Source organism: Argopecten irradians, chromosome 3, assembly GCF_041381155.1.
Source record: "Argopecten irradians isolate NY chromosome 3, Ai_NY, whole genome shotgun sequence".
Lineage (NCBI taxonomy): Eukaryota > Metazoa > Mollusca > Bivalvia > Pectinida > Pectinidae > Argopecten > Argopecten irradians.
In genome coordinates this window covers 14,835,031-14,971,791 of record NC_091136.1, presented here as the reverse complement: position 1 = coordinate 14,971,791, position 136,761 = coordinate 14,835,031, and the positions used below count along the sequence as shown (strand labels likewise).

The window sequence follows — 136,761 nt, the reverse complement described above, 5'->3', positions numbered from 1 at the left end:
ATACAGAACTTAGGTTTAACAGATAATCATAATCATTTAAACATTGAAACACTATTACATCAATGTAAATTTTGCAATAATGATATTAACAAAGATATTTTACGATGCGTGACTGAATATATCCGCTATACTAAAATATTTGATTTCTGATAAACATGTATTTTATATACATGTGTCATAGCCCTGTAAACAAATAGCAAGTAACAATACACATATCTAATTACTTGATAGTCAAAATACTATTTAGCAGTGCATTAAACAATACGAACACGGATAATGGTATAGACAACCATATCATATTTTTAAGTCAACTGTATGACATGAGTTTGCTATGACCCGGAGATGCTTAACCTGACGATAATACCCTCCATTGCTCTACTGTAAACGTTTACCGCTTTCAAAGTTAGCTTATATTTATATTGTTGTTTCAAACACTTCAATAAATGTTAGAGATACCTATTACAAGTATTGTAAAGCCACAATTGAAGGATTCCGTTTCATTGATATTTCGAAACACCCAAACGTACTTTGTGTATGTAATGCCTACTCTCGCCGATTCACAGTAGATAAACTTGTCTGTCCTCCGAGGTGGACAAAAATGCATTGTCGTGCTAGGTCGTTTTGGTTAAACTTATTGAACTCAAAGACTGATGTTGTCCAGACAAATCTTATCCATTTGCGTACAACCAAAGATGTTAAAAATACAAATAGGATGTAGATCTACATGTTTTAGCGAACAACACAGACTCACTGACACACAACATGTAAACATTGCGACGTCAACGGAATGTGCAAAACTGTACATTGTACAACATTGTTTATTTATCATACGCACGGATGCATTGCTCAAAGAGGTACGGTAGTAACATAAACAATGTAACTTTTCTACATTTGTATTTACACACGTACATGTATATGTGTTCAAACCAATTTAGATACATGATCATCGAACGTACTTTCGGTACTGAAAACACCAAAAGTTTCTGATTTAGACTATCATAAATTCATCCGCGCGGCTCCAAATTGCGCGTGACATACTCAATCTATTGAGAAATAAAGTTGAGTAGCCTTTGGTTGACATCAACAAGGTTTATACTATTAATTCACCACCGACTGTAAATATTGTGGTATATTACAATACGATAGGCTTATTTTACTTACTTGGAAGCTGTTCTCTTACCACTCAAGCCGGAACTGGACTGACTATCTACATGAACAAGAGTGAGGTAATTTTCAATATGTAAAGTATATATATATAGTGGATCGGGATAATATAAATAAACAGCGATGGTAATTTAGAGAACATTTGATAATATTCGTATCCTAAAATGAAGACATCTTTACAATGGTTCCTTACAATAGTATCTGTAAATTAACGTCCTGTGCAATGCAATATCGCGTATTTCAAGATCAAAAGATATCAAGAAGGCGAGAGATTCCCACAAAACAGTAGAACTAGTTGGCTATATATTTTTTTGTAATTCTTTTATTTTTCCAAAGTGTCATTTCATCAATACAGTAAATAAATATGTAATAATAACACGCAGTCATACATACTTCCTCACCAACATTTTCAATTCTGTGATCATTACTCGTTCAACTTACTCACTGTGACGTTCTCTCTCAATCAGACTGGGTTTAAGATAAAAACAAAATCAGAAAAAATGACAAAAGAAGATATGTATATAAAATAGCTTGAAAAAATATTTGAAAAAAAATGATAAGGAAAAATATATAAAGAGTTGGATTTATATATATACAGTACATGTATATATTATTAGGACAAGGATATATACAAAAAGAGCATCCATTCCAAGATACATACATACACTCACACAAACTTTTATCATCACACACACCTAACACACATAAACATAGAGAAGAAGCAGAAGAGGGAAAAGAAGAAGAAGATGAGAGATGAAAATATGAAATATAAGTGTAGGTTTATCCAAACTAGTTTTGTAATTATTGAGAAACTGAATGGTAGATAAAGTAACAATATTTTATTATAAACTCATATATAAATTTATTATAGAAGCAGATATTATTACTGCTATTCATAATTAAACTATTAATTATATATGTTGCCATGTCAGAAACTAGGGTTTACACAAGAATTCTATTTTAATTTCACGAAAAAAAATTGCATGTACACATTCGAACGGGGAAAATATCTATTTCTTATATATATATATACATTCCCTTCAAATGCTAAGTCAAGAATCTTAATTAATTTATTCCATTTTTTCCATTCAGCTAAGAATTTTGTTTTTTCTTTCTCCCCTTTGTTATTGACGGTATATTTTCGAACTTTATAATGATCGTAAATGCAATATAGTAGATAATTAATATTTAATGATTTGTGTTGGCATCTTCATCCGTAGATATATTTTTATAAGCAAAATTATTTGGTTATCAATTTTAAAGGCTGGGCTATAAAAATCATTTAAATTTCCAAAAAAAAAACATTTTTTATTTTTTATTCAGTCTAAATGGAATAAATAAAGCATCCAATAATCTGTCAAATGGTTCAAGAAGGTTTTGAACTTGATCACATTCCCAAAACAAATGTATGATAGATTCTCTCTCTAAGTTACACAGATTACAAAAAGGATTGTCTAGCAATTTAACTTTGAACAGAAAGGAGTTTGTAGTTAAGAATTGTTGCGATTCCAAATTGTAACCAATGTAGTCTTGAATTTTTTTAGATTTTAAAGGGAAGAGTGTAAATGTTAAACCAATCATTCTCGTCTAATTCAAAAATATCAGTTCATTTTTCTTTACCTTTGAAGGTGACGTTTATTCTTGCTTTTAACAAATCATAAAAAGTTGACTGTATATTGCGAAATCAAGCAAAATTTGTTACCGCTGTTTCTCAAAGAATCACTTAAGATATCTATCTGAAATTTCATTTGTAGACTCTCCGTAAATTCTTGTAATGCATTTTGTAATTTTGAAATTAAATGAATATACACAATTGTTACGATGTCCTGCTTTTATTCGCTGTCACTGCTCGGGAGCAGATTTTTTTTTCAATTAAGTTATACTTTTCTTGGTAATCTCTAACAAGACTCTCAAAGAAGATTTTTTGCTTTCTTTTGTTTTCTTTTTTTCATCTCCGTCTTCCTCATAGTTGTCAGTATTTGCCGCCATCCCATTTATTCGTAATCCCGACGATGCCTTGGATGTGGACGGACAGGGCAAGGAAAAATTCTTCCGCCTCATTATAGAGATCATCGTTGCAATAATTCAACTGCTTCCAGGACATTCAACGTGTATAAGGAATCAATTTGGTAGTTCGGACAATGTTTGAGAGAAGTCTTTTCATTCTTTCCTCGCCATCTATTATTTTTTTAAACAACCGGTGATAAGTCTTTAATTGAAATAGTTAGGAAGCCAAAACAAAGACTATACAATCGCTCAGAAATAGATTCATGTTAATCTTGGTATGGCTAAGGTCCTATCCCAGTCATGCCGTTTTATCATTGGTGTTGACATTTCTCCAGCATCAATTCGGAGTGAACTAGATGAGTTGGGGTGTGGGAGATGTCTCAGAATCCATCTATTTCCCCAGTAACGGTGAAAACCAACAGCTTCGTTTCAAGAAGACACTATGGGCTACGAGATATTTCCTTAAAGATTTACTTTGATGACGCCATACACCCGGAAATTAGGAGGCAGCCCCAAATCAAAAACATTTATCCAGAAAATTTAACAGAATCCCCAGCTCCTCTGGGGGTGACCGTTGAACACGTTATCCTAGAAATCAAACTATACAGAGCCATTTGCACACACTGGCGTCATTCCCATTATCATATTCACCAAACCCTTGACATTTGTGCAGCGTTATCTTATAGAAGGAAATTATTTGTTTTCGTAAAAAACTGTAACATGCCTGTATGTCAGATACGTCTCACCCGGGTGTCTCACCGTACTAGTTTCTTTGGTTGACTTTCCACACATTCACTTGTAATTATCAGACCACAAATGTTAACGTTTTAGATATAAATGTTAAAATTGCTTTGGCTGATGTGTTTAATACGTATAATGAAATAATGCACAGAAATAGATAAAATCTGTAGTTTGCCGCTAATTTGATATGATCGATAATACATAAGGACTGAGTCAGTGTAGCATGACGGAGTCGACTGATATACATGAATGGTTTAAATGAGGTTTATACAGACAACATAAATTAATAATTTGGTAATCGGATGTAATAATGGTTAGCTCGAACCACGATAAGCCAAAGGGCAAACATACGTACTTATTAATAAACATGACAAACGATCGATAGCCACTATTCTTGCGAATAGCCTAACTACAGAGCATACACATTTAGCAGTAATATATCAACCGGTAGGTAGATACAAATACACTAACTGTAAAAGAACTATGTATGCTTTCAGCCCTTTTTGGCCTCGAAATCCGTCAATTTTTCAAAACGGTTATTAAGTATACAAATGCTGGATTTGAAATAATAAGCCCATCCCTAATTTTATTGTAATGATAGTTATTTTTTAACTTTAGTTGTCATGGTAACCACTCGAAATATGGATAAATTATGAAAATGTGGTTTTGACAAGTTTTTGTTTTACAAACTATACAGCGGAGCGCATCCTTGAACAAACTTTATAGTTCTCCTAAAGATGCATTGGAAGTTCATACACGTTTGTTCAAGGATGCACTCTATACTTTCATAGAAAAAAAGCTCAGTAGAACATAGGAAAAAATTGTCAAAATTTCCACATTTTCATAATTCCTGCATATTTTGAATGGCTACCATGACAACTATAGCTGCAGACTTAAGCAGTCATTATAGTTGAATCAGGGATGTACTAAATATTTGAAATACAACAAATTAATAACTAAATAACAGTTTCGAAAATTTCATGAATTTAGGGACCAAAAAGGGCCCAAACCCATACATAGTCCTTTCAGATATTTATTCTAAAACATAATGTGACGTCCATTATCATATTTTAAAGTGAATTCATTCTTATATACATTTTACCACTTTAGGCAATATCGGGCACGTGTTCCCTTAGAAACTGCCTAAATGAAAGTAATACATGTATCCATAAGTGGTATATTTCTACACATTGTGGGGATATTTGAAGGTCAATGGAATAGACTACATTTCATAACATTTAGTGATTTTTTTTTAAATATCTAACTTTCAATTTAAGATGGAAATTTCATTATCAATCCTGTCACATACTCAATTGTGGTCGAATAATCTAAAAAGCGCGGGCTATTTTTGGATAGATACATGCATGAAAAGACTATCAAAGAGTGTTTAGAAATGAGTTTTAAAAAATCAATCTTCAGGACACTCCCACTAGAGATGGGTAATTGTCTCCCTTTAATACATTGAGGATTATTAGGCATATCTAACATCGATAGATACACAGACACGGAGTACGACTTCGATGGTTTGGGGATCATCTAGTTATGCATAAAAATGCATTATTAACATATCTTTGTATCTTTCTCTAAACGCTTTAGTTAGTTATTCGCTAATGGCGGGTATGTTTTATCCTTTTTACTTCTTGTATTATGCTAAGTATTTGGCACTTATTTTTTTTTTAGATATTTAAGGTATCCAAATATCTTATTCATGGCAAACTACACTGATATATCATATTTTAACTTCCAGTTTGTTTAAATACTTTATTTTGACTAATTTCTATCAGGGGAAGAAGCAAAGCTGATGTTTGTTTCACGCTATCTAGTTTTTGAGCATTTTTTTCATTTTTGTTTGTCAGATATGCAAGAAAACACTAAAATCACATATTGAAAATATCTTTCAGGTTATAGATACAATGTATCACATGCAATCATCCATAAAGACGTGTCCTGGTAGAGCAAGGTTATGCCGCCCGTCCTTGGAATTTTATAGAAATCGAAGGGTGCACTATTATGATAATAGGTATTTTAGGTGCACCAGGTTTACATGTGATGATTAAATTGGTATGGTTGACTGCACGCATTAACAGGTTAGTGAAAATGCGCATGCTTTACCTACCTGAAATGACATGTGATAAATAGAATGATATGGATGAACGCACAATGTTGTTATTTTCAGCATATGTTACCTACCATGTTGATAAAAGATAGATGTTTTGTAGAGTTTTATTAACACAAACAAAAACTGTGTGAAAGGTTACAAGTAATAAACCAGTGTAACAAATGTTTGTGTTGCAACTTATGTTTATAAACCATTTGCACGGTTTGTCTGTCCATTTGAATAATTTTCACAGATTAATTGGTCAAACCTGATGATTTGCAATATATTACTAAAGAAACAGGAGGCCCAAGTACTGTTAAAATAAAATACATATAGTAAAACTGAAATGCACAGTAAGTTGTTAAGACAAGTCATCTACTTTTAAACCTATTTGACCCCTGTGACCTCGGATGAAGATCCAGGTTATTCATATGAACAAACTTGGTAGCCCTTCTTCCTATCATATTACAAGACTAATATCAGGCATATAGGGTGTTACAGTGTTGCAATGTGGACATTCTCCTTGCATTCCATTTACGGGTCCGTAGCGGTACAAATAAGCAGGTAAGGAATACGTAGTGCCGACTTAACCGAATCGGCAGAAGCTGTTCGATTCTTGAAACGTGTCATTTAGAACCTTGATGGCGGACCCGATGTTTATCATTCGTATATCCGTAATGTTCGTACGATAAATGTAATAAGTTTGTGCATATATTAAAAATGCATGTGCGTCTCAAAATCTCCAATTCCCCATCTAACATAAACCTTACGCTTTGCTGCGTTATCATGTGGGCTGTACCGCTTTCCTCTTTGATAAACTGCAAGTCAGGTTCCGCCCTGCTCATCTTGGATATCATCTCCCATGATGACAGACTACGTGATACCAATCAAGGCAACACTGCTGATCCTGACTATGAGATATCTATACCTATCAATCTATTGTCTGTTCTACTTTCCCATGTGTACTATAACAAATGAACTTTTAAACTTAGTGTTACATACTAAATATCGACCCATTTTGTTACGTCTGCATTGTAATGAGAGAGTGGTTTTAAAGTTGTTTTTTATGTGTACGGGTATGTTATTGTATGCACTATATTTCCATTCTACTTTCAGTTTCCCGTTTAATCTATGTTAAACCAGATAGGCAATATCAGACTATGAACTCCAATCTGGTCAAGCGTATGAATATTTAATCTAAAAGTATTATCGTGTTGACAAAATAGAGTGTATTAAAAATATAATCGCATAATTTTCATTTATTCGGTTTGTTTCAAACCGTTTTATGTTGAACTATATTCAGAAGCTGATGCTATGTCTGTTCCGTTTATTTAACTTGGTGACGTCAACACTAGCGCAAGCGGGAAACTCAAAGGATATACGTGTATAGTTTTGAATTTAAATGATCGTAATGGAAATATAAGTAATAAACTGTTACCAGATTGGACATACAGTTGATATGAAGCCCATCCGTCCGAAATATAAATATTCATGGCGCCCTAACCAGCGCCATTCTATTTATCTTCCTTCCGGATGGGCTTCATATCAACTGTATGTCCAATCTGGTAACAGTTTATTGCTTAAGTACTGTATGTATTTGCTCCACTGATGAACCAAATGGTTCAAAGTAACAACGAACTGAACTGATATCCCGAAACAATGTAAGTTAGTCTTAAGTTCTCATTCGGTGATTATGATGTCATCATTTGACGTGATATTTTAACTTTTCAATTTCAACAAATTTTATTTTAAAAATTATCAAAAAAACGTTGAACAACATGCATAGCCTATATGAGTACTCTCCATAAGAAACATCTAGTGCATAGTACAAAATACATAAGATATACAGTGTTGGTTATTATACGTAGAGGTATCTTATAATTATTAGATATAAAATTTGAATGTGGAAGTTTGTACTTGCCGATATTTTTCAATATAGAAAATATTTGTCAGGTTACAAAGGATTATTGATATCTAATCCAGAATTTAAAAAAAGGGTTCCCTCCAGCCATAGGATACAGACCTAAAAATGTCTATATATATTTCAATATTATAATTACTAGAAGGTGAGACTAATCGACATGCAGTAAATTGTACTTTAACCTCGTCGTTTAGAGATCAAGAAACATCCGTATGCAAAAGATCTCAGAGGTCTGTGCTAAAGTAAATTCCCTCGCTAGAGGTACATGCCAGGATCTCTTTTGACATCCATCACTGTACCAAAATACAAAAAAGTAGTACTTTATGACTTCAAATGATGAAATCATTTTCTCAAGAGTATAATGAACTGCAAATAATGATCGCAGATGTGTAGGTAAATGTAAATGTTGTTTAATGTTGCAAATACAAGCAATCTAAGTAATTTGTTGTTCATTGTGAACCTATTTATCTCATTTCTAATGTATATTGGTAGTTAATTCTAAGTTACTCTGTCGTGTACATCTGAAACATTGGCGTTTATTTGTATGCTAAACGGTAGCAAATTATGTTTTTGTGCTACTAAGCTTACCGCACATGTTTGTAGGAATTCCATTTGCAGATTCGTACCAGTTGTATCGCTACGAATATGTTGTATCTCAAATGGAACGCACCGTGCTGTACCAGCAGAACTGTACCGGTACAAGTATTTAGGTATTACTTTTATATCCATTTTGTTGTTATGTTGTAAATACCGAAAACAAGTGGCTTTTATATTCAAAACGTATCATTCATCATTCTAGGAAAAATCCAAACGCGTTCCATTTGGCTATGCCTTTTCAATTTAGTACAACTGGTAAGAATCCGCAAATGGAACCCACGGCTAGTCGCTGGTGATAGACCCAATGTAGTCCCGCTACATATGCATTAACCTTTGCACCCCGTAACGCATTGATCCAATCTATATTTGGGATGAATCCTGTAGTGTATGTACACATTTAAGTACACTTACGTAAACGCCGCATGTTGTCGATTAAACATCCGATTAAAACCAAAACAATGAACGCCATAAATATACTTCCACCAAGCTTTATTCAATATCGGTATCCTACAACTACGAACTAGTGCCTGCAAAACATACCTTCTCCCATGAAAAACCACAATTTAATTTAAGGTACATCTAATCTTCCCCCTTACCATATTTGCACATATATAGGTCATAGCAATGTCAGGAAGGATCCTAAGAACACGGAACTGACCGCCTGTGTATAACATACACTAAATGGCACATCAGCACCCCCCCCCACACCTTCCCAGGTAAAACACGGGTTGGTCTCATATCTCCCCAAAGTAAGTTTGAGTGAGAGCAATCGTACGACAATCCAGTTAATGCACTGCCATTTTGTGCATATCAGCACTGTGCATATAAGCCTTGTATCTATATACATATATCACATTATATAGTTATTTCCATCTATAAATATGTTGCTGTCCCTTGGATAAATCATATAACATATGATTTTTTTCATGGTGAACAAGAACTCCGCAGTGGTAATTAGCACCAGTGAAGTTACTAAGTCGTCCCACCTGGTGCCTCAGGAGTGAACTAATTTTAGTTTTAAACAAAAATTCTTGTCTTCCCATGGTAAACATGGATTAGACCTAACATAGTCTACCATGTCCCACCAGGTTTTCCTCGGGAGTGGACTAAAATTCCTGTTCCCCATGGTAAATCATGGATGAGACCTAACCTAGAACTAGATTGAAGTCACATTTGATTGCATGCGAGTCCGAATCCCTAGGATCCTGCCACAAGAGACGGTCTATACCGACTCTCCCAATGCAATCAAGGCCTCCTATTTCACGGACCCCCTCCCCTTTTCTAGGAATCCCAATGCAACTTACTATGTTAGCCTCACCCCAACCCCCGCCTTTTAGTTTTTATTGTCTAAATTTATTATCTCAGCACATCTGTTATTTTGGAAGTTTTTTTTAATATGGCATTGATTTCTTAAAAAATTCAGGGGCATGTGTCTCTTGCTAAGGGCAAACCAGTCAGTACTTAATATTGTTAATGATGCTAGTTATTAGCTACAATATTATAGGTACGAATATATGTATGCCATCTAAACTCTTGTATCCAAATATTAAAATATTAGCACAGCTGCCTGAAGGGGCTGAAAAAATTAGCAAAACAAAATGCAATGTTCATGAATCGACACATCTTTGATAGGTGTAATTATAGATATACATGTATATACCACAATGCTAAACTTTTCTACAGTTTTGACAACTCAATACCAACAATTAAATTACATTAAGCCATTCACAAATAACTTACAAAATAAACACCATGACATACCAGTGACCATTAAGTTGAAATAACATGCAAAGTTTACATGCCTTTACTCTAACACTGTGACTGATGAAGGTAATGAGTATCGAAACCAGCATCATAAATGAAATCATGATCAGCACTAGTTTTTGTTGCACCAACATGCATGAATATGTGCGACTTATAAAATGAAGTAAAATGACAGGAAATTGAATCACATAGAATATTACTTTACTTTATAATTTTAATTGACCTTTAATAATTAGTTGTCCAACTGAGAAATTACAATGCAATTATATACCTTAAATCCCATATGTATATTTATTTCATTTATTTATTGTAGGAAAGAGGAAGTGTGTGCCTTAATTTGCATACAAACAAATTTCTAGCTATACATGTAACTATAGCTATTACATAATAGACTTGTAACTGTGTCATTTCCTGAACTGTGAATCAAGGTTAATATATAAGGTCCCATGATGTAACTGTTATAGTTAAAAAATCGAATTTGTCCAAATAAGTAGAACACAAAATGATTGAGGTGATTATACAATTTACTATCTCGTGCTTGTTGGTAAATCCTTTGCTGTTTAGATTTAAATGTGTTCCTGTATGTACACGTCTATTATACCTCTACTCATTGTGCTTGTATTATATAAAACACAAGAACTGGCACACAAATGCACTAGTCAACGTATGAATACACTTATTGAGATCAATGCACATGCATAGCATTTATTCATTTTAAATTCATTTTTTTAAAATTATTATTTATAATGGAAATACTTAACTTGCTATCTAAATATGATTATCACTTTAATATATAGGCCATGGGCTAGGAGGGTCCCACATGCACCCCCCCCCCCCCCCCAAACCTCCGAACCAATATTTTTCTGAACCCTTATGACCCACTGATCACAAATCCAAATGTTAACATTGCATAAGTTGGGATGAACTTCCGGTTATGACGTCATCAAGATGGCCGCCATCTCGAATTTCACTAAAAATTGAAAAATAGTCATAACATTAACATTTTTCAACTGAAGTAGACAAATGAGGTATCAAAATGACCACAATAGAACAACAAATACATATCACGACCAAAAAAATCCAATATATGTAGTGATTTCTACGCAGGAAATGAAAAAATCGGATTTAAAGCTCAAAAATGGTGATTTTTCAGCAATTTTTTTATATTTTGTTTGACGCAGCAAAAATGTTTCCCAACAACAATCTATTATTTCTAATAAGTTTTTTGACCACTTATCAATCAGTTTAAACAACAACAAGAACAAAAACCTATGTTAACATTGTATAGGTTCCGGTTATGACGTCATCAAGATGGCCACCATCTCGAATTTCACTAAAAAATGAAGAATAGCCATAACACTGATATTTTTCAACTAAAGTAGACAAATGTGGTATCAAAATGACCACAATAGAACGACAAATACATATCAGGACCAAATAATCCAATATGTTTAGTGATTTGTACGGAAAAAATAAAAAAATAAGCTTTTAAGCTCAAAATGGTGATTTTTCAGCAATTTTTTCATACTTGGCTTGACGCAGCAGAAATGTTTCCCAACAACAAATTATTACTCGTAATCAGTTATTTAAACTCCTATCAATCAGTAAAAACAAAAACAACAACAAAAACATATAGAAATGCAAAAAAAAAAAAGAATAATTGTTATTCCCTCAATTTTGTAGATTAGCAGCGTCTCAAAAATAACACAACACCTACTGATAGCGCAACAAATCTAACCTAAGCTAAGCCTGTGTTTCCGTTAATATCATTAACAGTTCCCATGCAAAGCGTTTGTGTCTTTGAAAATGAGCACATTCATTGTTTATTTTCTATGCATAGCATATGCAAAATGTCAGATGGTTACTACAATGTCACTAATATGTCTTTCACTGGTTTTCAATGATAACCATTATCATTGTGCGTGCTTTCTCGCCTCACTGACCTATCCACTGAAGAAACTCGGCATATCTGGTAGCTGGTACATGCAGTCCGAATCAGAGTACTCGAGATATCAGTATCCAATTCGTCGAAAGCCAGATCGACGTCTTCGATGTCGATGAGCTCATGTGACACTGCATTACCAGTGTTGTTCTAGTCTTTTATGACCCATCCATGGCCAGAGTTCATATCAGGAACAACAGGTTCAGGGATGTGGGATCTTTTTCAGATTCTAACATATCGTACGTATATGCTGTTTCAGACTTCTCCGGCATAATGGAAATTACACCAGATGCACATTCTACCAATGGTGGAATTGGTTCTCCTTAGCACATAACTCCATAATTCGTGTTAAGTATATACGTACTATTCATCAATCTTGTGGACCCTCGTGCAACCTTAAATGGCACAGGTGATATCATCGAGGTCATTAATGAGGGCATAAATGTTTTTTTTTCATTGGTCTGACTTTTACCACTCCCTTGAAGGTGCTGGTTGTGTCACATCTGGTGTATGCGCAAAAATACCATTGAAGACTCTCCAGTAAAAAGTTCTCTAAAGTGCTTTCCAGACTTGGCAAAGAGTGAAACTTCACTGCAGCCCTCATCATTTATGACCTCAAAGAATCCATCTGTGCCACCTATGGTCACTGAGGTTCACAAGAATGAGGAATTGTGCTTCATACGAATTAAGGAGAACCAACTCAACCCTCCGCAGAATATTGATCTGGTGCCTTTTCCATCATGCCGGGGAAGTCTGGAACATCATATACGATATGTGAATCTAGGTGAAACTAGGTTGGAAACAGGAAGAGCTCCCACATCCCTGAAGTCGATGTTTCTGATCTTAACTCTGACCATGGACAGTTGACAAGTTAGAACCACGATGGTAATTCGGTAATGTAATGTCACATCAGGTCACCGAGGTCGAAGACGACACTCTGGCGAGAAAGCCCGCACAACGAAAATGATTAGCATTAAGAACTAGTGAAAGAAATATGTGACACTGTAGTAACCATCTTATATTTCCTTGCGTTATACACAGTAAATAAACAATGGATGTGCTCATTCTAAAAGACACAAAATGTTTCGAAAAGTGTCATGGTATTTACGGAACTTTAATTTGATACCCTATAGCTATTAGTTAGCGTTTTGCTGTAATAAATCAGTTTGAGAGGCTACTAGTCTACAAAATTTCGAACATGAAAATGAATTATTTTGAAGTCCCACTTAGATATTCAGCCAACTTCAAATTCAAATTTGTTAAGATATAAATCGTCAATAGCCAATGTTATATTCAGGAAATTCCAAGACACCAGGAAACTGTAGTGTTAGCAGTTTGGAAAAAATAACAATCATATGCCGCATCCGGTGATGTTTTGTAAACCAAATGATGGTATAACAATTGTCTTTTGCATTTCTATATGTTTTTGTTGTAGTTGTTTTAACCGATTGATAAGAGGTCAAATAACTGATTGTGAATAATAATTTGTTGTTGGGAAACAATTTTGCTGCGTTAAGCCAAATATGAAAAAATGCTGAAAAATGACTATTTTTGAGCTTATTTTTTTTTCATTTCCTGCGTTCAAATCACTACATATATTGGATTATTTGGTCCTGACATGTATTTGTTGTTCTATTGTGGTCATTTTGATACCTCATTTGTCTACTTCAGTTGAAAAATGTTAATGTTATGATTATTTTTCCTTTTTCAATGAAATTCGAGATGGTGGCCATCTTGATGACGTCATAACCGGAACCTATACAATGTTAACATTGGTTTTGGTTGTTTTTGTTGCTTAAACTGATTGACAAGTGGTCAAAAAACTTATTAGAAATAATAGATTGTTGTTGGGAAACATTTTTGCTGCGTCAAACAAAACATGAAAAATTTGCTGAAAAATCACCATTTTTGAGCTTTAAATCCGATTTTTTTCATTTCCTGCGTAGAAATCACTACATATATTGGATTTTTTGGTCGTGATATGTATTTGTAGTTCTATTGTGGTCATTTTGATACCTCATTTGTCTACTTCAGTTGAAAAATGTTAATGTTATGACTATTTTTCAATTTTTAGTGAAATTCGAGATGGCGGCCATCTTGATGACGTCATAACCGGAAGTTCATCCCAACTTATGCAATGTTAACATTTGGATTTGTGATCAGTGGGTCATAAGGGTTCAGAAAAATATTGGTTCGGAGGTTTGGGGGGGGGGGTGCATGTGGGACCCTCCTAGCCCATGGCCTAATATATGATTTATATCACCTGAGAGTAACTGTGTCCCTGTAAGTGTTTAACACAACTGTCCCAATATTGAGAATTCATTAATGAAATCTCCAAGAACATAAAATTATTTAATTACTAACGAGGGTTGACTTATATGATTACTTCATTTGGAGTTGAAATGTCTGTTAATGGTGTCATGCATTAGTTTGAATGATAGTTGTAATAGGAACATGAATAGTACCGTTCTTATAAAATGTGAGGCAAAAACACTGTGATTTAATGTTAAAACTATTAATTCTTTACCTATAGAATTATGTTCCTTGAAACAGCAGATATCAGTGACTACATATATATATAATATTTATAATGATAATTATATATCATACCTATATACATATATCATATAATCAATACCAATTTTTCCTTCGTTTTAACTATATATTAATAAAGTACTACATTTAAAAATAAATGTATACAATAACAATTACAATCCCTCATTGTTTAAGTGTTTATCTAGGGAAACTGGCAGCCAGCTAGGAATACATGTATACATGTACCGGTACGTTCATTTCAATTATAGTTTAAATATAGTAGAACAAGTGAATTGAATTGGTCAAAATTAATCTCTGCTGAAAATTGGAGAATGTTGTAAAAAGTGGTTTCAGGTTATAAGTTGATACATATTTATATGCATATATGCATGTTTTGGTAAAGTCATTCATGAGACTTAATGTACTTGAAAGCATACAAATATTTGCAAATTTGGGCATAAAAAGATAAATGCATAATAATTGTAATATAAAGTAAAGTAAAGGTATAATTAATACAAATTGTCCCCATACTGCCTGTCACTGTCATCAAACCTTACCCATAGGTTTGCATCAGTTCTATAATCATTATTATTATTATTTTTTAATTTGTTGTTGCTAGTCTATATATTGCTATTGGTATATAATTACTTAAACATCTTTAATTCCTTCCTGTTCTGGAACAATCTGATTAAAACACAGATCCTTACCACTACTCCGTTCAATAGAGGATCTGACAATATCCCATAAGGGGTCACGTCCAGATGACCTTTATACCACATGTACTTCAGAGCAAATGCAGTTTCTACACCTTACAACATCACTTGAAAACGTCTTTTCGCCCCAGTATACATATACTATTAGCTTTGTTGTGCACTTTGGGCGAGATGACTACATACACAAACATAATTTGGACATCTCGTGCACAGTCAAGATTCTGGCAGTGCCAATTTGATTGGCCATTTCAAAAGGTCATCTTGACGTGACTTCTAATGGGATGTTCTCAGATCCTCTTATCCAACGTAGTGATAATATAAGGATCTGTATTTTAATCAGATTGGTTCTGGAACATCTAATTACTGGAATACAGTGTATGTATAACTATTAAAGTAATCTCGGCACAACGCTAAGTAATTATTATCACCTAATAGCCAGCATATATAGCACTCCCAATGCTAACGATTTTCATACATGTAATATATATCCTAGAGTTACCTCCCTTCTTTTGAATGTTGTTACTATCATTAAATATTTTACTCGTTATTTGCATCGATTTAAAAGTTGTTGAAATATTCCATGGTAGTAATTCAATTACATTCCTAAATAAGCATTATTTTCGAATATTTACAGTCAGTGGTGAATTGATAGTATAAACCCCGTTGATTTCAACCAAAGGCTACTCAACTTTATTTCTCGATAAATTGAGTATGTCACGCGCAATTTGGAGCCGCGCGGATGAATTTATGATGGTCCAAATCAGAAACTTTTGGTGTTTTCAGTAACCGAACGTACGTTCGATGAACATGTACATGTATCAAAATAGGTTTGAACACATATACATGTACGTGTGTAAATACAAATGTAGAAAAGTTACATTGTTTATGTTACTACCGTACCTCTTTGAGCAATGCTTCCGTGCGTATGATAAATAAACAATGTTGTACAATGTACAGTTTTGCACATTCCGATGACGTCGCAATGTTTACATGTTGTGTGTCTGTGAGTCTGTGTTGTTCTCTACAACATGTAGCCTAGATCTACATTATATTTGTATTTTTAACATCTTTGGTTGTACGCGAATGAATAAGATATGTCAGAACACGTCAGTATTTGAGTTGGATAAGTGTAACCAAAACGACCTAGCACGACAATGCATTTTTGTTCACCTCGGCGGACAGACAAGTCCTGTACGGTATCTAGAATCTACTGTGAATCGGCGAGAGTAGGACTTACATACACAATGTACGTTTGGGTGTTTCGAAATATCAATGAAACGGAATCCTTCAATTGTAGCTTTACAATACTTGTAATAGATACCTCTAATATTTATTGAAGTGTTTAAAACAACAATATAAATATAGCTAACATTTTGAGAGCGGTACAGTAAACGTTTACAGTAGTGGGCCTACCTGTGTTTGTACATGTTCCTCGAAACGACGTCCGATACATTTGAAAATCTCTAAAATCCGGAAAGAATGACATGGAACTATGTAAACATCCGTGTATTCAAGAAATTTCAAACGTGAACTGATTAAGTAGAACTCAAGTGATCACAAAATTGAAGAAACTCTCTGTTTGTCACACCTCCTTGACACAGGCGGTTTGAATCGGACGCCGCGTCACAACTACGTTAAATATCCTGCCACGTTATGAATTGTGTAAGCGTGTGAAATCATACGAAGCAAAATATTAAAACCAAACTGCTTTGCACCATGGTGTTTTTAACAACAGATAAATAAAATGATTTATAGTTCCATACCGGGAAAACCTCAGATATATACTTCATCAGACGGAACTCATTTTATTGGTATGTTCATTGATAAATTGGCGGGAATTTCCGCCACTTCAAGTGGCTGTTCGAAATGCCTGTCGGAACCAAACGATATAATTCAATTTTAGTCTTATAAATGCCATAAACACTATTAAGGGTAAATTTTGAGCTATGAAAAATAATAGTTAAGACTGTAAATATAAGGATTAAAGTCTCTTTCTGGTGGTTCTATCGAAGGGTAAAGTTGAGTAGGGTATCGATATTTGTTTCATGGACCGCTTCGCGGTCCATTCCAAATATCGATACCCTACTCAACTTTATCCTTCGATAGAACCACCAGAAAGAGACTTTAATCCTTAATTAAAGATGCTCCACCGTCGACAGAGCAAAAATGGCATTCATCATTAGAACAATAATTGGTGTTTAGTCTTGTATATATATGTCTCATTAACACAAAAAAATATTATAAGATAATTTATTTTGCCTTTGGTGCATGCGCAATCAGTACTTCATTCCATATAGGATATAGTGCCACAGATTTATTTCGGGATGCAATTAATTATTTTTTATATTTTCAACTTGAAGTAAAATTAGAAACTCAAACTTTTCAATGGTGGTAATGGTGTAAAGTAAGTAACTTTTCTAACTTAAGAAAAATATGAAATCGTCTGCTCCTGTTTTTGATAGTGAAAAAATACCAATTGTCAGCGATGGAGCATCTTTAAACATCCGATTATCTTATCCTTGCACTAAAATAGGCTTCCTGAAATTTGCAAATGAAATCAATATCTTCCCAATTTTCGAATCGATTTTAGTCCATAACGCTTCCGGAAAGTTATTTGCAATGTATGTAAGTACCTCAAGGTGGTGTTTGACCACGAGTTTTAGATATTGTTACGAATATAGAGATGAATTTGGTTTTGTAAAGATCTTTTATACACAACTACTGTGGTACCTTTAAATTAAGATGCAGAGCTTGCCTACAGTGACATACTCTACTACAATAAGGGCTTCACTTTTTTACTAAATCGTTACTCCATTTCGACCTGCCGTAAGCTACTAAAAGTAGCGATAGTTATTTTCTTGTTTGACATACCGGGCATAATTGGTTAGTCCGTTCTCGATAAAATGTGACCGCTTTGTTTACCCGTTTGAGAGGAAGTGCTATAAAATAAATAAATTCCACTTACATTGACTATAACCTAGAAGAAGCTAAAGCGTTTAGCTTGGATTATAAGCGGTAAGTATCTATGCAATGATTACAAGTTGCGTCATCTATACATGTACCTTTTCTGTTGGTAAGTACGGCGATGGTACAGCTAAACAATGATCCAAACCTGGTGAAAATAAATCAATGTAGATAAATGTAAACACTTCCTTTATACTTGTAGTATCATTATTTTCTTAAAAGCGGCTCTTGGATAAGTCTATTGACTTGAAGTGATCGATGTTAGGGGTATATTTAAATAACATTTTGCTTGTGTCGCGTGCGGTAATTACAATTAATGCATATCGTCTACCATCCTCGTCACTCCAGGGGTTCCGATCTCTTACGATCTCTACACCCCTGGACTATCTCATAGTAAAACTAAAGGCAGCTCAGCGGAAAACATTTGAACCAATCAAATATTGATCTTTAAAGACTACAGAGAGAGTAACGCCCAATATCAAAGACACAGCCAACCACAATGGGCCATTGTAAGTCTCTTTTGATGTACATCAATCGACTAAATTACCTTTTCTATTGCCTCCAATTTACTATGAGATAGTCCAGGGGTGTAGCGATCGTAAGTGTTCGGAATCCCCGGAGTATCGAAGATGATGGTCTACACGATCTACACATTTACATCAATCTTAGAATTCCCGCTAATCTTCAATAATTTAACGAATGAATAACACCAGCAGAATTTTTTTTCATCTATGAAAAAATTCCTTTCAATATAGGGTTTGATTGCCAGACATTTGGGCTTAAGCTTTCTTTTCTCACACTAATAATATCACATATGTATATTAAGGGACGTGAAACCACGCAAAATTGCCTTCACGTCTATGCGCCGTATAGACGATTATTTTTGCAGGGATGGTATTTGCGCCATTTCGAAGGTCACTGTAATGGTCTTGAAATAGTGACTCTTGAAATATTTTGAAATAGTTGAATTATACACACCCGTGAAACTAAATCGCAAAAATTGTGACTTGATCAAAGGTTGGGTCCGATTTCTTTCAAATTTTGTAGTGTGAAAGGTCTAGTTTCATTACTACCTGATCTGGGTTTTCTTATCTATTTTGTCTTTTTGAAAGGATAGAGGGTCTGGAATTTTGCTTTCTAACAATAGTCTGAGTATGTGCCAAGGGACCCATTGTGTCTACCTTTTCGACATATATTTGGTGAAGGCTGATACCAGAGGCTTCATTCTTTTGTTATCCTTTAATAATGGTATTCACTACGTATAGTTTCAGAACATAATTTTTTTTCTAAAAAAACATTTTTTAACGGGATCAAGGTTAAGAATTTGGGTTTGATACCAAATACTAAAAAATAATTTTCCGCATGCCACAGATATGTTTCACAATTGAAAACCCATATGAAAAATTCCATAGCAGTTGGTTATCGTTTATGTTTACACACTCTAGTGTGTAAACACCTACGGCGCCTCTGATTGGTCAACTCCACGAACTCTTGATTCCGATTGGCTCTCTACTTCGGGCTACTTTTCACAACGCATTTTTTAAATATCATTGTATTTACTGTTTAACAGGTAGTTGCTTATTCAAAGTATTAAGCAATATAATATTGGCTATTTATTTATGCACTATATTTTATGGAGGGAAGTTATCACTACACATTGTATGGTGGTAAGTTTCCCTGAATGGAGACGAGAAAATGGTCACAACGATATAAATATAGATTTATGGAATAAATAACTTCCCCAACGCGTGACTGTTGTTTATCATGTTTATCAAAACTCTCGTTAGTTAATTTTCAAAATTTTAAAAGACACTCGCTAAAGTTGGTGTTTTTTCAAAATTTGAAAATTAACTAACTCGAGTTTGATAAACATGATAAACATCAGTCACTTGTTGAGGAACCTCTACTTAGCTAATAGTCTTTAAAAAATATTGTGGATCCAGGTGTAACCTTTTAAAGCTCTGTACATTGTACCTTTTCGAGAAGTATTTTGATTTTTAAAATTTCAATTTTTGTAAAGTCACAACAGTTATTTGTTTACCGTTAATAATCCACTTATCATCACCTTTTGAGCAATTTATATAAAATACATTTAATATTCATTATATTTCCCGCCATCGTCCTAAGTACCGCGCAGTAGTTGACTAATTCTTCGCCAAACTGCGAAATAGCGAAATGAATCTCCTCTGTTGACATGATAACGCAGGGATGTTTGCATTTGTTTGGTGTTATAGATCTCTTCTAAGACCATCGATTTACCTTTCGTATGTTATTGTTGTTTTGTAAGACACTAGTATTTTTGTTTCGAAACGTAGTGATTTTTTAAAGGCTGAAAGATATCCAGTTCTGTTTTTCAAAAAAATAATTGATATTTGTCCAATATAGAAAAACAGATAAGTTTGTAATTATGATTAAAAGAAATTATTTTTCCATCAAAAAGTTAAATAAAACTGTTCCAAAAATAAAGTATACGAATTATTAAAAATAGTCAATAAGAATATGAACATGGAGAAATAAAAGGTAGCTTTAGGAATATGAACACGAAGATTTCATTACCTGTGGAAATCTTAAAAAAAATGTAGTGTTATTTCATGATAAGTGGTAGTCTTATTCATATGCATAGTTTAACAAAAAATGGGGTGCGGGCAGTTTCTATGAACCGTCTAAATATCACCTACTTTAGGTTCAAAATATTACAAATTTGACCCTAATCATCGGCAATATAGAAGTTCATTGACCTACATTGTACTTTACACGATTCATATATTTTTAACGTACTAGTATTTAATCATTCACTATTATATGGTAAATAATACAGTAATGTGACGACAGCATCATGTCATTGTTATTGTCTCTATTTATAGCTTTCGTTTGAACTTTAAAAATCATCAACGGTTTACATTTTGTCTGTGATAAAAATTATAACGAATCACAACATTTTGTTTACATTGTATTGGCTTGTTTTAGCTCCGTTTACGAAATAAAAATTGAAAAAATATATGTTAGTTTATTGATTTACAAAACACAAACATAATACCGCATTTTGAGTGCTTGCATCTGCATCTTTTATTTATACATCGTTTTTTGTTTAAACGATGTGGTGTGCTTTCAATGTAAACTTGGTAAGTATCCAAAGTAGAATTAAATCATTAATATTTTTTGTATGAGAAACTTTTATCCATTCTACGATGCCAGGACAACGTTTGACAAACACCAATCAATTACGTGGAGTAGCTATAGGCGGGAACATACATAGGTAGACTATTAATATTACTCATTTTTTTTTCCATTTAAATCTTTGTGGCCTAAGCTTTAAAAAATTATATTAGTCGATACGAACGTGAAAATGGATAGACGTGATCTTATGTTAAATAAACTAAGGAATAGTACGGTAAATTGATATTTCATCAATCTTTTACTTGCACATATAAAACGTTCGCACAAGGATTATGTTTGCAATATTACGGTGGCTGGGAGCGGACATGAAATAATTAAAATTATTGCGTTCGAACGAAATATTATTGCGTGGGAACGAAATACTATGGCGTGGGAACGATATACTATTGCGTGGGAACGAAATATTATTGCGTTCGAACGAAATATTATTGCGTGGGAACGAAATATTATTGCGCGGGAACGAAATATTATTGTGTTCGAACGAAATATTATTGCGTTCGAACGAAATACTCTTGCGTGGGACCGAAATTTTAGTGCGTGGGAACGAAATATTTGTTGCGTTCAAACGAAATAACTATTGAGCTCAATATCATACATGGATGATATGACAGTAATCATGCCACCGTAGTAATATGATATGGCCTACAACTTATGAAACGGCACCTTATCCAAAAAAAAGATGTTTTCTTTATTTTAACCATTTAAAGTTTTGTTTATTGTATTATGTATGGACAACTTAGTATATAAACTTGTACGTAAAAGACACTAAGTTGTACGTACATGGTACTACATAGACGTGCAAATGTACAAGAAAATAATTTGTACGCACAAGATATTATAATAACTTGTACGTATGTGTACGATATGAAGTTATACGTTTAAGATAATAATTTGTACGTACAAGATTCTATGTTGCAAGTTTCACGGACATGATAAATAAAATTATGTATTTGTCCTTATACGCTGCCGTAAATAAAAGCAGTCTATGTGCTTTTATATTACTGTATATATAACTTTAATACATCGGGTTCTTATATTTCAATATTTCCATTTGAATATGTGCAAATTGTGTTACAACGAACATTATTTTGTATCAATACTGAGTCAACTAATTTTAAAAAGTAAAACAATGAATTTCCATGACTTTTTCTACAATTTTAATGCAAATCATTGAAGGCAGATACTGAAATAGAATACAAATCCAAATAATACATGCAATAAACTTTAAATTAATGGTTTGGAAGCAAAATATACTATATACAATTTACTTTATTAATTAAGAAAGTTTACACAAAACCACTTTAAATAACCAATTACTAAGAATATTGATAAGAAATTGCAGACTGCCACATTTGAAATAGCCAAAGGTAAACCGTTGATATTTCGTTCCCACGCAATATTTATTTCGTTCCCACTAAAAAATTATTTCGTTCGAACGCAATAATATTTCGTTCCCACACAATGATTTTATTTATTTCATGTCCGCTCCCAGCCACCGTACAATATGAATAGCTATTACACGTATTTTTATATCATGGTCACTTGACGCACCGCCTTGAAAATTCAACAATAAATTTGCCTAATTACGTCTTTGTCCGAATTTTCTATGTGAAATAGTTCATATCCTACAGACATACTTTTGTAAGGATCCTATGCTACCCGGAACATATATGTACTGTTCATATTACTTCTATGACCAATAAGGCGCTTTATTTATATGCGGCACCTTTACTCATAGAAAATACAAGTTAACAGTGTTAAATAATCTTCAAATATCTTTGAGAATAAATATTCGGCTATCCAAAGATAAGGAGGAGCCAAATTCCGCCAATTCCTTTTTGTGTCAATTTATCTGCGTAAGCAAAGCTGGCTGTCGTTTAGTTATACAGATATGTTAGTGTAGAGATGTTGGGTTGAACATGTAGAAATGTGAAAAAATAAAAGCCTATGCTCTTGGAAATGAAGTTTACGGGGTCAAAATTCCGTGGCCTCGACTGCCTCGTGCATGTACGGTCTTAATAAGCATTATTACGTTCCTTCTTATTTAGGTGAGTGGGTATCCATAAACTTCGATCTCGCACGCGTTTATGACCGGTTCCTCACGTGAGATCCTCACGAGACGTCCGGTTAGTGGCTGCGTACAATAGAAAGTCTTCATCTCGTTAACAAATCCAGGGCCGGGAGGATAGTAGTAACACAGGTTGTAGGGACTTACTGATGATTCTGCAACTGTTATATTCAGTCCAGAGTTACGCTCACCTAAAAAAATCAAATCAATAAAACTTTAACGCAAACCTATTAAATGAACCGTCACTGTTTTGTACTACTCTCACCTCAAAACATCTAACTTTCTAACTTTAACATAGTGAATATGGAAACGCCAAACTCAAGCACACACTTAAAAGCGTTGATATCATTTTTTTCCAAATTTCATCGGGGTATGAAAATAATTGTTTGCAAACTGTGAATTCGCTACACAAAAGTTAATTGAAAATAATGTCATTAATGCTTATACTTAATTTCATAATCTATTTGAAAAAACAAAGGATGTTTAAACCATTCTAGTGATTTTTTTAAGGGATTCTTTTCTCGAACGTTGGGGTTTCGCGGCATTCTCGGATTTGTTTTCCATAGCAGTATAAAAAAAGGATTGACCAATCAGAAAGCCAGATTAAGTATGACAACAAAGAAAAAACAAGCTTATCGTTTTGAGTAATGTAAATGTTTTAGTACAGATGTCATATCTAACATTAGCTATTGTTTAGCACACAAAGAGTTGATGAAGATGTTTGATAGGCATGTGGAAATGAATTCATACCTTTCATTTGACGTATAACACCAATTGAGAATTGAAAACTATCAGGATTCTGTTTTATAAGAAATATGATCAATTGGTGTATATCTAATAGCATTGTCGTCTTGATATTAACTTGAGTTTTCAGACAAAGTAATTTAAAGAGAGTATCTTATACATCGATTTCTTATAAGCGGTCATACCATTATCAAAATTTTTTGTCTATTCCTGTCATTTGAAGTAAATTAGACATTAATTTTATAGAAATGTTTACTCCTCATGCTGTGTAAAGCTAAACGAACATTGGACAGTTGCCTTTCAATTTCTCCAATATCAAACTAACAATGAACAGCCGTTGTTCAATTCCTCCTATACGCATCATACATAACTAGTGAAGATTAAACCAGGGATTAGTTTATCATTCTAATGATCCGGTGGATATACTTATTATAACACAGGAAGAAATCGAAATTGGTTCGCTAAACAATCTGACAGATGTATCACAAAGCTGTTGGGGTTTATATTTTTTTCAATGGTATTAATGACGTGAAATCGATATATGACAGGTCAGTGTCATTGTTGACAGATCACAAAGTATACAGAATTTCGAATACCGATATACATTCACAGAATAATAGTATATGAGATTCAGCCATAGAGCGGATGAATTATTTGATGCTAAGATGGCCTTTATAATATTACATGTGATATTGGTATTAAACTAAATATCAATTGCAAGAATTATCCAATAATCTCTCACTAAAATCAGAACATTTTCGATTTCACCACATCTACAACATATCCCATACTATTTTTCAAACATTTCATATCACAGTTTGGGAATATTTTCAATATAACCAATTTAGTGAAAACAGAATAGCTTGGAAATACGACAAACTTAAGCACATCAAATTGAACTGTTTAAACCTTTAACTTTTTAGTAACATTTATTGGAAAATATATTTTTACGCTACTTTGTTAGCAGAGATAAACCATTTATCATCGTGCTTTAATGTAGAAGTATAATGGTCGTGGAAACCATTTAACGATATCTTTATGGATGATTTCCAAAACTGCGAAACATAAGAAATTAAATTAGTATTCGTGGCAAATGAATTTTGCCAATTCCAAGGCATGAAAATTGTTTGTAATTCTTTATACTGTAAAAATTGTAAAACAAATATATATATTTTTTCAAAACATATTGGGAATACTCGAAATGTATTAAAACCCGTTAGTAAAAAGAAATAACTACTCACCACAACATTCCTGTCGACTGAGGAAAGCCACGGAGGTAATTTGATGCTTTGTTAGAAGATCTACTTGCCAGAAGGGTTTATCGTCCCCTCGACCTCCCTCCTCTGTATGGGAGCATGAACGAAAGGACATGTCAGCATTCTGAAAAGGGAAGCGTCGAGAATCTACAGCATACTCGGAACCAAACTCTTCATTGTCAAGGCTTGAAGACTGAGTTGTAGGCTTTCCTGCTGCTAAATTTCCAACTGGCCCTAATAGAAATTAAAACCGGAAAAAAAATAATTATAGAAATGTTTGAAACAAAGGAAAGTCCTCGTTCTATATATAGAATAATGAATACATATGCCATTCACCTGCATTTACCTGTTTTAGTCACATGATATAACGTCATTTTGCATTCAATTCTATTCTATTTCATTTGCATTCTATCTTTTTGAAATAGTTCGTTCGTTTGTTTCAACAAACATTACGGTCTTTTATTACTATCGTTGGACGGAGTTGATATTCCATGCATTTGACAATACCTCGTGAAAGAGCAATTCAAAGGGAGTCGGATGAAATTTTTGCCAATGCAAGACAAAGTGCAAGTATTCTGCAGTCTCCCTAAACACAATTTCACCTTATACATACTTACAAATGACCTCAGCTGATTATTAATCAATATCCATTCAACTACGAATCTAATCTTTATTTTACTGTTAATGACCACGACGATATTTGGTGGTCACAAAAACCGTATTTTACATACCTATTGATTTTCAAGTGGTATGAGGTGTTTATGAAGTAAGCTTGTGTAAACTTACTACGGATAGTTTTATGATAATTTATCAACATACTAAAATGGATGAACCATTATCATTATCTCTTCAAGCTCTGCGTTAGTCATAGGTATCAGATCATTCGAACTGATTTCATTATCAGATACGTTATCGTTACCAATTTTATTATCATTACTTTTAAATTCATCGTTAGGTATGGTACCTTACGTATATTAGTGGCTTGGCACTACTTAGAATGATATTAGTTTATATCAATGTTTCTGGCAAATGATTTACCGATTAAGCACGGTATTGTGCACATCCGCAGGTAACATCATGTATCTTTGAGATATATATATATTATTTAGATGCATTAATATACAAGGGATGTTGAATTATCAAACATGTCATTTCTGTTCTAAGGAGCTAATTATCATTCCCTTCCATTTATATATGAACTAATAAATATATTACTTCAATCATATTTAATACATTATCAGTAAAACGAGGTAAGTCAACACAAGAATAATATATAACTCAAAACAGTTTCGCCCAATTTAATTTGACATGTATTATAATCATGTGACATCCGTATGAGATACGAAATACATCTACAATCACGAAGTATTACATAATTCGTGTGTTAATTAACTACGTATATTATATTGCTGTATGTTTTGCTCGCTCCTGATTGGCTGAAACTACATTTTCCTGCCACGATACAACACGATATCCACCAAAAATAGAAATATTGCATTTTGACGTTATGTAACATGACGTCACAATCATTTTCGGGGTTGACATAAGATTCCAACAGGTCAAGGTCGTACCCAAATATAGCCAAAAGGGACTTTCCATGAGGTCAAGATAAGGTATTGTGACGTCATCATTCAGCAAGACGTAATGAAGGGCAGCAATTTTTTCATCTAAATAGCAAGTAAAATGTATGTGTTATTCTCTCTATTTTATTGATACTATCAGCCTTCATTTTTATTTGAATTATTTAACAAGACAACTCAATATCGGGGAAAGTGAATACTCAATGTCATAGAGAGGAGATACATGTATGTACATGAAGTCAAAGGTTTTACATCATGTTAATACCATTAAATGAACAGATGCCAACATTGTGAGTACGGTAATTATCAATACAAGGAATTGATATCACTCCACGGCCAAAGGTCAAGGGTTAAATCAATTTCGAAGGTTGATAAATTACAGTCGTAATTCGTATAGTATAAACCAACTACATATTTTATTTATTAATTACCTATATGCATCAACCCTGATTACCACACGCAGTGGCCGAGTGGTTAAGATGTCTCGACATATTACCACAAGCCCTCCACCTCTGGGATGCGGGTTCGAATCCCATGTGGGGCAGTTGCCAGGTACTGACCGCTGGTCGGTGGTTTTTCTCCGGGTACTCCGGCTTTCCTCCACCAACAAACATCAACCCTGATTACCACACTCAGTGTTCTCCCTTAAGATTTCTTTCCAGCTATTCCTAAGAACCGGATGACTCTAAAAGTTACTGGTCCTGACTGAAAGTTACTGGTCCTTACAAAGTTACAATTCATGCATATAGTTTAAAAGTCCACAAGTCTGTTTTAGTATCGTGTGCTCTCAACAAAGTAGTCTGAAAACCAGAGTATCATAATTACAAAATTTTGTTTTGTACAATTTGATCTTCAACCGTTCTACAATGCCATTACTATTTTGGTTTTGTATATATCTAAAGTAATCTATCTGGACCAAAAAGTTGCCGGTCTAAGGACCAGCTACATGGCAAGATTTCTCTGCCCTACTATGAAATTTCCGCTCACGGGCAGACAGACAGGCGTTAATTTCGAACGCTGATCATCACACGATTACCTGCCAGTTCTAAGTATTTCATTCCAATAGCGTCTGTTGTTGATATGTAGTCATGCAGTTTCCGGATGTATCCGTAACACTGCCCACTGGAGTAAAATACAGATTCACAGTCTTTATCTAAGGAACATTCTATTCCACAGTGCATCAGGTCCTTTGATTTGGTCCAGAGTATATCGGACACTGGTAACACGTCACTGTATCGTTCATCCTCCCTGTAGTAATCGCCGCGCAAAACTGTAACCAAAATCAAATCACTACTGCCACGAACATACTGTAAAAAAATTAGAAATTCTGCTACTTTCGAAAGGCTACTATATCAAATTATTTCCCTATGACCATGAAAAGTCCATTCAACTCAACAACCACTTAATTATCCATGTTGAACTTCCCGATTCTGTCAAGACATGTACACTTTCTCAAATTTAAAACACTAATATTTCACTTGAAGCGATACAATGTGACATAACCTTATATGAACAGAAAGAAAATAGTCTTATAAGTATTTGAGTTACAAAGTCAAAATATGCCAACGAGAATAAGAGAAAAATAAATGAATAAAATGGTTGATACATTTGTATTTTAGAGAAACTGACCTACAATAGTTTCAATATAGTTTTTATTTAGTCTAGATAATAAATTATAAAATTTATGTTGTTCTTACCATAACACAATATCCAAGCAAGAACATTTCTGCACTCAAATTAAAATACAAAAAAGTAGGGTTTTTTCACTTACCTGCTCTACAATAGCAGACAACTAGAATGTTTAATACAAATTCTCTGTACATAGTTATTCCGTCAACACCAAATCATCACAATGTACTGGACGCTTTCAACCGCGTCTATACGGCGTTTATATGATTACCTAGTTCATTGATTATTGTATATATATATATTGTTACTAACTACACTGGAAGCGCTACAAAACACCTCTTAGGTGTCACGGTTATTCGGTGCTCAGAATGATTTTGTTTTTCTTTAAATTTTTGTTAAATTTTCATTTCAGATAAATGTATCGTACAGATGCAGACAAAGCCTATACAGTTCTCTTAACAATGGATTATACATTATCTTTATACCATTATGTGCAGCCTATTTATTAGCCCGAGATACTCTGGCCCTGACACCAGACCTAGAAATTATGACAGATAATTGTTACATCTATCTATCATAATGTCTAAGTCTAGTGTCAGGGCCAGAGTATCTCGAGCTACCTATTTATATATGTCATGTGCTACCATTCACAGGGATGAGGTGAATAAAGGGATGTAGCTACAGGTATAACCGGCCAACAATAACAAAAATATGATCTGTTACTTTCGTTTTCGAAATACATGTATATAATATTACTCTATTTGTATTTTCCTAATATTTCATTATGTACTGAATCACGATAATTACGAATACAAAATTATAATATATGTATATTAATCATAATTAAAATTCAATAAAATCATCAAATGCGCTATTCAACGTAATGGTACACCCACGTCATATGCCAACACAGACAGATCAGACATTGGGAAATGCTGCAAAGTAATATCTACAGGAACATCTACGCACAAGGTAACAAAGATTGGAACTTTGGAACAGTCATTCTTCTGAACCATGATCCTCTCGGAGCAAACCTTGAAATAGATAAATCCTGTATTTGATACTTGTATTTTTGTTGTTGTTTATAAATTAGATGAACTGAATTCGTATATACATTAACAATTGTTCTTATCTGGAAGTTCTTTGCTTTCTATAGACCAAAAGAAAAATTATCTCATGGTGTTTTTCAAAATAAAGTAACAAATATATTTTTGGGCTAAATATCCGCAGCCTTTATATTTGTTAACCAAAGCAGGATACTTATTTTCAGGTGTGGCGTGCAGGGAAATACCATATACCTTAACATGTAATTTATTTCCCCTGTGTTAACTAAAACAGGAAGGAATGTTACCAAAGTTAACAATTTCCAAATGACTAGAATAACATTTATGTATATACTTTAGGTTCATGCAAACGGTAAACACACTTGCTGACTATCTAACAACAGGTTCCAGACACACCCTAGATTCTCCAGGGTAAACCTTGGCAAAGTTAGCATGTACATGTCTATGGTAACTCCTTGGCCTTTTGAATTTTTTTGCCTAATATATAGTCAGCTCGTGGTACCTCTTAAAAACGTGAAATCTTAGGACAGATTTGGCCTACGCTACGTCAGCGGTATATTTCTAATATATCGTCCATACAATGAAATACTTCCTAGACCCTTCTATTTCACACATTTGTAATGGCCGCCGTCTACACATTTAGTTGAGCAAACGTCAGCCAATCATCGTCGCTTCCGGTTTTAATTTTAAAATACCACGTGTATTTGAAACGTAAACAAAATGCCAGCCATTTAGAGTTTTTATAGTGGTCGACATACAAGCGTGTTGTCAAATATTCAAAATGAACACGACCATCGCTGGTACCGCATCACTTTCGCGATATACACGTTGCATATACATGTAGCATACACGTGGCTAGCACGTTGATATCTTGTCCAATAATTAAGGTAGGCCAATGACTGCATAGCTTTTAAAATTCCCCGCGAAAACGTTCTGTATGACGATATAATACTTGACGTACAATTTTTTCGGTCTATGGAAAAAAAACCCACAAAGATCTATTTAATGAATATATACAAACGTCAGGTAACTTTTATGCGTTAGTAGGATAGTTGATCTAGATCAAGTCTATTTTAGGAAATACGATAACAAATTCAAAGCAGCAGTCGAAAATTATTGTTCCAACAAATAGAGTTTTCACAATATGATAAACTATTTCCTTTGTAGAATTTCAAATTAAGGAATTCCTTAAAGTTAAGGAACTTCTGTGAACCACTCGGTGATAAGCAAAATATTTTGCATGAAGATATCTTGGCAGCTGCATAATTATTGTATGCTAATCAGAATATTCGATTTTTACTCGGTTCATGGTAATTTTAGAGGTCAAAGGTCAAAGGGTGAATATTCACATTTTCATTGTCTAAGTCCTAATTAACCAAATATTAGAATAGAGATAATATTTGATTGTGTTTTTGCAAGTAAATCTTGAGATTGTTAAGTTCAGTTCAGAAACCTGATGGCAGTGACCTAAGTCAGTATTTGTTCCATTTTAGCATTAAAACGTTAATATTTTAGCTGAAAACTAAGATTTTTAACGTTTATAGCTTGAATTTGATATTAAGTCCAACATGTGGATCTTGACATGACCCGCTTAAGATGATTAAATCCTGTGGTAACATTGGCTAGGTCACGTGTTAACTAGGTCTCTCCGATTTTCTACTTCAATTTCTTATAAATGGTCATATGATTTTGAAAATTGTTGACTTATTTTTTCATTTTGTTCAATCCTCATGTTGTATAAAGTTGAATTCCTACAACATCGCACGAACAATGAACAGTCGTTGTTCAATTCCTGCAATATTACACAAACAATGAACAGTTGTTGTTTTATCCATCCAATATCGCGTCGTAATAGTCTAAAGACTAGTGAATACTAGGGATCAGTTTATCATTCTAAGGATCCGGCGGATAAACTTTTCTATCGCATCGGACAGAGATATCTGCAGTTCCGGTGAGGGTAAGATTTCTCTGTTTACCCAGGACAAAACAATCTGCACGTGTAGAACATATTTGCGTGATAAACCGGAAGTTTTATCACGTCATATACAAATAAAAATTAATCTCTGTAGCAAATTGGACAATCCTTATCCTCTTTGACCTCGAGCTCGTGCTTCACGCGACCTGCCTTCACATGTTTCTGTTTACCTGGTCAACGACCGTTTTTAAATAGTTTTGATACCATACATGTTCTTCTTTCTATGACTTTGAATATTTCAAAATAATAATATTCGTCTTAGATATCGATTGCAAGAATTATCTTATACCCTTTCACAACAATAAAACTATTTTCCGTTTTTCAATACAACATATCGCACACTATTTTTCTACTTACCATTTTATATCACAATTTTGCGATATTTTCAATACCTCTCCTTTTGTGAAATAGGAATAGGTTGAAAATACGATAAAAGGTAAAAAGTACGGAACTTAAGCACATAAATATATGAACTGCTTACACCAGATTGTTTGAAAATATTTTATTGTGCTTCTTTGTTCTATAGCAGTGACTGAATAGTCGTAGAAACCATTAAATGATATATGTTTAGTTGATTTCACATATTGGAAAAAACATAAATATTTAAATGCAACTTAACTGTTATTCGCGGCAAACGAATTTTGCCAATTCCAATTAATGACATTTGATAATGAATTTTAAGTTTTGTTTTCAAACAATCGTCCACAAAAGGGAATATATATATTTAATTTAAATATATATTTGCTTCGGCATCACATCAAGAAGTTCAAAATAGATTTTTCATAACTGGACCCAGGTTCACAAAAGTTCCATAACTTGAAATTCTACAAAGGAAAGCATTACTTGAGTTGAGGAAAACCCCTTAAGTTAAAAAGCCTTCCTTAAAATATGTAATGCTTTCTCATGGTGAATTTTAATTCAAGGGATTACTTAAATTTAAGAATTGTTCATGAAACTGGCTTTGGTACCTGAGGTCGGCCAAGAGGCAGAAAATTTGTGATAGTAGAGACATTTGTACAGTTAAAATTTTCAGTTTTGTATTTTCAAAACACATTGGAAATACTCGAAATTTATTCAAACCTGTTAAAACTGCTCACCACAGCACTCTTGTCGACTGAGGAAAGCCACGGAGGTAATTTAATTTGATGCAGGACTAGTAGATTTACTTGCCAGGAGGGCGTATCGTCCCCTCGACCTCCCTCCTCTGTATGGGAGCATGAACAAAGGGGCAAATCAGTATTCTGAAGAGGGTAGCGACGGGAATCTACGGCAAACTCGGCACCAAAGTAGATATTGTCCATGATTGAAGACTGAATTGTAGGCTTTCCTGTTGCTAAATTTCCAACTGGCCCTGGTAGAAATTAAAAACGGAAAAACAATAATAGGAATGGTTGCAAGACATGGAAGACCTTGTTCCAAATATCGAACAATTAAGACTGGACACAGTAGACAGAGGTCAATTTATATGCCACTCATCCCTGATTTCACTTAATCATAGTCACATTATATTATATTTTGCGTTCCTATATTGTTTGAAATGACTTGTTTCTGTTTCAACAAATATTACGACCTATATTTTGAATCGTTGAATTTGGTTGCTATTCCATGGCAGTATGCTTTGTGAAATAGCAATTCAATTTTTGTTTTTGCAAGAGAAAGTACAAGTCTCCCTAAACACACATTCACTACATGCATATATATAAATGACCTTAGCTGATATAGGACTTTTATCAAAATCACACTATTTGAAGAATTTGTTATTTAAAGGAATCAGACATTCGTAAGAAATATATTAAACATACGTTATCTTAACAAACGTGATAAAGTTCATGATTACTCTTAAAATCATTACTAGGTATGACACCTTACGTATTACTGTATTGATGTCCTGACAATCTGCTATTTACACTGATATCGATTTACAGCAGTGTCTGGCAAATGTGGTACTGATTCGGCACGACATGGTCATATCCCTAGATAACATCATGTACCTCTGAGATTTATTTTTTTATTTTGTTTAATTTGATTAATAAGCATACCCTGCTGTTTATATATCAAGCAATATCAGTATAATGCAATATAAGATAAGACTAATATATAATTCAAATCAATTTGTGTGTCTGTTCATTCCATTGCCTTCGCACTATATAATTTGATATGTATTAAAAACCAAGTGACATCCGAGATACCAATTGCATCGATCATTGGTGACCAGGTTGCTCAGCGGTAGAGCACTCGGCTAGTGTTCGGATCTGGAAGTCCCGGGTTCGAACCCCGGTCTGGCCGCTACATTTTCTCCTATCCTGTTACACACTGTGCGTCAAACTAAACTACCCACGGTGGTGGTATAAGGGTTTCGTACGTATGTCTTTGAGGGCGAATACTTTCAGAAAAGAGGTTGGAGTGAGGTGGGATGTAACTGGGTCGATCATCGGTGACCAGGTAGCCCAGCGGTACTTAAGCATTCAGCTAGTGTTTGGAGGTCCGCCACGTTTTGTCCTCTCCTGTTACACATGTATGTACCAACTATATATATTTATGTGTAACCTATATGTATAAACCAAGACCTTCACACGATTACCTGTCAGTTCTAAGAATTTCATTCCAACAGCGGCTGTTGTTGATTATAGTCATGCAGTTTCCGGATGTACCCGTAACATCGCCCATTGGAGTAAAATACAGATTCACAGTCTTTATGTAAGGAACATTCTATTCCACAGTACATCAGGTCCTTTGATTTGGTCCAGAGTATATTGGACACTGGTAACAAGTCACTGTATCGTTCATCCTCCCCGTAGTAATCGCCGCGCAAAACTGTAACCAAAATCATATCACTACTACCACGAACATATTGTAAAAAGTTATGCTACGGTCGAAAGGCCACTAGATGATTGAATTATTTTCTTTAATTTTATTTTAAGCGATGCAATGTAGCCTATGTACTTTGATATAACTATGTATACGCAGCAAGTCTTATAAGTCATTGAGTTACAAATTCAACGCTAACCAACACGACTAATAGAGAAAAATAGATAAATAATAAAGCTGATATCTCCGAGAAAATGACCCAACAAATATTTTCAAGTTATGTTTTACTTCGACTGGTTTATTTGTTACAAAACGTATTTACATAAAGCAATATCTAAGACAGAACATTTCTGAACTCAATATACATATTTTTTTCACTTACCTGCACCAGAACAACTAGAATGATTAATACAAATTCTTTGTACATAGTTAAAAGTGTCAACACCGAAGCATCACATGTTTCACTGGACGATTTTCCTGGACTTCCTTTCCTGAGTATGTAAATGGTGATAACATATTTTCTCACCAGTTCATGTTCATCGATTATTGTCTTGTATTGGAACGTAACGTAGTGAGTAATTACGAGTCTAAATTCAAAAGAAATGAAATATATATATCTACTAATTACACAGCAGTCTCAATAAAACTCTTAGGTGTCACAAATCGTCAGTTCGTTTGAATTCATTTTAGATTATAGACGTGCAGATCTATGCAGACAAAGCCTATGTAAGCCTCTTAACATGGATGTTGATTATACCATCATGTCAAACCTATTTATGCGAAGCCTTCGATTGACATGACTCACACTTATTTTATTTCGTTTTGTCAAAATACTATTTCGTTCGATCGAACTGTTATGTCGCCTGAACAAATAGTGTTTCGTTTAAACGAAATAATATTTTGTGCCATGGAAATATTATTTCGTTTTAACAAAATATTATTCCGTTTAAAAAAATTCTCTTTCGCTTTATCGAAACGTTATTTCGTTTTTTCGAAACACTATTTCGTTTTATCGAAATATTTTTTCGTTTAACCGAAATACTATTTAGTTTTATAGCAATGCTATTTACATTTTTCTGACACGGTCAAAAGGACTCGATATGCCATTGTAAATCGAATTTTGTCGAACCCCCTACTACATGTTATATGTACACTTAGTCTAGTAAACATAATGGCATAGTTGTTTGGTGACAGAAATATGTACTGAACCCTAAAAACTTGCAAAACTGAAATGTACAATAATTTGCTTATTTTTGCCACAATCTAAAAACAACACAACAATCTACGAGTCATCTGTAATATCTAAGGTTAGGACGGATGCATAAACACTTGATATCAACTAAGTTATGTTCAAGCACGCTTAAGAAGTTATATATAGGCATACAAAAAATCATAAGTTTAAACGGAGTCGTAAACCTTAAGTCGGGGCCTGAACTTTCTCTAAATCAAAATGCTTTTTTTTCATCATGTACTTAGATTTTTAACGTGTAGTAATGGATTTCGATTTTGTTTTTAATTTTCTGGAAACTGTACTTATACCCGTATTGTATAAGTAAATTACACACCCGCTAATTGAAGTCAGATTAGTTAGTTTTATTGTGATGTGCTAGAAAATCTACTGTGGTGAAATGTGTGTGAAATGTTCAAACTCGCTTTCCGCCATAACACATACTAGTCGGACATCTTGTATGTGGAATAAAACAGCCTTTGTCTATAACTTCTGGCATCGCTTTTACACTAGTTTGTTGACCTTCTTAGGTGCATACCCCTGTCTAAAAACGATTCCATCAACTCCTCGGTGTCTATGTATTGCATTTGTGACACTTACGTGACATTGGCTCGAGCGTGGTGACCAACATTATTTTCAACCATTATAAGCATGTATTGCGATGACAGAAACAGTCATGTATTCTATGTATTTTCACTTCTTCTCTTTGATTTATTCTGATCTCATTTACTGAAATTCACCATATTTGACATACTTATGGAAAATTTTCTACACTTTTAGCTCACAATATTTGCAAAATATTTGCTTGCTTATAACACACTGTTTTCTCAAAAAGTACGAAACGGATAATTTTGTATTTATCACGAATTGAGAGTGTAGAAAATTATCTATAATTATGCCAAATTTGATTGAATTCCATCAATAAATGAGACTGTATATAATATTTACATCATGCGTTTGAAAACTAAATTTTGAAATGACTCTCATGAGAGTTAACATCCACACCGCATTCTAACATCTGCTTGGTTGATGGAAATGTCGATAAGAACATAATGAATAAAATGTGCATATGTATCCAAGAAACCACAATCTAACTGATAATTAAATTAGAATTACAATTCCGTCCCGCATCAATGATCAACGATCTACTCCGATGCTTGATAAAATTGGCGTATTATAGAGCATCGCATACTTCGTGGAGCGGAATTATAAGTCTAGCATTGAAATATCCAATATCATGCAAAGGACGCGAATTATGCAATTTAGTTCAGAAAGAGCGTCTAGGTCCTTGGATTGGTATACATTATATAAGTAATGTCAATAGAAATGTAATGTTGTATGAAAACAACCCAAAATATGACTAACAGACAGACATCTTTGATTTTGATAACTGAAGTTTTTTTTATACCATTTTTATATCAAAAAGCTTTGAAGGGGTCTTTCTGAAATTTCATTTGCATTTTCTTCCTGATTCCTTTATATAACGACATGGATCATTCTATTGTAGGCGCCAATGGATATCTCGTGGTTTTTTTTTTTTCATTTATCATAAACGAATTTTGTTTCATCAATCGAAATGATATCCTCGCAATTTGGGCAACTACATTAAATACAGTTATGGAATTTCAAAAAGATACTTACAGTTCATCCCATTAGAAATATTGACAACAAAAGATGGCTGCTTTAAGCTTGTTGTCGGCCATCTTGTTCATGGTCCAAAAATGCAATATTCACAACTACAGTCTCAGGGAAACTTATGTATGGAATTTGAGAAAGATCCCTTCAGTACTTTCTGAGAAATAGTGGTAAAAAGAAATGTTAACTGACAGACAGTGGCAATTCGAATACATTGTAGCCCACCAAATGATGTTGGTGGTTAAAAATCATGCAAAACCATGGTACAAATACCAGTATGTTTTATTAGACATTTGTAAGAATTAAATAATATAATAATCAAATAATATCAAGAATTTGACAGTAAAACTCGATACATTTAAACAGTACTATTCATTTTAATAAATGTTTCAATACTGTCAGCCATGTACTACCATCATTCTTAAATAAAGTATAAGTTATCGGTATGATGGCACTTTTCCCAAAATAGTACCTTGGTTGTCAGAATAAAATGATTATGTGCATCAAATTGTTCCAAATGTATGTTAAAAGTGAAATTGCATTAAAAAATGCAATAAGAAAAAAAAACTTATTGAGCTGAAGTAGAAAGGGTTTAACTTTTGTAAAAGGTCAATCAATAAAATTGCTGTTTATAATTAGCATTAAACAATCAACTTTAGCATAAGACGATAAAGATAAATCTCTGAACATAATAATACTCATTTTTTATTATATTATTATTTATTAAATATAAAGTTTTGGAAAATGAAACTTGCACACAGTAGCAGAACCATATTTATTTACATTGTATGTATGGTTCTTTTTGCAGTGCTATGGAAAGAAATAGGAAAGAAATTGAAGAAAATATATTTTTCCAAACATTGAATTTTTCCAACATCTTTTCTTAATTGACAAATTCATTGTTAATGGGGACATAACTTATAAGTACAGGTTATACATAATGCTGATGAACAACAAGTGATTAAGCCTTGCCACGAACTTCATGATTTTCAATCTAAACCAGTCGATAAATGTATAGAGACACAAGCTTACATACATATAAATAATATATGTGTATGTCATCATCTTTATCTTGCTGGTATATATACATGCAAGAAAGAGTTCAAAACAATAAAGCTACTGTAATAGTGATTGATGAATGACATCATGACATGACTTGCAACAAAATAAGCACTTAGTAATTTAATAAATAATGATGTGTTAATTTTATCATTGAATTGCTAGAACATTTATTATTGAAGTAAACTAATGGTATGAAGGTTCAGCTAGTAATAGAAGTAAATTTGGATGATGTGACAGTTGTATTTGATTCACTTAAACTCATAAATATAACAATCTGCTTGAATGTAAACAAGAGGCCCATTGGCCTTAACGGTCATCTGACACTTAGCACAATATAACATAGTTGTTTAAAGATTTTAGCCTATTTGACCCCTGTGAATTTGAATGAAGATCAAGGTCATTCATTTGAACAAACTAGATAGCCCATCATCCCAGCATGTCACAAGCCCAAACAACAGGTCTTTAAGCCTCTTGGTTGTTCACAAGAAGTCATTGAAAGATTTTAGCCATTTTGAAACCAGTGATCTTGAATGAAGGCCAAAGTTATTCATTTGAACAAACTTGGTAGCTCTTCATCCCAGTTCTTCATCCCAGCATATCACAGGCCCAATACTAGGTCTTTAGGCCTCCTAGTTATTCTCAAGACAGTATTTAAAGATTTTAACCTATTTTACCCCAATGACCTTGAATGAAGGTCAAGGTAAATCATTTGAACAACTTGGTAGCCCTTCATCCCGGCACGCTACATGCCCAATATGAGAGTATCCTAAGCCTTTCGGTTCTTGAAAAGTCGTTTAAAGATTTAAGTCAATTTGACCCCTGTGACCTTGAATGAAGGCCAAGGTCATTTATTTAAACAAACTTGATAGCCCTTCATCCAAGCATGCAACATGCCTAATATCAGTACTCTGGGCCTTCTGGTTCTTGAGAAGACGTTGATTAATAAAATGTTAGCCTTTTGACCCCTGTGACCCGCAATGAAGGTCAAGGTCATTCGTTTGAACAAACTCGGTAGCCATTCATCCCAGCATAAAACAGGCCTAAATTCAGGTCTCTAGGCCTCTGAGTTATTCACAAGAAGTTATTTAAAAGATTTTAGCCTTTTTGATCGTTGTGACCTTGAATGAAGGTCAAGGTCATTCATTTAAACAAACTAAGTAGCTCTTCATCATAGCATGTCAGGTTTCTAGGCCTTTAAAGATCTAAGCCTAATTGACCCATGTGACCTTGGATGAAGGTCAAGGTTATTTATTTGAACAAACTTTATAGCCCTTCTTCCAAGCATGCAACAGGCCTAATATCAGTACTCTTGACCTTCTGGTTCTTGACAAGACATTGATTAATAAAATGTTAGACTTTTGACCCCTGTGACCTTGAATGAAAGTCAAGGTCATTCATTTGGACAAACTTGGTAGCCCTTCATCCCAGCATGCTACAAGCCCAATATCAGTACCCTGGGCCTTCTGGTTCTTGAGAAGAAGTCGTTCAGAGATTTTAGCCTTTTTGACCCCTGTGACCTTGAATGAAGGTCAATGTCTTTCAAACTTGGTAGCACTTCATCCCATGATGACAATAGGTCATCCTGACCCTTTGGGTCGAATGACCTAAAAACCCATTATCTCTTGTATGGTTCTTCACTGTACCTACTCAAGTGTTATAAATTGTAAATTTGAATATTGATTTTAAAAACAGTAAAATTAATTCCTGTTAAAATTCTGTTCATATATATTATGTAGTTAAGTTTGTTTCAAGAAGAACTCAATTCATCACCCCATGAAATCGACCAAAGCAAGATTCAATCCTTTCTTTTCAATTAATTTGTATGTAATTTATTATTTTTGTATTAATTAATTAAAAGGTTTTGTAAAAATTCTGTTGATATATATTATGTAGTTTGAACTTTGCCATGTAACAGTCTTCATAATTTTAGGCATTGACAATTCTACGATATATTTATATTAACAGAATTTCAAAATATAACAATCTGCTTGAATGTAAACAAGAGGCCCATTGGCCTTAACGGTCATCTGACACTTAGCACAATATAACATAGTTGTTTAAAGATTTTAGCCTATTTGGCCCCTGTGAATTTGAATGAAGATCAAGGTCATTCATTTGAACAAACTAGATAGCCCATCATCCCAGCATGTCACACAAGCCCAAACAACAGGTCTTTAAGCCTCTTGGTTGTTCACAAGAAGTCATTGAAAGATTTTAGCCATTTTGAAACCAGTGATCTTGAATGAAGGCCAAAGTTATTCATTTGAACAAACTTGGTAGCTCTTCATCCCAGTTCTTCATCCCAGCATATCACAGGCCCAATACTAGGTCTTTAGGCCTCCTAGTTATTCTCAAGACAGTATTTAAAGATTTTAACCTATTTTACCCCAATGACCTTGAATGAAGGTCAAGGTAAATCATTTGAACAACTTGGTAGCCCTTCATCCCGGCACGCTACATGCCCAATATGAGAGTATCCTAAGCCTTTCGGTTCTTGAAAAGTCGTTTAAAGATTTAAGTCAATTTGACCCCTGTGACCTTGAATGAAGGCCAAGGTCATTTATTTAAACAAACTTGATAGCCCTTCATCCAAGCATGCAACATGCCTAATATCAGTACTCTGGGCCTTCTGGTTCTTGAGAAGACGTTGATTAATAAAATGTTAGCCTTTTGACCCCTGTGACCCGCAATGAAGGTCAAGGTCATTCGTTTGAACAAACTCGGTAGCCATTCATCCCAGCATAAAACAGGCCTAAATTCAGGTCTCTAGGCCTCTGAGTTATTCACAAGAAGTTATTTAAAAGATTTTAGCCTTTTTGATCGTTGTGACCTTGAATGAAGGTCAAGGTCATTCATTTAAACAAACTAAGTAGCTCTTCATCATAGCATGTCAGGTTTCTAGGCCTTTAAAGATCTAAGCCTAATTGACCCATGTGACCTTGGATGAAGGTCAAGGTTATTTATTTGAACAAACTTTATAGCCCTTCTTCCAAGCATGCAACAGGCCTAATATCAGTACTCTTGACCTTCTGGTTCTTGACAAGACATTGATTAATAAAATGTTAGACTTTTGACCCCTGTGACCTTGAATGAAAGTCAAGGTCATTCATTTGGACAAACTTGGTAGCCCTTCATCCCAGCATGCTACAAGCCCAATATCAGTACCCTGGGCCTTCTGGTTCTTGAGAAGAAGTCGTTCAGAGATTTTAGCCTTTTTGACCCCTGTGACCTTGAATGAAGGTCAATGTCTTTCAAACTTGGTAGCACTTCATCCCATGATGACAATAGGTCATCCTGACCCTTTGGGTCGAATGACCTAAAAACCCATTATCTCTTGTATGGTTCTTCACTGTACCTACTCAAGTGTTATAAATTGTAAATTTGAATATTGATTTTAAAAACAGTAAAATTAATTCCTGTTAAAATTCTGTTCATATATATTATGTAGTTAAATTTGTTTCAAGAAGAACTCAATTCATCACCCCATGAAATCGACCAAAGCAAGATTCAATCCTTTCTTTTCAATTAATTTGTATGTAATTTATTATTTTTGTATTAATTAATTAAAAGGTTTTGTAAAAATTCTGTTGATATATATTATGTAGTTTGAACTTTGCCATGTAACAGTCTTCATAATTTTAGGCATTGACAATTCTACGATATATTTATATTAACAGAATTTCAACAGGAATTAATTTGAAAGATATCTAAATATACCATAACTGTCCAAAGTTAATCCACATATAAATATGATGCATGATGTTATCATTTTCTCCAACATATGATTTTACTTATTCTTATAGGTAAGTGAATTGATCCATGAATGCATTTTACATTTCCTGCAAAGAAACATTCATCCTTTAATTATCTTACATTCAGTAACAATTACTCTCGCATTTTAAACATGGACATTTGTCACAAAATCTTATTCAATAGAAGTAATTTTGTGTTGGAATACACATTTGTAGATATAAAACTTATATGAGAACAAGCTAAAATAAATAAATGTGTTTATTTATAAATAAAAAATACACACTTCGAAATTGAGATTCATCTGCCAGCTGTAAAGAATTCAATTTCAAGGTTGCCAATTGAAAGCACAAATTAATTGATAAAACTATGTAAAAAATATACAGTAATTTGTTTAAAGAGCTTCACATCATGAATAATTACCAACAAGAACCAATTCAAGCATAGATTATATGTTCAATTTCTACAATTGATGAATTTATAGTTGAATGTTATCAAATATGATTGAAGCAAAATTAAAACATCAAACATTGTCATTTCACTTAATATAGTACAATGCTCTAAAAATATGTCTCTACATTTTGTAACAAGAGACAAGTTTAAAAAAAAACTTCATTTAATTATACATTCTGAAAATTGATTAACTGACAAGATGATTTAAAGGGACAATTCAGTCAATGAGTACCATGAAATTTGTACATATATCGGAAACAAAACAGTTTTACTTGCTATCTGCCATTACACATTGAGGTCGGACTTCTTATAAATGCCAAACTCTGACCCTTGCCAGTGGAGTAAAGCAACCTTTGTCTGAACTACTCAAATCGCTTTTACAGTAAATACATATGTGTTTACCATATTATGTGCATGCTTTCAGCTAAAAATCTATTTCATCAACTCCTCAGTGGTTATGTATTGCATTTATTTAACTTACATTGTACGATATTATCAGATATATTGGCTTGGATAAGGTCACAGTATACATAATGTACCTGCTGAATGGTATTGCTATACGATTTGGAATTTCAAAGGTTTCAATTAAAATACTTCATTCTTTTGTAGATTTTATCAATATTTTATGGTTTTATGTTCCATAAGAAATGTAGAACAATGCATTTATGCCATGTTTTACTTCATGGTTATGTAACAGAATAAGCCTTACTTTAAAGTTATTGTCCCTATAATATAAGCTACAAATATAACCATTGTAACATTGATTGATTGGTTGATAATTAGCTATATTGATAATTAAAATAAATAAATAAAAAAAAATCTAATTAATTTTTTAAATCTTTCTTTTATTGCTACCCTATATTGAATATTCATTTCAAACAAATACTTGGGTAGCTATAGAACTATTATCTTTATGAGATATGAAGAAAATTTGTGGTTTTTATACTGTGAATATCTTATTGAAGACAACTGATGAATTGAACAAGAGGCCCAAGGGCCTTAACAGTCATCCGATTACCTTGGCAATAGCTGTATTGGAAATTAATTAGATATGGTGTCATGGTAGCCATCTTCGATTTGGGATCATCCAGAAATGTAACAACACTTTGTCAAGATCGAGCAGGGTAATTCCAGGCAAGTTTCAGCCATTCATTTTCACAATGTTAAATATGAATACCCTTTACCTGTCAGTAAGTTAGAAGAAGTCGTTCAAAGATTTTAGTCTACTTGACCCCTGTGACCTTGAAAGTAGGTCAAGGTCATTCATTTTCACAACTTTGGTAGCCATTCATCCCAGCATACCACAGGCTAAATATGAGTACCCTGGACATTTCGGTTAGTCAGAAGAAGTCATGCAGAGATTTTAGCCTATTTGACCCATGTGACCTTGAAAGTAGGTCAAGGTCATTCATTTCACAACTTTGGTTGCACTTTATCCCAGCACACCACAGGCCAAATATGAGTACCCTGGACCTATCAGTTAGTTAGAAGAAGTCATTAAAAGATTTTAGCCTATTTGACCCCCCTACGACCTTGAAAAAAGGTCAAGGTCATTCATTTTCCAACTTTGATAGACCTTTATCCCAGGATACCACAGGCCAAATATGAGTACCCTGGACCTTTCAGTTAGTTAGAAGAACTTGTGCAGAGATTTTAGCCTATTTGACCCATGTGACCTGGAAAGTAGGTCAAGGTCATTCATCTTAACAACTTTGGTAGTCCTCCATCCCAGCATGCTACAGGCCAAATATGAATACCCTAGACCTTTCAGTAAATTAGATGAATCATTTAAATATTTTAGCCTATTTGACCCCCCTGTGACCTTGAAAGTAGGTCAAGGTCATTCATTTTCACAACTTTGGTAGCCATTCATCCTAGCATACCACAGGATAAATATGAGTACCCTGGACCGATCGGTTAGTTCAAAGAGGTCTATCAAAGATTTTAGTCTATTTGACCCCTGTGACATTAAAAATAGGTCAAGGTCAAGTAATCATTTTCACAACTTTGGTAGCTCTCCATCCCAGCATGCTACAGGCCAAATATGAGTACTTTAGGCCTTACAGTTAATGAGAAGAAGTTGTTTTAATAAAAAGTTTACGCACAGCGGACGAGGGACGACAATGGGTCAGATAACCTGAAAATGCAAGTCTGATGGCTGACTATGGTATTTTATAATGAGGGTAATTCATGTACAACTTTCATCATAAACAGTCAGTATTTCATATTTTGAACATTAACAAAAACTACAAAAATTACTTCTAGATCTAGTAATTAAGGCTAGGGTATACCCATCATTGGTTACAGCCTATGGTCTGATCTATTTATATGAACAGAGCATAGTGCAGTCTAGACACTGGCCATGGGTTTCCCAGAGTGGGGTACATGTATGGGATTTTCAGTTGACACTTGGGAATAGTTGCTTTATATAACAAGGATCATACATATTGTTAACAATTTGAGATACACATATGTGGACATGGATTGCAATAAACTTGTTTTTTTATTTCTATATGTAAAATTACAATAATTTTAATACTTTGTTGTGGAATTGATAGATTATTTTTATATAACTATCATAACTTTATCGCTTAAAAAAAACACTGTATGACTTCGACAAATTTTAAACTTTACCATATTGAATAAAACAGTCCTTCAAAGTTCTTCCATCCTGACCTCTGGCACTGATTAATGGTTGCATGCTATATGAGACTATCTGATATACTACATGGACATTTTTTTAAAATGCATTAGGAAAATTTTTACTAATTGGATAGCATGTAATATAAGTATGCACATAAAGTATACAACAATTTATTCATATAAATAAATTTTGATTAGGTTAACAGAATGTATAAACTATCATCTACATTTGTTTTCACTATATAGATAAATCTGAACATTTCTTTACCCAAGTGCAAGTTACCTATAGGTTTATACTTACAACTCATAATTACAATGCAAGTACACTGAACGTTTTGACAACAGTGTCAAGATTGTAAACTCTTAACTTAAATATCATTCATAAATGTATCTTCTTCTCTTTAATATATAATTACTGACTTACAAACGATCAGGCCAAAAACAAAATGCTTGTTTAGGGTAACATTGGCAAAAAAACAGGGTCGGCTAGTTGGAAGGATATTTTTTTTTTGTGTTTTTCACTCTAAAATGATGGCCGGAACCAGAGTCTGAGATCGAAATCCTGACCTTTTAAATATTTTTTCGTAGAAAAGTGGTGAAAAAATAAGGGTCCGGGATAAAAATTCAGGGTCGGTGTGGTAACCCTAAACAGACATTTTTTTTTTGGCCTCATGGACTACAAACATTTGTTATATCAATCGCATGGCTCAACAGGATGAGTAAGAATATGTTTATCAAGATTGATCTTCTGTACAAAAGCTTTACCACAAATATAACACTCAAAGCGCTTGTCATCATAGTGAATTCTCATGTGAACAGTCAGATTCCATCCCCGTCCAAAGGCCTTACCGCACAATTCACAAATAAATGGCCGCTCACCATGGTGAGACTTCACATGTCGCCTCATGCAACTGCTGTCACTGAAGCTCTTTCCACAGGTCTCACAACTGTAAGGTCTCTCCCCTGTGTGGGAGCGAAAGTGACTCTCCAGATAGGCCTTCTGTGTGTAACCCTTGCCACATATGGAACAGATATGTGGTTTCACCTCGGCATGACTCAGCATGTGTGACTTAAGGCTCCAGCTTTGTGTGAAAGCCATTTCACACACCTCACACTTAAAAGGTTTGATACCAGAATGAATTCGCAAATGTCTGCGGTAGTGACTTTTATCTGAAAACCCTTTCCCACAAATTTCACACAGAAATGCCTTTTCTCCCGTGTGAGAGCGGACATGAGTGTAAAGACTCGCGGCCCTTGTGAATGTTTTCTCACAAAAGTCACATTTGAACGGTCTGTCTCCTGTGTGAGTTTTCAGATGAGATAACATATTACCAGAAAACTTCAGTTTTTTTCCACAAATTTTACATTCCTTGAATTTATCATCGACATGGATTTTTACATGGTGTCGCCATGTTGACTTTCTAGTAAACGTCTTTGAGCATGTATCACAGCTGAAGGTCTTTCCTTTTGATTTATTGTTTTCTGCAGTCTTAGCCTTAGATTTATTCTTTTCCTGACAAGTTTTCATCAAAGAATCAAACACAAATTTGTCTACCTGTCCTATGTCTTTTGGGTCTGTTTCTTCTTCATTTGCATCAGACTCATCCTCATCTGTACTGCTATCAGTTCCAGATTTTGTTTGGCTACTAGAGGATTTTTTCTGTTCCATTTCATTGACAGACACTAGTTTCAAAGAACTGCAAAAGCTTTCCTGATCTTGATCACTAGAGGTAGCATCAGTGTCACCAAGATGTTTTGTAGTTGTCTTGTGTACCACGCCAATATTTGACAAGTTTTGACGAACAAGTGTAGCGTGCATCGAGTAATCCAAGGGAACATTTTCCTCACTAAAATCACCATGAACTGTACCACAATCACTGTCAATATTACTTGTAGATGCTTCAATGATTTTGTCCTGATGGTATTTCACTTCTTGAATATCGCTATCTTCAATTGTTTCTATTAACTTATCCCTTTCATGAGCCCCTTCAATAATTTTTCGTTTTTTAAATGTCATTTTGATAGGAGATTTTGCCTTTACCAGCGACTTTACTTGAAAATTTTGTCCAGATTTTAAAGAAAGGTCCACCTCTGTCATAGGGTTTATGTTTAAGTCTGATTTCCTTTTTCTTGAGATATGAATGTTGGAATCAGTTTTACACTTTACCGCTACGCCATCTTCGTCAGAAAAGCTGTTGATGTCAATAAATTGTTTCGGATTACTTCCCCTTTTCAGGTCTGGTATATGATGCATTACCATTTCATCAACAGGAAATCCACTATTACCTCCCTTTGACTGACCAGACTCGTCTATAGCTGTAGTGAACTGTGATACCAGTGGTTTAATATCATTTCTTTTGTCTTGATCTTTATTCTCAAATGGACAACCATCTTCAATCCTGTGCATTTTATTTACATGTGATTGGAGATCACTTTCAAACTGGTCAACAATACTATCTGTAGAGTTGGAAGTTTTTTCTCCTCTTGAAAGGTTTAATACTACAATCTCATCACTGTAATTCCACGTTGTGTAATTCATTTGATTGTTACTCATAGCCTCTTGATGTCTAGTGAAATCTGAAGACTTAACATTAGGGAAGGTTTCTCCTTCTTGTAAAGACTTCATATTATCATTTTGTTCAGAATCATTTCCCACTTCCGTTTTCACAACTGTTGAATTGATTCCAGGTGAATCATCATTCTCTTGTCTTCCTGGCAGCAGGAGAAAACTGTCAGTAGTTGTGTATTGAACACTTGCATCAGATTTCCCAATTAAGTACTGGGTGGAAAAATCTGGACCATGGGATTCTACAGCAAGTTCACCTGTCTCTTTCCAGTTTTCCCTTAAACTATTGTCAATATGGTCTTTCTCTATTGTGTGCAAATTGATATTGTGTGTTTGATTTCTTTCTGGCATTAAAGAAAAGTCAAGATAGGCTTCCATTTCATCTTTATCCATGATGGTAGGGAATACAGTACCCCCGGTAATTCTACATGTATAGGGGTTACGACATTGCTGTTTTTCTGCAAAGTTTCATGTTGTACATGTATGTTGTTTGTCAGATCTAAAGAAAAAAACAAAGAAGATAAAATTAAAACAAATTAAAAGCAATACATTCTAGCACTAACATCATCAGACATACATGTAGGTATGAACAGTCTGAAATAATTATCTATCTTGTGTTGATTTTGCATCACATTACATGTATTATGACAAATTTTCAGATGAAATAAATACTATAGGATCTTAATTGAGTGCACAGATGTTATGAAAGATGTTATTATTTTTGAGAGCCTATCACATCACCTGTGAATAAAGGCCAAGGTCATTACTTTGAACAAACTTGATTAGCCCTTCATCCCAGCATGCTACATGCCCAATACCAGTACCCTTGGCCTTCTGGTTCTTGAGAAGTCGTTAAAAGATTTTAGCCTATTTAACCCCCGTGACTTTCATTGAAGATCAAGGTCATTTTTTGAACAAACTTGATAGCCCTCTATCCAAGCATGTCTAGGGCCATATATCAGGTCTCTAGGCCTCTTAAATAGTTATTCACAAGAAGTTGTTTAAAGGATTTTAGCCTATTTGATCCCTGTGACCTTGAATGAAGATCAAGGTCATTCATTTGAACAAACTTGCTAGCCCTTCATCCCAGCATGCTACATGCCAAATATTGAGAAGAAGTGGTTTGAATAAAAAAGTTTACGGACGGTCGACGGCGCCGTCGGATGACGACAGACGGTACATGATGACAATATGTCATCCTGACCATTCGGGTCAGATGACCTAAAAATAACTGAGAAATGAACCTTTGAAAATTTACTGAAAAATATATATTCTGTTATCAGACCTACTGTATACATTTTTGTACGTAATAATCAGCAGCAGATATCAGCCTATACTAATATTTGATGTAATTGTACTATTTTCATCAGTGATATTTTGAAATCTTGCGTTTTATGATCTCTTAATGTATGACACTACTCTATACATGTGTTTGATTAGATGCTACCCCCGTCACTGTATTGCAGACAAAATTATAAACAGGTAACAGTTATCGCTGAACTTTGAAGATAATGCAATGCGACCCCATCAAACATTACGCATCGATGGAAAATTGGATATATATATTTCTGAATAATCGTATGAGATACCTATATTGCACTTGGTTATCTTCTTCAACACATTACAATCCTCTTTGCATTCTTCTGTTCTTTGTCGGATTTATTTATCCTCGGGCGTAAAAACCCGGAAGTCCACGTCACTTTGTAATAACATTTATTTAGAATAACGAAAAATATCCGGAATATTCTTTAATAGTTCACTTTAGATGATCTTTATAAATATTTTTTTAAATATCGATCCATCAAAAATATAAACGTTTTTATATTAAAAGTTTTGCTGTGTTATCATGATTGGAATTTAAAAATAAATGAAAGGACTCGTACATTATGTCACAAATTATCCGGAAAACTCCTACTTAGAATAGTAGTGTAAACGTAATCGGACTCGCAAGGACGTTTTCTTTGCAAAAACGTGTTATTTTACGTTATTTTGCTTATCTTTGAGCCCATAACGTGAACAGACAGCATGTTCATAACAGTGTTAGTGATGTATGATCAAACTTTTAAATGTACCACAGTGTATAAACGATGTCCTTAATCCTACAGTAAATATATTTTCTTGGGTTAAGTGGTGAGTTGGAATTAGTGGAGAAACAAACTGGTCTGTGCTGTCTCAGTGTACTTACTACTGTACATGTGTCCTCATCATTTTATGATTTTGTTATCAGCTGGTTATGTTACGCGCAAGTTTAATCTGCCTGATGTCATTTTGATATAATGAATTCGTATGTTTTGAGTAGAAAACCACTTATAATAGTGATTATAGATCAAATCAATTGACAATATCAAGGACGTATATATGAGAAGGATAAGTCACACTGGGTTTTGGGCTAGTACAACGCTGGAGCTTTTGTCTTTGTCCACTGACTGTGACGTTGGGCGAAGACTGATTTTCCTTTGATATCCGCCGCAGCAGCCTTTGATGTAGCTTGCAGGTGTGAGGGTTACCGTCTTACTTTCTGAAGCGTGCTGTCATTACATGAGCTGTTGTATTTTTTTTTTGCAAAAGATTAAGACATTTCTTCTAAATCTTCCTTGCTGAAAGCAAATACTTAACATTACCAAATTTTTGCTGAGAAAAATGGTTTTTATTCCTGGTTCATAGGCGTCTTGCATGGTGTTTATATACTATAAAGAGTAATCAGTCATCGCTTATGTTACTGGCAGTGCACAAACACAAAAGCGTTCACGCCGTATTCGTTCAAAACCCTGAGTGACTTATCCTTGGTTGAATAAACAATACATGTACATTTGTACAGCAACAATAATAGAGGTATAGCACAACGGAACACTTGTGAAACAGCAAATTAGTGTACAATAAAAAATAGACTGACCATGCAGTGACCTCTCGTGTAATTGGAGTATACAAGTACATTTGCAGAATACTGCGCATGCAAGTCTTTACAAAAAAGGAAGTATATTCATGCATGTAGAGTTGCATGTTGTTACAATATATAGAAAAAGTTAAACCTTTGACGACATAGACATGGTAAAGGTGCTAGGAAATTGTCATCAGAGTTCATTTATTTTTTCTTTATATACATACAAAATATTTTTTAATGCAAAGCTTTTGAAAATGATTTCCTTTATGATATCATGAATATGTAATTATTTAACCCTTTTCGTACCATTACAACATGGTACCACTGTACCATTGACTATATGATAGTCATCATGATTTTACCCTCGGACCTCTTCCCTGTTGTTGACGTTTATATATTTTTGTAGGTGTTCAGGTATACATACCTGAAATTGAGGATGGCACTGAATGTCCCTGGCTTGTTAGTTCTGCTGGTCTTCTACATAATAATATTCCTGGTTGGATTATATGCTGCTAGGAGGAGAAAGAACACAAATGGAGGAAAGGAAACACTGGAATCTTCCATAGTGGCTGGACGAAGTATTGGTGCAGTGGTCGGGATATTCACAATGACTGGTAATTAATTATTTATGTCACAAATGTTTGGAATGATAATTTTTATTTTCAATGGCATTCTAAATAGTTTCTTCACTCAGAAACACTGTTTTCTGTTTATTATTACATTTTGCAAAACTAAAATGTAATCATATTGATGCTTTGTTGTTTTTTGCAGCAACAACAGTGGGAGGAGGCTATATTAATGGAACAGCCGAGTCAATAGCCACAGGAGGACTTGTATGGACACTGGCTCCATTTGGGATCTTCCTAGGACTAAGTATAGGTATATATGAGCTAAATTATTGTATTTTACAAACTCTTAAGCACTCTTTTCACATTATTTATAACATAAATCTATAAATAAAGGACTCTAAATCAAACAACAAATAATTTAGGGTATCAAATATAACTTAGATGAATTTATTTCATATAATAAATTTTTAAAAGCTTTTTTAAAAAAATTTTCAAATCTTGCTGAAGATGCACAAAATGTTAAGTGGGTCTTGAGAAAAGTAGGCGGCACTAATTCAACAGGGATCAGAAAACTCTTGTTACAATTATTACTGTGGGTATTGGTTTCATTACGTTTCCAGGGGGGATGACTTTTGCTAAAAGGATGCGAGATGAGAAGTACCTTACCATGCTGGACCCATTCCAGGAAGTGTATGGCAGTCAGGTGGTGCTCCTCGTCTATGTGGCTTCTGTATGTGGTGACCTGTTCTGGACGGCCTCTATACTATCGGCTTTGGGTATGAAAACTAGGAATTAGATCAAAAATGCCTGGAATACTGGGGTTTCGAGATCCCAAAACGACGTTGGTAAAGTATATTTTACTGTGAATTAGTCACACTTTCTTGTGATTATTACATCACAAAACTCACATCAAATGATAATGTCATAATCACCGGAAGGTGGGACTATTCGACGGTAAAATGTACTTTACCCACATCATTTTGGGATCTCGAAAACCCTGTATTGGAAAAGTGTTTTGGTACTGTCTATCATCTATATGCTTGTGACATTCCTTGTCAATTCAGATTGATTTAAAATTAAAATATCTGAGGTAAAGATAAGACTAACCATCATTTATATATGTACTTACTTATACATATTAGATTCTAAAAGGATTCAACCCTATTTTTCTGGCTTAAACAAATTATACAGCAAAATCATACAATTAATTTTATGTTTTGATAGAGAATAGATGAACAAATCTCCGGATAAGAATTTAGATTTAATTTTTTGCAATGTTAGATCATGAAAGCTGCTGTGATATTTCAGATTCCTAAGAATAGATTTCCAATGAAATTGTTATCATTGAATAATATTGCATATGAAATGTTTTTTTAAATGCTTGAAAAATTGATAAATAACACAAGAAATTGTGTGGTGTTCTACATATTTAGTGGTGAGTTTAAAAAAATGTTTTTTGGAAGTTTAGAATGATTAAAATAGTAATTAAAGTATACAGTTACTGTAGTGATACCAGATTTTAAATATATCATTTACAACAAGCTAGCAAGAATATAAATATTCACATGATTCTAAACACCAGAAACTTAAGAACTGTTTGCACAATATATTTTAAACAATTAAAGGGAATGACTGCTGTGAAATGTATTAAATATCTATTGGTATTTTTAGAGGATTATCTCCCCTGAACTGTATAAGCATCCATCAATTGACTTTTACTGAGTGAGAATGTGACTTAGATGAAGTATTCCTGTAACAGCAGCAAACAAACATCTTGTTTCTTCCTTGTTTGTCACATATGATATCCCATTTTTTTCCCCTCGATACTTCAAAATGGTACACACCGTCACTACACAACAAATCTTTTAGTCATCAAATTCTGCTTAAAAATATTGAACACATGCATTTAGATCTTACAGCTAGATGTTTCTAGTTAAGTAAATCAATTAAGTTAATGCAAATATCTTGTGTAAAAATCATGTATTATTATATAATAATTTTTGATCCATCTTTCATTGACATTTTTTGATTTACAGGTACTAGTCTGAGCGTTATCCTAAACTGGAGCCGTACCATCGCCATTTTGTCGTCAGCTGCCTTCACGGTAGGGTACACCATGATAGGACAGATGATATCAGTGGCGTACACGGATGTTGTTCAACTAATCTTCATAACTGGAGGACTGGTAAGTTATATAGCACAATTTTATCGAAGGAGTTATAATATTCAAAAGTTATCTCCCCTTTTAAATTTTTTGATTGCTGAATGTCATTTGTGTCCATTGGAAAATTTTAATTATTTTCCCACTTATGAATTACAGTCTCTATTGGTAGTGTTTCTGTCAATCCTTCACCAAGAGAGAAAAAAAAATTATTAATTAAAAAAAAAAAAATAACAGTAAAACAAGATTTTACTGTGGATAATCTTTTCATCTACAGTACAGATAAACATATTTGAGGTCTCTCATGGATCAGTAAGTGGCCAAGTAGTTAAAGTTTCTGACAGTATATCACAAGCTCCCACCTCTAAATCACATGCCTGAATTTGATGTTGAGCCGTTGCCCAGTTTTGATTATTGATTTTGCTTATCTCCAAATCCGGGGTATTCAACTATTCATAGGAAATAATCAAAATAAGAATATACCAAATAAAACAACTGTTCTCCCAGTTTCCATACTATTGAAGTTATAGTAGTGCTGGTTGATTTTGAATTATTTGAAGTCATGGAATGTGGGTGTTTCCTTTTCAGGTTCTGTGTATTCCATTTGTGTTCACCAATGAAAATGTAGGAAATATTGGTTCTACATCAAGTGATTGGATTGGACAGTATGACAGTAACTCAACCAACCTGTGGATTGACTTATTCATTGCTATGGTAAGGATCAAAGGATCTAGAAAAGAAACATGAGAGAAAGAGAATGTTTATAAAATAACCAATCATTTATACTGATTGTATCCCAGGTCCTGGCAGAAAGTTTACCCAAACGGTGAAAACTAGATGATAGATCATATATAAATATCAATCGCAATGTACAAACCAGAGCATTATATTTTGTATTTGACTATCATCTTGCAGTTATCTTTCTTTTTACAGACCTTTGGGACAATTCCATGGCAGGCATATTTCCAACGAGTGTTATCAGTAAGGAGCGGAAAAGAAGCACAGATATTGTCAGTGGTGGGCGGGGCTAGTGCTCTCGTACTTTTCTTACCATCTCTCCTGATTGGTGCAGCAGCTGTCAGTGCAGGTATCTATTTATAGCCTCCTGTACATTTGATGGGGAGTGTAGTTGTTACGATATATTTAATAGTTTTTTTGTTGTTGTCTGCTTATCATTGTTTTACCATTATGAATTCACTTGACAGAAATAGCCCTGAATGGAATATAGATATTAAAAGCTATAAGGGCAAGTTGTAAATTAATTTACCTGGACAAGTCATAGTAGTCATTGAGACAAGGTTACTTCCAGTATTTTAATTCATTATTCAGAAATAGAATAGAACTATTAGGAAAGTGAATTAAAGAACTAACCATCAGTTATAAATTTTTGAAAATATAAAAACAGTTTTGTAGGTAGTGAAAAAAATAGAGATCTTGATTCGATCCTTACCTTGAGTAATTTGACTCAATATTTCTTCTGATTACGTCACATAATATGTACATTTAATTCATAGTTCATATTGAAGGAACCTTGATATTTGATCATGATCTAGCATGACCTTTGACCGAATAACCTAAACATTAGACTCAATAATGACCTTGATCTTAAATCCTTCAGTCTGTTGAATTTCTGTTTTTGATCTTTCTTCATATTGAATTGGCGTTGGCATTTGAATTATTATGTTTTTGACAGATTGGACCAATACTAGTCTGGGTATGTCACCAATGGCTGCCAATAAGGCTGACATGGTGTTACCTTATGTACTGAACGAGTTTACTCCTGTACCAGTGGCTGTTATAGGTGAGGCTGGAAGTTTTATTGTTTTATGCTTTGCCACAAAGTTGATGTTTGTAAGTGTGAGGGGAGGGGAAAGTAGGGTAGTCATAAATGATATGAGCTAATTGAAAACAAGATGTTGTAAGCTTTAAAATTTGAACCCTGTGCTAAAAGAATAATATCCTTCCTTAAATACTAAGATTATCATGATTAAAAGCTGTCTTGTTTCCAGGTTTAGGAGCCATCAGTGCAGCAGTCATGTCTTCAATGGATAGCTCTGTCCTGGCTTCCAGCTCAATGTTCACCAAAAACATCTACAAACAGTTCCTTCATCCAAAGGTATTGTATAACCTAGCTTACCTGCAATTCTAATTAAGATTTTGTACCTATTTCAAGATTCTATAAGCATTTATACCTATCACCACTTGTACTCAGGCTGTGGAATACTATAGCTGTGGAGACTTTAATGATAACTGTATGTTAAATGCATTTAAACATAGCCTTTTTATCTACATGGAAATCTGTCCTTAAACATTTTATCTTTTCTAAACTTTCTTTTACCTTACAGTACATATGTTTCACTATTACATACTTATATATTTTCAAACATACAAATATAGGTCAAGATTTCTGCAATAACAATAAAAAAATGATGTATGCTCAAACTTGAAATGAGATTTTGGCATGTAGTGTTTTCCACATACATCTTGTTCTTTGTCATCCTGTCTTGCTTTGGATGATAAGAGAGAGCAATGTCGTACTAATATTTCTACTTTAAAAATAAATTCTTCATGTGCAGGCTTCAAACACTGAGCTGATCTGGCTACAGCGTGTGGCAATCCTCATAATAGGCAGTACGTCAACAGTTGTCTCCCTTCTTGTACCTGGTGTGTACGGGCTGTTTATCCTGGCCGCAGACATTGTGTTTGTCATTGTACTGCCTCAGTTGATCTGTGCGGTGTTCTTTAAGTGGACTAATAGATACGGTGCTGTCTTAGGATATACTGTGGGGACAGTGCTACGTGTCGGTGCAGGAGAACCCAGTATTGACCTACAACCTTTCATATTCTATCCTGCATATGAAGAATCTGATGGGCAGAATTTTCCTTTCAGGACGTTTGCTATGGTAACTTCTTTGTTGATCATTGTTCTAGTCTCAATTCTGACCAATGAGCTAGGACTACCATTCACAAAACATAGAAATTCCTACACACTGCATTCCAGAGATATAAGCTCCGACTGTACGCCAGAAAGTCTGCCAGAAAGTCTGCCAGAAAGTTGTTCCAATTCCTTCCATGCAAAATTAGACCAACAGAATCGCCACAATGGGTTTACGAACTGTGACCTTACAATGAGCAGTGTTAACTTGTCGTCAAATTATAAAGGAGAGGTATTCACGAACTGTGATATTGATAATACTGACGAAGATGTTACCGACTCAGTAGAAATCAAGGATGATGAATTTACAAACTGTAATCAAAGCAGAAAACGTATCTATGGAATTAACGCTGGTGCATCTTTGAAAGACAAAGATTGTCAGCACCAAGAGCTTGTGCATTTAAATACAAGTCTTGCTTCAAATTAAATATCTTGACTTTTCAATTTAAATCTATTTCATGATTTGTTTTGTGATCATAGTTGATATTGAATTTCAATACTTTAAGCCTGACTAAAGTATGGGTGGAATTTTTTGGAAAATCAAAATCATCCTTGTTTGTATAATGTTAGTTTTTGTTGGAAAATAAATATGAATTGATTTTATTTGGTATATCAATTTGTCAGAAAAAAACCTGATAATTGGAGAATTACGATTATGTTTAAGGAATGTTAGAACTCCACCTGATAGGTCGATAGAAATATTTTAAAAATGTAACCCAAACATGGAGGAGCATTTTTAATGAACATTCTGTATGTTTCTGCAATTGAGTCAAAATTGATAATCACATAGAAAAATGCCAAAATAATGGTTTTAAAATACTACAATGCTAGTCATTTTCCTGTTTTTATGTAGAGGTAGAGTCCAGACTAATATTAAAAGCAGGATTAAAAACTCAGCACAATGTTATACATTAGTTTCATACTAGTATTATAATATAAATTAACATGTGTTCCGATTGAAAAGGTGTATCACTGTAATGCATTTCAAATATCAGGCAAGTCTAGTCACAAAGAAATACAGTAACCCAGCCTTTGGTTTATACCTACAGTATATGTATTAAATTCATTTCAATATGATTTAGGATATTGATTAGTATTCAAGCTGAGCTTGTGTGTTAATTTCATCATGGATATTTATTAATTAGCAGATATTTACTTTAAACTAAATCATTAAATATATGTAGTAGTTGTTATCAGTAATAGTGTGATTTTAGGTTTCATCGATATTGCTTATTACCCGATTCCATCTAATGAGCACCTCATCCCTATAAGCTCCTTTCCCCCTTTTTAGGCCTTAATTTCATGGTTTTAAATTAAATACAGATGGAAAATATGATTTCTTTATGCAAATAGATTTATGGGTGACTTTCATTGGTGCAATGATTTTATGAAATAGGATTTATTTCAATGTTTGTTCTATTAAGTACTCCCTTATTTTTTCAATTTTCAAACGCCTATGCGCTTATTTGGTCATATAGTATATATCCCAATGAAAAATATGTTTATTGTCAACACAGAGGTAATTTTAAGAATTAATTAATGAAATGTAATTTAATTAATATTAGTTAATGAAACGTAATTTAATTAGTTTAAAAGTTTAAATGTCATATTAATGAATGCTTCAACGCCAATATATCCTTGTTTTTGATTTACAATTTACCAATTTATACAAAATTTGTGGAGGAGTTTTGGTCATTTTATATTTAACATTATTTTTTTAAAGTTATATGTGCCATAACTGGGCAAAAATTTTGGCATGTTGATTTTGCTTCGTTACTCTATTGAAAATTATAAGCTTTAATTAATTAAGCCGTGAAAATCATTCAAATGGCTTCAAATGCCTTATAAACGTTATTTACAACACAGAAATTATGTACTGGAAAATTGTTGTTTTTTATGCCTTATGTATATTTAGATGGGAACTTTCCTGCAGAAATCACTTTATAATTACTAATAACATTGTAAAAATGTGAAATGAAATTGTAGACCACAATTTTGCTTCATAGTCTGACCGTAGGTACTCATTTCGCATTACTATAGATGTACAAAATGTACATATAATAATTTTTGGCAGTACTGCTAAAAATCATTTTCTGCTCTTATATAACTTTAAACAACATCTTTCGATACTGAGTTGCAAGATTGCATGACATTTGTTTACATTTATGTGTAGTATGAAGGATTGACAATTTAAAGAGAAAGATGAATATATGCTGTAGGGTGTTGACAATATCTATCATCGTTAATGTTGTTTCTTTAAATGTTTTGGTTTTGTGTCATTTGATATCATCTATATCTGTAAAAATTAATATTTTTGTGACAAATCATATACCAACTTGCATTTAGTGAATTATTACCAGGGAATAGTTACAGAGTTTTACATATAGTTTAGATACTACTACGTTTTATTTGTTATTTTTATCCGATCTGATCTGTTGTTGATATTTGAGCTTGTCCTCAAATGTACCTGTTCAATTTTTTTTTATTAAATTATGGGTTATATGTATAAAGACAATAAAATGTAAAACAATGACCAATGTTCAAACATAATTTTAGTGCTTGTTAAACTTTTATTCAAGTTATATATTTTTAGTGCATTTGTGCTTTTATTGATAAGGCTTTTGATTTGGATGAAAAAGAATAAATGTACATGACTGTATACATTTTGTTTTATATTGAAGACAACGAAGGAAGTAGTATTTTGGTTTGGTTTATTTATTTTTACGTCCTATTAACAGCCAGGGTCATATAAGGACGTGCCAGGTTTGTTGGTGGGGGAAAGCCGGAGTACCCGGAGAAAAACCACCGACCAGCGGTCAGTACCTGGCATCTGCCCCACATGGGATTCGAACCCGCATCCCAGAGGTGGAGGGCTTGTGGTAATATGTCGGGACATCTTAACCACTCGGCCACCGCGGCCCCTCGGGAAAAGTAGGAAGTAGGAAGTAGTATAGATATGATGATATTTCCATAGACAATGGTAAACTCTAAAATTTTGAGTGTGTATGGAATGGTACTTTGATGTATAGTGAAACCTACAAAGCGATTCGGATTGAACAAGAGCGATTTAATTATAAAAAATTTCTTTCACCAGATTTAAATCTTTACTTTACTTGCATTAAATAAGCACACCCTAATTTTGGTGCTCTAAGATGGTATTGACTTTTGCACCCAATCTTGAATTGCACAATTTTGAATCACGCAATCGTCAATATCATGAGCTTCAGTTATTCAAACTGCTTGTGTAACTGTGCCCTTTTTTGCCCCAATATGTAATTTGTATTTGATATAGTTAATATATGCACTTTACTGAAACAGACCATAACGAAATACGGTATATCAATCATTAATTCAACAATGTAAATGTAATTGGTGTAAAGAATGACATATTTGGATACAATTTGGGGCAGTGTTTGAATTAGCGCAATTATTGATGCTGGTGCCAATAGCGCTAAAAGTATAAATTAGAACAAAATCAGTAAACATACTAACAGTAATTAGTTTAAGCTTACAAACAATGGTCATTGATTGGAAATAATTAAGGGATATAAAATTGTGTAACTGGGATAAATCCCGCATGTACCTTGTGTGGTGGATCGTACGGCTTACATAGAGGTATTGTCGTCTGTACTACTAGTACTGTATATGGATTCATCTGAGATGAAAATAATCTACATTTGCATTTTTGTCTTGTAGACCTACATTAATGTACCAGTGGAGTACATGAAATTAAAACATATCAGTCTGTCTGAAATAATCTTTATCTTGCCTTGATACAGAAATGAATTAAGTTTCAGATTAGTTTCTAGTTTTACATTCCGTAGAAAATGTTATTTTTAAGTGTTTAATTAATCAAATGTTTATAAAGTGCATTTTCAATATGTGTCACCAGTCAGGAAATAATATAGCATTTACTATGTCTATAGATTTGTTTTATTCTTAGATATACTAGGTAATTGCAACATCTGACATCATAACAATATTTTATAGTTTTAGGATTAAGTTTAATTAATTATTATGTTTTTTACATTTTTTTCTTGAATTCAGTGCTTTAATGATAAAATTTCACAAAATTTAATTAGTGCTAGAGTTTGGTTTTTGTTAATACATGTACATAATGGTAAAATGAGTTGTTTTTTAGATACTTAAATGACATTGTACAAATGCAGTGCTAGTATACGTAGCAACCAATTGTTCTGTTTAGTCAGAAGATAAACTTATTATATTGATTATCAAATGTCGGTCCAGTACATATTGTACACTGGCCACTCTAGTCAATAAGCTCTATCACAAGAAGACAAACTGTTTCCAAAATATAGGTAGACAAGCATATATTAGACTCTTGTTTGTAGTGATATCTAATGAACAGAGAACTGACTTAGTAAACTATATGGTTGTATGAACCATGTAAAACGTTCATGAAACACTAAGTATACCAATCTGATGTCAATTATTGACATCATTTAGCAGTTTCGAAGATGCATTTTTTGATGATCATGACAATATATTTGATACTATTTCAAAATGAAATATACAGTGATTTAAAAGATTATAATTCCAATAAAAGATTTAATTCTGAATGGGAAATAAAGGTTTTAGTCTTTCATCATTAATTTATCTTATTTCAAAGGCTAATACATACACTGTCCTTTAGCAAGAAACAAGTAGACTTGCTGTTAAGGTCAAGAATGGGAATAATGCACGTACCACGTGATACCCAATAACGTACGCTTGTGCGGTACTAGTATCTCCAATGGTGATGGAACGTCACTCTTTGTTATCTTCCCGCTGAAACGAGGTTAGCGCGGGAATCGTCGAACAACGTCATTCCATCAACAATAGATACAATAGTCCCGCACAAACGTTATCGTTTATCACATGGTACGTGAGTTATTCCAATTCGGAGTGATTATTCCTATTTGAAGGGAAGTGTATGCTGAAGCTTGCATTGTGGTACTCGTAAATGAAACATTGCTGGGTTCTGGCACTTGGCATGTTAGTGGCGGTTTTAATTGTAAGTTTTCCACATAGTTGATATACTATAATCCAACTTATTTTTGCCGTCGATATGTTTTCGCGAAAATCACCATGAAAATTATTCAATTAAACGTACAATATATTATAAAGCTTTTATTCTGAAAATCGCAAATAAAATCTGCATGGTAATAAATTGGTTTACTGTGCTTCAACCAAACACCCGTATATTAATATATAGGATTTAGAAAGAGAACAACATACACATTATAAATAGATTTATTAATAGAAATGAGACAATAAAAAGTTTCTGGTTTAGAGAAACGAGTCAGATGTATCCTTCCTCCAGCTGTGGTTGGAGTGAGAAGGGGTCCCTGTTCTGGCGTTTGTACGACTTTGGAACATGGTCTTCGATTGGTCGTTTACCCGAATTTGTTATCCCAGAATTTTCAATGTGCAACCCACCTGGTGACGAAAACTGAATGTCGTTTGAGAATGATGAATAATTCCTAGTAGCATTTTGTGTGTTGTCGTAGTAGAGGAATGGCTGTTGGTCTGTGAGGGGACGGGACTGTGGAGGGAGGCCCGTTTGGTCGGATCTGTAAAAAATTAAAACAACCCGTTTATGTAGCCAATGGTAGCATCCTTATAGGGTTGGGATTTGAAATCGTACAAATGATAGGGCTGATCCCCCGGGGACTTAGACGGCAATAGACGCGGGGCCAAAAAGGTCAATTAGGCTACTATTTTCATATAGATTATTCCTCTCTGAACCTATGTATCGGATTGCATATTTGTATGGTATCAATAGCTTCATTATACATGGTTGTGATTCAAAATTAAACTTTTGGAGTCAATTTTGCAAATTTACTTATTGTAAGAGTCTTTGTGATAATTACTAAAAAAAAAACAGGTGAGCTACTGTTATTGTTACTGTATATTTTTCATAAGGAATGTAGAACAATACATTAATGTCATACTTTGCTTCGTAGTTATGTAACATAATTAGCCTCACTGAATTGTCCCTTTAAACCTAGCATTAACACAAAGTAAATTAATTGCGAATATAAGTCATTTATTGATTCAATTCTAAGCAAAACTTAATCTATGGTATTCCCACAAGTCAATTACCGATAATAATTTCTTATTAACCTAAATATGGTTAAAATGTTATCAATGGTTATAAGGCTCCAGATTATCAAAATTGCAATATAGATTAAGATTACCGCTAAAACTTCACATTTGCTGGAGACGAAATAAATTTGTATTCATGAAGGAAATATATGTCGCAATATAGAAACTTTCCGAGCAACTCGCTGTGTTTGAGCATTGACATACAAACCACATCCTTTTACAGTATACTCACATGCGCGGTATGTCGATCTGTGCAATTTGAGTTATCTGAGCATTCCAGTCCATTGTATTGGTATAGCGCTGGTTATCACAGGTAGATACTGAGGTCAGGCTCTGACCGGGACTCACATGAAGGGAGGGGATTGACACCTGTGAATCAGTAAGGTATCACAAAAAAATCCCCGATTGCCCATACAAAAATCAAATAAATATTCCCTACACAGTACAAAATAATTGTTTGTATTAAGTATTTATTTCTTTGTACAAACGTTGTCCGCATTGTGGATAGTGACAAGTATATTTATTATTTATGTACCTTTGTTGAGGTTTATAAGTTATTAAACCGCCATGGTAGAATCTAATATAAAAACATCTGACTACGCAATCGGTTAGTATCTAATTCTACCAGTTCAGTAAAACACCAATTCTAAGGTTCTTGATTTTTTGGAAGGAATGTCGATAGAATATATAGATTTGCATTCCAGTTCTAAATATCGTATTGTCACTAAACATTACAAATACATTCAGTTATTCAGTTACGGATCAGACCACGGACTAGATTTATGCTTATCTAGTCTTTTTCATAAGTGATTATTTGATCCATTTGTCCGTGTTCTTTTTCTTGCAAGACCATACGATACCACCCTGATGAACTCCTTGTACAGTGACGTTCACAAATGCAATATATCAACACGGTTGTGAGGTCACAATGGTAATAATGACTCGATATTTCTTAAAAGAAAACACCGAGTCGATATATGCTATATATCGAATTCCACTTGACGATTCATTCACCAATGCTAGCGTATTACCTGGATATGTCTGGCGTTGAAACCAAAGCTGTTTATATCTTCTGGAGCTGGTTGTATGGAGGTGGTGGACTGATGTATGAATGGTGGGATAAACGTGTTACACTGGGTACTGCTACTCCTGTGGTAGAAACGTTAAAATACAACATTCATGCATTGATTCAGGCCTCCTGAAAATAATCAGAAGAAATATAACAAAAATGTTCAGGACTCTTCATTTTATAATCCAGACTGTTAGTAGTGAGTTTTATGACTAAATATTCAACATTGAGTACAGACATATTGAAAGTGAATTGTATGTCGTTTACATATAATTACATTGTATGTATTTACATTATTATAACTACGACTGCTCGAATTCGTTATTCCAAACATATTCAAACCAATAATGACGACTTATCATGTATGCTGACATTACCAGGGAAACATGAACATGTTGAAGAAATGGTATGTTTCAATTCCGTAAATGTGTTGAAAAAATAATTCTATTTAGTGAATCTATTTTTGGAAGTATATATTTTATATCCTTTATACTAATCTGGCAGTGATACGAAGGAAGATTGCTGATTTCAATAAGATTTACACGATGTAACACCAAAACGCATATCCCTACTGTAATGGGAATCCAGTCTGTAGACCAATATCTGCTGGACGATCATAACTATTGGACGACGTCTGGCATCCTAAGGTTGTATTGGATTCCACAATATCTTGTCGGTTCTGACAATCTGGAAAAACGAAAATAAAGTGATACTATGTCAATTGAAGAGACAATCAAATTAAATTCAAACCAGTTTAAAGCTGTCAAAAGATAGCTTTATATTTTATAGACAAGTTAAAGATTCGTACTCATGATATCCCTGGTTGTTGTGATGACTGATTCCCTGGAATCCGTGTGTCCCCCGGAGAAGGTAGGCGTGAATGCGGATCTACTGGCAGGAAGTACGCTGTCTTTAATAATGTTCGAGTCGGGCAAAATGACTTCATCGGCCAATTCTGTAACAAGATAAATCATAACGTCAGCGGCAGAAAACAATAAGTACCTTCCAATATATCTTAATGTTTACACACATCTACCACAATATTTTGATATATTAGTCCGCTTAATAATACTGTATGCCACGTAAGGACATCAGTATAAATGTGGTTGTTGTTTGAGTGGAGTTGCAAAGTTTCCATGCGAAGACACAATTATTTACGAAAGGATGATGTTTTCTGTACATTTAACGAAACAAAGAAGAAAAGAAATTCACATTAAATAACGTTTGAAACAGTATTATGGATTTTAGATGTTTTTATTACTTCTCTGGAGTTATATAACATTTTTGCGACCGATAATTCGAGTCTGTCGAGGATAGTCCTTGATCATCAATATTACGCAAAAACGTGTTTGTGATGAAACTCACAATTTAAAACGATAAAATAGATTGACTCAATCGCAATGAACAGAGTTACATAGTTAATACACAATGAACACAATTACATAGTTAATTCATGTATAAACCAATGTCCCAGTCAGTTTTCAATATTTCTAAAAAGGGCGAAATGGTCACAGAATAGTTTTAAAGGGAGACCCATGAATATATATATATATATATCATTTAATATACTCACTATGATTTTTAACATATAGATTGTAATTACATCAATAAGACAAAGGTGAGTTTTTCTTTCTGTCCATTTAAGGTAAATATGCAATTACTGGGCAAACGTGAATTTTCCTTCAGTAATGTATTGAAACCCATTAGGTTTTATGAATACAGCTGTTAAAATAATAGAAAATGGAAAGACAAACATGTATGGCGCCTTATGGACATTTTTTACTCTGAATTTATGCATTGTACAATACATGTATGCATAACATCACTTTACAGTTACTAGATGTGAAATGAAATTGTAAACTACAACTTGGCTTCGTGGTCTAACCGTTATCTACTCTGATTTACAGATGTAAATATAACGATTTTTGACAGTATTGCTAAAATTATTTTCAGCATTTATGTGTACTTGTAAAATCAAAATCTACACATTGTTGTAATGTTGGTAATTTGTGGTGGTGAATAAAATATAAAAATCTCTTCTTGATATGTGGGTATGAAAAGTACTGCACATATAACTTCAATAAAGAAAAGTTTACTTTACCTGGCGCCGCCTCTCCTTTGATGACCCTAAGAAAGTCGTTGGCTCTCTCTTGGCTGTGTAGGTTCTCAACCAGATACAGGACGTAGTCATCAAACATTAGATGCATCAAGTGAAAGGATCCTGGAGAATAAGAACGACACAACGATACCGAATTGTTAATTCTTTTCGTGTTTCTGTTCCTCATGAATTGTTACGTACGCTGTGAATGCATAACGAATCAAGCTAATTATAAATACCGAATACACTAAATATTGATTCAAAGGACTACGTATGGTTTGGGCCCTTTTTGGCCCAAAAAATTTCAAAACAGTTTTTTAGCATTTGAATTATTGGAATTTACATAGCTAGTATATCCCTAATTTAATGTAACGATAGTTTTTCTAATTTCGCAGCTTCAGTTGACATGGCAACCACTCGAAATATGCATAAAATCATTAAAATGCGGTTTGGTCATTTTTGATAGGTTTTTGTTTTAGAGACTACTCATAAAGAGGTATCTGAAGTGCAGAGATATTCTCATTAGATATCAAGTTTGTTCAAGGATGCGGTCTATGGTTTCTAAAACAAAAACCTTCGGTCACCTATCAAAATGACCAAATCTCCACATTTACCAAAGTAATGGCGTCAAAATCAATGTATAACCGCAAATAAAGTAACTATGTAATATGCAAAGACGGAATAGAAGAAAAAACATACCAAAGCTAGGCGCACTGTGAAGTGTCATATCCCGAATTACCCTGGTGCCGAAACACGACCACATCAATAGAAACTGACGGGCTACCTGTCGGAGCGATCCGGGCTTCTTACGACTTGGCTTTGGAAAAGAAAAAAACCGCATATGTGCGCTAATGTTGCTTACTCTTTGGCCATAATATATATATATATGTAAAACAACAGTGCATCATAGAAGGCAAGGGCGTTCAAACGAATAGATTCCAATCACATTAATGTTGATTTTCAATTTGTCAATATTGTGAAACGTTATCACGGAAATATATATAAAAAATATCCTCAGAAATGCCGAGGACTGGTGGTCAATATCAAATACATCTTTCCCCAATAGAAGGTACATCTCACTCTGACGTTTATGGGCCATGCCATGTTTTGTTGAAGGAATTCGCAAAATAAATTTAGAGAATATGTTAAAGCTTGACAGGCCCTAGTATACGTTGCTGACACGCTACGCGGTGGGTCAGCATTTTCCCGAAAATTAGGTACCGACTCACTCACTACTGATATTTCTTCAATGGGAAAGGAAAACTTGCCAATAAATGTAGATAGTCAAATCGATAAAGTGAAGCGACAGAATTGCAAAATTACTCACATGATATTCCATAGAAATAGCAATGCTAATAAATGGTATACTGATCACATTGACAATGCCTGTCAAGAGACTACTGAGACGGCACACCCGAGGTCAAAGCTTGAATTCTGCATTAATTATCTTTAATATGAACTTAAAATAACTATAACGTCATCATATCAGGGATCCGATCATGATCTACGGTTATGTATTGTATTTCAAACTTATATACTTATTTGTAAACGAAAGCTAAAAGCCTAAACCGATTTCTAATAAGTGATTAAGGAAGTTTTAAAAGTGTGTTTACAATACCTTCACTACACAACGGTCAACCATATTATCCAACCATTCGACGAACGATTCTAGTGGCGCTTGTTCCTCCATTAGCTTCTCGTATTCCGCACATACTAAGGAAAAGACAGAATAGATCACAGAGCAAGATTTCAAATAATATAACAAGCAAACAGTATTTCCGTGTTTAAAAATGATACGATTATTTCCTCATTGCCTTCCATCATTCACAATTAAGACTATTCGAGAATATCAACTAAAACATATGTTGCTTCCTAAATTTAATTACTATTCGTTGTTTTATGCCTTATCTTTTTTATTTATTTTTAGACAACTAGATAAACATACTTACAATTAACGATTATTTGGTGTTCTTTCTCGCTGTAATTATCCATTGTGTAAAGAGTTTGTTTGATTATGCTATTAAGATCAACGTTGAGCCAATCATCAAGCATCTGTGACGTAATTTCCGCACTGTGTATAACGGTCCTGGCCGCTTGACAAAGGTGGTTTAAGGACGTCTGGCGCCGCAGGACCTGTGCAAATCGTCGTGCTACTACAAACGAAATAGACATTTAGATATAATTCGTAGCCATTTGCTATCGTTCTGATAAATCTGGTTTTTCAATGAAGCATACATAAGCAGATACTGCCTTGTTTTTTTCAATCATGATAATTATATTTTCGGGGTAGTAACTTTTTATTTACATTTTTAAAAACTCAAAATAATGTAAAGAAATAGCATAATGGCTTAAAATATTAAAAGTTTCAAATTACGCAATCAACTATGAGGTATATATATTTATATATATATGGCGATTTGTTTTTGAGAGCTAATATTTAAAAAGCAATGGAAACAATGGATTCGCTGATGTAAACAATAACTGAGAACACACTGTCATCGGACTCTATACTGTAAACCGCCATAACATATCTTAAACAAATTAAAGACGGACATTTGCGTTAAATGCTATTAGAGCAAACCATGAGTGAATTAATATAGGCCTGCTACATTGATCCTACTGTATTATTCTAAAATCAAAGTAGATTTTTTTACCAACAGAATTATACAGATGATTATTGTCTGAGGAAAATCGACAAAATTGAAAAAAAGCCACAACAAAAGGTTACTGTTTTCCTAATAGGCATTTACGTTTTCTTACAAAGTCTCTAAGGGTTAGAACCACGTAGCGGTTTTTGGTATTTAATAGCACAATCAGTAAGCCTAGTTACAGTAACATTCATACTGCTACGGGAATATAAGAAGATAATTTACACCACACGTGGTGCCTACCTGGGGAAATTGAGTTCCTTCCCTAAAGGAATACATCAAGAAATGCGGTAAAGGTGCAAACATTAATTTGTTATTTTGATAAAAGCTAAACCTCATTTTAATTTTAGTTTCTTTCCCGATTAAAAAAAAGTCACCGACGATCTAACATAGGAAGAACATGCTGTGAACATTATTGTCATTGAATCACTACAAACGGGATTAATTTCAGGAGAAATTATCAAAATTCGTTTTAAATTTAGGATTACGCGCACTAAGCATTGAAGTAATATGGAAAATATAGAAAAGGTGAAGACGAATGCGCCATGTTTACTTTTGATATTTAAAGCAAGTTTGTAACATTACATAAAAAGAACATTAAAATCCTATTTTGAAATATGGGGTAACATGCTAGTTCCTATTCAACTACAGATCTATAGGAAACCGGAAATAAAGAAATGTTTTGTAGGCTTTGTATAGGGGTCTAAATATACTCACGATCAAATTTGATTTTCTGAACACCGTGTGGTAGCGAGTCTAATGCTGTTTGAAGCCAATCGTCCAGCTGTTTAGCGAATCTTCTAATGACTTGCGTCAAACTGTCACAGAAAATAATAATACCTGTATATATACACCTTGTATAATAGACTTTAAATATTAAAACATATGTTACCTTTACAACTGTTATCGTCATGAAACTAATCACATTGTATGATCTGAAACATATTTATATTTCAGAGACATAAATGTTAGAAGCCATTGCCAAAATGATACAGATGTTTCATTCTCTAGTGGTATACCAGTAACAGTTTATTTCATTACTATTACATTATCCTAATATTCTCTACATCGGACTTACATTTAGAAATAAAACTTGATGGTTAATTATTTATGTTGGACTGCAAAATTAAATTAACAAGATAGATATGCTGTACCAAACTACCTCAGCAGGCGTATTGTTTCTTTTTACATGATACGCGTCATCTATGCGTCATCCTTACAAACGGAGTCTTGATCACAAAGAACAATATGTATTTATATCACGTATTTATACATACCTTTCTGGTAGGGCCTGAAGGACAGTTGGCATGAGGACGTTAGCGATAGCCTTGTAGAGAATGGAGTCACAGACCCCGACTAGGAGTATGATTGTCTTATAATCTAATATAGGGACGATGTGTGATGGCATACCCTGCCAGAAATGTAGCAGAAAACTCTGGACCTGAAACACAGCAGGTCAAATATACAGAATCAATGTTTGATAGCTTACAGTATTAGAAGCTAACAAGAAACTCTGTTACATATACTTGATAAAAATTACATAATGTAATCGTATAAGCTTAGTCTCCGGCGACATGCTTCAGAAAAATTGTACTATAAAACGTACAAAAAAATCACTATTATAAGCAGAAAACAACATGAATATACCGCAGTCTCCCAAGACATCCATTTTGATGGTTGCTAATAGGACGTTACACCTAATAAACTAAAATAAACCACTTAATTGTATGTATTCAAGGATACTTGGTCCATTTTTACATGTACTTCACCACACTGCATACCCATTAAAGAAAACATATTTTTGTTACAGTAAATATGAATCTTATGGATTATCGGTTATTACAACAATAATTATTCCAATGTCATTAAGGACTCTCTTAATCCGAAGTTGCTATTTTTGTGGTGGTTGTGGTGGGGGTTAAATTTCGGTATATTTCCGGTCATGCTAATTTGCTTATAAAAATGTACTAATTACTAATTACCGAATAAAATGAAAATAATAATAACAAGTTGAATAATATGTAAATGTTAGCATATTACTGTTAGAAACTAACTAATGTGCGAACATTTTTACTCACGAATAAGTATCACAGAAGGAATCTCAAAAAGTTCTCCCGCAAAATTAAACAACTATACAGTAATACGAAGATTTTCTTTTTATTACAAACATTTATTAATGACAACGCAACGCTATTTTGAGTGAAATATGTGTCACTTTTTGGACAAAAATAAAAAAAATAAAGACAAATACTTTCTAACGTGAAATTGTAATTATTAATTTTAGTAGATTCATGACAGATGCATTATTGTACTTGAAATATCGTGTGTCTGATAAACGATTGATCGAAATATAAATATATTGATTAATCTCTCCCAAGGTGCATTGCAACCCCATGAATATGGCGACCACAAATAAACCCTGGTAGATTGTATACAATGGATGGAATATATGTCGACTGACTGACCTCGTCAAAGTTGGCCCTGATTACGGTATCTAGGATCCTCTGGCAGTGGGTTCTGTACATCATCATAAACGTGAATACCTGTAAGGTAAAGAGAGGTTGTTACGACACTGTTTGACTCTCATCACGAAATTACTTTCATTTACAAACTCAATTCATTTTCTATAGATATTACTACTGAAGATTTGAAATCTAAAATAACCGTACAGCGGTCATTTTCGCGGCTCAACTTATTCTCAATTTTATCTAAACATAAAAACAGAGTATTTCAGTTGATTTTGGATAGCGTCATATATTACTTAACCTTGCCATTATCGAAGGCTGAATTGAGTATTTGATCTTACCTTTTCTTCAGCAATATTTGGCGGTAGTTTTATGTCTTTAATATCAGGGAATTCCGGAAGTAAAGTTCCAAGTTTGGACCGTGGTGAGTATGCAATTATCTAAAAATAAAATACATTGAACAAAGTCTATAAAAGTGAATGTTTCTGCTCCTGTGAAGCGCTCAATATAAGTTTTCCTGTTATCAGGATAATATGACTGGTGAGGTGTACTTTTCAGTGTCTTTGGCAGCCTGCTCTAGTGCTACATTTTATATAGGACTATAATAAGACACCACATGTATACTGCCGCCTCGCAAAGTATACAGACATTCGCACACTCATCACATGGCATACGACCCAGGGAGGACCAATGCTTTTAATAAGATTTTACGTTTATATATAAACCAAACGTACCAATATTTCAATATTACTCGACATCCTTTTTGAGGATATCATATCGGTCTGGTGAATGATCAATGATGTCTATGTATGTTACTTAGAACTTACTTGCTTTACGTTTTCTTTCTTTCCTTCGGCCGAACTGCAAACCAAATTCAATACATGTAACATGATTTTGGACAATAACTAGCCAAGCTCAACACGATGTATCTTAGCATCTTGAATTATAATAAATAAGCCACCATTTAAATTCATCACGATTGTATTAAAAATTAAATTATCACTTATTGATGCATATCCATAATGTATTGGCATTTTTGACGATACAGTTTATGCGATTCATTAACAAGATACACGTGTAATATTACTTGTATATATAATAGAGAGAGAGAGAGAGAGAGAGAGAGAGAGAGAGAGAGAGAGAGAGAGAGAGAGAGAGAGAGAGAGCAACCCCTTCATTACATATGTAGCTGAACCGTTTGCCTTATAAAGTCACATACCTTTGAATGCCTTTGGCGGAATACATGAGCTCGTAGTATATGGAACTCTCCCGAACACCAATTCCATAGTAATGATATCTGCCGAATAGTGATATTACTTACCTAAATACACATTTAAATATATATTTATATTTATTACATTTTCAGGTTTTATCGTGAAAATTATATGTGATATTTTTCGTTCAAGTGAAAATATCACTTTCGATATTTTTAGATTTTAATTTTTAATTATTGCAACATAAATCCATGTATTGTATGTTGCATTAGATTTTCTAATGCTGTATTTTCCCTGGAACTTGAATCGGTTTCCAATGTATGTGTGGAACAACATGTACACTCACATATATCGTATTGTATATACATTTGTATGTATCATAGCTAGCTGATTGAAATACATCTTATCATATAAGTGATTCTACAATGTATGTCACCAGGAGATTTAAGTTAGTTTTGACGACTGTAAGGCCGAGAAACAATGTATATATTTTTATTGATTTTGATACGCATACACCATGTGCGCCTCGGTGTTTGTATGTTATGTACATTATAAATATATGTAAAGTGAAAGTACATGAAGATGTACCGTATGAAGTAATGTTTTTATGTTCGTAAACCCCCGCAATAGTTTACTGTCCTTTTACAGACAAACTATAAAACTCCACGTGCATGCCAGTTCTTCGGTATGTGACTGGCTTATAAAATTTAAGCCACGCTCTCGTACAGTGACCCACAAAGATATGTATGTATATAGTCAATCTATTTATAGCATCGATGTAAGGTGTTAGCTCCGTGGTATAGGCCTACATATCTCAGTACCGGAAGCATGTTGTACTGACTGTCTTACTCAGCTAATCTGATAAAATTAAAATGTGATTGTGAATCGTTATTTAAAGCTCAAATATACACGTTATGTTATATATACTTTAACAGCCCTTCATATATGTATTGTCGATGTAGGCACATAAAATTTTAACCGCTAGAAGTCATATCGGTTCCGTAGTGTAGTGGTTATCACGCTCGCTTCACACGCGAGAGGTCCTGGGTTCGAGCCCCAGCGGAACCATTTTTTTTTCATTTTCATTATTATTTTTTTTAATTTTTATTTTTCTTATCCCAGTCCTTTTCCACATTGTTAACATGTCTTGAGTTAAGTACATAATTTAATAAAATAACATTTTCAGAATGTAAGTCAGTTTAAATACTTTGTTGAGTGATATGACCACATTGACTCACTTTGACTGCCCTCTTGTGCCAAGTCTTCGCGTTGTTATCTGCGGGAATTGTTGTCGTATTATCTGAAATCCCAAATAACATTATGTTAATGCAAGCTGGTAGATGTGATGACATTAAACTGTATATAGTACCACATGTGTAACACAAAAGTTATATCATTGAACATTACCAGCGGAATACCAAATGCATTTTTGAGGATTTTCTGTTTAATTTGAAATATCAAAAAGACAAAAAAAAATCGATAGTAAATCAAAACCCCTTTACTCAGAAAATAATGAAGCACTGAAATGAGATATTTTAGACAACAAAGCTGTTAAATTATAATGGTATTAACTATTAACTCCAATAACTTACATTAAATGTTACAATTGTATAGAATTAGATTCCGGAAATATTTTATGTTCACAACTTGTCATCGGTAATTCGCGAAATCTTTGTCTACTATCAGTGACGATTGTAACAAAACAAATCACCTCATACATCGTTCAGAATTTGTAATTGAAATTTTAATCAAAACTAATACGTAAATAAAATTATCTCAAAGTGCTATTATTTTACAGTAAACGATATTTGACAGTTTTGCCAATTTAAAAAAACCCGACCCCCTCCTATCATACAATATGCAAAACAGCTTTACATTATGGCAAATAATTCAACATGCTATATACTAGAATAAGAATTTTCCTTCACACAGCGAAGTTGACATTAGTTATCTCACCTTTCCAAAACTTGCAGCATTGACAGGCTGCGTGTCTTTCTTTTCACAGTAGTCGAGATAATGATAGTACAACGTACTTCGAGGTATACAGACACCAATGGCTATCTCGTAATTATCCTCCAACCTGGAAATATTTCCTTCTTTATTAATACGAATTCTCTCTCATTTTTTCACACACTATATTACTATAAATGAAGGATACATATATTACATTTTTTTAAAGATTTATTTATATTCGCCTTCTTTGCTAGATTTTACTAGCTCGATATTCCAGTGGTTTCTATCACTGTTAGAATATAACGATAGTGATAGTAACCCACGGAATAGAGAGTGTTACAATTACAAGGTAACATAAAAAATATATACCACAGTCCACCAAAAACACCGACACGACACACACACACACCACTGTATACAACGGAGGTCCTCTTATCTAATAAGAATATCTGTTATTAGGGCATCAGCCGATCAATATTTGCTATTTCAAATAAGATCAGCCTATTTGCACATCGAATTTGAATTAATATAAAAAGATAAAATTGCATAGTGTGTTACCTTATTCCATATTCAAACCTTACTTCATAATGCATTCCTAATCGCGGAAGGCTTTAAATGCAAGTTACCAATGGAACTTGCAAACAAGAACTGGCTTTTGTATGACACTTTTCAAAATAAAATAAAATGTAGTAAAACTCATACGAGTGTATAGTTCAGGCACCAATGACAACAAAAAACAAATGTTACACGCAAAATTCATTATGTACTCTATAATGTATACACTGTAACGTTACCATTTTAGTGTCTGCGGTGTCGAATGTGGCTTCGAGGCTGATCTCAGTTTTGCAAATGCACCTGAAACAAAACATTTAAACAATTTGATTTTGACTTATTGTTTTTTCTCGTTTAATTTTCACAATTTCCACCGTTTTGTTATTGTATGTGAGTGTGCGCCAATGTGAAATAGTAGCACGATAAACATTGATAAATATAGCATTCGTAGGGGTCCAGAGTTCGAACTCCGTTGTGGCCATCCATATTTTTGCACTGATATAAATGCATCGAACTAGGACACTTAGACTCTATCAAGCTTTGAGTCAACGTCGTCTGCCATTGACTAAGATTTGAGTCAACGTCTTCTGCCATTAACTAAGCTTAGTGTCAATGTCGTCTGTCATTGACATAATTAAGTCACTTACCAAGCTTTTGTGTCAATGTCGTCTGCCATTGACTAAGATTTGAGTCAATGTCTTCTGCCATTGACTAAGCTTTGAGTCAATGTCGTCTGCCATTGACCTAATTAAGTCACTTACCAAGCTTTGTATCAATGTCGTCTGCCAGCCCACACGTCGTACTGTCGTCACAGTTCTCGGCACTATCATCGGTGGTGTCTAGATCTTTCTGTGTTTCCACACAATGATCGAACCAGTCATCTAAAACATGACGGTATTGTACTTAAAAGAAAGCAACTCTTTGACAATAAGTGAGGAGAGTGGTACAAATACTGTATACAACAAATATCAACCAAAATGTGCATTTAAATGAGAGAAAAGGTTTTGTATTAACTCTATTTTTGTTGTTAGGGTTATACATTCAAGTGTACAGAGACCGTATGGTTGTTAAACAAACATGAAACTTAAAATACAAATGATGGGCATCATGTTGACCTAGAACATACACGCATCTTATGCACACGGCTGATTATTTTTGATGTATGTGTTTAAAGGGATATGTGTCTTTTTGGGTTCGTTTAAAAAGCATACGGAGAGAAAACAAACGCAACGCATATGTATTCAAGAACAAAACTTCAAGCACATGGCGTGTCGTACTGAAATACCACAACATGCTTTTGCATTGTCAGTGTGCTTTGTTAATTCGAGTTTGTAAAATTAGCGAGAACAGGAATAACTCAGATTATATATCACGAGCAGATATATTTTGACTTAAAACCTCGTTCTTAAAGCGCGTTTCTTCGGAATGCGGTATTCTGAAGTAAGTTGAATTCCAACATCAAACTAGTAATGAAAATCAGGTGCAGAAGATTGGCACTCGAACACAATACAATAAGGAAATTCAAAGGACCCTATTGATAATCGTGGATATCGGGAAGAGCTATTGCTTGAATCAAATTAATATGCGATTACACGGATTTTACGGCCAGTGCGGGACACCTGGTTTGGGAAGTGGGGTGTGAGATCGAAATTAAAGAAATGAAAAATGGTCCTATTGACGCTGTCAGACAGGGATTTCTATGTCGTATGTGATTAGTTGTGTGGAGCTGAATAAACTGAATAAAACACGGGCTCACCGCAAGTTCCTCCTATTTACAATACTGCCACCATAACTGATGATATAGATGCGGGTATTCGTCGTCATTTCATTATTATTTATGCTTACGTCTGTGAGTAGTGAATACAATATGGTCATATGCATTAAATTGCTTAAAGAGAAAAGAAAATGGATAAAGAATGTGGGTTTTCTTCAATGCCTGCGACGAACGTATTTGTTTTGCGGGAATAATTCTGTAATTAATTCAATATTATCAACGAGGTTGTTCTTTTATCGTGCGTGTTTCATTCTCAGCTATTCATATCATCTTAAAATATCCGCTCTATTATTCATTATTCTACCTTTATTGGCATAATGAATTAATAATTTTTGGATGTTTATTATCACACAATTGCAATTAAAACAGAGCAAATTTCGTTGACCGTTAGGCCATGCTAAATTTATAACCATATTTTACTTTATTTCAATCAAGAACATACCAATTTCAAAATATTGTAACGTGGAGAGTGTCCTTAATGCACACAAGCTGGTGATGACTGTAATTGAGCATTTTGAATTGGTTTTAACATTAAGTTTTTCATATTTCTGAAAAGCAATTGAATCGAGGAGAAAAGAAGGGTAGGGAATGCTAAATGTTCCGCAGGGTATCTACAATTCACAGTGTCTCGGTTAACAAATTGATATCAAATGTGTAGAATCAAATTACTTTCCTTATTCCTCTTTAAAATTATTTTAGGCACTTAGACATATTCGAAAATATCTCAATAAAAGTGATGATGTTCAACTTCATAAAGTGATGATATTTTTAATTTATCAAATGACACAATAAAAAGTTCCTTTAAATAAAACAAATACATGTGATATAAAAAAACCTGTTAGTAGTATTCATAAATCATAGATTCTTGATTTTTCTTACCATATGCAGTAAAACTTATATATGTCATAATTACAACATATTTCTTCAGTAATCTAATGAAAAGCATAAGGTTTGGTGAATTTTAAAAGTTGTGAAAATCATTCAAAGGCACTAACAAAACATTTTGCATTGTAAAAGTCTTTTATGCTTGATGTTTAGATGTAAACCTATAAGTAACATTACAATTACAACATTATAAAATGTTAGACTACAACTTGGCTACATGACATGTACTCATAGTATGGTTCTTGGCAGTACTGTCAAAATTCATTTTGAGCTCTTGTTTCTTTGTGTAAAATCAAAACCTATTCATTATAAGTATTTTAATTCTCAAAATATAGGTAACTTTTGCTTGTGGCTAACATGAATTATGGCACATATAACTTTAAACATATTTTCCGCTTGCACTTCTGATTATAATTTTTTCCAGTTTTCAGTTGCTTTGTTTTTGTTTAGTTTTTTGTTTTGTTCCGTCTTTCGGCGTAGCCAAATTTGATAAGTATGGAGGTAGATTTGCACACTACTTATGATTCCTAAATGGATTATTATATTTTATAGATTGTAATACCTAATCAACAGGGTTGGCAGTGTTGTAACCCAATTATACAAATATTACAATATTAGCGCACTTAAAACTGTCCCTGGCAATTTTCTTACCAATAACTAGGAAGTGTATCTTGGCCCTTCCAGTGTCAGCATATGACCGATTGAAGTGTGTTGTTCGGTGTCTTTTGTTGCATGCTTCAGCGGAATAGCACTTTAAAAAGCGCAAAAGTTCCACTTTTACAAGGAAACATAACACCAAAATATTGCAGCCTCCAAATACATTCGCAACCATATATCCGCAACCGCACAATATTATATACACAGGAGAGGCACCCTTTAATTGGACGTTAAACCTTACACTACCAACCAACCTGATTAAACTTAATTACAAACACCTCCACAAAATTGCAGAAAACTTCTGGTAGAATCATTATGGACACCAGTAGGTGTAAACGAATTCCGTTTTTTGCATGAGAAAGAATTATTCCCCTTACGGGTAAATATTCTACGCTGCGTTCGCAAACACGTAACACCACAATCAATACCTACCCGTAAGGACAGATAACTCTGTAATATGCAAATGCAGAATTGAGGTTCTTTGAGAGACGCGAGTTGATAAAGTACTTCATACTTTTCATGTGTCATTTGGTAAATGATTTAGTCATAGTTTTGTAATTTCTGTTTGCATGTGGCAGGAGGTTATCTTGTGTCATATCATCTTAATTGCGTTTTTCTATTGTTTGTCATTTCTTTATATTTTCCAAATATATCAATATTTAACAATATATGAAATGCTTCTTATTTCAGGTGTCATATATAATTGGTATATTGTGTGATAATTTAATATTAATCTTTGACCAGTAATTTCTTTTAGATTTACCTAAATATCAAATGATATGGACACAGTTTTTGTAAAGTCAAAATTCAATTGAAATTTGTTTAAAATTATCTAAAATTGGCAGAGTAATATTTCAAGTGAAATCGACCTTTTTTTTAGAAATATTCCGATCATTTTTTGGTCATAATCTTCAAATCTGTATGTGAAATCACCAAATAACTTTGCTGAATATAACATATTAATTGCTTTTTGTCTCGATTCCAACAGGTACTACTCATGCAAGGGTTGATTGATTTATTGAGAAAATTATAGGAATATCCTGCAAGTGTTGCCAATGTATATCAAGCCATAAATATCAATAAGCCCTCACTACCAAATTCAAATGTTTGTTATTATAAGCTGCTTTTTTGAACTAAAGACGTACAAAACTTTTCTGCATGCTGTCGCTTCACTACGACACTGATAGCGTATTGCATTAATTGATAAAAGTATATTTGAAGACGAAGTTATTAAATGTTTCAATTATGATTATTGACGTGTTAAGTCCCTGTTGACAGATAACCACGGTGTGAAAGAAGGATCTTAATCGCCGAGCCGAATAGATAATCGGACGTAAACACACTAAATCCGGAGGTCGTCGCGACAACCACCTCCAACAAAGGAAGGTATGCGATGGTTTATTGGCCATAAACTACCATCACAGTTCTTCGTGCAAAATCCCAGTCCATGTCCCGTCCCGTGTTCAGTGTGGATGGGAGTAATGCGTTTTGTTCAATGGAATTTATTTTCATGCATTTTAAAATCTCTTTCCGAAAACACATTTTATCCCTAGAGAGAGAATTTTTGAAGTGACCTCATTTTCTCAAGCTCAATGATATATGTTTGTCTAACATGTTTAATGATACTGATACTCTGATCTTTGTTCATTTTTAAAAAAATTATTTTGCCATCCAAAATGCATCTGATTAAAAAAAACTCTATCGTAGAACTTTGTGCGGTTTAAATTTCTAAATACTATCTATCGAATATTTTATTTCAAGGTAAGTGTTACCAAGATACATCTAAAATAATGTATGTTAATAGCTTACCTAGGTGATAGAACTATTTTATACCTTCCTGTCATGCAAGGAACATCCCCATATGCACGTGCTACATGTATTACTAGATATTGAAAGATTTCTGCTTATTCATTTAAAATCGATACTCTTATTACGTGTCCAGCAATTAGATTGTTAATCAACCTATTTTATGGTTCGACAAGACACTTGTTCAAAGGCTTCAAGTATATAAGACAGTGTTCTTTATGTAATATCATACACAATGCTACTTAATGAATATTTATTGGATAGTTAAGTGCTAAAGAAATCTCTCCCGTTTTAATTTTAATAATCGTTCCGTATACCTGTATGTTATAAATATTAATGCCTTTTATCAGAAAATCGTGCATGGCGCTGTTACAAAAACAAAGATTCCCAAAAATCAACACTCAGAAACGTTTAATTAATATTTTATTACACAAATGACAAGAAGTCAGATAATGCGCTCATACAACTAATTTGGTTTGCAATGGTAATGGTTAGTGTATGATGAAAAAGTGTTTTTGTTTGTTGCTTATTTTGTTGTTTTTTGTTTTTTGTTTTTTTTGTTGTTGTTGTTGATTTGCGTTAAACTGTGATTACAATAACTACTTATATATCTATATCAAATAAACGATTGTATAGATAATAACATAATTGTGATAAAATATATAAATAAATGTTATTTCTATACCACAGCTGGATATGGCAAAACAAATCAAAATTAAATTCAACGAAGTAACGTTTTTAAATGCATATTATATCATTTGTATCCCATAACCTTTTACACAATTTACAAATAATTTCATGAGGAAATCACTGAAAATTTAGTCTATTGCAATATAACGGAATAATTATGTTCAGATTGTTAGTGGTTACTTTACATTTAGAATAATTAATTAATAAAAACTGTTCCATACCCGATGCGTCTTGCTCTTTTTATTAGAATACAGAATTACACGTATGCGAGATAACATGCTGAACTTCAAATTCTGTGCTCCACAGGGAACATGTAAACCCTCAATTTTTTGCGTTTCGAAATTCATTAATATTGACAATTATTCTATCACTTTATTTGGGGACTCAATGTCGATATTCAAACTTATATTTTGCATTTTTAAATCAAAATTCGTCAGAGACACTGCGAAATATTTCTTTCGTTCAAACAGATTTGGAAATATGCATAAAGTTCACATCAAATATAATAACTTTTAAATAAATAGATTAGAAAGTTATACCATACAAAAAATGAAACAAATTAGAATGTATTACAGAAAATCTACATACGGTTATGAAATAATTCACAAAGTCACAATTAAACTTCGCAGCCGCCATACATCCCGACGCTATCTGCATACATATCTCTAAATGTGGTTTCTAAAGCATATTCGTGCCGACTGTGTGAAATACAAGTATTTTGAAAGTTTAATTTTACCTCTGGTGAGTTTCACTAGGCAGATAATTAGTTGGGCAAGCACATACGGTGTAGTGCTAGTCACACGGTATAGAAATGTTTGCCGGGTAACGGTATCACAAAGGCTGGCATAGTGCTAATCTCAACCAAAAATGTCAATTGGTTTCTCGGATACAGGGCCTCTGTGGAATCAACAAAAAAATCACTACTCACCTGTCGCTGGGATGTCCCCCATAGCTGTTAACTGATCCATGTGGTCTAAATACACCTTCCCTCGACTAGTAAACGGTGTGCACTCTAGCAAACGTAATTAAAACTCAAAAAAATTGTATCCGGCAGGCTAGTCCGGATTTCTCCGTCACCGGACTTTGAGTTTAATAGGGTTGTGTTAGATTACTACCCAATACTACAATTTGTCATTGAGACTAATATAATATGATGGTGGTATAAAGTAGATGTACATAAAATATTTGTATCATGTGTACCACGTGATCATTTGGTCAGACCTTTTAAATATGTATGATGCTGTTGGTCGCCAAGAAGACTTTACAATGAATTGCGTGTTTCTTCAGCCTATTGAAAAAAGAGAGATTTGATTGGTTAAGGGATGGCTGCTGCGTCTGAAAATGAGTAATGATTTCTTTCTTGATTTCTTGAATTCCCTGATACTGCTTGTTTATGACTTATTTCATTTGGACATAAATATATTCGACATATACATGTTTATTATACACAATTAACTATGCATTTCGTTAAGTAAAATAAGTTTATTATTAATATTGAGAGTTAACAAAATATTTGATAAAAATGAAGTAGGCTTGATACTTTTGGTTCTTAAGCAATTCATATTCTATGCTTATATCTTATTAACATGTCATGCTTTTTACGAACACATACCTGTTTTATTCAATACTTTATATATTCAATACCTGGATTTCAAAAAAAAAAGTATTTTTAACATATAGCCACAAAAATTGTACGGAAAGCATATCAAGTAGTCAGCATTCTGGTATATGATTGATCTATATCAGGAAAACTACATTGTAGTTTTTGTATTATGTATATTCTCAGGGTCGAGTCATAAACTGTCAGCTTTAGTCCTTATATGAAATCATTTCTGAATGAGATACTTTACATCTGTTATCTACCATAATGTATTACTTTTATTTCCACAAAAAATTCGCTGTGATTTCAGGAGTTAATCATAAGTGCAAATTTCATATACTGGTATCTGGATCGTGTTGTTGTCGTTTTCCTTCTGCGACTTTACATTATTTTTAATATAAAGTTTATCACTTAGTGAAGAAACAAACCAAGTACGTGTAAACATGAAGCAATGTACAGGACGAAACACCCTTGTGGCAATAGAAATATCAGCTTCAAATGAAATGTTTAAATTAAAGTTATTCTACAAACAATATACGATACAAAAAAAATCATTTTGAATAGGTAATGTGAATGAACAATCACTTTTTATGATTCGAATGATATTGTTATCCTTTAAAATGCAGACTTTTTTAAAAGTACAGAAAATTCTTTGTTGCGATGACTGCAAAGCGAAAGAATAATGCGGAAGAGCTTTGGTATATGACTAACATAGCACAGTGCTTCGGGTTTAGCAATAATTGATCAGAGTTGTCAACAAGGTGAAATACTAAGTTTAAGATGTATCCGCACTTGATTTTGTACCTCTACATTCAAGCTAGCGATACAGCTCTAACCCGAGCAGATACAATGGACAAGACGCCCCTCCCTTCCTCTCTATCATCAATAAGCACTTTATCACCGGATTAGGCAAATTAGAACCGACACTTTTAATAAAATGTGAATAAAGTCGTAACATTCCTTCAGACTCTGACCCTGTCTGATCGGAACAGAAAACATCAGGTTATACTTGAGTGTTTACCTGCTTTAACAAATCAGTTTTCATTTTGTGTTTTATCGACGAATATCCTTGACAATACGGCGAATCAAGCCCATTATCCCAATGCACATACGTTTGTCACTATCTTAAAGTTAGTTTGAAAAAAAAATATTTGCAAACTGTGTGAATCCAAGTAGCGGATAAACATTTTTTCTAAGCCCGATGGAATATAATAATGTTTATTATTTTTCGAACGTCTTCACAACATCAGATACGATTCAATTTACGTTTGGCGGTTTCCATTGATTTATCAAGGGATTTTTTTCCAAATTAATAAGAAACGTGTTCGTCTCTATTGTGACATCACGTTTACGTCGGTTTTTTGCGCCATTCTATTATTTGTTTTCATACAGATTGGAAGAAAAAAACAACAAATTGGAAAGTCAGATTCATATGAAAACAAAGAAATAAAAAAATGTTTCGTTTTGTTGAAATAAAAAGCGAAAAGAACAAGAGATATAACATCAATGAAATTATGTAAGGATCATTAATATAAATATACTGCCTCTGTGTTTATGGAAAAAAATACCAATTATAAGGAACAATACGTTTACGGTTATGCCATTGGACCAAGGCAAATAGTCCTTACGATGTGTATTATTTATTTCCTATAGCAGTCATAATCCCTGAAGCATGTGACAGGTGAATGGAAGTAAGTCTGCCATCAGTTGGTTTTAAAATCGCATAAAGATGTACAGGACTTTTTGTTGCAGAGTATTAGACTTTAATATTAAACTCCAATACTTTCATCCTTTTGGTTTGGAAAGAGAGGCACGTTTGAGTTTGAGGTAAAATTGTATTGACAGGCTTGCACTTGTCATTATATGATATTTCCCTCAGCCATTTAAATCTTACCTCGAACGCAACAATGCCACTGTCGCATTGTGTTTCGTTTTGATGACATTCATTACATAAACTACACATGATTTACTCAATAGATGTAATATATCATAAGATGATACATGAGCAAGTGTCTGCGCATGCACTTCAGCCAAGTTCTTGTTCTCAGTTATTCCCAAACACAATTCAAGAATTTATTTATACTTTCGAGATAGGTATTTTGCATTATGCGTTTTGCTTACTGAAAAGTGTCATTTCTTGATGGATCAGTAGATCAATCTAAGTTTTACAGTTTCAAAGTAATGTAAATTTAATGTTTTATCTTTTGTTAATAAGAATAAAAATTAAAACACAAAAGATTGTCTGAAAAAATATGACGATGGCAGAGCTGGATTGTTACTTGTATAACTGTCATGATAATGCTTTGTACAGTTATACATTTTTTGAAAAATATAGAGCTTTCAAACGCAGATATTTCTTATTTGTAGACCCACGAAGTATATTATTATGAGAATACCGATGGATACACGCAGATGCAGCCATCTTAGTCCAAAGTCCTAGTCCAAATTCTCACTTAACAAATATCAAGTTGTTTCTATTCAAAGTGACTTGGTGTGGAATTTTAAAAAGGTGTTTATCAGTCATAGTGTTAATATATATAGATTTTTGTGCCAAACGAGCACCATTGGCTATGCTAGAACACATTATGTATGTTACAGGCCAATGCATGTCAAAATTATGAACAAATGCTTAATAGATTTAGTATTGTAAGTACTATTTATAAGATGTCATACATGTTTGTCTGTCTATGGTTTTTATAGCATAATTCATCAAACCTTATGATTTTTCAATATTATATTACAGAAAAGAAAATAACATGTCAAAAAGTTCGCCGAGTTGTGACACACATTTGTACAATAACAGGGAGAACATTTTTACATGCTAATCAATCAATTTTATGGAGAAAATATTTATGATGCTTTATGAGTATGTACAACAACAGAAAATTGATGCAGTGTAAGAAAGTTCGTTTTTTATGCTTTTTGAAGGTTTAAATGAAACAATCACTTAATATTTATTACTAATACAGAACAATGTGAAATGAAATTGTAGATAACTGCTTGGATTTATGTGTTGACTGTGTGTTCATATTCCAATGCACTTGATATGTAAATATCATGATTATGGAAGTACTTGTAAGTGCATTAAACATGTCCGATTTACTGTGTTAAAAATACAACTCAAATGTCAATTAAATATATGTTCTTCTGTTCCCGTTACTAGTATTAATAATAAACACCAGCATATGCAAACATTACTATTCATCCACGTGGTTCCTCCTTACTAATCACAATTCTAAGTGCAGAGGGCAAAATGACACGGTCAAAGTATTAATCGGTTCTCCCTCACGCGTGTCGCACATATTGTGAAGCACGTGCTTATCGCATGCGTGACTGATGCATTTTCAAGTATGAATTTCAATTAATAGAATTACTTGCAGTAAATGCGTCCGAGTGCTTTAAAATTCCATGACAGGAATATACAGACGTGAGGGTTATGCATAATGCAGTAAAGAATGAACGAAGAGATATCGTCTTCGTTAATTCTCCCCAAGTTATGTATTGCAGAAACCTAAACAGAAGATGGACATGTTTCAAACTTTTATAGGTATTTTTTTGTTGACAATTATGTTGCTTAGTCGTGTAACCTAAACGTTTTTATTGTTAACATTTTTGCGAAGTTCCACAAACAATGATGATCATGATCTGGTGCAGTAGTTGTATTTTAGAGCTATTTATGAAGTTCTGAAACATATACAGTGTTTAATTTTTTAGATTTATAACTGCGATAATAATTACTTTATTTGAATTAGTTCTTCAAATGTAACATCTATTGTATTTGTCTTTCATGTAACTTCTGTTAATGTTGTGTACATTATTTGAAAAAATGAATACAAAATATTAAAAAAATAAGATATTGAGGAGAAAGAAAACGGACCAATCGCAGACCTGAAGATACTTCCTTTGAAGATTATTACAGAGAGCTTCAAAGTCATAGAGGCAACCGCGACACTATACCGTTATTCAATTGCTGTGATGTATATATTGTATATCATACGGTTTGTACCGAGTTGTCTCCCTTCTCTTAGATTTTCTTAATATGATATCGCGATTGGAAAATGTTCCTCTAAGAAAAGTAATACTAACACTGTACTGTAATTGATAAAATTAATATTTCAACGCATCCAAGGTAATGTGATGAATTGGAATTTTTGCTATCTAGATTCGCATGATTCCGAATTACTACAGTTTTGCATGGAATTCTTTTTGCGATTTTCTTTCGTTCGCAAAATACGTGAAAAATTAATCACACTCGAAACAGGTTGATTAACAGTATTATAAAAGTGGGATCTTACATGATTAAGGGAATCCTGCGATTAAACAGAACATTGTAGAAAGTTATGGATTAAATGTAGAAAGTTATGGATTAAAGGCTTAAATAGGACCTTTGTTTTTGTTGTTTATGGACAATGATGGCGACAAGAAAAGTCTCAACAAAACTAAAATATCCATCTAGTCATAGTAATAATATTAATGTTACAATAGACCCACTGGATCGGAATTTTTATTTAAACATTTTGATTCTTCAATTTAATTTCAGAATAAATATATTCTAAAATATATAAGAAATTGATTTGTGTTATATTCTAGGTCAATAACTATATGAATTGCTTTTGTTATGTTCCTATAGTAAAAATGCTATATCTATGAACTATTATGAATATTAATTGAAAGCATATTGATGTGATGAAGATGACACTTTGCTGATTCAATAAAATTGACTTTCGATGATTGAACGTCTTCGAAGTTATCAAGGTGTCCGCCATTGTAACGTATGTTAACTCTGTTTCATAGCATACAGACGGTTATGGCAGATAATCATGTACAAGAATATGCTGAGAAATACCCTCTTCGATATTAAACTAGTATTACAAATGCATCTAATCACGTTTACAAACGAATGAAAATTATTCAACAAATTATCATAAAAGTTGTTATTTTCTGTAATGAGTAAAAGGGAAGCTTGGTGACTATATAACGAAGGATAAAGGATGATGAAACAATAAGAATTTGTCAACATCTGAGCAAATGAACCTGCTTAATATCAAATTATACACCATAGGTTTGCATCAGGAAACAAACACTTCTGGAGATATAATTTTGTATGTTATGTTAGGGAGCATCTTCCTGGCAATATGCAGGAAGGAATCGGCGGAAACGGCCGACAATGGTCGCGACAGGGGGAATTGTTTGTTATCATTACTTACTGGCTGCAATGGATTTTAATTCTGCAACGACACCGGACGTATAAATCGATTGATTTATTATAGAATAGGACTAGGTTTTCGCTAAAGGACTACTCAGAATAGCATGTTCATGGGATAATATAATGTAGATATGTATAAGTGTCCGAAGATTTCATATGATGACAAAAATATCTAAGCATACGCTGTCTCTATATAGTCATCAATAATGGACCTTCATAATCTTCTGTAATTATTTGACATTCAAATAGGGAGGTATACCATCATATTGACCAGTTTAAAGGTCCATAAATCTTGTACAAGATAAAGAGTTAGTTAAACAATAGAAGGGTATGGTGGTGAGCTATGTGAATGAACGAAAGTCATAACAATTATCTAAACCTCGTATTTATGAAAACGAATACAGTAATTTACTAATGCAAAATTATTGACCAACATGTGCCAATGTATAATAATGGTATGAATATATGAAAATCGGTATGAATATATGAAAATCGGTATGAATATATGGAAATCAAAATACATTATGCAGAGGTCTGTATCCTTCAACCAGCGTTGACCTAGTAAAAATACACCTACCACGTAATTATAGTTTTGTTGTGTTCGGCACTGCTTGAAAACAATGGTATTTTAGAATTTCAGCACGCGCGTCGATTCGATTAACCAAGGATTTATTAGTAGTCCTACGTCCTTGGATTCACCAACTTTGGAAGGGATACATGTATAGAACATTAGGTTGAATCTTTTTCATATATACATGTAACCTAAAATCTCGAAAAAAGCTGCGGCTTATATTATTTTTTCGGTAGGAAATCCCGGTGTTTTTTTCGAAAGCGATCTATTTTCAAGCCCGTCTTATTTTCGAAATCAGAAATCCTGAAAGGCACGACAAGCTTTCGAAACCTTTCATGGCATTCAAATTAAACAAAAAATAAACAAAGTTGATAATACATAAATTACATACTATGTTTACCGTCAAAACCGTATAATGTTAGTAATTTTTTCCCAAATAAATCGTCAATAAGGATCAAGAACCAGTGGATGTACTGGCTGAATTATATATCAAACGAAGTCATTGAAAAAAGAACGCCTCACTTCCTAAACTTAGTTAGGTCATTACGTAACATTCCCATTGTTTAAATCGTATTCATTTAAATTGTGACAATAGACACATTCTTCGCGTGTGTAATAGACAACGTTTTATGTATGTATATTGTACGTGCGATGTCCAATCGGCTGTTAATTATATATTACCATTTCTCATATTTAACAGATTTTATATTGTCCACACTTCAGATTAAGTCGGCTATACATGGACACGTACTTTGTTCTTGATACATATTTCAGTATATATCTAATGTGACACATACAGATATACTGCATATAACTTCACATTTTCATACCCCCTAGCGAGATTCTAATGTACCTTCGGAAATCAAATGGAAATACCATATTCAAACAGTTATTAATCGTTCCATTCCAGGAGGAAATACAAATATCCGTTTCGGAGAAAATACGCTAATCATATAATCAGCTACAATAAATTGAAACAAGGAAATTTTTCATGAAACGTTTTTTGGCCTATTAGGTGCTGGAGATTTTAACAAGATGTCTGTTTTGGTGTGGTGTACATGTTTATGTTTTTTGCTTACGTGTTTCGGGCAAATAGGTAAGCGAGACTCATTTCTTAATCATTTAAATTTGTACACCCTAAACGCTGTTTTATGGGCAATGCAATAATACTAACACTCAAAGTACCATTCATATACTACCTCGTAATTCATGTCTTAAAGGATTAGTAAAACAATTCTGTGTTACTACAGCGCTTCCATGGGTTAAGTAGTACTTCGTTCAACTATGTGAAGGGTAAAAAATAATATGCTGACCCATTCTTGTGTTATTTTGATGGATTAAATGTAGTCACAATATAGATCAAATAATGTTTATATAGTAATTCAAAATTGTGTAACATATATTTTATGAACTTACTAAGCTATATTATTTACTAAAAGCTTGTATTGGGAATAGTGCAATATGTAATTGAGAAGCATATTTAACAGGGGAAGTGGTTGTAGAAAATGTTGATATTACAAAATCTAAATATCACAGCCATTTACAATGTAATAGTATTGAATACATGATATTTCATATGTAATACAAGAATATCAATATTTTATGTGAAACCATTATAGCAAACATAATCAATTGCATTGTTGGGCGTTAAGGACTTATTTAGGTTCAAAATCGATTATTATTGATAACTCAAAAATAATACATCGATTATATTATTCCAATATAATGATATTACATAAAGCCACACACACTCTCTCTCTCTCTCAAAATATATACTTTAAAACAATACCCTTATTTTCGGATTTTGTTTACCATTCCCGACCCCAGTGTTGATATTACGGTGTGGCGTATTTACGTATATTTCCGGCTTCTGGTTTTTGGCCCTTGGGACTTATCACCAGCAATATGTATTGGGCTGGATGCTATTTTGTATATGTTTCAACTTTATAATCCGGATTTTACATACAACTTAAGAGACTAAAAGATCAATATTCTCTACTTTTATTGATTGGGCTCTAGCGACATGATTTGTCTGCCCATTTACATTCTCTTTATGCATATTTTTGCTAATTCAGTAAGATTTTGTTAAAACATGTGTTGATGCAGAGGATGTTCCTTGTCTCTTGATTAATATCAGTTATATGTCATCGATTGAGGTGGAAATTGGATATTTTTTTTCGAATACGAGTTTACGAATACTAATAATAAGCATTATCAAAGTTTCCTCCTCACGATAAAAGATATGACTGGTATTCATCAAGAAATATTTTAGGAACATTCTAATTCTGTAGTTTTATAAATCAATATATTGATAAACAAAATGTAAAACTTAAAACCTATTCTTTCCTTAAAATATTTTATAAAGAATGTCATCGTCGTTGTATGCTGAGTACATCTCGTAGTAACTTATTATTTTTCTTATTTCATTTTGAAATTGAAATTATATACACAAATACAATATAGGAAATCATAAACGTTGTAATAAACACATAATGCGATAAACTATTGATTAATCTTAATTTACATTGATTATGTTATTTTCATTTAGGTTGTCAGTCGGCATGCCAACAAGAACAACAACTGATTGCAACAACCACCGAACAGTTCATAACTTCCCCGGGGTACCCGAACAATTACGATAGGTTTGTTGATCCATTTTATATTCTTTTGGTAATACGATGTAATCTTTGTTGCCTCAAGTTGTATTTTTTTGTAATTTTCACTGTAACGATTTGTCGTTTTAACATTTAATATTTGAATATGGACATGTAACTTGATGATTTAGCTCCCCAAAATCATATGTCAGTCTATAAAAGAGCCGAAATTTAGGGATAATATATTCCTAGTTTTGAATAAAACGCCTTAAATCTCCGCCATATTCAGTATCTTCGGGTTTTGTCGGAATTCCAAATCATATCACGTGACTGACGTTCACACGTCATGCACGTGGTGATCCAGGTAACTAGCGTAAGCGCAAATGTGTTTGTTTACGTTTTCCTTCTGGCTAATATGAGCAAATCGTGCTGGTTTATGTCCACAGAGCGAGTATTTGAAACATCTAATTGACACATTGCCGTAATTCAATATTGTGTGTATCAAAAAATTGTAATGTGCGAGCATTAATTTCTTTGTAGAGCCAGTCTGTTGCGGTCGACCACGTGTTTTGTTTACGAAAAATTGTTAATATTTCTCTCTTGGTTTCACAACTCTTGTGTTACTCCGAGATTGTCGCGACGATGTTCGGAAGAGTTCGGAATGATTCGACATCTTTCGAGCCTATTTTTTAACGTGTACACGTTAAAAAGATTTTAACTTTTAACTTAATAAAAAGTGGTAAAATTAGAAAGTTTAAACCTCGGATAGACAAAGAAAAATGTGTATAGCACCTATACAGTTTTTACTATGACAAAAAGAGCGAAATTGATAGATCATACAACTTTTAAGTATAAAATTACGAATATTGACAAACCGTATATTAGCAATTCTTTTGAAGATTTGGCGCTTGAAGTGCTCTTGTTATGATTCCATCATTTTTCAGGGTTTTGTCAATCTTTATCTTTCATTGAGATAATATCAGTATTTGGTTTTATTTCAATTTCATTTTAATTAATTAATTTATGATAAAACTTTTTAGATACCACTATAGCTATACAAAGTTTACTTCCGTTGTTTTGTTCTGAATGCTTCTCATTAGTAGTTACACACATCAAATCCATGTAATGCATACTCATTTATATCTATTTTTCACTATGATAAGAAGTCAAGAAAGTGAAATTCAATAAAGAAGGTGGTTTATTTCTAGATATGAATTTGTACATTTTTTTTTTTTTTTTTTTTTTTTTTTTGCTCGTAATATACCAGTATCTTTACTCTAAGTCCAGTTGTCATCAGTTTTGGCCGCTTTGGCTGAGATAGCCTAGATGTCCCGACATATTACCACGAGCTCTCCATATCAGGGTCGCGCGATTGAATCCCAATAGGTTGCATGTTATTAGCCAGTGACTGGCCACTAGGTTTTTTTTGGTGGTCTTTTTCTGGGTAATCCGGCTTTTATAATCTATGAGCTAGAGAGCACGATTAGAACACCTGGCTATTATATATTCAAAATGCACTTTACGTTAGCTGCATTGATAATTTCTTCCTGAAATGACAATATATTATTCACACTCTCAGCGGAGACTGCGTCTGTGCTTTAGTTAATATACTATAAAGCTATATAGTCATATTATGTTTTAATACTGTAACGATGTTATAAGCAGATAACAAAAACGTTTTTTTTATTATTGTAATTACTATGTAAAGATGAATTGTCTTTTTATTGCGTGAAAACTTTTATATTTCCCTTGATCTCTATTAACGTACTTCAGACGTTTTGTTTATGATGCCATCATATGCACATGTATAAAGAGTACATACACACGTGGGCGTGTTATGGCAAAGGCATCCTCCGCAAAAAAAAAGAGATATGTGAGCCGTATAGCTGTTTAAAAATCTACAGGTTTAGGTGACTATAAGTAGCCAAACTTTCCTTCATCTCATCAATAATAACTAATACTATTTAGAATGTTTAGGAACCATTTCTATCTGTTTCTTTTATCTTAATTAGAGCCCATCAGAGTGTCATCGTCTCTCATATCGTTGAGGGCATAGCCATTCACAAAACATTCTTACAATAAGATTTCGAGATACCAAAACGACATGAATGAGTTACGATATACCGTCGATTAGTCACACATTTTAGTGATTGTGACATCATATTTCGACGTGAATTTTGTCCCAATTGCCGGAAGGTGACACGATAGTTAATCATACTGCATCCTGTCGTTTTGGTATCTATGAACCAACGAATTGATACGTTTTCATATCATTAACAGTAGTACTGTTTAGTAGGATATGGGTCAAGGAAGTAATATCTACGTTTGTTATCCAGATAACAGTGGATCCTTATAAACATGTGTTTGTAGAATACGAATTACTTGAAGTAATAAATATGGGGCAAAGACGTAATTCTAACAGTGTGTACAAAATATTGTCGAATTTTCGAGGCGATTTTAATAGTATAGTTATATCATCGCTGTTTAAATAGAACATATAAGACTGTAGGTAGCTTATAGCCTCATTTTATGTCTATGTGGGTAGTAGTATTGTGATGTAAATTAGTTATGTTCGTTAATTAACTGTTTCTATTGTTTAAGTAGTATAACACGACTAATATAACAACGCCTTAACAAGTAAAATGAAAATAACATTGAGTTACATTTACTTTGATTTTCTGAAAATGTTGATTTCAAATAATTTAATTTTCAGTAACCTTAATTGTTCCTGGCGTATATCAGCAGGCTTACAGCGGTGTCCTCACGCAGTCATTGTAGAGGTTCGTAGGGTGGAGCTAGAGTTCTTTAATGACACCCTTAAGTTTACTTCAGGTTTGATATAATTATTACTGGAAATTATCAATATATTGGGAGGCTGAAGTTGCTTCCGAGTTCCGAGTTCCGTTTAAGGATTTTGTTTGTTTAAAAATAAAATTAAAGAAATTCAGTTTATGTGATTGGAACATATTAAAAATGTTGTCTGTTGTGTTTTATCATGGATAATTTGTGATAGAGTTAGTTTGAATACGTTTTCAAATAACTTTCCAGAGGATAATTGACAAATTTTATCTAAAATGATAGAAAATTTCCTTAAATGGAACTAGGAACTGGAAGTTGATCGAATACTAAATTAAAGTGGATTAATTACTGGTAACCTATGAAAAAAAGACAACAGGAAACATTTCTCATATTCTAAAGCACATTGACTGATTTTATCTAATACGATAGATAAATTACTTAAGCAGAACTCGGAACTGGAGTTTCGTTTTCCTTAAACGGACCTCGGAAATGTGAGTCAATTGAAAACGAATTTAAACCGACTCTATCACAAAAAATAAATGATAAAACATAAAAGACATTTGTAATAAATGTATGTCCCAATCACATGAACTGAATTTCTTTAATTTTATTTCAAAAACTAAATTTAAAACAAATGAGGGCAGGATTCATTACTTTCACACACAAAATTGGTATTATGCGCAAATCTCATTAATGTTTTTTTTTATTTTCAATTCGTTTCTAAAGAATCTGACAACAGGGATAATGTCCTGTCAGATCATTTATGAAATGAAATGACAATACGGATATGCATTTTCAAAATCATATTCTGACATCAGATTATTTAATGTAGTTTAGTGCTGATTTGAGGTATTTAATATTACGTTTGTTGAGAGTACGGAAACATGCCCCCTTTACATATATTTAAGCATGTGTTTGAGCATATCAATATTTCTTTATTCTTTTTACTTTACCTATGGATGTTTAACAGATTATACACCTACATATCATATTCTGGATGATGGTATCTACGTGTTTCCGGGTGTCTTAAGAGTTTTGTTTAGAACAGATGTTTCTAAAACTGAGAAAGGATTTAACATCTCGTACAAATTAGAAGGTGCGTATGTTTATCATTTTTCACATATACATTATGTAGATAACAAACAAAGATGAAAAGAGACATATTTTCACTCTCTAAAACAGTACTACGATATCACAACTTTAATTTGTTTTTGGTGTTATTACCAGGTATGTGTTATTGTCGTCAATATCTTTGAAGTTATTGGAGACAACAGGTGTTTAACTTATCGCTTAATGATAAAGAAACTGAGATACAGATCTTCAGGCATTTAAATGATGATACTGAGTGTAACAGTAAAACGAGATAACACTATTCCATATGATATAAAACCCAAAGATATATCTTAGTTGTATTTACAAAATAGGCAATGATCAATGTAGAGGGATTGTTATAATTAAAGTATAGTTTGATATAATTAATATGTATATATAAGTTTTATATTTTTTCTAGGTAGTCTTTAAACTTCCGTTATTTTTTATCGATTGTGCTTTTGTAAGTGCGGATCTTAAGAGGGGCATTGGTCAGCTGGCATTGGTACATGTATAAGGATGTTACATTTCAATGCTCAATAAAAATGTTTTAATTTTGAAAGACTACACCTTGGGACATTTAATAGAATAAAAGAGTGACAAATATAAATGGTATAGGGAAATGAAAAAATGGGTCCTAGCTTGAAATAATAAAATAAGTATCCATCTCTCATATCAGCAATATTACTGGAATTGAATGCTAATTACTTTAATTGAAGCATGATGTTATATTATCGTATTTAGACGTGCTGTATATTATTTTACTGACATCCCATCAAAGTACCTATTCTGTTAGAAGTATGATATTCCATTTTTTACAAGTAATGAGGATTTATGAAATCATCGAAATAATTATTTAAACAAATTAAAGTGAATAGTCGGGCAAATGAAGGCTAAAGTCGGTAAAAATGGTGTTAAGATATCCATTATAATTTCTTATGAAATAGAAAAAAAAAACAAATTCGCTCTGCATGCGAAGAAATCAGTTCATATTATAGGTATCCTAAAAAGTCCTCCCGGCTGGCTATGTCCGTCCTGACATTTCCACGCAACCTCACTTTCAAAGAGTCGGACGAATTTATTTTTAGAAATGTGCAAAATTTACACGGGGATTTACATAATTTCTGTGGACAATGGACGACATAAGCAGAACTTGACCGTCGTTTTGGTAAATAATGACTTTTGGAAGGTCAATGCAAGCATTTAAACTGATTTTCTTTGTCCGACTATTCACTTTAACGTTTATTTACATTTTATGTTTAGGTATAGAAATATAAATAAATACGTGAATTATTCATAATATTTGATAACTATAGTTTTGTAATTATCTGCAATATATCATTCAGAAAAAAAAGATGTTTGTATCGTATACATGTAGCCGATTATTTACGCTGGTTGAAAGTTCCGCTAAAGAAAATAAGTATAAGGTATGATTATATATGTTTACTCTCAGACTTAACCCTCACAACAAGTACAACAGTGTATGGCTGTGAAGCTAAGGCGCTGTTAGCAGAAGTTCAGTCCAAAGAGATACGCCATATGCTTCAGTCGAACAACTCCAAGGTTGACATGTAAGATTCAAATTTTGTATTACATATTGCAATTTATCATTTTCTAAGCGTTGAATTAAAACGTTTCGCAAAAGACAGCTAGATTTTTTCCTAGTTTTGTATGTTTTGATAATGTTTCACTCATTTGCAACTATCATGGGAACTAGAAGAAAAATCTTAATTTTATTTTTTTTCCCGAAGACGTGCTCAGAATTTTTTCCATGCTAATATTGTTACAGTCGTGTCCCCTGTTACTGGCTCGTATATGTAACAGACCCCTGTTTGACAATCCGTGAGGGAACCAGACAGATCATGGAGGTCGTAGTGGAGGAATTCACATCACATGGATGGGGAACGATCTACATATCTCATCAGAGTAAAAGAATATTTTATTTCTCTTTAACCTCTCTCGATAGTTTTGCTCTTTTTTGTCAGAAAAGTTCTGCTAACCGTCCCATATATGTTTTAATATATGTAAATAAGCTATAAGAACAACAGTACAATACTACATTGACAGGCAAGTATATCGGAATACATCAGAACGAGGTGGCAACCATGCATGGTCATACAATTATTTAAACCCAACACAGGTCATTGTTATTTTTAGCATTCATTTCTCACCTTTGCTTAAATCATATGTTGTTACATATATGATATTATAATTTTGTAAATATAACCACATCTATTGCAAAGATCACGGTATAATGACGATTGGTCCAAAGTCGGCTTTGATGGGACGTTCTCTTCACTTCTATATGTCAATGAACGAAGTCGTCCTGATCTCCGCTTACGGTGATTACTTCGGGAAGGGGTCACCTAAGATATCCTACAAGCTTGTATCCACAGTTGGTAAGTGCTATTGTTTGATATATAAATTAGATTACCATCCTATTAAGTCAACTGCTTTGTTCACTAATGCAAATCTATGATAAAATTAAATATAAATAACCATTAATGCCAATAATGTGTATTAGTTTGTTAATCAATTAAAAATAATTAATTAATTATATTACTTAGCCCAATTATTTATTAATCACTAACTTCCTTGTAACTTAGATCTCTAAACAGGACGGAAATATCACTGATTCAAGACTACACAATGAGAAACGAGAACTACCTTTTTCGACTCAATAAGCGCCCATGTCCCTGTAAAGGCCCTCCCCTTTTTGAGACCCAATTTCAGTTGCCAGGGTATAAGACCAAAACTATCAAAACTGTATAGGTTTACAATAATTTGGTCTTATTAAGCGCGTTTATATTTTTTCAATTTTATACGCCCTTAGGCGCTTATTGGGTCGAATACGGTATTTTCAATGTATATATAAACAAATAAAAGAAAAATAATAATCAGTCTCGTTATTTACTGAAGGTTCCATCAACAATACTGTAAAGGGAGAATGCTTTATATTTCAGATACGATGTAGTATAATGTAATTGAAACAAGAAATTAAAACATGGTAATGCAAAAAACGCATTTGTATTCATTAGTATCAACAAATCGTAAATATATTTAAACCAATTCTAATGTGTTCATAATCTATTTGGTGTGTATTTAACCACATAGATTGTAATTGTTAATTCTATGACAATTTTAAATCTTACAGAGTCCTCGGAATACACTGTTTGGTATTTTTCTACCATATCAATCGGCGTCGCTCTTCTCCTCAGTGTTATTGCGCATGTACTGGTCTGTCTTATCTGTCGAAAACGACTCAGGACGAAAGCGAAAGGTACTAGACTTATTATTTGTCTACCACATGCATTTTGAAAAGTAGTACTATAATGTATGTCAATGTACTACACGCCTTGGTCGTATCGTAGTCTTGAATCGGTATTGACGTTATTGATTTATAAACATATTTTTACTACATTGTATTCATATTATTTTTATTTTTTTTTTACATTTTATTTCTGTCATTAATCGGCGTCTAGTCATAAAAAGTAATATATACCATTTCAACATGTTAAACACTTAAAATATATTAAGGTGAAACAACCAAAATTCACATAAATCACCATAACGAACGTGAATTGTCCCCAAAATACACATGAAGCCGTACCTATCTAACAATTGTGTGTTTTTGTGGGCAAATATCGATATACATGTACATTTGTGTATAGTAATACATGTATGTACATAAAGCAAACCTCAGTTGTGTCGAACACACTTGCTTTGTTATTTCCCGATTTTCCTCCTCTTTTCTCTGTTTAGTTTATATGCTATAATTCTGAAAATGATATGTACACATTGTTAAAAAATCATATAACGTTGTGTGTCATCAAATTATATTATCATATTTTTATAACGGTGGTTGACTTGGTTTGCAGTGATGGCTATCAATATGGAAATGAGCACAAAAGAAACGAAGCTAAAAACACAAAAAAGGCCGTATGTATACCAGTTGTCATTTTATTTAAATTTCGGTGATATACAAATTGATTAAGTTTCTTTGGATATTGATTTTAAACAGCATTGCCATGTCGTTTGCATTTAACGTACACATGCACAATAATTACATACAATGTTCAAGGTTAGATTTTCATTATGCAACATATCTGTTAAGTTAAAATATGATTAATCAATTATTTTAGATATGTCAATATGGGAGACGACCACGAGAATGTGCATGGGCAGGATGCTTTTTATGAAAATTCAGATGGATACATGTATGCCTTTCAACAAGACGAAACTGACGACATTGATGATACTGACGATTATGAGAATATTCAAAGAGAAGACTACATTAACGCCTCCGTCTTTTCCAAACGTGATTGAAATGAATGTAACGAAAATCTTTCTGTAAAATTTAAGTGCAAATCCAGGAGTATATCTCTAGTAAATTCGTCACTCTCAATGCTATGTTAATGTACGTAATCCTTGAAGTTTGGTTATATACTCCCGAAGAGCCATCATGACATGGTGAAAGCGCTAGCAAGAATTTCGTCAGTATTGTTATATTTCTTACATTTCTATACTTCATTCGGGCTTACATATTTTGTTTTACTATGTAATGAATGCAATGAATATGCATGTAGCGGGGTATTACAACAATCTTATTAACTATTCGATTGCATTTCAATTTTGAATCCTGTATCCAGAATTGAAATTATGTGTAAATATATAATAATGTATAAGCTTTTTAAATATCCTCGTTTAGAAAAGAAATTATTGAATATTCTTATACAAGTTCATACTAGAATGATGAATATTCCTAATCTACAAATCATTTAATAACAACGATTAAGAAACACGCCAACTTCAAGAATGTTTGGGATATCCCCACAATTATGATTAACAGAATATAGCACTGTTTAACGACGAAAATATGAAAGACAACAAAAAGGCTGGTATCAAGATCCTAATAGGGATTGATAGCATTTGGATACATAGTAAACTAACGCGTTGATTTCTTTCAGATTAAAGTCTTCTTATACATGTATTTTCATCTTTTGGAATAAAAAATGAGTATAATAGCATACCTGCTTTTTTGGGGTTTTTTTTTTTTTATATAATTTAATAATTCAATTTTGCTTGTTACGAGCCTTTTTGTTGGCTTAAACTTTTGTTTTCACTGCTGCGTTTGAACCGCGAATACAAAGAACAACACATTTCTTCCTGTAACAAAAAATGGTAAATTTGAATATTTAGTTCAAAAGTCTTTCTATCTGGACTTTGGAAAAATAAATGATTTCCGGGTTTGAATACCAGTCTGTTTAAGCAGGCAGTTTAGCTCCATACTTTTTATGCATCTTAATCACAATAAAAGTGGATGAATTATTGTCCTACAATGTGCTACTGAAACACTTAAACACCGTTGGCAAAAGTGTATAGATACTTCAGCAGTGGGTAATGTTGATTCGTCAAAATTATCTTGCATATCAGCCACATAATATATCAATAAGCCATCGTATACCGCTACCTTTCCAAAAAGAAAAAAAAACAAATGAAATAAAAGGTTATTAAAACAACAACAACACTAGAAAAATATATTTATGGCCTGAGATGAGGTTACAACACCAAACAAACGCAAGTTTCCCTACGTAAACTATGTTAACAATAAAGATTCATTTCGCTGTATTGCAATTCGGTTCAGTGATTGGCATAGTCTGTTATTCAATCCTTTTGGCTGCAACATAATGTCAATAAAATTTGTTGAAATGAAATCCATGCTGTTTTTATACTTATATTGAAATTTTCAATATTCGACATTATCAATCCTTCTTCACTATTCTCCTTATACTGAATGATTCTTTTGCGCTTTGTCGGTATTAGACTGCAAAATGGAGTTAAACAGTTTAATTATTGTAGCATTTCTGTCTGGATCTGGTAAAGAGATAAAATGATTATTTAGTTTTGGAATAGCAGGTGTCTAAATTTATGATGACAATTATTCGATGTATTAAGAGGTTATTGTGTTTTGCATCCATATGCATATACTTTGGAATTTCTTAATAGAAAAGTTTATAATTAGAATTGAAGTTTACAAAATATTCGTTTTACAAAAACAAAAAGCTAAGACTAGTGTGTGCAGCAACTTTACATTGTAGGTGTAATTTGTACACCTCTGAGAAGTGTTTTTTTCTGTATTAAACTTTTTTTCTCGTATAGATTTTTGGAAATAGGAGTTCATACACTGAAGAAAATAGAAGAAAAACATTTTGAGTAATAACATTTATACTTTTTAGTCATTTTTGCCAGATTTAGCAGTTTTTTGAAAAAAAGTTTTGGTATCAAAGTGTAAAAATATTTGGCATATCATTATGGAAAAGGTTGCTCTTTCTAAATCAGACAAAAATGAGTGTCTGTGTATGTACTTTCTTTGATGACCAGTTTAAATATTTGTTATTTTTCAATATTTTCGAGAAGCAAATGAGTGTTATTACCCTATAATGAAAAAATAAAGTGATAAATGTATATTTATTATTTTCCATATTAATATTAATGCTTCATATTTGAATGACATATACAGCGTAATTAGTAAATATTAATTCAATACATGTATACATATTTTGTAAATGCTGTTGCAGTGACGAAATGGTAAACGGCTTTACTCAAAGCGAAGGAAGACACATTTTCCAAATGGCCGCCAAATGGGTCATTTTTTTGAAATCTCTGTTTAAAGAAATTTTACAAATAATTGAAGTCTCTTTTTGACAAAATTTGTAAATGACCACTTGCTAGAGATAAACATGTAGATAAGTTTTATTTGAAAATCTCTCAGCTTAATTATGTGATCTAGCTATATACATGTGTATACGTGTAACGGAACATGCTTTGGCAGGAAATGTCTATGGTGTATTTGCTAGCTATTAAAATCGCCTCTGAGTAAAGTAAGGGTACAGTTAATATCTATAAAGCTTACCTACTTAAATCGTTACTAATTTACGATCAATTACGATCTTATAGAGCTGTAGAGAGTCAAGTTACATTTTAGGTGTTCGAAACCAGCACTACAGACGACCATGATAGAAACTACAGCCTTCGGAGCTATGTGCCGAGCGCTCTGATTGGTCTATTGTGAGGGGCGTTAAAGCAATGTGAGACATCGTCTCTACCGCACGGCAGGTATAAATACTCGTGCGCGCACGCGATATAGCAGATTGGTTACAGGTCTGGCAGAGCCAGCCTATTCACTGGTAAGTGCCAGCAGTCTCCGGAATGGAGGCACTATGGTGCACCATGCCTCCTTATTACCTCCAAACTCAGATAGAATATAAATATGAAATTGAATGAAATAATACGGAAATCATTTCGATAGCACCATGTATCAACTGTAACTAGTATAAATAAACAGTAAGCTGGCCGTGTGGTAATCCTGTGTATGTTGGCCAGATATAGCGTTATTACTGCTTGTCGGCGATAATATAACTAGTTCAGAAGGGAATTACATGTAGATATTTTGGGGTTACATTACCTGGGCGAAAGACAGGTTTTAACCGTCTCTTTACCGGGATTGTGTTTAACAGTGACAAGTAATTATATTGACGGTTAGCCACTAAGGGGAAGCGCAAGTGATTCTATCTGTGGTCTCGAACAGTGGGCAAGCCTTTACATAATTTTGTCGGACCGGGAATAGTGGGGGATGAGGGTGCGTTGATGACAGCGCCTCGGTTGAACGGGTATCTACGATGGCCGAGAGCGGCCTGCCATTATTTTTTATAAAATAAAAATGTCATGACACTTTTTAGTCGAAAAGTGTCGGGCAAATAATTTTTTATTAAAAAAAATCTGTCATGACACTTTTTAGTCAAAAAGTGTCATGACACATTTTTTACTATGAGGTAGAGGAATGAGAGGAATGTCAATACGATACAGCACCGAAGGTAAACGCGGCAAACAACAGTATTTATCACAATATGAAATAGGAAAAATGATGATTCCCGATATATATCGTGCTGTACCTATGAGATGAGAGAATATTTATACAATGCTGATTAACAAAATAAAAAGCAGAATTTGAACTTTCATAGTGTGTAGGTGTAATATTTCATGCTACATGTACGTTACCGTTTTACTTCTGAATGTATATCTGGAGAAATGTTACTCAGTATCCAAAATATCTGTAATTATTATATGACTAATGCTAGTTACATTATTGAAATAATATATTCGTAGCATAGTTCCGTATAATTAAATATATTTTATTCAGAAAAAAAAAGAAAATTAGTATTCTTTCCACCAGAGTCTCCTGTAACGATTGATTACACATGAATGATTCGTTAGTTTTTATTGTCTGGTACTCTAAGTTCTACGGCAAGTAATTACAAGTGTAAGGTTGATAAATCACATATAAAATGCAAAAGTGCATTGTAAAAAGCGTTCTGTTTGACGAACTTTATAGTGTAACATTCAATGGGGAGTGCTTACCTTAGGATTTTTGAAATACATTTGATATTGGGACTTTCAACATCTCGTTGCCCAGTTTAAAAAATAAACGACTTTTTTAATGTCATAGAAACTTTATTGCTTAATTTGGTGCTATTTAAAAACAACGATGTTGATACTTACATGTACATGCTGGATAGTCTTCGAAACACTGAATGTTGCTATAAAACAATGTGCTGCTATGCGTACCTGAACCCTGGCAAATTAATTACAACGGTTTTATCAGCGCTAAGGTATCCCACAAAACCTGATGACCGTGAGAAAGCACAGCTGAAATAGGATACTCGTATACTCCTAAAAATTCCATATACCTTAATTGAGCAAAAAATGTCATGTCACTTTTCGACTGAAAAGTGTCATGACAGATTTTTTTTTATTAAAAAATTATTTGCCCGACACTTTTCGACTAAAAAGTGTCATGACATTTTTATTTTATAAAAAATAATGGCAGGCCGCTCTCGGCCATCGTAGGTATCGTACGTCCTAGGGTGAGACAAGTATACAGGTTTAGGTCGGCCCAGTGCGTTAGAGATAAATATGTATGTGTGGTTAAACCCTCAGAACTTCTACTATTAACTTCATTGTAAATGTTGTGCAAAATTATTAAATTCCATATCTAAATTTAACTTGTGCTCTAACAGCGTGTGTGGGTCAAGATGCCGGTCTGTTCTGTTACTTTGGGTTAAAGGTCAATAGTTGGGACATGGTAATTGGTACTTCGGGTTGGGGGCGGTTATTACGCATACAGGAGACCAATTCATTAAGTTAATTGGTCTATAAATATGTGTTACAGCAAGGACGTATATGAATATACTTATAAATCCTTGGTTACATTTAGGGATCGGGGAAGAATACGTTCTTCATTTTTTTTAATTACAACATCTACAATTTAATATACAGTATGTATAACTATATAATACGATATTTTTTTAGTATACATGAATAAAACCTTCTCACTGCAAAAGTTTAAGTATATATCTATTTAATTTTATATCAGTAGTTTCCATTTCATATCTTAAATAGTCTATATTACGTTTTCAAAAGTCAATGTTTTATGGGTAGATTGCATTAAATATATATATATATATATATATATCATTTACATGAAATAGTAAATACAAGCATTTTCACAAGTCAAAAACAACTTTGAATTGCAGCAAAAACCAGTCCTATTGTGCTTTTGAGACACTTTTTCTTTTATAATAAGCTATCAGTAATACGATCATATACTTGGTAATACATAGCTTTTAAATAAAAAGATTTGGTGCCTATCAATCCGTTGTCTAGCGATACCCTTGTAGATCGTCTTGCATTAAAATACATACACTTTTATAATACTTTTCTTTGCTATTTTAAGTTCTAAAAGTATTGTACGTAAAAATAGCTCAATTACATATCCTTTATTAAAAACTGAACGTCTTTAAAAGATCATGCAGAAATTTGAATTAAATCGTCTTCAAACGACACTTATTGTTGGCTAGTCTACCTACAAGTACTCAATTCATTTTGTTTTTATTCTTAATTACCGGTAAACACAATATGTTTATGATCCCAACCCCGCAAGTTATCTTGACCGTATATTGCGTCATGGTCCAATAATTATAACTTGTCAAACATACAGGTAAGCCACAGTATAATCCAGCTATACAGGTACCTCAAGGTGACCATCGATAGATGGCCAGAGGGCAGAATCGTTGCCTTCTGTGTTTGCACGGCTTTATGAGAATGGGGGCAGTATCATTGTACATGTGATAATAAACTTAGGACCTACCGAACGTATAAAAATAATCTTGCTCCGGAACCATATGTGACGTTAATAATGAACTATAAACATCGACAAACCTTAGCCAAATTTCGTTGTGGGAACTTGAAACTTAAAGTAGAGACGGGACGGTATTCTCATCCTGTTATACCTTTACAGGAGAGAAAATGTACTTTGTGCAATTCAGGCTCTATAGAAGATGAGACTCATTTTCTGATAGATTGTGACTTTTATTCAGATTTGAAACTTTCTCTATACAACAAAGCATCTTTTTATTTACCAAACTTCATAAACCTTGATTCTTCTCTTAAATTACAATTTCTTATGCAGAATACGAACCTACAATCCACGTTAGCGTCCACATTATATAACATGTACAGACGAAGATTATGTTTTGATTTTGTTTAATAATAATATTTACTAGTACATGCTTTTAAGAATCCCAACCTAGATAATAATACTGATCATGTATCTCCTTACCGATATACCACAGAACTGATACCATTTTACGATTTTGAAGCTGTGCTCTTAACCCGTGACGATTTTTTTAACTGGATAATTTGATTAAGTGTCTCGTAAGTCAGATCTGGCTGGGCATGTTTACTCTAATTGGTAAATTATTTATCATGGCTGTTTTTTACCCTGTTGTAAAAATGTGTGACACTCTAATAAATAAAGTATTGTATATCGTGATTTTAGAATTGTTTCAATGGAAGTTTGTTAAGACACATAAATAACATTCTTATTAGATACATGTACATGCATGTTGCAGAGCCTGGGTAAACATGTACACCGTTTCCCGGGCGTAAATCAATCATGTCTGTCACAACCTTGAATTTACCAATAATATATATTATAATCAAAATTAATTTAGATTAGGTACTTATTCAACATTGTAATACGGTATTTTATATACAAAGTAATGATAATCAGGTTTCTGATATATGTAAAAAGCCAGTGTACAAAATAAATAAATTCATGAAAAGATATTGGATGAAATATGATATTCCAATAATCTTGAAATAAATGTTTTAGTTAATTATACATTTGGTATTTTGATTATTTTTAATTTTAATATATAAAGCTTCATTATCAAATAAATTAAAATGCACTACCAGTTAAAATACATATCCCTATTGACTAGCAATGTTGTATAACTGTACGTGTGATGAGTACAATGTATGTATGTAGAGAGGCTGCCACCTGCGTACAGCATGCTATAAATGGACCTCCTGGGGTTGGGACAAGGTACTACATGTATACTGGTGTTGTTAGCTGTGATACACTTGACTGAACATATTGAAGGATGCAAAAAGAAGGCCCCAGGCCCCTGGCCCCACTCTGAACAATGTTAGGTAATTTAGATTATCATACCCGTGTGGTTGATGGAACAGTATGAAGTCCAAGTGACCATGGCAACTGCAGTCCTAGCCTAGGGGTCTACCTTTCGAGCAGGCATATTTTAAGTGTACAATATACTACATGAATGGATCATACATTGTTATCAAGTAATTCACGCGGTTTGTAAAAGAAGGTCAGAGTAGGATATTGTCAAATTATCAGAGTTTCTAGAATTAAAATAGTTGTGACAAATTCAGAATCTAATCAACAACTATGAATCTACATGGGTAGAAGTTGTGACCTATACATTTTAGCGATTGGTCCTTTGAACAGTGTTGATGCTCACGAGCAGCCACATGTATACCAGATACTAAATTTTTGCTGCTTACAGGTTCCTCAATCGGTTGACACAATAAAATGTAATTTCTAATGCCGACTTTTAACATCTATGGACGATTTCTCATATTTCCAATGCTTTGCAACGCGCCAGGTTCCATAAAGCAAATGCATACGTATTATATATTTGAGAGGGTTAAAACTATTTCCCACACCTTGCCGATTAGAAAACTATATTACATACATACATAGTTAAACATTTTATGAAGAATTTAATTTATTTATGTTTATATTTCCTTTTATTATGCCCATCAATATATCCTTTTTAATCAAAATATTTTGCCGATCAAAATATCTCTTGGGCGACGATCTGCCAACACTGAAATTCTTACTCCACGCAAGGTTCATCATTTTATGTGTTCGAAAAAGAATTTCATCTACGTCCTTGGTTCTAACTATCCAAAGTAAGATTTATTAGATAAAAAGCCAATGTTTAAACTACATATCACTAGCTAAGAAAAATAGTTTTTACTTGGAACAATCCATTGATGAGACAAAACCAGTACGTGGTTTACCGTACGCAGTTAATTTGCTACGCAATTAATTTGCTTTTATAACTTCTAATAAACGTCCTTATTTATAAATTAAATTGTATGATAATATGTATTGATACATTATACTTTATACGTACCTATTCAAAGAAACATTACAGTACGAATGATTTCCAGTAATTAACGGCAATTTTATGTTGCAATAAATATTATGTTTCTGATCGCAATAAATATTTCTATCTGTCAAAGTCCATATGGACTGCAGAATAAATATATCTTTTCTCATATCTCCTAACACATCATCTAGTCTGTCTGTGGTCTGGATGTAGTGGACATATTACCTGGACACGATGTCCACCTGTAGTGGACACCGTGTTCACACGTAGTGCACTCCGTGTCTACCTGTAGTCTAAATCTTGTGCACTCCGTGTCTACCTGTAGTCTAAACCTCGTGCACTCCGTGTCTACCTGTAGTCTAAACCTCGTGCACTCCGTGTCCACTCGTAGTTCACACCGTGTGCACAATGTGTAACCTTTAGTCTACTACCAACTGTACATGTATAGGTGCAGATCCTTTAAAATGACGTAGATAATTAATTTCTTTCTGATGTATAGACTACGTGTGCGTTATGTATTTTATATATCTGAACAATGTAATTGAGAAATGATAAATTTAGTAGTCAGATACCAGATGCATATTATTAAACTATAGAATATACATTTATATCATTTAGCTAGAATATATGGCGCACATGCATATGTTTGCTTGAAAACACATGTATCTGACGACCAACCCGATCCCCTTCCGAACCCCGAACTAAACTACCATTTTATTTATTTATTTATTTATTCGGTAAAATGCATCAAAAAAGTTTAGATTAAATTAGGTAATACAAGGATTTATAAGTGAGAAGGATTCGTGTCTGTCTCTTTACACTACTAAACACCACGCGAGACGCTTATGAACCGGGAATAAAAACAACAAATACTTGTCTTATACTTGTCTTATCGAGTCAAACGAAACACCAATGTAAAGTAAATTAAATTTCACAACGTTTATAACTTGCTTTAAAGACGGAAGATTTAGAAGAAATGTCTTAAACTATCGTTAAAAAAATACGACCGCTCATGAAATGGCAGCACGCTTCAGAAAGTAAGACGGTAACCCTCGCACCCCCATGCTACATCAAAGGCGGCGGCGTCGGATATCAAAGGAAATCAGTCGTCGCCCAACGTCACAGTCAGTGCACAAACACAAAAGCGCCTGCGCTGTCTTTGCCCAAAACCCAGTGTGACTTATCCTTCTCATATACGTCCTTGGGTAATACAAGTACATGTATATGAGACCTCACTTGGACCAATTTTGTTTTCATCAATACAATCAGAAGCTCTGTTTTAAAGATGAGGTAGTTTTTGAATGAAACAAATGTCACTAGCTTTAGTTTTGTATAAAAAATGTTATTAATGTATGCTGTCATTAGGAGAAAAACGAAAATAGCCCACATGCACCTATTATTGAGGCTAGTTTCGATTTCTATTTTTACCCAACCAATGAGCGAGGGCGGAAGCTCCTGAACTCTTCGGGTATTATTACCGGTAACGAATTGGTATTCCCCGAGAAGTTCCGAATATATAGCTAGCTAGATCATGATGGCCTCTTCAGGGATAAGTCGATTTTCCAACTCTAGAGAGGAACGCAATTTAAAGAATGCACTAGAGATGATCAAGCAAACCTATTTTTTAAATTTAACTATTGATTCATGTAATGGGAAAGCTGGAAAACGTTTTAGTAATGCATCAGTAGAGTTGGCACATATCGTAAAGATCCGTGAAACATTTGGGACCGGATCTGTAACACAGCCGTTGAAATGTAAACAACTGTCAATGCTTCATGTTTTAAAAGAAGATATTCTGATGGATTTCATATCCAACGGTGTGAAAGCCGTTGAAAACTATCCAGATACGACGAGTGTATTTCTGTGCATGTTGGAGTTTCTCAAAGGTACAGTAACATGCACGTACAACAGGTTGGGCACAACCCTGCATATGGGTAACAGTTACCCGTTTGAGTAACAGTTACCTGTTTTGCAGTAATCAATGAGTTACCCAATTGAGTAATCATGTGAAAAGAAAACGCATAATGTTGTTTTAAAAATTATTATCAAAAAAAGGCGTCATAATTTTTAGATTGCCTTACAACTGATCCAAGACTCTATGTTTCTGTGGGTGAAATATCAAATTCTGTTGTCTAACTTTGTTGTAAGATGACAATTTAAGTGCTCTCCATTGACTTCAGTGTATAGCTATCGGGGAAATTCAGTGCAAATGTCATGGTTGAATGAGCTTTACCTGTGTTCTTTTTTTAGCACCTTAGTAAGCAATGGAAGGGATTTATTTTGTGACTTTTACCAAAATTGAGACAATGAAGTTTGTCCCATTTTGATTAATAATGTACTATGTTATGTTAGTAATGGTGCCATGTCAAAATTATTATGCCCTTTTTCGATAAAAAAGTTTAAAACAACTTCATGTATTTTTATTCTTACACTATATTCCTCATTTGGGTAACTTATTGATTACTCAAACAGGTAACGTAACTGTTACTCAAGTGGGTAACTGTTACTCATATGCAGGGTTGTGCCCAACCTGTACAATATAATGCATACAGATCGGTATTAAACCCGTCTGACAATAACTGATAAGGCATATGGAACATATACACTATCTAAAGTGTTATATAAATGTTAATAAAGTAATTTCGACTGTTTTCACATGAAATGGCTTGAAAATCATTACAGCTATAGATACAAAGCCTCAGAAACTATTGACTGTTCAGGAACATTATTGAACAAATGATATATAAGCATATATATAATTGCTTGCTTTAACTAAATTAGCAGTAATGATTAAGTAATAACTTGCTCATTGGTTAAATTTGCTCACTGTCTGTTGGTATGGAGTTAGCTGTTGAGCTTATAATTCAGGTTCAGTTTGTACATCATTTGGGTTACAGTTTGTGAAACTCTCTTGATTTCTCTTCATTAACTCTATATACCAAGTAAGTATTCTGTACTGTGATTTTTTTTTTCAAGTGCAAACTGTATCCAGTAGTCGAATTTCATTCATGAGGGGTCCTCTATAAAAAAAATTGTTTTAATAAAAACCAGGTGAACAATTCAGGCACTTTATGCCTCTTGTTATTCTTATGTCTTTTGCATATATGTACACGTATAAACAAAGTAAAATGTAACAAGTTGGTTAATTAACTAATATTTAACATACTTGATGCATACAATGTTAATAATAAAATGAACATTTTCTTTTAACATAATACATGTTAAACAGCAAATTTAATAATATATGTTTTAAAGGTATGGTAGTGTCTCCAAAGCAAATTGCTCTTTCAACAATGTGCATATTCGAAATTGTCTGTATATATATGCCTGACCAAGGGAGCTTGAGTTCTGTCAATAAGATATAGCATAGTTTATAAAAAATACCCCGTATAGAATGTAAATTGTCAAGCTCCTGTGGCCTAATTCAATTTCAATCCTGTTGCACTGGCTTTAAGTTTATAAATTGTTATTACGCAATAATTTTTTTTTTTTTTTTTTTACACAAATGTTGAATTTTCATGCATGCATTATAAGCATGGCGTTTACAGTTAATAAATGTAAAATTAACTTAAAATCACTTAGCATAATGATGATGATACACTGGTTACCCAGATGAGGCTAACCGGTGTATAGGGAAAAACATACCCTGTTATTTTGAGTGACTACAAATTCATCAACCAATCAAGGACATTAATGAATGTATTAATGAATATTCATAAGCAGTCATCACTCTATGTTTATGATCCTTTCACAGAAAGTGAAAATTCTTTACAGCAGAGACTTTTATATATGATGGCTGCATGATGTGATGGTTTGTGATTTTTCTTTCAGATCTGGAAGAAAATGAAGAAGCGTTACAAAAGATTATCCACAATAGAAATGATATGACTGATGTAATGGTTGCTCTATGTCATCATTTTCTGTCTCAACTGGTACCAAACAAAGAATATCTGGTGGACCACCAATCAAGTCAAATTCCTGAAATGTGCAAATGTGGCTGCAGAAGCAAAATTATGAAAGGGAACACTAAAATAGGTTTGTACAGTAACTCTTGTCCATGTGTTGCCCTATTGTGTACCCCGAATATGCATGTTACAGAGTTATCTGCACTTGCAGGTAGGTATTGATTGTGACATTATGTGTTTGTGATCATAATGTCATATGTTTTGGAGAAAACAATGTAAATTGCGCTCACAAAATAATGACATAAACAATCGATACCTACCCACAAGGGAGCTAACTCTGTAATATGCAAAGACAGAATTTCATCAGTGTGTCAATTTTCTTGTAAAATTTTTTATATATATATATTGTTTATTAAGTGCCCTTTATTTTTCCAACTTTTTTCAGTGCCCAGGTGACTTATTGGGTCAAAAACGGTACCCATGTAATGTGTAAGGCTACAACATTACTTTTTTAATACAACGCGACTAGCGTTTGTATTAATGCTATCTGGTTTACTATTGATGTGTAGGACTGAGTAGGACTTGCCCTACAATGACATCTAGTGGTGACCTCTTGAACCATTTCATTCATAAACTTCCATTCATAAATTCCCTATTCATTGAATAATATTCCTTTGGACCAATCAGTAGCCATGGGAAGACTGCCTTCTGGTTGGTAGAACACACAGAGTGTGTATAGAATACACAGAGTGTTATATAATACACAGCCCATCTAGGTCAACTGTTGCCTACTGGTGACTCCTCTGTCCAACTGACATAATCTCTGTTAATGATAATTCAAATTGGACTTACTATCTAAGGCTTGTGGACATAAGAGTTTTAAAGTAAACTAATCATATGCCCTTTTTGTGTACTTTAAAAATAATGTTTTTAAATGAATGTTAAACACAGATCTGAGGTAAAGGCAAAATAACTTATAAGGCTGCCCTCATATGTACATGGTTTTACCAAAATAAGTGTATGTGCAACATAAGAAACAAGAGTATATTAAGGATAAAAACTCATTTTAATGAAGACTTTTGTTTTCTTTTTAATTTTCATGTATGAACTTTAATTAAGAAAAATGTCAAACAAAACATATGTATTTTCTGCGATCAGTTGAATGTTCTTGAAATAATTGATATTAAAGTCTTTATAATATGGTTTATATATTTTGATTTTGGAAATGCATTTGATTTCATACTATTTTTCTGTTTCTGCTGCGTTGTATTTGCAGTACTTTGAGTACTTTGATTTACTAATAAATTGGCCAATCAATTACTAATCAGTTAGTCCTTTGAAGAGAGAACATGTCTTCAAAATATCTTAATTGTCATGAATCCTAATACATGGATACATATTCGCCATAATTAGTGCCCACTTCCAAGGATATCAAAAAGTATAACGAAGAGGGATGCTTATATATAATTATTTGGTAACAAAAATGTTATGGACGAAAACCTCTGAAATAGTCAGCCATATTTTAACGCTTTCTGTACTCATGACTAGGGGTGACTATTGCCTACAATTTTTACCATTGCAATACTAATTATTGCTATCAGGGCAAACACTAGTACTATTCTGATAGTTTAAATATTTCAGAATGCAATAAAAATAGTATTGCCATAGTTTTGCATTCTGAATTAGTCTGTCACAGTAAACATACACTCCTTCTGTGATTTGAGACATGTTAATATGTCATGATTCACATGTGACAGACTCACAAGTTCATGTAATATGAGATACATAGCTGATGTTCAAGCATGACACATGTACATCTATAAAACCTTGTTAAATTGATGGAACTGGAGGGGTGTTTATATAACTTTGAAACCTCCAGAAGAGTAGTTGGGTGCTCACAGAACGAGGGGAGCTAATATTACAGTGTATGTCCCTGTGTTTGTACTTGTACATATGTATTATTCTTATCTACTGGCTGTTTGGTGCCACCTGAAACATTTAACATGCTATAAATTTACTGCCATTTGAACACAGGTGACACAATCAGAAGTTCTTGTTGTTTCCCAGTTTTCCTTATAGATTATACTGCAGATCCAAACATCAGTGACTGAAATTCATTTTACAAACCTGGTTGAACGTAAATAAATAGAATTAAGGAAGTGACTTTTCCAATTAGAAACAAAATGGTGTATGTTTGAGCTTACCTGGTCCAAAGGACCCAGGTGAGTTTATGCGATACTGCAGCTTCTGTTGTCTGTCTGTCAACAATTGACTTATTCTTTATAACCACTGGTTGGAATTTCACAAAAGACTGGTAGCATATCCTTTTGGGGTTCTGGCTGAAAATTGTACAAATCTTTGGGCTGACCCCTGGGGGACTTGAGAGGCTGGGCCAAAAGGGGTCAATTTGGCTATTGATTTCCGTATAACTAACTTACCTGAAACTACGCATCCAATTCTGCATTTTCTGCATTGGATAGCACTCATATTGCAATGATAACATCTCTATTGAGTGGGATTGTACAAATGGTACCCCATGGGGAATTTTACTAGGAATCCCAGTGGGATCCCAGTGGTTTTCCCAGTGGGATAATTGGGCGAGATTCCCAGTCTATTCCACCGAGATCCCAGTTGGATTCCCGATGGGATCCCAGTGGGATAATTAGGCAGGATCCCAGTGAGATTCCCAGTGAGATAATTAGGCAGGATTCCTAATTTATCCCACAGGGATCCCAGTCAAATCCCTTGGGGATCTCAGTCAAATCACATCATTGGTTCCCAGTCAATCCCGGTACAAAGTCCTGGTGAGATCCTAGGGAAATATACAAGTGGATCCTAATTTTTTGCAATATTTTCAATAAACAAAAAAATTTTATATTTGAACACAGTTCTTTTTCAAACAGAGACTTTTCCTCAAATAAAACTTGAGATGTGTTACAACAGCTATAGACAATTAAGAAAAAGATTTTTATCAACTCAAGCCATTCCTTCACCTTCAAATATTATTGAATTTTTGAACTGCACTTAAGCTTTGTTCTCTTCATAAGCATGTAAACTTATAATGCTACACACAAACAAAATAAATTCAATTAAAACTTATCAATTCTAATTGTTGCCCCCATTGCCTAATTGTAACTTGTTTATCAATAAATGCCTTTGCACTTTCATCACTCAGAAAGATCATGCTTCAATATTACTGGTCATTTCTATTAAAAACACATTACTGTGAACGCAGTCTATGAATTTCTTTTTTTAGGCTTATATGATGTTACTGGATATCCTTCTGTAATCCCAGTGGGATTCCACCACCCAGCAGGATCCCACCGGGATCCTGATGTGATCCCACTCACATTTTCCATGGGTTATAGGGCTGACCTGCTTAGGGCCTGAAGGGCGGCGTAAATCAGCTATTTCCATAATAAATACTACTTCTCTAAACCTAGGCATGGAATAGCACTCATATTGCATTTGTAGCATTTTTATGGGGTGGAAATTCAACATTGTACATATTGCCAAAAGTGTCAAACTAAGCATGGATATCACTCATATTACGATAGTAGCAGCTCTATAAGGCGGGGGTTCAAAATAAGGACTGACCCCCAGGGGTTTGAGGGATGGTACCAAAAGCGGTCAATCTGGCAATATCCATATAAACAACTACTTTTCTTTTCTGACTGAAACTTAGCATTGAATAACACCAATAGTCTATATGGTATTGATAGCATTGTAAGATGGGATTAATCAAATTATGGGGTCAATTTGGCTACTTCTAATTGTAAGGTCAGACAAGTACATCCTGCCCTTCACTTGCCTTATCAGTGGTTTGGTTTTGGTTTTATTACATTAACGGCCTATTAAAAGGCAGGTTTATTTAAGGACGTGCCAGGATTGTTGGTGGATCCCCCAGAGGAAAGCCGGAGTACCTGGAAAAAGCCAATAACCAGCAGTCAGTCAGAATCTGGCAACTGTCCCACAAGACATAAATCTCACAAATGTATTTGGAATCTAGTCGATATAATGAGATATTCATTTGTGTTCGAGCTTGATACTGTATTATGCAAACTATGTGGAAAACTTAAAAAAAAAGTGTTGATATTGTGCTTCACTTTTTGCTTGAATGTCCAAAACTGTTTCAAACTCCTGACATAATGATGGATGGAGTAGTGAACGCTATAGAGGTTCCCTCTTATATTTTGTTTGCAAATTTAAATGACAAAAACCAACGTAACTTCTTATTGGGAGATCGTTCCTGTGTGCAACTGCACGAGTATGAATGGGAAAATCTAATGGTGAATATGTCTATAAATGTCCAGGAAATGCTGAAGGAAATGAACACAATTCTTGACTTTTCTGTGTCTTAATGTATTATTTATCATGTAAATATATGTTCTGTAATATGTAAATTGATACATATTGTTTGATTGACATAATCTCTTTAAAAGCAGAGGAAATAAATAATGTCTGTCTGTCTGTATGTATGTCTGACAGTGACTTACTTAGATTTTACTTTTACAAACAAGTCAAGCCCTGTGATACTTAAGCTTGAATTCAGCTAATTCCAAACACTAATAAATAACTAGCTTAGCATCCGTCACGTGCACTAAACTCGAGTGTATATACATACTAGGTGAGCTATTTTGGCGAAATTGTCCTTGAGTATGTACATTCATGTATGACAAGCTGACACAATTTGTAGCGTGATACTTAATTATACATTACTGAATTGACACTACAACAACTTGATAATGATTTGATGATGCTAAAATATGTTATGAGGACTGAGTGAATGAATTATAAATGTATGTTTGATGATGTGATAACGATTCAACCGTGTTTTAGCACAGTCGATAGGATGAAGATAGTGTTTTGTATGTAAGGTTAGAGACCTATATAAGAACAAGGATGGTTACAGAGTGAATAGTAATAAGGAAAAATATGTATATAAGAATTGTATTGTTTTATAATTGTGTATTTCATGAAAACCTGAATAAAAAATAAAAATAATTTGATGATGTTGCAGGATCACCTTTAACCTGGCATGGCAGATTTGATATTCTCCTGAACCAAACAGTTCCTGTTACAATACTGAATGACAATAATGAAGAGACTACGGAGCGGGAAACCCCAGAAGGCCAACATATTGAACCCGCGGCAAAAAAGAAAAGAACTGAGACAGTCAGAGGTAAAACGGAATATGAGCTTTTCGTTGAAGCGGAGAAAAATAAAAGACCTGAACATCTGCTGGAAGAAAACGTTCTTGACAAGATACTTTCAGAATGCATCACTAATGGATTTGCACAGGTTAACATGAACAAAACTCTTTCAGGCATGCTTGTTCCAACATTTGGCTGCACTAGCGAATATGTTAGTATCTGCCTTTACGATTCAGTAAATGACATTCTTCTGCACATTAAAAAGCCTTTGCATCTGTGGACAAGGCCATTGCCTAAATTAGATACTGTAACTATCGTTGTAGTTTGGCTGTTTCTGAATTTCACCACTTTTGGTGTACAAAACCTAGAGAAATCGCTCCATATTGTTCTGGACAAATCCGGGTTTCATGATAAAATGGACCAGTACCTACAATGCTACAAAGCAGTAAGGACAAAAATGGACTGTCTTCCGCTGCTTTCACCATTATGGCACAGGGCATATGGATTTTGTGAAGTCATTCAGCTGAAAAGCAGTGCAGCATGATTCCTGATCAATTCATATACATTGTATGGTTTTTATGGTAAAAAACCAATGACTCTTCATAGAAACCAACAGTGAACAATACTGGGATAGCTACTCTACATTGATAACTAAATGTGGTATATTTCCATCCTTTAATTTGCCATTAAAATATTAAACACTAAGTGTTGTTCATTTGTTTCATAAAACCCGTAGGCTTTATTAGGTTTCGAAAACATTCTTCTATATCATTTACGTGATTAAAATGTTTCCGAAAATAAATGGACTTGAATTTACATGTACATATCGATTCAGTATTTGTGTTCAAAGATTCCTCTCTTGGATGCTGATGTTGTTTTATAATATTCATGTATCATAAACAGTAATATTAAATTGAGCAATGATCACTGACGTTTCAAATAATACATTTGCTATTGTCGTGTCATTTGTGAACAATGCATGTAGACTTTATTAATTTAATTTATATGTGCTCACAATGCCTAGTTGAGATTGAAGGTTTGTCATGCAAACAGAGAGAGAATTCCTTTTGAATATGATCAGGAAACGAAAATTCTCTATTAGAAAGATACAATATAACCTTTTTTACATTCACCTTTATTTAATTTTTTTCAATACCACCAATCTTCATACAAAATAAGTTTATACCATTTATCATTTATAACCGTTTTACGTAACTATCATAGGTGGTAGTTGATCTAATATTGATCATTTTACTGCTGTTGAGGAGATGGAGGAGAAGCAGAATTACAGTGACCATACATTATGATGATTGATGATTTGGCTATTGAGTGGAGCAAAAAATACCAGTTAACATGTTCCAAAATTATTATTGTGATTGATATAAATATTTAAGTAAAACCAACAGAAACATATATTAGAGAGATTTACAACTCCATCATTTTTAGGTCACCTCACACAGTCAAAACTGACCTATTTTAATTGCCTATTGTCTGTCGTCATGCATTGTGTGTTCATAACCAATTTATATTTTCGATTTCTTCTCGAAAAACTGCTGAAGGAAATTCACTGAAATTTTGCACGAACCTTCTAAGGCATAAGGCCAAACAAAATTGTGATATATATATATATGGCCCCACTCCAAGGGGGCTGTTGGAGGAGCCAAATGGGGTAAAAATGACTTGCATTTCATAAACCTTCTGAATTTACAGATGTGATCGAATCAAATGCTCTTCATAATTAAAAGGTCGAATTTATAAAGTCACTGTCTAACTTGAAGAGCCTGATGAGCCAATAAGTAAATTTATAAAATCACTGTCTAACTTGAAGAGCCTGATGAGCCAGTATGTAAATTTATAAAATCACTGTCCTATTTGAAGAGCCTGATGAGCCAGTTTGTAAATTTATAAAATCGCTGTCTAACTTGAAGAGCCTGATGAGCCAATATGTAAATTTATAAAGTCACTGTCTAACTTGAAGAGCCTGATGAGCCAGTATGTAAATTTATAAAATCACCCTCTAACTTGAAGAGCCTGATGAGCCAGTTTGTAAATTTATAAAATCACTGTCTAACTTGAAGAGCCTGATGAGCCAATATGTAAATTTATAAAGTCACTGTCTAACTTGAAGAGCCTGATGAGCCAGTATGTAAATTTATAAAATCACTGTCCAACTTGAAGAGCCTGATGAGCCAGTATGTAAATTTATAAAATCACTGTCCTATTTGAAGAGCCTGATGAGCCAGTTTGTAAATTTATAAAATCACTGTCTAACTTGAAGAGCCTGATGAGCCAATATGTAAATTTATAAAGTCACTGTCTAACTTGAAGAGCCTGATGAGCCAGTATGTAAATTTATAAAATCACTGTCTAACTTGAAGAGCCTGATGAGCCAGTTTGTAAATTTATAAAATCACTGTCTAACTTGAAGAGCCTGATGAGCCAGTTTGTAAATTTATAAAATCACTGTCTAACTTGAAGAGCCTGATGAACCAATATGTAAATTTATAAAGTCACTGTCTAACTTGAAGAGCCTAATGAGCCAGTATGTATATTTTTTCATTCTTTATCAAAAATCAGGTGACCATTAAGGCCTATCGGTAGATTTTATTTCTGTATGAACCTTGGAATTTTACATGTACCGGTAAGGTCATTTGACTCAAGGGTCATGATGATCTATAGACACCATGTTCCATCCGTCATTACCTGCTGTGCATAAACTTTTCATTCAAACAACTTTTTTTTTCAATAACTGAAAGGCTTAGGGTACTATATAGTATTTGGCCTGAAGCATGATGGTACGAAGGGCTACCAAAATTGTTCAAATACGTATCTTGGTTAAAGAGGTCAAATAGGCTAAAAAAATTTAAACAACATCTTCTCAATAACTAATAAGCATATAGAGACCTACTTATGGGCCTGCAGTTCCTTGTATTGTCTCGGATAGCTACTACTTTATAATGTGACTATGTTGTTTTGTGACGTCTAAGGCCCATGGGCCTCTTGTTATGTCATCTTATCTGAAAGGCCTGTGTGACCTATAGTCATCATGTTTTATTGTCGTCCGCCATCCTCCTTTCATAAACTTTTCAATCAAATGACTTCTATATAACCAAAAGGCCTAGGATACCGATATTGGCTTGAAGCATACTGATACGAAAGACTTCAAATGAATGATTCTGACCTTCATTCAAGGTCACATATGAATTGTTTTTCACTGTTAAGGTGCGTTGCAGCGAAGGTTGTAGCAGACGATTTAGTTTGTCTCTAAAAACAATAGGCCGTTACAATTTGTTGCGGTTAGCTTGGTTACAACCTTCCCTGTTTGTCAAAATACTGTTTGGGTTAACTGATGTAATAGTCTCTGAATTGATAAATGTGATCCAGCTCCTTGTTTATAAATTGATATCAGAAACAATCTGACAATAAACAAAACATTTTCCTTGTCTGCGACTACTAAAATATTTAAGCATTACGGAGGTGTCAAAATTACGACGTCGTATTGCTAAGGAAAAAAGTAGTCTGAAAGGAAAACAATTCTGTTTAGTGTTTTGACATTCTGGATTATCTCAGGTCACCCCAAACGATGTGTAACAGACAGTAGTTCAATGCATCGTGACGAAGATGTCGCTTATTTAAGCTCATTGAAGCTTACATTCAAGATTAAAGATTTAGAATAATTTTTGAGTATGGATTTCACTGTGATGATTTCTAAATTGAAATGTCAGATAACTGCTAGTTCTTATCAAGTAAATGCACCTTGGAGAAGGTACGCCGCTCAGGCCCTACAAGCCTTTGATTTTAAACCAGTCAGTACATTCTATGGTAGCCATGTTGGGAGGAGTCATAAATGCTATGAATATTATAAGCGTTATAAATGCTGTATCTCGATTTTACACCACACTTCCTACAAAAGATGTTACAATTGTCTGACGCAATTTGGATAGGATTTTCAATGATAAAACATTCAATTATATACATAGCTTATTTTTGTGTCAATGAAACATTGACTTGACTGTATAGTCTTTGTACTTTTTGCAATTTTTCTTAATATCGAATTTCTATGAAGATTTCGAGAATTTAAACATCTACATGGTTTAATGACAACATTATGAAAGATAAACAATAATTCATTTTTAGCTGTCCCTCTTACTATTCAATTTGCCTTTCGTCCGTGGTCCGTCGTCTGTTGGTACGACCGTCCTTCCGATCATTAATATTTTTTTGTTTTCTCTGGAACAAATCCAAGCACAACATGGTAGAGAGTGACCATATTAAATTTGACAATTGAATAAAAAGTGACTATTTTTGTTAACGAACTTAATGTGAGTAAACTGTAGAGTTTCCCTTTGTGCACTCAATACACTATATTTAAAAGAGTGAAAGGAAGAACAGAAAAACAGAGAAAGTCATCTCTTTACATTGCTCAGACATAGATAAATATGTAATGTTCACTATGATCCAAAGATCTTGTGTTATGTTTTAAGGTTCATTTTTAATTAATTCTATCAACAGGTAAATATATATAATGTTAAGTTAATTTGTGTATGATACCCATTGATATCTTCATTCCATTCTTAATATTTCCATTGTTATTTATTCCAAGACATCACTTGATGAATTTAAAGTATTGGATAACATAACGCCTATATGAAATTTCACGTTCTTTATTTCAAATTGTGCATTTCTTTTAAAAACACTTATGATAACGAACTACACCATAAATATTCTGATAATTTCAGTTGTCATTTTCTGGTCATTTCTGGTGTATTTGAAAGAGACCAGGGGTCGGAAACGTCTTTATGGACACATTACTTGTTATATATATTATACACGAAGTATCGATTCCAACAGTGATATTTAAGCTAATGTAATTACACTCATAGAGTGACGTAAGGGTGAAACATGACACATCTCCGAGACAGTACTGTATCGATGATTGCCAAAAATTAAACTATTTTGAAATAAGTCGTTGATTAAGAATATTAAGGATACTAGTTCGGTAATAGTATAAGTTGGTGCAGTTAACCACATCACATTTTCGTATCTGAGGCGGGCCTGTTTACTGTACTTTTGTAAGTCATCCCCACATTGGACTCCCGCCATTTTTCAGGGGAATTACCATGAAGAATTAAGACAAGTGGAAGCGCTATATTGAAAACGCGTTTCATAATTTTGTCTCTGTTTTAAAATAATAGAAGACTCTTTCATATGTAGATATGAAGGATAGAGATATTCTACCTGAAGGTCACAAAATGTTGTAAAACTCGAGGCTTGCGGTGTGTTTTACAACATTTTGTGATCCCGAGGGTAGATTATTCATATCCTTCATATCCACATATGGAAGAGTATTTTTTCTCTCATACTTCGACGTTAATTGCAATTTTACAACTACAACTTTTCGCCATTTTGAAAATAATTCGAAAAAATTGAGAATGTAAATTATTTCTCCATATATGATAATTGCGTGACCTTTTCACCGCAAATTATATTGTTAGTATTTTTAAAAGTAAATGCAGCATAATTTCTGGGAAAAAATGTTAAAATTGTACCTAGAAAATAGTAATTTTGTAGACACTGTGACGTCAAGAGGCTTTGCATGGGTAGCTATGCAATACAGCTTTATGCGAAATGAGTGTAGTGCTTTGGACCAGCCAGTATTACACGTGTAGGTATGAGAGAAAATTATGTCGATACATAAAATATATGTGTGTTTTAATGCTAGATAATGGGAATTGTAGATAACATAACTCGAGCTGTATATTTAAATGGTTGCGGTGCACAGGTACATGTAATCGATTAATATTCGATTATCGTTAAAAGCTTATAGTGTATCAAAATATAAAGTTTCTGAATTCATATGCTTTACATCAAACATATATACATATAGAAAAGATTAAGTCTTCTATGACATACCATGAAATACACTTTTTTGATTAAAAAAAATGATAGTATTTGTTTCCAAGCCTATCATAATTTTAAAGCAGAAACATTTACAATATTTACAATGTCCATTAATGATAACATTAATCTGAACATATCAAACGCTTATTTTTGTTGTTTTCCCCTGTGTTACAGCTTAAATACCTTGCAAAACTTTACTCAAAAGGTTAAAGTCATTCAATGGTTGGTCATTGTAATACACCACGATAGACTGTTCTTCTCCCATGTCTCTTTGAATGATACCTGTAAGAAGATGAAGGAGCCTTGGTTTTCGAAATGGTTTTGTTCCTCAGTAGAATCTTTACCACAAAACGTCCGATGAGTTTATTGTTTGCGTACATTCTTCAGAGGGACAAAACTGGCTCACATAGCGATATGAATTAGAGGAACATTTTAGCATTTCAGTTGCACGTGTAGTATGAAAGTATGTAATATGAAGTATGAAACAGATTATAATGTTAATTGCATGACATAATTTCGAGCTATACATTCACGAAAATTAGCAAGATGTTTTAAAAGTAAATAAATGCCTTAATTCAATTAAGTTTATCCAATTCAGAGGAAATGGTTCTCTTTTCTCTTTACCCCGGCTAACTATTTTTGTGAATATCAGTGGCCAAACCCTCTTTCACCTCTCCCGAAGGAATATAATTACCTATCATTTCCTTGATCAAAGAAAACGATGCTCGTCCATCTGCAGTTCCAAAATCGGCTATTCCAATTGGTTCTGTCTTGTTTGATGATCTTGAATCTATTATAGCTCCTAGATATACAAATCTAATGTCAGTGTTAGGGATTTGTAAACATGCATATGCTTCTCAAAATGTTATCTGATGTTTTATGATATTGTGTTTGCGCAACATAATAAAATCACACTGTACATAATGATCTGACAAACACATACAAGTTTTTATCTTTTGCATTGCACTTTTAATAGAGCTTCATAAAATGAATATGCCAACTGCTTTTTCTAAATGTTATTTTTCGTTAATTCTGGTTCCTGTACTTCTGAAATCTATATTTTGTATAGCTTCAAAATAACATGAGACGTTTATTTCCGGGGAAGCTATTACTAGCAATAAGAAACAAATAAGATCAAATTTACGCAAAATATATATATATGTGTTTAGGGTTACGCGACTGACCCTTATTTTTACCCCCGATCCTAATTTTTACTACGAACAAAATTAAGAGTCGGAATTAAAATCTCAGACTTCGGTTCCGGCCATTATTTGAGAGTGAAAGACACTAAAAAAGAAAGAAAAAAATCCTCCCGACCTACCGACCTTTTTTTTGCCAAAGAAACCTTAACATACATATTTTTGCCTTATCATGAAAGATTCATAATACATTATGTAACTTCACAAAAGGAAAATCCAATTATAATGAGACACGTTTAAACAATAACAAAATTTAATTTTCTTTCAAATTTTTGATATGATCATGGTAATTGATCATATTATGACAATATCAATGTGATCTATATTGGGTAATGAAGGGATGAAGTTGTAGGTGCATATGTTGATAGTACATTTATAAATATTTATGTGCACATCGCTTGCGGTTACACGTAGAAATAAACTAAATATATCGAAACTTTTCTAAAACTAACGAAACCTTCTCAAAGTATCGAAATACAAATGCATCATACAGTAATCACAAGATATCCTGGTTCTTTGTGCTACATGTACGTTTCGGCGACATAAAATCCATTCAGGAACCGTAAAAACACGTTTTGTTATCTGACCACATTTTGAAGGGAAAAAAATCCATGCGTACAACGCTCACATATCTAGCATCCCGTAGTATTAAGTGTCGTACACGGCAGAAAATAATACCACACGCATGCTTCCATGGTTTCAACATTTTGTTCGCAATTCTTTAACAGATTTTAATAAATTTTACTCTTATAACATTTTACTAAGATATCTAAAAAGTATATCAGCCTTTGCTACAATCGCTTCCATGCTCTTCTAATTTCATGACGGTAAAATAGAGTCTATATTTTAATCTAGGATTACAAAACTGCAAGGGCAATGAACTTTATACATGTATGCTTTATGAATACAATGTCCGTAATTTCAGAACCCTGAACGACTGATTGCTTCACAGGCCCACTCCTGATGTTAAGAGGATCCCAACGTAATATTGCCGTTGTTGGGAAAATAATTATTCTAATTTTCCCCTATTTTGGCAATGGCGATATCCGCTACTGCCAAAAGAATTTATATTTACCGAATCATTATAAACTCTCTTATGGATATTAAGGGAAGATATATCGTCTAATTTTCCAAAACAAAAACATGTGCTGGGAGAGATTTGTCCGTATTTGTTGATATGATACGGACTTTTTTTCAAAGTGACCCGCAACTACCGGAACAACTAGCTGTATCTGTTTACATGATATCTTATACGGTTTGCATTAATTTAGCTTATGGTGATTAAAGTAGAATAAAACGCATCTGACATACATGTTTTTTTTATTATTCTTACCTAAACCTTGCAAAACGGCCATCCGACAATTATTCACAACGTGAGCGTTGACATTATACATATCATCAGTCTCATTTTCACACTTTGATGTCATCTTCATTGTCGGGAAATAGCTAAAAATGACCATAAAAATTAGATATTAGGCCCTGTAAAAAAACCAAATACCTTAAAGATCATGCACTTAATGTAAAAATCGTATATAAATAAAATAAAAAAAATCAATCTTAGGGTGTTTATTTTGCATAAGGCATGACAAATCCGATCTCATTTCAAAGCGAAATACGTGTGCAATATATCAGATTTACATCAAGGATATAAGTTATGTAACTCGGTGCAAGACTACTGTAAGAAATATTATCGCACTAACACTGTGCATGCTATGTAGAACTTTATCGTAGAATCGATTTATTATTTAAATAAATATTTCAACGTCAGTTATGTATCTTTGTTCAGATTATATAGCTAAACATTAAAATACTGTACCTTAACATGTTGCTTTTATTCTTTACACCGAAACCGACTGAATGCAAAGTTGTCTAAATGTACTCAAGAAATAAACAGTTGTGATGGGGAATCATTTCAATGAATATATGAAGGTAGTTTCGTTACAATGTATCACATAAGCATGATCTAATATCATGGTTATGAATTTATGAAAAAATCGCGTAACCTATATGTATATATCCGTGACCTACGGTGGCTCCGAGCGAACATGAAATCAATAGAATTATTGCGTTCAAATTAAATATTATTGCGTTAAAACGAAATACTATTTGCGTTCATAGATATAATTTGTGAGTGGCACTGTTTATATAAATGTTAGGCCTGAGTGGCACTGTTTACATAAAATGTTAGGCCTGAGTGGCACTATTTACAAAATTGTAAGGCCCGCATGCCACTGTTTACATAACTGTTAGGCCCGCATGCCACTATTTACATAACTGTTAGGCCCGCATGTCACTGTTTACATATCTGTCAGGCCCGCATGCCACTGTATTCATAACTGTCAGGCCTCAATGCCATTGTTGATATAACTGTAAGGTCTGAATACCACTCTTAACATCAAGATTATGTGTAAGTGGTACAGTTAACATATATAACTGACAGGCCGGAGTGTCACTGTTGACATAACTATAAGGCCTGAGTGACACTATTTACATACAAGTTTGGACGCAGTGTCGCTGTTTACATAGTTGGTAGCCTTGAATGTCAATGTTTACATAGTTGGTAGCCTTGAATGTCAATGTTGACATAACTGTTAGGCCTGAGTGTTAATGTTGACATAACTGTTAGGCCTGAGTGTTAATGTTGACATAACTGTTAGGCCTGAGTGTCAATGTGGACATAGCTGTTAGGACTGAGTGTCACGTGTTGACATAGCTGTTAGGACTGAGTGTCAAGTCAATGTTGACATAACTGTAAGGACTGAGTGTCAATGTTGACATAACTTTTAGGCCTGAGTGTCAACTGTTAGGCTGGTGTCAGGACTTAGTGTGAAGTTGACATAGCTGTTAGGACTGAGTGTCATTGTGGACATAACTGTAACGCGTGAGTGATTCTATTGTTATATAAGTGTTATGCCTGAGTGCCACTGTTGATATAACTGTTATGCCTGAGTGATACTGTTGATATAACTGCTATGCCTTAGTGCTACTGTATATATAATGTTGTGTCTGATGGTTAATGTTGATATAACTGTTATATCCGAGTGCCACTGTATGCATACCTGTTAAACCCGAGTGTCACTATTTACATTCCTGTTAGGTTACTACACGACCTGAAAGCACACTTTGTCTAAAACATGAACGATTATATTTCTAATTAATCTGTTAAAGTGTAGAGATCGTATGTGATCGGAACCCCTGGGTTATCGAGAATGAGTTGGTTAGTTAAAAGTCGTTAACAAAAGATTGCCTATCGACATATCGACTTGCTAATTGTTATTCTCTGTACGTGTTAATTGCATTATGATTAGCGGTTTTTGAATTGGCGCACTGCATTTTGGCGATCTACATTATGTACATGTAGATACGCCTGATCGTCAAACTGAAATCTTGTTGTAATTTCTATGATCCCGGCATACTCTTTTTGTGTTACCCAGGCTATTTTTTGATCACCCATTTTACACTGTATTTCTGGGGTTAACTTTTTGCGACTATTACAAAATCGAAGAAGCGAACTTTTGGTAGAGTTGTAGTTTAATCTCCATTTACATGAGAATTCAAACACAATGTCAAGTAGACGTTGAATATTGCCGACTGAACAGGATAGTAGTAGCGTATCATCAGCTAGAAAAACTGACGGTATGTGGATATCATGGATGTGTAGACCTAGCAATGAGGAATCAAGTTTTGAGATTAGTTCATCAATCATTATCAGAAACATCCAAGATGACAGAGTCCTACCTTGACCGACGCCTTGCATGACCTTGTACGGCTCTCCTCTTTTACCCTCGTAAAGGACACAGGCCGAAACGTCTTCGAACGAATTCTGAAGCAACCGCCAGATTTTTCCGTTGAAACCTAGATGGTAAAGTTTATAGAGCAGACCGTTGACCCATACGCTGTTGAACGCTTTAGCGTTGTCTAGGAATGCCGCAAAAACAGTTGTGCTGATTTCAAAGTGATGGAAAACGGCTTCTCTAACGGTAAACGCTGCAGTGATACTACCACAATTCGAACAGAATCCTTGTTGCAGTCTATGCGGGAAATTTATTCTGTCACAAACCACAGACATTTTTTTGAAGAGAACTTTATCCAGAAACTTCTGAAGAACAGGGGTCAGGGTAATATCCTTATAATTATTCATATCAACCCTGGATTTTTTTCCACCCTTGAATAGAGTGATAACAATTCCATGCTTAAAAGACGGCGGATAACTTTCAAACTGCACTATTAAGTTGAATAACTCCGTTATGCGTTGTAATAGTAACGTTCCACCATAGCGTAAATGTTCTACTACCAGGTGATCATGGCCGCCGGCTTTACCATTTTTCATTTCTTTAAGGGCTGACAAAACCTCCTTTGTAGCGATGTACTCCCGACATACTGTATTTGCATTCGCATAGGAATCTGTACGCATGCGGGTTACTTCCGACTCTATGTAAAGTTTGTGAGTATCATCGAAAATAGGTTTAGTCGAGAATAACGCGAGTTCACCGTAATGTGCTGTCCATGCAGCACGATTAATGTCCGGATCACGAGAAATTTCACCATTTACTTTAATTTCTGAAGTCTCTCGTCTCGTTATTTTTCGCACACGAACAGCACGGTAAAATGTATCCGAGTCAATTTCTGCAGCTTGTTGTAAGCTCTGAAATTCGGACTCTTCATAATCATGGCGTACTTGATCAAGTTCCCGCCTAAAGTCTCGTTTACAACGCTTGTAGTCACGATAAGTCTGAAATAGGGATCCACGAGGGCGATCATCTTGTATCCACACTACTCGTCTTTCCAGCATTGTTTTGTGAAATTCTTTTACTTGGCCAGCGTTCCAGTAAGGTTTTAAGTAGGGCCGATATTTCTTAGAAGGTAGTGTCCTTTGAAGCAGTGCGTGCGGCTTCTACGATATTATTAACTAAGCATTGAAGATGATCAACACTAGCAGTGTCTGTATTTCGCGGAAAGGGTTCACGTAATAAGGCAGAGACTTGTGACGAATATCTTGTTAGTTGAGCAGCTGAACATTTTTTCCAGTTTACGGCGTATGGATTACCTGCGTGTTCACGCACGAGAAGAGGTGTACGATAGCAAATGCGTATAGGCAAATGGTCGGATACATTAAGGTAATTATCGTCAAGAGTTGAGCATTCTTCAACACAGTCCACTCTTCGTGATTCAATGAACATGTGATCTATGAGTGACCCATTACCAGTTTTTGACACAAATGTTGACGTTCCAACGTTGGCCCACGCTTGAGAGTTTATCGATACAAGGTCCTTGTCAACGATGAAAGGTTCTAAAATCTCACCTCTACCCCGGCTAACTATTTTTGTGAATATCAGTGGCCAAACCCTCTTTCACCTCTCCCGAAGGAATATAATTACCTATCATTTCCTTGATCAAAGAAAACGATGCTCGTCCATCTGCAGTTCCAAAATCGGCTATTCCAATTGGTTCTGTCTTGTTTGATGATCTTGAATCTATTATAGCTCCTAGATATACAAATCTAATGTCAGTGTTAGGGATTTGTTAACATTCATATGCTTCTCAAAATGTTATCTGATGTTTATGATATTGTGTTGCGCAACATAATAAAATCACACTGTACATAATGATCTGACAAACACATACAAGTTTTTATCTTTTGCATTGCACTTTTAATAGAGCTTCATAAAATGAATATGCCAACTGCTTTTTCTAAATGTTATTTTTCGTTAATTCTGGTTCCTGTACTTCTGAAATCTATATTTTGTATAGCTTCAAAATAACATGAGACGTTTATTTCCGGGGAAGCTATTACTAGCAATAAGAAACAAATAAGATCAAATTTACGCAAAAAAAATATATATATATGTTTAGGGTTACGCGACCGACCCTAATTTTTTACCCCCGATCCTAATTTTTACTACGAACAAAATTAAGAGTCGGAATTAAAATCTCAGACTTCGGTTCCGGCCATTATTTGAGAGTGAAAGACACTAAAAAAGAAAGAAAAAATCCTCCCGACCTACCGACCTTTTTTTTGCCAAAGAAACCTTAACATACATATTTTTGCCTTATCATGAAAGATTCATAATACATTGTGTAACTTCACAAAAGGAAAATCCAATTATAATGAGACACGTTTAAACAATAACAAAATTTAATTTTCTTTCAATTTTTTTATATGATCATGGTAATTGATCATATTATGACAATATCAATGTGATCTATATTGGGTAGTGAAGGGATGAAGTTGTAGGTGCATATGTTGATAGTACATTTATAAATATTTATGTACACATCGCTTGCGGTTACACGTAGAAATAAACTAAAAATATCGAAACTTTTCTAAAACTAACGAAACCTTCTCAAAGTATCGAAATACAAATGCATCATACAGTAATCACAAGATATCCTGGTTCTTTGTGCTACATGTACGTTTCGGCGACATAAAATCCATTCAGGAACCGTAAAAACACGTTTTGTTATCTGACCACATTTTGAAGGGAAAAATTCCATGCGTACAGCGCTCACATATCTAGCATCCCGTAGTATTAAGTGTCGTACACGGCAGGAAATAATACCACACGCATGCTTCCATGGTTTCAACATTTTGTTCGCAATTCTTTAACAGATTTTAATAAATTTTACTCTTATAACATTTTACTAAGATATCTAAAAAGTATATCAGCCTTTGCTTCAATCGCTTCCATGCTCTTCTAATTTCATGACGTAAAATAGAGTCTATATTTTAATCTAGGATTACAAAACTGCAAGGGCAATGAACTTTATACATGTATGCTTTATGAATACAATGTCCGTAATTTCAAAGGTAAAAATAAATAGATATAGTTATACGCTGTACATTAGTTAGATATAAATGTCAAACTCTTCAAATAGGACACAGAAGAAAATACAAACGTGATGGTGTGAGTATCAATATACATATCTACATAGCTGGAAATGATGTAACTGATTCTAGTACCCTGAACGACTGATTGCTTCACCGTTCAGGCCCACTCCTGATGTTAAGAGGATCCCAACGTAATATTGCCGTTGTTAGGAAAACAATTATTCTAATTTTCCCCTATTTTGTCAATGGCGATATCCGCTACTGCCAAAAGAATTTATATTTACCGAATCATTATAAACTCTCTTATGGATATTAAGGGAAGATATATCGTCTAATTTTCCAAAACAAAAACATGTGCTGGGAGAGATTTGTCCGTATTTGTTGATATGACACGGACTTTTTTTCAAAGTGACCCGCAACTACCGGAACAACTAGCTGTATCTGTTTACATGATATCTTATACGGTTTGCATTAATATAGCTTATGGTGATTAAAGTAGAATAAAACGCATCTGATATACATGTTTTTGATTATTCTTACCTAAACCTTGCAAAACGGCCATCCGACAATTATTCACAACGTGAGCGTTGACATTATACATATCATCAGTCTCATTTTCACACTTTGATGTCATCTTCATTGTCGGGAAATAGCTAAAAATGAACATAAAATTAGATATTAGGCCCTGTAAAAAACTAGCGGTATCTTGTATGCGTACTTTAACATAACTAAGTTGTTTGCAACGGGCCAATAGTGATACCTGTACCTAATATTAGCCTCGATCAAGGATGTATAAGTGAGAAGGATTCGCCACTGTCTCTTTACATTACTAAATTCCACGTGAGACGCCTATTGACCGGGAATAACTTGTGCTGTCGAGTCAAACGAAACACCAATGTAAAGTTAATTAATTTTCATAACGTTTAGTACTTGCTTTAAGGACGGAAGATTTAGAAGAAATGTCTTAGATTTTCGTTTAAAAAAATGACAGCTCATGAAATGACAGCACGCTTCAGATAGTAATGTGTTACTTTTTTCGGAAATCTAGTTTCCGACCTGGAGTTCAAGGCGCGTTCCGCTAGTTAGTATTATGCTTCAAATGAATTATATAAATGTCTTATTCTGATATTTTACTTCTTATACAACCGAGTTAAAAAGTAAATAAATGTGATCGAAACTGAAGATTTGGTATAAGTAAAATAACTTATTATCGACAGTAAAACTCTCAGATGATTTGTAAAGATCTGTACTTTAAATATTTACTTGAAAATTCCGAAAAATTTTAGTTATTCCAAAGAATTAAACAAAAAAAAAAGACTTTATTTAATTTGGCTGCATGCGTCAAAACAGGTTACGCTTGAATAACGAATAACTGTCTAACTTTACTTTACCCGGCCAGAAGTAAAGTTAGACAGTTATTCGTTATTCGAATAACGAATAACTGTCCAACTTTACTTTGCTCAAGCTACATCAAATGCTGCGCTGGCGGATATCGTAGGAAAATCAGTCGTCGCCCAACGTCATGACCAGTGCACAAATACAAAAGCTCCCGTGCCGTACTTGCCAAAAACCCTGTGGCCCCGATGCATACTCAATTTTTATCAGCTTAATAAATATATTAATAACAGTACACCTAAGAAGTTTTATATAGCCATATATAGTCAGAATATCACTAGTTTAAAGAGAATCTTATAGATCATGCACTTAATGTAAAAATCGTATATAAATAAAAAATAAATCTAATGGTGTTTATTTTGCATAAAGCATGACAAATCCGATCTCATTTCAAAGCGAAATACATGTGCAATATATCTGATTAACATCAAGGATACAAGTTATGTAACTCGATGCAAGACTACTGTAAGTAATATTATCGCACTAACAGTGTGCACGTGCAAGCTATGTAGAAATTTATCGTGGAATGAATTTATTATTTAAATAAATATTTCAACGTCAGTTATGTATCCTTGTTCAGATTATATAGCTAAAATTAAAATACTGTACCTTAACATGTTGCTTTTATTCTTTACACCGAAACCGACTGAATGCAAAGTTGTACTAAATGTACTCAAGAAATAAACAGTTGTGATGGGGAATCATTTCAATGAATATATGAAGGTAGTTTCGTTACAATGTATCACATAAGCATGATCTAATATCATGATTATGAATTTATGAAAAAATCGCGTAACCTATATGTATATATCCGTGACCTACGGTGGCTGCGAGCGAACATGAAATCAATAGAATTATTGCGTTCAAATTAAATATTATTGCGTGTAAACGAAATACTATTGCGTTCATAAATATAAGGTGTGAGTGGTACTGTTTACATAAATGTTAGGCCTGAGTGGCACTGTTTGCATAAGTGTTAGGCCTGAGTGGCACTGTTTACATAAATGTAAGGCCTGAGTGTTAATGTTGACATAACTGTTAGGACTGAGTGTCAATGTTGACATAACTGTTCGGCCCGCATGCCACTATTTACATAACTGTTAGGCCGCCAGCCACTATTTACATAACTGCCAGGCCTGAATGCCAATGTTGATATAACTGTAAGGTCTGATTACCACTCTTACATCAAGGTTATGTGTAGGTGGTAAAGTTAACATTACTGTCAGGCCTGAGTGTTACTGTTTACATAACTGTTAGGCATGAGTGTCACTGTTTACATAACTGTTAGACCTGAGTGTCACTGTTTACATAACTGTTAGGCCTGAGTGTCAATGTTTACATAACTGTTAAGCCTAAGTGTCAATGTTTACATAACTGTAAGGACTGAGTGTCAATGTTGACATAACTGTTAGGCCTGAGTGTCAATGTTGACATAACTGTTAGGACTGAGTGTCAATGTTGACATAACTGTTAGGACTGAGTGTCAATGTTGACATAACTGTTAGGACTGAGTGTCAATGTTGACATAACTGTTAGGACTGAGTGTCAATGTTGACATAACTGTTAGGACTGAAGTGTCAATGTTGACATAACTGTTAGGACTGAGTGTCAATGTTGACATAACTGTTAGGCTGTAATGACTTGTCAATGTTGACATAACTGTTAGCTGAGAGTGTCAATGTTGACATAACTGTTAGGCTGAGTGTCAATGTTGACATAACTGTTAGGTCTGAATGTTTCAATGTTGATATAACTGTTAGAACTGAGTGTCACTGTTTACATAAAATTAAGGCGCGAGTGTCAATGTTGACGTAACTGTTAGGCCTGATTGTCAATGTTGACATAACTGTTAGGACGAAGTGTCAATGTTGACATAACTGTTAGAACTGATTGTCAATGTTATGAGGCATAACTGTTGAATACTGAGGCTTGAGTGTCAATGTTGACATTGACATAACTGTTAGGACTGAGTGTCAATGTTGACATATCTGTTAGGACTGAGTGTCAATGTTGACATATCTGTTAGGACTGAGTGTCAATGTTGACATAACTGTTAGGCTGAGTGTCAATGTTGACATAACTGTTAGGCTGAGTGTCAATGTTGACATACTGTTAAGGCCGAGTGTCAATGTTGACATTAGGCCTGAGTGTCAATGTTGACATACGTTAGGACTGAGTTGGCAACTGAGTGTCAATGTTGACATAACTGTTAGGCCTGAGTGTCAATGTTGACATAACTGTTAGGACTGAGTGTCAATGTTGACATAACTGTTAGGACTGAGTGTCAATGTTGACATAACTGTTAGGACTGAGTGTCAATGTTGACATAACTGTTAGGACTGAGTGTCAATGTTGACATAACTGTTAGGACTGAGTGTCAATGTTGACATAACTGTTAGGCCTGAGTGTCAATGTTGACATAACTGTTAGGACTGAGTGTCAATGTTGACATAACTGTTAGGACTGAGTGTCAATGTTGACATAACTGTTAGGCCTGAGTGTCAATGTTGACATAACTGTTAGGCCTGAGTGTCAATGTTGACATAACTGTTAGGCCTGAGTGTCAATGTTGACATAACTGTTAGGCCTGAGTGTCAATGTTGACGTAACTATTAGGACTGAGTGTCAATGTTGACATAACTGTTAGGACTAAATATCAATGTTGATAAAACTGTTAGGCCTGAGTTTCAATGTTGACATAATTGTTAGAACTGAGTGTCAATGTTAACATAGCTCTTAGGCCTGAGTGTCACTGTTCATATAACTGTTAGGCGCGAGTGTCAATGTTGACATATCTGTTAGGTCTGAGTGTCAATGTTGACATAACTGTTAGGCCTGAGTGTCAATGTTGACATAACTGTTAGGCCTGAGTGTCACTGTTTACATAATTTTTGTAACGCGTGAGTGCTTCTATTGTTATATAGCTGTTAGGCCTGAGTGTCACTGTTGACATAACTGTTAGGCCTGAGTGTCAATGTTGACGTAACTATTAGGACTGAGTGTCAATGTTGACATCTGTTAGGACTGAGTGTCAATGTTGACATAACTGTTAGGACTGAGTATCAATGTTGATAAAACTGTTAGGACTGAGTGTCAATGTTGACATAACTGTTAGGACTGAGTGTCAATGTTGACATAACTGTTAGGCCTGAGTGTCAATGTTGATATAACTGTTAGGCGCGAGTGTCAATGTTGACATATCGTTAGGTCTGAGTGTCAATGTTGACATAACTGTTAGGCCTGAGTGTCACTGTTTACATAATTGTTGTAACGCGTGAGTGCTTCTATTGTTATATAGCTGTTAGGCCTGAGTGTCACTGTTGATATAACTGCTATGCCTTAGTGCTACTGTATATATAATGTTGTGTCTGATGGTTAATGTTTACATAACTGTTATGACCAACTGTTATGACCTAGTGCCACTGTATGCATACCTGTTAAACCTGAGTGTCACTATTTACATTCCTGTTAGGTTACTGCACGACCCGAAAGCACACTTTGTCTAAAACATGAACGATTATATTTCTAATTAATCTGTTAAAGTGTAGAGATCGTATGTGATCGGAACCCCTGGGTTATCGAGAATGAGTTGGTTAGTTAAAAGTCGTTATCAAAAGTTTTGCGTATCGACATATCGACTTACTAATTGTTATTCTCTGTACGTGCTAATTGCATTATGATTAGCGGTTTTTGAATTGGCGCACTGCATTTTGGCGATCTACATTATATACATGTAGATACGCCTGATCGTCAAACTGAAATCTTGTTGTAATTTCTATGAAGTATCGAATTCAACGCCCAATGTATGAGATATTAAAAAAACCAGTCACGGTTTATAACAGTACGAAAAGGTGAACGTCCTTGTTAATGACACGGGTCGGGTCGTTCCGCCGACTGCAAACCTCGGATACCACAATCTATTCGTGTACTACTTCTCTAACCAAACCAGTTGAGTTGTCTCAATTTGACATCTTTCCATTAAGTCATAGTCACAATCTATTGTAGATAGTCACATGGTTTCAACACAATGATTTATCTATTATCGATAATAGCTAATGCTGTACTTTGTTCTGATATGCGACGTTAAATAGATTTCTTGAATCTGGAAATCTTGAAACAGCTTTATTCCGTTTCAACCGTGTCGGCTGAAAAAATTAAATGTGATGTGAAAATAAGAGAACATATATCCTCAATACTCTCCTGCTTCCTTATCTATGGGAAACTTGATATTTACGAATGAAGAAACACAGAAAGCATTATTAAATCTCAATGTTAATAAATCCCCGGGGCCAGACGGAATTTACCCACGACTTCTCAAGGAATTGGCAAATACTATGGCATTGCCATTAACAATACTATATAATCAGTCTGTAGAAACGGGAATGGTACCAACAGCATGGAAAGAGGCGCATGTATGTGCAATCTACAAAAAAAGGAACAATTCACTCGCTGGAAATGACAGGCCCGTCAGTCTTACGTCAGTTGTGTGCAAAATAATGGAAACGCTTGTTCGGCAACACTTGGTAAATCATATGAAAGCCAACTCCTTGTTAAGTAACAAGCAATATGTTTTTATATCGGGAAGATCAACAACTCTTCAACTCCTTACAGTTGTAGACCAATGGACCAGAGCACTAGATAATGGAAATTCTATTGGTGGTATCTATACCGATTTTCAGAAGGCGTTTGATACCGTACCACACAAAAGATTACTTAAAAAACTAAAAGCATATAGAATACATCACACTGTAGTTAAATGGATGGACTTTTTAATCACAAGTGGAAAAAGTGGAGTAATGATCGATAGCACTCTCGAATTCGAAAACCATATATTTGAATAAATCAAAAGAGCAAATATGATGATGGTAATAATAAAAAGAGCATTATAAATTTGAACAAAGAAACCTTGAAGTTTCTATTATTATATAAATCATTAGTGAGAACTCATCTTGATTTCGCATGTGCTATTTGGTTTCCGTACAAAGTGAAATACATCGAAAAAATCGAAGGAGTACAAAGAAGGGCAACAAAGCTGGTCGCTGAAATTAAAAACTTCCATACATAGACAGACTAAAATATCTACATTTACCAACATTAGCGTTCAGGAGATATGATAGAAATTTACAAAATAATCAACGAAATGTACGATCGTGAAGCTACGGGATTTTTGAAGATGTGGAGAGATGTTTCGTAGCGGTCCGGAAATAGAGGAAATTCTTTAAAAGTATATACCCTCAACAATGTAACACATAAAAAAAACAACAGTTTTTCACTACGTACTGCAGCAGTGTGGAACAACTTACCAGAGAGTGTTGTTTGTGCTATGAACTTAATTTGTTTTAAAAATGAACTGGATAGACATTGGAAAAATATCGATCTATTTTATGATTTCAAGGCTAATTGACAACCTGAGGTGATATTACAATCAA

At 33.8% G+C, this 136,761-nt stretch overlaps 6 protein-coding genes and 1 non-coding gene across 8 annotated transcripts; 4 read left to right on the top strand and 3 right to left on the bottom strand.

Moving 5' to 3' along the window:
* Positions 1 to 21,502: 21,502 nt before the first annotated feature.
* Positions 21,503 to 29,458, bottom strand: LOC138317641 (fucolectin-like). Its single transcript, XM_069259442.1, has 3 exons — positions 28,308 to 29,458; positions 25,677 to 25,925; positions 21,503 to 23,882 (listed from the first exon to the last, which is right to left on the bottom strand). Exons 1-3 carry the CDS (start codon positions 28,450 to 28,452, stop codon positions 23,668 to 23,670), a joined length of 609 nt encoding a protein of 202 aa, XP_069115543.1. The 5' UTR covers positions 28,453 to 29,458; the 3' UTR covers positions 21,503 to 23,667.
* Positions 29,459 to 42,664: 13,206 nt separating this feature from the next.
* On the bottom strand, positions 42,665 to 49,778 carry LOC138317640 (uncharacterized). The gene is made up of 2 exons (XM_069259441.1): positions 49,674 to 49,778; positions 42,665 to 48,583 (listed from the first exon to the last, which is right to left on the bottom strand). The coding sequence occupies exon 2, from the start codon at positions 48,475 to 48,477 to the stop codon at positions 46,213 to 46,215; it is 2,265 nt and encodes a 754-aa protein (XP_069115542.1). The 5' UTR covers positions 48,478 to 48,583; positions 49,674 to 49,778; the 3' UTR covers positions 42,665 to 46,212.
* A 242-nt stretch (positions 49,779 to 50,020) lies between these two features.
* LOC138317638 (high affinity choline transporter 1-like) lies at positions 50,021 to 61,692 on the top strand. Of its 2 annotated transcripts, none has more exons than XM_069259439.1 (10): positions 50,021 to 50,188; positions 51,372 to 51,579; positions 51,737 to 51,844; positions 52,155 to 52,310; positions 53,571 to 53,719; positions 54,284 to 54,409; positions 54,629 to 54,782; positions 55,389 to 55,496; positions 55,705 to 55,811; positions 56,272 to 61,692. In XM_069259439.1, exons 1-10 carry the CDS (start codon positions 50,135 to 50,137, stop codon positions 57,055 to 57,057), a joined length of 1,956 nt encoding a protein of 651 aa, XP_069115540.1. In that variant the 5' UTR covers positions 50,021 to 50,134; the 3' UTR covers positions 57,058 to 61,692. The 2 variants fall into 2 exon arrangements, with proteins under 2 accessions (XP_069115540.1, XP_069115541.1); XM_069259440.1 differs by having other exon boundaries at positions 50,023 to 50,214.
* Positions 61,693 to 61,834: 142 nt separating this feature from the next.
* LOC138319488 (regulatory factor X 4-like) lies at positions 61,835 to 81,517 on the bottom strand. The gene is made up of 20 exons (XM_069262643.1): positions 81,478 to 81,517; positions 75,499 to 75,618; positions 74,980 to 75,040; positions 74,189 to 74,312; positions 73,471 to 73,532; positions 72,238 to 72,315; positions 71,846 to 71,879; positions 71,360 to 71,458; positions 71,019 to 71,096; positions 69,831 to 69,994; positions 69,271 to 69,371; positions 67,855 to 68,058; positions 67,524 to 67,618; positions 66,605 to 66,722; positions 65,919 to 66,028; positions 64,616 to 64,769; positions 64,380 to 64,494; positions 63,770 to 63,887; positions 62,971 to 63,107; positions 61,835 to 62,203 (listed from the first exon to the last, which is right to left on the bottom strand). Exons 1-20 carry the CDS (start codon positions 81,515 to 81,517, stop codon positions 61,933 to 61,935), a joined length of 2,283 nt encoding a protein of 760 aa, XP_069118744.1. The 3' UTR covers positions 61,835 to 61,932.
* On the top strand, positions 73,228 to 73,300 carry Trnav-cac (transfer RNA valine (anticodon CAC)). Its single transcript has one exon. It is a non-coding gene; the product is annotated as a tRNA-Val (tRNA).
* Positions 81,518 to 88,923: 7,406 nt separating the features above from the next.
* On the top strand, positions 88,924 to 100,379 carry LOC138317637 (uncharacterized). The gene is made up of 10 exons (XM_069259438.1): positions 88,924 to 89,022; positions 90,475 to 90,568; positions 93,234 to 93,352; positions 94,290 to 94,415; positions 95,862 to 95,979; positions 96,198 to 96,334; positions 96,652 to 96,807; positions 97,563 to 97,688; positions 98,287 to 98,347; positions 98,551 to 100,379. The coding sequence occupies exons 1-10, from the start codon at positions 88,962 to 88,964 to the stop codon at positions 98,732 to 98,734; spliced, it is 1,182 nt and encodes a 393-aa protein (XP_069115539.1). The 5' UTR covers positions 88,924 to 88,961; the 3' UTR covers positions 98,735 to 100,379.
* Positions 100,380 to 108,065: 7,686 nt separating this feature from the next.
* LOC138317636 (uncharacterized) lies at positions 108,066 to 116,955 on the top strand. The gene is made up of 3 exons (XM_069259437.1): positions 108,066 to 108,836; positions 110,782 to 110,985; positions 115,876 to 116,955. Exons 1-3 carry the CDS (start codon positions 108,482 to 108,484, stop codon positions 116,550 to 116,552), a joined length of 1,236 nt encoding a protein of 411 aa, XP_069115538.1. The 5' UTR covers positions 108,066 to 108,481; the 3' UTR covers positions 116,553 to 116,955.
* The last annotated feature ends 19,806 nt before the right edge of the window (positions 116,956 to 136,761 follow it).

Bases quoted from the DNA above. Each gene is read 5' to 3' on its own strand.
- LOC138319488 (XM_069262643.1), bottom strand. From the start codon at position 81,517: ATGGATCAGTTAACAGCTATGGGGGACATCCCAGCGACAG. The intron at 71,097-71,359 runs GTAAGATCAAAT...TTTACCTTACAG, and splicing joins CAAATATTGCTGAAGAAAAG to GTATTCACGTTTATGATGAT. The intron at 67,619-67,854 runs GTAAGTATGTTT...TCTTTTCCTTAG, and splicing joins ACACCAAATAATCGTTAATT to TATGTGCGGAATACGAGAAG.
- LOC138317637 (XM_069259438.1), top strand. From the start codon at position 88,962: ATGTCTGTTTTGGTGTGGTGTACATGTTTATGTTTTTTGCTTACGTGT. The intron at 95,980-96,197 runs GTAAGATTCAAA...ATATTGTTACAG, and splicing joins AACAACTCCAAGGTTGACAT to TCGTGTCCCCTGTTACTGGC. The intron at 97,689-98,286 runs GTACTAGACTTA...CTTGGTTTGCAG, and splicing joins ACTCAGGACGAAAGCGAAAG to TGATGGCTATCAATATGGAA.
- LOC138317636 (XM_069259437.1), top strand. From the start codon at position 108,482: ATGATGGCCTCTTCAGGGATAAGTCGATTTTCCAACTCTAGAGAGGAA. The intron at 108,837-110,781 runs GTACAGTAACAT...TTTTTCTTTCAG, and splicing joins CATGTTGGAGTTTCTCAAAG to ATCTGGAAGAAAATGAAGAA. The intron at 110,986-115,875 runs GTTTGTACAGTA...ATGATGTTGCAG, and splicing joins GAAAGGGAACACTAAAATAG to GATCACCTTTAACCTGGCAT.
- LOC138317640 (XM_069259441.1), bottom strand. From the start codon at position 48,477: ATGGATAAAGATGAAATGGAAGCCTATCTTGACTTTTCTTTAATGCCA.
- LOC138317638 (XM_069259439.1), top strand. From the start codon at position 50,135: ATGATCAAACTTTTAAATGTACCACAGTGTATAAACGATGTCCTTAAT. The intron at 51,580-51,736 runs GTAATTAATTAT...TGTTTTTTGCAG, and splicing joins CGGGATATTCACAATGACTG to CAACAACAGTGGGAGGAGGC. The intron at 55,812-56,271 runs GTATTGTATAAC...CTTCATGTGCAG, and splicing joins AACAGTTCCTTCATCCAAAG to GCTTCAAACACTGAGCTGAT.
- LOC138317641 (XM_069259442.1), bottom strand. From the start codon at position 28,452: ATGCACTGTGGAATAGAATGTTCCTTAGATAAAGACTGTGAATCTGTA. The intron at 25,926-28,307 runs GTAATCGTGTGA...AATTTCTATTAG, and splicing joins GAAATACTTAGAACTGGCAG to GGCCAGTTGGAAATTTAGCA. The intron at 23,883-25,676 runs GTGAGTAGTTAT...TGATTTTTTTAG, and splicing joins CAGTCGACAGGAATGTTGTG to GTGAGCGTAACTCTGGACTG.